A 105,374-nucleotide genomic window follows, 5' to 3' on the forward strand; every position below is an offset into this window, starting at 1 on the left:
AAAAAAAAAAAAAAAAAAAGATTACTACTGAGTCTTATCTGGGTCCACGATGCTCTGCTGACTTCATCTGCAATGCAGATTCCGCTCACCCAGGTCCATAATCATAGGCAAAAGGGATTCAAGAAGTTTTTGCCCTGAATTCTGGATATCTTCATCAAGTCTCCTTAGAGTTAGCTATCTCTCTACTCTTACTACAGTGTGGAAACTAGGCATTTCACATGAGCTGGAGACAATATTAGATACTCTGAGAGAAGAGACATGGGCAGCTTGAAATGACACTTCAAGGAGTGATGTGGCTGAATGTATACTTTTATCTCATTCTCCTCCTTGCCTCTCCTAACTCTGCTCTAATCTCCTGTCAGCAAGAGAAAGGTGGAGAAGGATGCAGACTGTATCCACAAGGCAAATAGAAGATACTTGAAACAGGAGGGAAAAGTGTAAACAAGCAGTGTGAATTTAATCAAGTCTCTTCTCTAGATCTTAGTTTCCTTATTTTTAAAATATCAATAACAATAGCTAAAGAATTGGTTGGAAAATTAACTCAATTAGTTCGTGAAAGAGAGTTTAGCAAAGCACTTGACATCTAGTACGAGTTTTAAATCTGTCAGCTCTCATTGATGCTGGTGTTATTATTATTACAATTACTACTGCAGTCCATTCTTCAGCATCAATTCACTTTGAACGATCCTGCTAGCAAGGCCACATCTTTCTGAGGATGGTCCTGTCCATGAACCTTGGCTTGTGAGAAATACCTTCTTGCCTGATGATCCAAGTGATCAAGACTGAATCCCTGCCTTCTTGCCTCCAAGATGGATTCCCCGTCTTGAGCTCCACTGACCATTATTGCTTCCCTGAAAAACATTGCCTTACTGAACTACACACTGATGAGCACTGCTACCCCTCTTAAATATTTTTATTAGTCCATTCTCATACAGTTATAAGGACATAATCTATAAAGGGTAATTTATAAAGGAAAGAGGTTTAATTGACTCAGTCTGCATAGCTGAGAAAGCTTCAGGAAACTTACAATCATGGCAGAAGGGGAAGGAAACACATCCTTCTTCACATGGAAATAGGAGAGAGAAGTGCTGAGCAAAGGGGGAAAAGCCCCTTGCAAAACTATCAGAACTTATGAGAACTCACTCACTATTATGAAAACAGATGCACAGGGGTAATTACCCGCATAATTCAATTACCTCCATTCGGTCCCTCCCATGACTAAAATTCAAGATGAGATTTGAGTGGGGACACAGCCAAATCATATCATTCCACCCCTGGCCCCTTCCAAATTTCATGTCCTTCTCACATTTCAAAACACAATTATGTCTTCCCAACAGTCCCCCAAAGCCTTAGCTCATTGCAGCATTAATCCCAAAGCCCAAGTCCAATATCTCATTTGAGAAAAGACAAGTCCCTTCTGCCTATGAGCCTATAAAATCAAAAGCAAGATGGTCACTTCCTAGATACAATGGGGGTAAAGGCATTGGTAAATATACCTGTTCCAGATGAGAGAAATTGGCCAAAACAAAGGGGCTACAGGTTCCATGCTAGTCTGAAATTTAATAGGGAAGTCATTAAACCTTAAAGTTCCAAAATGGTCTCTTTTGACTCCAAGTCTCACATCCACATGACACTGATGATAGAGGTGGGCTCCCATGGCCTTGGGCAGCTCCACTCCTGTGGTTTTGTAGGGTACAGTACCGCTCCCTGCTGCTTTCATGGGTTGCCATTGAGTGTCTGAGGCTTTTCCAGGTGCATGATGCAAGCTGTTGGTGGGTCTGCCATTCTGGGGCCTGGAAGATGGTGGCCCTCTTCTCACAGATCCACCGGGCAGTGCTCCGGTGGGAACTCTGTGTGGGAACTCCAACCACACATTTCCCTTCTGCACTACCCTAGCAGATGTTCTCCACGAGGACTCTACCCAGCAGCACATCTCCACCTGGACATCCATGCTTTTCCATACATCCTCTGAAATCTGTATGGAGGTTCCCAATCCTCAGTTCTTGTCCTCTGTAGAGGACAAGGTCCTCACAGGACCAAAACCATGTGGAAACTGCCAAGGCTTGGTGAATGCACCCTCTGAAGCAATGGCCTGAGCTGTACCTTGGGCCCTTACAGCCACTGCTGGAGCAGCTAGATGCAGGGGCCAAAGCTGTACACAGAATGGGGGCCCTGGACAGTCCAGGAAATCATTTTTCCCTCCTAGGCCTCTGGGCCTATCATGGGAGGGGTTGCCTCAAAGGTCTGTGACGTGCCCTGGAGATATTTTCCCCATTGTTTTGGCAATTTTCATTTGGCTCCCTGTTACTTATGTAAATTTCTGCTGCTGCCTTGAATTTATCCCCAGAAAATGGGTTTTTCTTTCCTACTGCATCATTAGGGCTANCCAGTGGGGACTCTAAGTGGGGGCTCTGATATATTTTTCCCATTGTCTTGGTGATTAACTTTCTGCTCCTCATTACTTATGCAAAGTTCTGCAACCAGCTTGATTTTCTCCCCAGAAAAATTGTTTTTCAACTATATTGTCAAACAGCAATTTTTTCAAACTTTTATACTCTGTCACCTCTTGAACGCTTTGCTGCTTAGAATTTTCTTCTGCCAGATACCCTAAATCATCTCTTTTAAGCTCAAAATTCTGCAGATCTCTAGGGCAGTGGCAAAATGCCACCAGTCTCTTTGTTAACGCATAGTAAGAGTCACCTTTGCTCCAGCTCCTAACAATTTCTTCATTTCCATATGACGCCATCTAAGCCTGGACTTCATTGTCCATATCACTGTCAGCATTTTGGTCAAAACCACTCAACAAGTCTCTAGGAAGTTCCACACTCTCCCGTATCTTCCTGTCTTTTGAGCCCTGAAAATCTCTAGGAAATTTCAAACGTTTTCACATTTTTCTGTCTTCCTTTGAGCTTTCCAAACAGTTCCAACCTATGCCCGTTAACCAGTTCCAAAGTTGCTTCCACATTTTCAAGTATCCTTATAGCAGCGCCCACTCCTGGTACCAATTAGCTGTATTAACCCATTCTCACACTGCTGTAAGGACAAACCCAAGACTGGGTAATTTATAAAGGAAAAGGGTTTAATTGACACAGTTCTGCATGGCCAGAGGGGCCCCAGAAAACTTGCAATCATGGTGGAAGGGCAAGCAAACACATTCTTCTTCACATGGTGACAGGAGAGAGAAGTGCCGAGCAAAGGCCGAAAAGCCCCTTATAAAATGATTAGCTCTCCTGAGAACTCACTCACTATCATGAAAAGAGCAGCATGGAGGTGACTGCTCCCATGATTCAATTACCTCCCTTTGGGTCCCTCCCACGATACATAAGGTTTATGGGAACTACAATTCAAGATGAGATTTTGGCGCAGACACAGCAAAACCACATCAATGTTACAGTCTTCTTACCCTAAGGGTAGAATAGAAATAGAGATGGGCTTAGTCCCCAGGTTTTAGGCCTTCTAACTTCATTTCTTTATTCTTAACTGACTACAGTTGATGTAACTATATTCCATGCTATGACAGGGACAAGAGTTTTATTTTTAATGCCTTGGCATTATTCAGAATTATATACATTACTGTAGCATTGAAGAGTGACATTTAGAAAATGAAAGGATGCACCATTAGGAATTAGGGGTCTGTAAACAAATGAATACAAATGCAAACACGAAATGCCTTGGTCATTCCCTATTTCCTTCCTGAGTCTATGGTTTATGAGAGAAAGCTTCATTGGTCACAGAAACCATTTTGGAAGGATCATTACCAATTGCATAAAAGTTTGACAGTCAAAACATATTAGGTGATTGTTGGCCATAACTTACTGAAAATATGAAAGTAAGTGAAGCAAAGCTGAGACTAGGGGATTATTCTGAGACTCTGAATACTAACAATTTAGTTGAATCCAGTAATTTACTGTTGCCAAGTTCTCTGAAGCACTTTAAACTCTACTGCTTGCTGGAGTGGTCATTTGATGGGTGAGAGGAGTTTTTTTTTGTTGTTTTATTTTCTAAAACCTTTAGATTTTTTTTTTCCTGGCAACATAATTCTAATATTTTTTCTTTTCAACCCTCAAAGCCCTACTCTTCTGCCCAGCTTGAGGTGTTAGGAAATGCTATAGAAAATAATTTTATTTTTACTCTAGGATCGTGCCCCAAAATGAGGTAGAAAGACTGGCTTTGTTTCCTCAAGGGCCAGGAATCCTTGCCACAGGAATGAAGAAAGGATGAACTGGAGAGAGTAAGACATCTATCTCTTAAACTGGGTGCCTGTAAAATACCTAAATGGGCATAATTTATACTCCAGGATTGCTCAGCCTGATTTAATTTCTTGTGCTCTAAATGGCACGCTTAGTGTGATATATTGAATATAATCTCTGTGGAAGGTAAAATTACAAGATTGTAATTGGTAGGACATGAATTACAATTTCTGAAATAATGGGCAATAAGAAGATGTGACATCCTCAGCCATTGCTGCTCATTCCTGGACCGAGGCCCTGCCTACGCCTTTGCAAAGCTTCACATATGGTGTTTGAAGTATATTGACAAAAAAAGAATAACTATCAATCGTATTGATGCTGATGCTGTACTTAACAGTGATGCAAAATCCTTTGAAAAAACATAAAATGACATAATTTAAAGTTCCCTTAGTGTCATATAAACAGCATGGAGGAATAAATGAATCTGAGCATTCAAACCCAGAGGAAAATGGCTATCTCAGCCATTTGTCAGAAACTTGAATTAATTCTGTAATCTTTCTTTAATCTGTTGATTGGGGGTTTTAAATAATGAAGGAATCACTTGAAAGTGGTAGTATTCCCCTAGATGCACACAGAAGTGCTGCTCACAGTGTCCTAGACAAAACATAGAATCTAGTGGTTGGGAAATGTTTTTCAAGACTGTTAAACCTGTCCCTCATAATGTGGTGCAGTGCCTAAGCACTAATTAGCTTTGAGATCTTGGACTATTTACTTAACCTTAATCTTCAAATGTAAAATAAGAGGTTTGAGAAAAATGATCTTATATAGTCTTATGATGTTTAAATTATGAGATCCCAGGGAAGTTATACTTGACTTCTTCTAGAGTGGAAGGGCAGTCAAACAAATGAGCTGATGTTTATTATCACATTTCTTTCTTTTTTTTTTTTTTTTGAGATGGAGTCTCACTGTGTTCCCAAGCTGGAGTGCCATTGTGTGATCTCGGCTGGCTGCAGCCTCCACCTCCCAGGTTCCAGCAATTCTCCTGCCTCAGCCTTTCTGGTAGCTGGCATTACAGGCAGGTGCTACCATGCCCTGCTAATTTTTGTATTTTTAGTAGACACAGGGTTTTACCATGTTGGACAGGCTGGTTTCAAACTCCTGATCTCAGGTTATCTGCCCGCCTCAACCTCCCACAGTGCTAGGATTACAGACATGACCCACCGTGCCTTGTCTATTATCACATTTCTAATTTTGACTATTACAGGCTGTATTTTTGGTTGGCAATGTGGTTGACCAATTCAATTTAACACCTTGGTTTCTTCAAGAGCTAAAATGGAATTATTCCTTGAAAGTTATATTATTTTCAGTTTCAAATAAAACATAAAAAGCGTGCCAAGTATTAGTTTTATAGACTTTTCCCAAGCCACTCTTTCTCCTGCTTCTCTGAGTCATTTCTTTTTTTCATATCACTCATTAACTTGCTTGAACTGTCTACTCACAATTCAGTGCTCATAAAAGAAATAAGTGACTTTTATGTACCAAAGATGCTCAATTACAATGCCTATGTGACGAAGCTTTAGACCACATTATACCAACACCTTTGTCATAGTTGAAGAACCATTAACCCAAAGGCACTCAACCATACAATGATCTACACAGCCTATGAGGTATGTCCCAAACTTAGACATTCATTCATTGTAGGTACTCTATGCCGTACCATAATTATTTGTCCAATTAGATGGTTTCTCTTGAGGAACTTGAATACAAAGAATAGAGAGACTCAGAAGACAGCAGCACAGAATAAACATGAAGAGCTTTCAGTAAACAAGAGCTGTAATACAGGAGTATGGTGAGAAAACAGAAGGCAGGAATTAGCTCATACCTCATAGGCTGTGTAGATCATTGTGTGGTGGAGTGCCTTTGGGTTAATGGTTCTTCAGCCATAACAAAGGTGTTGGTATAATGTGGTCTAAAGTCTCAGTCAATAATAGAAGTAGAGAAAGAATTATATAGAGAGATTGAAACTGAGTTGAAAGAATAATTTACTACCAGAGTTGTTGTTAGACATCTGCAGCAGCTTGAATTCTTACTGAGTTCTAATTCTCCATGAGACCTGATTATGTCCATGCTGAGACCTTTTTCAGCGTTTCATGGTTCTTCTGTGTGAATCCTGATCAAAACTAACAATATCTGAAAACAGACAACAAAATAACTTGTATAGCTTTTTGTTCTCTGCCACCTGAAAGAGCCTAATATACAGAAGAGTCAGTAAAATTAACCTGTTGTATCTGGTTCAAAACGGGCTTATTCCTGAATATGCAAAGCACTTCAGTAAGGGTAGGCAGAAGGGAATTGCAGTAAAGCCTAGACATGTTAACCTATTTTGTTCAGGGTTTAGTAAACGGGTAAGTAGTCAAGGAATCTGAAACTAAACCTTTACATGAGGTGAGTACCTATAAACTGTATGTAACCATACTATCTCTGTTCGTGATTTGCAGGGATAGTCAAGGTTGAAATGTAGTAAAATTATTTTGTAAACAGAGTTTGGTTAATGTTACTATTACTTTCAAGAATCCCTGGTATCAGCAGTACAGTTTATCATTCCCTACCAGAGGATGGTATAAATTAGACTGCAGAATGCTTATTCTGTCTGCTAGTCATTGAAGTATTTATCAGCGTGCTAATTAGAGTCCTGTTTATGAGGCTGGAAGAGCTCAGGGCCAATTTCTCACATAGCTCCTGTTGGTGGGCATAGTCTCCAGAAAAGCGTGGTTACATCTGGTGTGCATGTTGTAGCTCAGCATTGATATTTTATTCATTTTATAGCTAGCAGCAGTTTTTCAGGCAATATCTGTCTGAAACAGTGGATTTGGTAGAAATAGCAATGTAGCTATGATATGCTCTGTTCTATCAAGTGGAAAACTTTAAAGGAGAACCTATGTGATTTGAATACCCTTGTAAATCGTGTTTAATGCACCTTTAAATTAAAGGAGGAAAGTTGAACACAGAAACAAAAGCACTTAATACAAATCTCTTTCCAATCTGATGCAAAGTAAGCCTTCTGTGATGTCATGAGAATGAAGCTATAATCATAGAGCCAGTTCAGGAACCAAGAAGATCAGAACAACATTTTGATCCACGAAAAAAAGGGGGGGTGCTTTCTCCACTGTGATTTAGCTCGTCAGTCAGGAAATAGAACAACTCCAACTTATTTGTTTTGCTCAGCATAATTGTGAATCTGACGGTGAATATGCTTTCTTTTTTTCCGTCCATCTATTCCTATGTTTAAATTGAGATACAAAAAAGGAGATATTAATATCATGCATTCCTCACGTAACAACTGACTAGTTTCTATTGTTCGCAGCTCCATTTGAGATGCAATTTTAGCCGCTGACCAATTTCATTTCTTTAAAAAAACAGGTGCCTCTAGCTGGATTTAAGCATCTTTAAAGGGACAATGCTATTTATCCAGATAATTGCTCTACCAACGGTATGGCAAGTTTATAATAGTATCTTGTCCACAGTCATCAACACTGTGGTCCCTAAATGACCTGCCCAACTATATCATTGACACAGTTCACAGTAGTGTTCTGTGACTTACATGAAAGATGAAAAAATACTTGAGAAGGCCTGAAGTACTCCTCAAAATGTTACCTGAATTGATAAACCTGCACCTTTCTGGTGCGGAAAGCCAAGAAAATATTTTCTTTTCTTTCTTTTTTAAATTTTACTTTAGGTTCTAGGGTACATGTGCAGGTCATGCAGGGCTGTTGCATAGGGCATACTATATCTGGCATTTTTCCCCATGTTAGCCCTCCCCACCCTTCCCATCCCCCACTCTTCCTCCCCTACCTCCAGTGTGTGATGCTCCTCTCCCTGAGTCCACATGTTCTCGTTGTTCAGCACCCGCCTTTGAGTGAGAACATGCAGTGTTTGGTTTTCTGTTCTTGTGTCAGTTTGCTGAGAATGATGGTTTCCAGATTCATCTAAGTCCCTACAAAGGACACAAACTCATCATTTTTTATGGCTGCATTATATTCCATGGTGTATATGTGCCACATTCTCTTTGTCCAGTCTATCATTGATGGGCATTTGGGTTGGATCCAGGTATTTGCTATTGTAAACAGGGCTGCAATGAACATACATGCACATGTGTCTTTATAGTAGAATGATTTATAGTTCTTTGGGTACATACCCGGTAATGGGATTGCTGGGTCAAATGAAATTTCTATTTCTGGATCCTAAAGAAATCACCACACTGTCTTCCACAGTGGTCGAACTAATTTACACATATTTTCTAACTCTGTCCTTCTATTTTCAACATCTCACCTGGAAAAGCAAGTTAGGTTTAGAGAGAACCATAAAATTTTGGGGTAGAGTTAAGATGCAGAAAATAAGAAGAATGGTCATTGATTAAATGTTCTTCTGCTCTGTGATGACTTTTCTCCTTACTCTGAATATTAAACTGGCCAGATCAGGTTAATACAGGTTGCCATCAAATGGCAAAAAAGAGAAAGAAAACTTCAGTGAGTTATGTATGTGCTTTGTTGCTGCTGCTGAACGACAGTATGGGACTTGGTGAAACACTTCAGATTTTGGTCCGCAATGACACTTTTGGTTTGGGTAGGAACTTTGTTTCTCCCTCTATCTTTTATCCATGACCTTCACCTAACACTTTTAGGTGAATTCTGGTTAAAATAAGTATCAAAAAAATATATAGCTTAAGAGAAATACATCTTAAAAAGACAAGGCAGCATTGAAGCCAACCTCTATCTCCTCTAGGTTTGGGGCTTTTTTTTTTTTTCAATTCAGCTGCTGCTCTATTTTTTGTTTCTGTATTTTTTAAGCTGCAGCTCAGAATTAGCAAGTACATTTATAGAGAAAAAGACAAGATTTCCTCTCATGAATTAGCACCTATCTTGCAAATGATGTTCCACTCATCATGGCAGAGCAAACGACAACCTGATTCTTGCCCAGGCCTCTCAGATTATGATGTGAATAAAAAACTAAGGTAGAAGGGTGAATGTGAGTATATTCTAGAAAATGTTCAGCAGGCAAGGGATAGACTGATTTCCACCTAAGATGTCTGAGAAAGCTAAATAAGACAAAATTTAAAGGTGGAATTTGTGATTCCAGCAGTTTGGGAGGCGGAGACAGGTGGATCAACTGAGTCCAGGAGTTAGAGACTAGTCCGGGCAATATGTCAAAACCTTATGTCTACAAATATAACACGTAAAGTAAGCCAAGTATGGTGGCACATACCTGTAGTCCCAGCCACTCAAGAGGCTGAGGTGGGAGGATTACCAGAGCCCAGGAAGTCCAGGCTATAGTGAGACATGCTCGTGCCGCTGCACTCCAGCCTAGGTGACAGAGTATGACCCTGTCTCAAAAATGGACAGAGTGGAAAAGAGAAACCTTTTGGTAGAGAGAGGGGACGTAAAAAAACTCCTCATCAATATTTGTCCAATTAACTAAAAAGTTGAGTAGTTATGTAAGTCAAGAAAAATTAGAATGAATTTGAGGGATAACATATTTTTGAATGCTGGAGAATAAGACACTGGAGGGATGTGCAGAAAATATTGGAAGATGATGTTATAACAAAAGGCAATGGCCGTGTTCAATAGAACATTATTCACTGTGCTGAGGGGCCACAGGAGTGTTTTGAGTAAAGTCATAAATTGAAAATACAGGTTTTAAAAGGAACCTCTGCCAGTACCATTAAGAATGGATTAGGGTATGTAATGACTAGTAGCAGAATTATTAGTTACTTAGTTACTGTAGTTCTGGTAAGTTTCAATAAAATGTTTAAAATAACTAATTCTATGGTGTGTTGTAATTTACAAAGTTCTCACACACATTTTCTCATTTGAATAGGACCTAATTTAGGGCAGAAGGGCACAACTGAAAATAAAGCACAGACGTGAGGTACTGTAGAGGCTGAAATGAAGTATCTGCCTGCTGTTTAAACATGGACAATACAAAAGCTATCAAAAGGTTTCAGTCTTAGATGAGAGCTACTTATCATTGTCACCACCAATAATATATTGAGGACATCCTGAGTGTTAGGCCTCATTCTGAGATGATCACCTTTAATTCTCACAACTGTGTGTAGTCATTCCCATTTTAGAGATGAGGAAACTGAGCATTAAAAAATATAAGGACATTTGTTCAAGATCACATTACTGGTAAGTGACAGAGTCAAGATTTGTTTGAATTTGAAGCTATCAACCACTTTAACATTTAGTGCCTTCTATAATACTGGTTAGCAATGGGTATAAAAGCAATCTCTTTGTTTATATCTTCATGTTTTTGTGCAAGAAATAAAGGTCTGACAAAGAATTTGACTTTTCAAGTTATTCATTATTTGATTCAAGATAGACAGCACTTTAAATTATTAGCCAGAAGCCTGTCAGATTTGATTATAATGGCAACATATCCCACTTAAAGAAACTTGGCAATCGCTTACCACACTAGATTTTCAACATGATGGTGTCCAAGTAATGGGAAGCTTTTCTGCCAAGGTGCTGCAGTGTCATTATAGAGTCCCTGCACCCTCAGACACTATTACATCAAAAATCCTCAAGGCTTAAGTGACAAAAATCGTCTTCCTCTTACCACCCATAGATATATGACAACATTTGCATTCCCAAAGTTATTGTTATGCAGTCACAAAATGTATTTCCAACATGTCTCACTTTTAGCAATCCTGTATCAACTCTTGTGGATTTCTTTTGGAGCCCAACTTAAATCTTTCAGGCCCTTGGGATTACTTAATAGGTGACCGCTTCAGTGCTTTAAGTGGGCCCTTGGTGGCAGGAAGCAATTAATGAGTTGTCCAGAAATGGCTGGTAATTCCTTAAATCAAGAACACAAATGAGGCTCTCAATTGCTACATCTTCTACAATGTATTTTTATGTAAGTGTAAATGTGCACTATCTGATGGTTTCCCCATGATTTCTTTCTATGCTGTGCTTGAAATCACTGTACAACTAGTACAGATTTGTTTTCTCTATACATTTCATTTAATTATACAATTATATACTCTCCAGAGAGGTTGTATTGGAAATGATCTGTGGAATGAAACATTTAAAGGTACAAAGTCATACTATTATGAGAATGTAGGTTCTTAGTTCAAATGATAGGGCCATTTAGTCACAAATATTTTTTAAATAATAAGTATTTTTTCACAATGCAACCATTATTATGTTTCTTATCTTGTCTTTCCCTTATATGGTGCATTACTTTATTTTATTCATAAATGTGTCCTGAAGGAAAGGAGAAAATACAACAGGCTGTGTTAAAACTATTTCTTTCCAGAAAAGCACTGGCACGGGAAAAATCTATTTAAAGAGTATTGTCTCTTTGGTTAAGTAGGAAATGAATTTGCTACAAAGGGCTGTGGAACCCTGCTCTGATAGAATTGAAGGTAATTAAAATCTAATGGTAGAATCTAACCATTTAAATTGCAATTTAAATTGATCAAATAGGATTGAAATCAGAATATTTGACAACTTTTAAATGGGACTATAAGAGATTCACTGTGTGCATTTGAAATATTTTGCTTACTCTGGATTGAAATTAACATTGGATGGATGAAATGAAATCGTTTCTACATTTATATGACTTTTCATTAGTATAAAAAGATCGCTGTGAGCGTTTTCATTTTACAATATATCATGACAAAGAATAATTGGCAGTTAATTAAAAGCTTTCAATAACAAACAATAGATGATTAGGTATTTGCTGTTTATGAGATCTCATTATTTTAGCATGTATAGTTTATTGCGTAAAGTCTGAAGATGAGAACTTTAAATTATTGAATTATATTTATTGCTTGTTTAACTTAAGGCCACATAGTTAGGCCTACGTCTTTCTCTCTCCAAGTGTGGAAAACTTAAAGTCACAATGCATATGTTTCCACATGTAATTTTACTATTTTTATTAAAATATTAATATATTAAAGTGGTTTGACACAGGAAGTCAAGGTAAAGCTAGTTTTACTTCTTACAGGAATTAACAAAACACAACAATAAGGACTAATGGAAGTTTAGCGAGATTATGATTTGCCAAAATGAATAATTCTTCCAAGATTTTGCTCAATGCTTTTTCTCTTTTTAAACTTATTTTAAGTTTAGGGGTACATGTGCAGGTTTGTTTCATAGGTAAACTTGTGTCATGGGGGCTTGTAGGTCGGATTACTTCATCACTCAGGTATTAACTCTAGTACCCATTTGGCAGTTTTCCTGATCTTCTTCCCCCCCATCCCCCGATAGGCCCCACTGTGTGTTGTTCCCTCTGTGTGTCCATGTGTTCTCATCATTTGGCTCCCACTTTTCCTAGTATGTCACTAATTCATGCCATTTTGCAGGTTATATAAGGCCCTGAGTACAACCACTCTTAATACCACACCAAACAACAGCTCTCCAGTGTTTCTGAGCATATGATGCAGTGCGTCCACATCTGTCAGACTCCATCTTATATCAGAGGACCACGGAGAAACTTTTCCAGCCTCGCTAGTCACATAAAACCTACATCTCTGAATAGGGCTATGTATTGAAATACACTGATAGAAGAATGGCTAATTAAAGTGCTAACAATAAAAGACAGATGTGGGTAAAATAAATTTTATTTTGTATTCCAATAGCTTTATTTTTCAATGAAATTGTTTTTTAGTTAAGGATTTTGGGAGGGGGGTTGTAATACATTTATACAAACAATTCTCTCCTACACCCCTCAAGCACACATGTAGGCACATTTAAGAACTTTAGTTTACTGATAATTTTAATCTCACAGAAATGTGTGCTTAACTCATAGTGAAAGACTCCACCACTACATAAAATAACCATGTAATTTTAAGTGAAATCATTATTTCAAAAGGGAAACGTAGGTAGGAAATAAAATTCTAACAGCAAGAAGAAAACCTGGTTCTCTATCCATTCGCTTCATTGAAATTATAGACAAGCAGATGTTCATGAAAGACAATGTATTTATGTATTTTCCCATAGAAACAAGGTTAAAATTGAGAGTTCTGTTCTTGTCAGGAGATTTGGCATAAAAGTAAGCCTAGCTTAGGCCAACAATGTCATAAAAAAACCATAAAATTCTTCCATATATTTAATAGTAAAATTATGCTCAGAGCCCAATAAAATGAGCATAAATATCCTATACACATTGATTATACAAGAGGGCACTCTATGCTATAAAGTATACATGCTTCACATAAATAAAATTATACTACACTATAAATTAAAACTACTTAAAATTAATATGCTAGCTGTAATAAAGATTGAATATTTAATTAACAATATTTTTGCTTGCCTTCTTAGAAATTTTATGACTTGAATGGCTTTGGTATCTTAAACTGCTGTCTAAGGAAGATTGAAATGACTTACTTTCTTCGAAAGGTTTCCTGTCTTAACTCACACGATCCAGATTGCAAGAGATGTTGAGACTGCTCAGCAGACAATACAGTAAGAGCAGAAGAGACTAAGCTGAGAATAAGCATGGATAAGAACACACAAGCACTGGACTCTCTGGCGTTGGCCACCAACTAAAATGCAAAATCAGTCCTCAGACAGACTTAGACATGATTTGGGCTAGTGTAAAATTCCTAAAGGGGGAAGTGATGGAAGAGACACAAAAGAAAAATCTTACACCATGGGGGATACTTTTGGTCAGGAAGCACTGCAGCTTGTCATTCCCCTATATAGCAGGAAATTCGGCTCGGTAGCAACTGACAGAGGCAGAGAGAAGGGCTGTGCAGATTAAGTCAAAGATTAGAGCTAAGCTCTAGTCTTGAGAGGTGACAATAACGGAAAAGGATGCCACTTGATAAATATATAGATGTCCAGAGAATTCCCAGAGATCCAATGACAATGGGTCATAGAGTCAACAAGACAAACTCAAGACCCTATCACCAACCCTGCAGAAGAAGGGGTCTCTAACACACAGTCAAGTTTGTCTTCACTGGCTCCCAAACTAGATCTTCAGTAATCTACAGTTAGGTGGCCTGGAGCAGGCATTAATCAGCACTTCCCCCAATAGATCAAAGCTCAGATGTCACCCATTGACCCTCACATGATGCTCAAAAATCAACTTCTCATTTTCAAAACAAAAATTTTATTTTAGTTTAGTCCATTCTGGAAAGTCCAAGAGCAGAGCAACTGCAGATTCAGTGTCTGGTGAGGGCCTGTTTCCTTATAGGCCACGCCTTCTAGTTGTGTCTTCACTTGATGGAAGGGGCAACAAGCTTCCTCAAGTCTCTTTTGTAAGGACATTAATCCCATTCATGAGGGTTTTGCCCTAATGACCCAATCACTTCCTAAATGTCCAGCTTCTTAATACTATCACTTTGGAGATCAGGTTTCAACATATAAACTTGGGGGAGGAAGACACAAACATTCGGATCATAGAAATCTTAGTGGCATATAAATGTTCATTCCAAAAAATAAACTTAGTAATATAGGACATATCTACAGCAGTAAATCGTTTACTTTTTTTCTTCCTCTCATTCTACCAAGAGCTCTAAGGCTGCCAAAAAAAATGCAAATAAGTTGTCTGTTTATATTATTGATTGTTTCTTTGTTGTGCCTAAGTATGTTTATTGGAGCCTTAGTCACAGTAGCAAAGCCATGGTGTCAACAAATGTGTCCATTAAGAGTTGATTGCATAAATAAAATGTGGTACATATACACCATGGAATACTGTGCAGCCATGAAAAAGAATGAAACTGTGTGCTGTGCATCAAAATAGACAGAGCTGGAAGCAATTACCTTAAGTGAAGGAAGTCAAAAACAGATACTCAAATACAGCATGTTCTCCCTTATAAGTGAGAGCTAAATAATGGGTACACATGGAAATAATAGACACTGAGGACTTCAAAAATGTGGAGGCTGAAATGGGGATGAGGGTTGAAAAATTGCCTGTTGGGTACAGTTTATTATTTGGGTAATGGGTTCACTAGAAGCCCAAACTCCAGCATTATGCAATATAGCCATGTAAAAAACCTTCACACGTATCCCATGAATCTGAAATAAAATAGTAAAATTAAACAGAAAATGGAAATAGCAAACGGAGGAATGTATTTTGAAAGGAGCAGCTGTAGCTATCTTTCTCTGCCTTCATGTTGTATAATCAGGGGAACTATTGATGGTTCAATTACCTGCACACAGCCTTGAAGCTTTTTATTTCCGTTTTTGAAGTCACATTCATTATTTCATCATATTCACCATGCTCTAACATAGATACTGAGAGAATTATTATGATCTCCATTTTACAGATTCAAAAACTAACTTGAAGAAGTACAAAGTAATAAATGCAAATTTGTACTTCAACAGCATTAGGCAAAGGATCTATCTGTGCTCAAGTCCTCTCACAGGGTAGATCCTCACAAATATTTTATTTGCTAAATGAATACACCAATGTATTATGTTTTAGGGTACAAGCAGAGTAAGATAGAGATGTGAAGTCATATCAAACTGATGAACGAAGATAATGGTCATAGCTAACATTAATTACATGCTTAGTACATGTCAGTCATTGGATAAGGACCTTATGCTAATTTATTCCTTGGAAGAACTTATGAAGGTGGGTGGTAGTATTTTTTATATGATACACCTGAGGAAACCACAGGATGTGTTTTAGAGCGGGAACTCACACTCAGGTAGGCTGACACCACAGCCCGGGCTCCTAGCTCCCACTGCTCCAGGTAGAAGCAAATTTAAAAGTCAGAAGTCACGATGGCAAACTTTGGAAGAGCAAGGGGAAGTCAGGCAAGGCCTAATATCTATTATGTGCCTGTCCCTCAGCTAGTTCTCAAGTTAACCCTAATAATTGATAATGAGAATCTTACTTCATAGATAAGGAAGCTGAATCTCAGAGGCTAAATTACTTCCTCAAAGTCATTCTACTAACAAATGACGGAATTGTGTTTCATATCAGGCCCAATTCCAAAGCAAGTGATCTTTTTTTTATTACATATAATAATCTATGGAACTAAACTGCAGAGGAATCCATGTAAGTGTATTTTTCACCGAAGAACGGTCTTTCTCAGTTTGTAAAGTTCATCCCTTTTAATGGATCATATATATTAATGCCTCCCAAAAATAAACACGGAGCTATGAGGAAAAAATACAGTTGTAGATATTGAGTGGTGTGTATACTTTTTTGTATTTGAGGATATACAAATGATGCCATATATCTATGATGGTCTCTTTTTAGCTTTCTAGAATTGACTTCAACTTTATTCTAGAGCATTGGTTCTCAAACTTTAGGATCAAGTGGAGGGCTTGTTAAACAGTAAATGTGGGGTTCCACTCCAAGTTTCTGATTGAGAAGGTCTGAAGTTGGTCCTAAGGAATTGCATTTCCAACAAGTTCCCGAATAATACTTACTGTACTGGTCAGGGGACAATGCTCTGAAGACTATGGTTCTAGAATTATCACAAGTTTCCAATTTATTCTCTTAACCCAGACCCATGTTCACCATGACACAATATTAGCTACTAGGAATGAGCAATATGTTTGTTAAGCAAAGTGCTGAATTCAGACTTCAAGTGTAGCAAGGTCTCCAGGAAACTAAGTACTGATTTGCCAATCTTATGTGTTTAGTAGTGAGTTCCACATTTTCCCTAAGCTTTAAAGCATGGATATCGATAAAAACTAAAAGTTAAAAATAATAATGCATATAAATGCAATGTATACATAGGTTCTATACTTTTTAGATTATTTGAGGTAACCCTGCAAAATAAACATAATCTAGAAAGCCTAACCTGATCAATATTGTAGAATTTGTTCATGTTTCTGCCAATAACCAAAAAGAAATAAGCCTTTGCTCATGTTTTGCAAATTAAAAAAAAATAATTTTCATAGCTTCACAGCAAGCCTTAGACTTCTGTAGTTGTCAAAATTCAGCTAGGAAAAGCTATGACTGACTGTTTCATTCTGACAGTTCCTTTGGAACAATTATTTAATGTGAGCATTATGTAAATGTGAGGGTGGAGTGAATATATCCTGGGGTGGCTTTTAAAATTTAGTCTCAACATCTTATCTTCCATCTGCATTTAAAACAGCATGTTATCCTTTGCTTCCTGCCCTCCATCCAGAGTTAACCCAGAGTTTACGTATTGGGAGAAGTAATTTTGATAAAAGAACAAAGGATAAACACACTGATGTGCTATCTTTGGCTCCGTTACTCTCTTAATCCCATCTTAAGAAAAATAATGCTGATTTTCTCTGAGAAAAAATGTGATCCATTTTGAACTGTACAGTTGACATCAGAAAACCACACAGTCTTCAAAGCACTATTTTAAATCCCCTGGGTATGTATAAAATTACTTTCACTGGTTGCCATTTTGAGGAAAAATCCTGACATGAATAGAGTCAATGAAGGAAAGCTGCTGTAGCCTTTCTCGTTAGACGTGCAGGAATTACAGTTCTATTACAACGGAGTTATATTACAGTTATTTTTATCACGGAGTCCTGGCCACCCGTTCTAAGATATTTACCAGGTGATGGAGGAATCATGAGAGTGGACAAAGCAATTATCACTGTTCTCATGGGGAGATGGGTAAGGTGGAAATACATAAAAAGAGTCATTTACTTAAGAAAAATGGGTAGTGTTCAACTGAAGGGGACAATCTGAAGAGTTTCTGTATTTTTTCCACATGCCGTTTCTCTCAAAAATCTTCAGGCAGTGGTGTTATACTCATTCTGGAAATTGCCTTTATGTACAAATAGCATTCATTACATGCAGCTTTTCTCGGCTCTAAAGGGCAAAGGGAAAACAAATTATTTGTAAAATAAAAAACAATAACACTGGCATGGATATATTTTTTTCTGGATGAGTGAGAAACTGCCCGGATGTTGTTTTCAGACATCCTAGGCATCAACTCCAGAAAGCATGGACAAACATAATTTTCATTGTTGACATAATGAAGATGATGATGCTTTTCATCCATTTCCCAGAGCATAAACTCATTTTCTGTATGAGCTTGGCAGTGTGACCATAACAAATGCTAGCGATGTGGGAAAAACAAATGCACAAATGAAAAACAGTGAGTCAGATAACTCATTCATTGCTGCCAGTAGGAGCCATAGCTCCCCAAATCTGCTTAATATGCTGCTATTGTATAATCTGAAGTTTGTTGCAGACCATTTTCACAGTGAGTAAAATGTTAGAACTGGTTAGGAACAAACAAAGCCATTGTGTTTTCATTATATCTTGAAAAAATTTAGAAATTTCTTTTTTTTTTTTTTTTTTTTTGAGAAGGAGTCCTGCTCTGTCACCAGGCTGGAGTGCAGTGGTGCGATCTTGGCTCACCACAACTTCCAACTCCCAGGTTCAAGCAATCTCCTGCCTCAGCCTTCTGAGTAGCTGGGATTACATGCATGTGCCCCTATGTCCCCATAATTTTTGTATTTTTAGTAGAGCTGGGGTTTCATTATGTTGGCCAGATGGTCTCAATCTCCTGACCTGTGATCCACCTGCCTCAGCCTCCCAAAGTGTTGGAATTACAGGCGTGGGCCACGGTGCCTGGCTTGGAAATTTATTTTCTTGCTGTGTGTGCTCATTAGATTATGTACAAAAGTATTTTTCAGTAGCTGAAACTAAATGAAGTTGAGAATTGATGTAATTATCTCAACAGTACAGATAGAATGCTTTATTATGCTTGTTAATTATCAGACAACTAAAACTTCTTATTTAAATTATCTGAATATTTTCTCATAAAAAGATAGCATTATAGATAGTACCATAAGAAGACTAGTATTAAAACCAGCTATTTTTCTTCACTGTGTATAGTCTATTTTTATCAACTTCCTTCCTTTTTTCTGCATGAACTCATATTGTACATATAGTTGTGTATTAGTCCATTTTCACACTGCTCTAAGAATTATCACTTGTCACTAGATAATTTAAGAACTGAAAGAGGTCTAATTGACTCACAGTTCCACATGGTTGGGGAGGCCTCAGGAAACTTACAATCATGGTAGAAGGTGGAGGAGAATCAAGCACTTTCTTCACAAGGTGACATGGGAGGGAGAGAGAAGGGGGAACTGCCAAATGCTTTTAAAACCAGCAGCTCTCATGAGAACTCACTCACTATCATGACAACAGCATGGGGGAAACCGTCCTCATGATCCAATCACCTCCCACCAGGTCCCTCCCTCAATACCTGGGAATTACAATTCAAGATGACATTTGGGTGGGGACACACAGCCAAAGCATATCATACTGCCACTGGCCCCACCCAAATCTCATGTCCTTCTCACATTTCAGAACCAATCATGCCTTCCCAACAGTCCCCTAAAGTCTTAACTTATTCCAGCATTAACCCAAACATCCAAGTCCAAAGTCTCATCTGAGGCAAGGCAAGACCCTTTCACCTATGAGCCTGTAAAATCAAAAACAAGTTAGTTACTTGCAAGACACAATGAGGGAACAGTCACTGGGTAAATGTTCTCCTTCCAAATGGGAGACACTGGCCAAAACAAAGGGGGCACAGGCCCAGTGCAAGTCCAAAACCCAGCAGGGCAGTCACTAAATCTTAAAGTTCCAAAGTAATCTTTGATGTCATGTCTGACATTCAGGTCACGCCAATGCAAAAGGTGGGCCTCCAAGGCCGTGGGCATCTCTGCCCCTGTAACTCTGCAGTGTACAGCCCCCATGACTGCTTTCACAGGCTGGCATAGTGTGTCTGTGGCTTTTCCAGGTACACAGTGCTACCATTCTGAAGTCTGGAGGATAGTGGCCCTCTTCTCACAGCTCCACTAGGGCAGCAGACTTCTGCTTAGACATTCAGGCATTTACATAGATTCTCTGAAATCTAGGTGGAAGCTCCCAAAGCTCAACTCTTGTCTTCTGCACTCCCGAAGGCCCAACATCATATGGAAGCCACCAAGGCTTGAAGCTTTCACCCTCTGAGGCAAGGGCCCAAGATATACCTTGACCCCTTTTAGCCATAACTGGCACTGGAGCACCTGGGCCACAGAGCACCAAGTCCCAAAGCTGTGCAGAGGAGCTGAGCCCTGATCTCTGCCCAGAAGCCAGTTTTCCTTCCTAGGGCTCTGGGCCTGTGATAGGAGGGGCTGCTGCGAAGGTCTCTGATATGCCTTGGAGACATTTTTCCCATAGCCTTAGCCATTAATGTTCAGCTCCTGATTATTTATGCAAATTTATGCAGCCAATTCCTTTCCCCAAAATGGGTTTTTCTTTTCTACCACATAATCAGGCTGCAAATTTTCCAAACCTTTATGCTCTACTCCCTTCTAAACACAAGTTCCGATTCCAAACCATCTCTTTGTGAACATATATAACTGGACACTTTCAGAATAAGCCAGGCCACCTCTTGAATGCTTAGCAAAGAAATTTCTTAGCTTAGAAATTTCTTCTGCCAGATACACTAAATTATCTCTTTTACATTCAAAGTTCCCCAGATCTCTAAAACAGAGGCAAAATGCTGCCAGTCTCTTTGCTAACACATAGCATGAGTGACCTTTACTCCAGTTCCCAATAAGTTCCTCATCTTCACCTGAGAAAACCTCAGCCTGGACTTCATTGTCCATGTCACTATCGGCATTTTGGTCAAAAGTATTCAACAAGTTTCTAGGAAGTTCCAAACTTTCCACGTCTTCTGAGACCTCCAAACTGTTCCCACCTCTGCCTGTTACCCAGTTCCAAAGTCACTTCCACATTTTCAGGTTATCTTTATAGCAGTGCCCTACCCCTAGTACCAATTCTTTGTCTTAGTCCATTTTCACACTGCTATAAACATACTACCGGAGACTGGGTAATTTATAAACAAAAGAGGTTTAATTGACTCACAGTACCGCAAGGCTGGGGAGGCCTCAGGAAACTTACAATCACGCCAGAAGGTGAAGGAGAAGCAAGCATCTTCTTTGCAAGGTGGCTGGAGGGAGAGAGAGAAGGAGGAACAGCCAAACACTTTAAAAACCATCAGCTCTCTTGAGAGCTCACTCACTATCATGACAACGGCATGGGAAACTGTCCCCATGACCCAATCACCTCCCACCAGGTCCTTTCTTCAACACCTGGGGATTACAATTCAAGATGAGATTTGGGTGGGGACACAGAGCAAAGCCATATTAAGCTGTTTATCCTGCTTTGACCTTTTCATACTATAGCATAAACATTTTCTTATTTGCTAAGTTTTTATAACTGATTTTTCAATGTCTACGTATTACTGTATCATAGAAAAAAATCCTAATCGATTTACATATTCTGTATTTGGGAACATGTGTTATCTAATACTTTAGTTATTAAAGATAATACAGTAATAAACATCCTCATGCCTGAATCAATATACATAACATCTTATAGCCATGAGTAAATGATGACACTATGTGAGTAACATAGATGTAAAACAGAGCCTCTGTTGATAGCTGGGCAAAAGGACACAGACAATAAACACTATATTTCACAGACATCCTTGCTGGTAAGGTGACTATATCACTAAATGCAATATGAAAATGTCCTGTGGCAGCTTCCAGGAACCTTTCTTAAATTATTGATGGTAGATGCCCTTAGACTCTTTGTGAATCTTTCTACATTTTGATCCATAGGACAAGTGCTACAGGCCAGGGATGGTGGAGCAGTGAGCCTAATGGAGCACTTGTTCCTGGGGGCATCATGGGGCACAGCTGCATGTCTGCCCTAGACATTTACATGGAATTTCTATTTCATTTAAGTTATTGCTATTTTGCATCTCTTCTACTTGCAATGGACTCTAATTCTAACCAATACAAAAATGTTGATGGTAAATTGACATGAAACTAACAATCAAGTAATCTAACAGGTATTAATGCTATCTATAATAATTAAAATTTTACTAAACAGCTAAATGAAGATGTTATTGGTTTGCTCAGCTGTCTATTAATGGTACAATATCTATAAAACTATATTTATGCTAACAAATTTCCCTGTAATCAATGTTCACCTCTTCAACATTTATCTTTCACACACACTAACACACACCTATTAATATACAAGGAACTTTGATCAGCTCTGTAAACTGGAGTTCCTTATTCTCTCCATTTCTCTCATGTCCCAAGTGGTGAATGAGAACTTAGTCAAGGGAGATAATTGAAACATTAAAAGAACAATTACTCCAAAAGGTGAACTAATTAATAAAACTTGGCATATTACACCTCCAATATACTCAAATAAAATATGGTCAAATTTTTCTATGCAAATTAGGAAATTATCATCTATTTCATGAGGTCACTACAGTATGTACTAGATGTAAAAAGTATCTACAAATAATAAGCATTCCCTTCTTCTTAGTTTTCTCCTACTATATATAGATTAAAAATTATAATTTATATAATAGGAAAAGCTAGGTGATTCAATTATAATTCATAATTTTTCTTAAAAGTCTACTTTGCAAAAAAATTATGAGATCAAATTGACTGTATGCAGATTTTGCCTTCTGTCTTTGCCTTACAATAAAAAGATTTAATATAAATTTAAAAATTCAGATTTAAGAGTGGAACATAATTTTTAAAAGCTGTTAAAATATATAATTCTCTAGTAGATAAGCACTTAGATTTCAATTACACTAAGGAGATTTTATTATCTCAAGTCTTCTGTAAAATGTGATATTGTTACTAATCTCCTAAGATAAGGCTTTTAAGAGAAATTCAATGTAATTTATTTACAGTTCCTTTATCTCTTAAGGAGGTCAGGAGATTTGGAACTTTAATGTAACCCATAACCGTTCTTTGACAATCTGTGGGAAAGCAATATAAGTTTTAACAACTTGTAAAGTTTATCTTTTAAACTGAAAAAAGTGGGTGATTTGTAAGTGACTACCTTTAGACAAAAATATATAAAGGCAACAAGCCTTTTAGTATTTCCCCATGTCCTATCAACCTGAAGAGATCAAAATGAGGAAACAAGAGTCATCATCACGTAGGCATCAAATAAAACGTTACACACTGAGTCAAGCACTCACCAGCATCACTGTGGGGCACCCAGTGGCCCAGTGTGTGACTTCCCAACTCTGTTGCTTCATCTGTTCCCTCAGCAAACGTGGGCTGAGAAATCCGACCCTGGACATCACCTTTGATGTGCCTGCCCTCTGTTACACCATTGATTTCCTCTTTAGAAGAGACAGTTGGCCAATCTTAGTACCTTAAGTGACCCAAGTGCAGGAACTGCTTCCCTATGGAACTCCCCATCCCTGTCACCATCGTGTGGCTTGGGGTGAGTGCTGAGGGACGACAAATGCAGCATGCATCTCATCCTCATTGCCTCATGGTACACTACTACCCATCTCTGAAAGCAAATTTTAAAACATAAGGTAAGTTTGATGAAAAAACATAATAATCATCAACATTTATGTATTTACCAAATGGATCCACAAATATCATCACATTTATGACTCATGTAAGAGCTGGCAAAATGCAATGTCCTCTGATCACTGTCATTCGCCTACTTTTGCCAGGCAGAGTTTGACATTTGGAAATAGCCCTGGGCTAATAACACTTCTAGGAGTCCCCCACGACACAAAACACTTCCCTGAATGACTAACACTACTTAGTAGCGCTCCAAAAACCCTTTTGAAAAACCTTCACGTAAGAGATAAAGACAATAAAATGTGATTAAATAAAAAATTCTAGCTGGGCACAGTGGCTCAGACCTGTAATCCCAGCAATTTGGGAGGCCGAGGTGGACGAATTGCCTGAGTCAGGAGTTCAGGACCAGCCTAACCAACATGGCGAAACCGCATCTCTACTAAAACTACAAAAATTAGCTGGGCGTGGTGGTGCACACCTGTCATCTTACCTATTCGGGAGGCTGAGGTAGGAGAATCGCTTGAACCTGGGAGACATAGGTTACAGTGAGCAGAGATCACAACACTACACTCCAGCCTGGGTGACAGAGCAAGAGTCTGTCTTAAAAAAATAAAAAATAATAAAAATAAAAAAATTCCAAGGATGTTACTGAGAAAAATAAAGTGTACTTTGAATGAAAGTGTTTGGTCCAGAGCCTCACTGTGGCGTTTGGGTGCTCTGAGCAAGTCTGAGGGGGATCCACAGTCAGAAGGGTTATAATACACACTTGATACTCTGTCAATAGTGGTAAATAAAATATAAAAACAAAATCACTAACATTTCTATCCAGCAGCAATATGTAATTAGAAAGTTTAGTTCCCAGGAAAGATTTCATTTATAATAGCTGCCAAAACCTATGATGCCTACAAATAACTCTAACCAAAGTTGTATATTGTGAATTTTTGTTTTGTTTTGATTTGATTTTTGAGACAGAGTCTCGCTCTATTGCCTAGGCTGGAGTGCAGTGGTGTGATCTTGGCTCACTGCAACCTCCGCCTCCCAAGTTCAAGCGATTCTCCTGCCTCAGCCTCCCGAGGAGCTGGGACTATAGGTGCGCACCACCACGCCCGCTAATTCTTTTGTATTTTTAGCAGAGACAGAGTTTCAACGTGTTAGCCAGGATGGTCTTTATCTCCTGACCTCATGATCTGCCCAACTTGGCTCCCCAAAGTGCTGGGATTAGAGGCTTGAGCCACAACACCTGGGTATTATGGATTTTTATAGAGAAAGTACTAGACTCAATTTAAGACTTGAATAAATGGATCAATAGAACAAGGCTGATGATGGAAAAAAATTCTTCAGTATCAAAAATGTGCCAATTTTTTCCCCATTAATCTACAACTTCAATGTAATTCCAATCAAAGTTTTAACGTAATTTTTCTCATGATATCAACTTTGAAAATCCATACATAAAAGTAACATGCAAGAAAGAACCAAGACAATTTTGAAGGCCAAAAGGGGAGACGGAGAGAAAAGGACTTTCTTATAAAATATACAAAGTAATAATTGTTAGAACGTAATGCAAGCCAAAAGTTATTGAGGCAGGAATGTAAAAATGTCATGAAATTCATCTGTCTCAAGGTAAAGAAATTTCCGGAACATGCTGTTGACTTCAAAAATCAGCACACACAAAAAACATATAGTATGATAAGGAAGTATAACATATGATAACATTAAAACTCTGTTTGAAAAATACCTACATGTAGTCATTTTAATGGATGGAAAGAAAGCATGCAGCTTATTGACAGTGATTCCTCTGGATACATAGAAAAATTAGTTTAGAGAGGAGGACAAAATGGGCTTCAACTTAAATACAAATTTTACTTCATAGATCTGAAACAATAAAAAATATATGCATATTTGTTAATCCAAGATGGTAAAACTTCTGTGGCTGTTACACTGCTGTCTGCAGTTTCCTGTGAGCTTGAAAGTTTCAGGAATTACAAAGAGGAGAAAATTATGGAAATCATGGACAACAAGCTTGAGGAGAATTCCTATGGGTCTGTGGAAACCGTCCTGGGGGAATGGGCCATGTGGATTTGGAAAACACTGTGATAGTAACCAGGCAAAGTTCTTTACACATCCAGCTGTGAATCCAAGGCCAAATGCGTGCACACTTCATCAGCCTGGAATATCTTTGAAAAATAACCACAGGTCCTATTAGGTTAATCACAATATACACGGTAACTTTCAAAAGAGTTTCTGATCAAGTCTTAGAAGCATGAATCATCCAAGTTGATGATTAGTTTGTAAAATAAGAGCAACTCTCAATATATATCCATTGACAAAGCAGAAAGAAAACATTTAAGCTTTTTTAAACTTTTAATTTTTGAAATTTTTAAATAGAGACAGGATCTCACTATGCTGCCCAGGCTGATCTTAAACTCCTGGGCTCAAGCAATCTGCCCACCTTGACCTCCTAAAGTGCTGAGATTACAGGCATGAGCCACCACACCCAGTCCACATTAAAGTTTTTGGTGAGCAATAGGGAATCGCCTTTGTTCCACATTGTATTTATAGAGTGAGATGGAATACCAAAGAAGCACCTATGACTTATCTTTACAGGATTCAAAAGAAATTATTGGGTTTCATTTTGTTTACAATAAGCATCCTCCATCATTTTCTGCCATCTCATTTTATCAGCCACAAAATATGTTAGCAAAACAATAGCTTTTAAATAAATAAGTTCTAATCTCTAAGTCATAAATAATTGATAAACACAACTATATTTCCTCTAGAGTAATTTTTCAATTTAGACAATTATTTGCTACTGTAATAATAGATAAATAAGTTTCAAAACAGCATACAGGAGAAGAAATAGCTTCAGGACCCATATAACTTTGAGTCAGGGTTGCCTGAAATTGTCAAACCACGGCTCTCCCAAGATCTTCTAGTGTTAGTTGATTAGACAAACCAGCAGGATTATTCAGTAATGGATTTTGCTCTGGGCAATGCTAACAAAGCTTTGCTCATGATGAAAACTAACCTCAAAATTTGGTCTGCATTGCCTTTGAATAAAGCTCTATGTAATGATAGCACTGCTCCTTTCTACACAGAAAATGAAAGAGAAAATCGAAGTAGTTATGTTGGCAATTTAAGTAAAAAAGGAAGTATCCAGATACTTGAGGGAAAGGGGAATTGGAGATTTGAACTAAGCAGATAACAATCTGAGTTCTCAATTTCACTTTGCCAGGAATACAAAGCATTTTATAAATGAAGATTATAGAGCAGAGATTTCTAAAGACCGTGTCGAGTCCACATGATCAGAAGCCCCCAAACCAATCTTCTTCCTGCTATCTCAGCAAAACATGGCATTAATTAAGGCTATTTAGTTTTCTTGTGTTATTCAAATTTTCAGAGACTGTGTTTGTCAATAAACCATCAGGCAAGATATCCTCACAAACATGAAGACATAACTTTTTCATTCCGTTTCCACTTACCTTTGAACTTCAGGAGGACAGGAAGCCATCATGAGGAATGTGGGTAACAGCTGTCAGTGATTCTAGTTCTGTCTTCCACGAAAGAACTAAGTTCCTCCTAAGAAGTGGCAGTGATCTCTTTTCCCAGTGTCCAGCAGTCCCTTGTTGCATTTGCCCCCTATTACCTCAGCTACGCTGTTTGATGTTCTTTACTGCTTCTAGCCTGTTGTCACGGGTGATGTCATAATTCTTCTCCTTGGCTACCACCACCCCTGATGCCAACCCTGTAGGATATGGGTCCAATAAATACCACCTGGCCATGCATCCTTGTCCTCCGTTTCTCTTGATGCTGTGGAATAATTTTGCATAACTTTAGAGTTCATCACTCCCCACATACTCATGGCCCTGTCTTTCTCCCATTTGATCAATATTATTCAGCTAATACAAAAGAGGACCCTAAATTCATGAACGCTTATCCTTACCTCCAGACAGTAAATATTTTTAAATCATTTCAATTGCACTGTCAGATTTTGTAACACGTTTATTAATTGCCCAATATCACTGGACTGATTAGAAAGTTTTGTCTTCTAGCAGTATGATACCTCCAATCAATTGAAAGCCTGAATAGAAAAGTTTGACCCTCCTGTCAATCATAGTGATTTCCTTCTGCCTACCTGCCTTTCAAACTTAAACACTGGTTTCCCTGCTTTTGGATTGCACTGAACTTCAGGTCTTCCAGGGTCTCAAGCCTGCCAGCTTTTGGACTGGAACTGCACTATCGGCTTTCCTGGATCCCCAACTTGTCAACTGTGATTCTATTCTTAGGACTTGCCGAGTCTCTATAATTATGTGAGCCAATTCCTTATGTTACACACACACATGCACAACATATATATATATATAAAACATATGTATAACACATATACATATTATATGTGTAAGATGTAACATATATACCAGTATCTAATAGATTATTTTTCTCTGGGGAACCCTAACTGATACACCAGCTCCATCTCACTCTGATATTTGACATATTAAATATCCAAGATATAACATATATACCAATATCTAATAGACTATTTTTCTCTGGGGAGCCCTGACTGATACACCAGCTCCATCTCACTCTGATGTTTGTTTTGGTTACTATCCAAGTATTTTTAGTTTTTTTCCCAAATTATGACTCTAGATTGTTTTATTTTAAATGTTTCCCCACTTGTAAATAATTGAAGAACCTCATTCCCAAAGGTAACTGCTCGATGATTAGCTTTCTCTTTTTCTTATAAATATGGAACTAAAATAAATGTGTACTGGCCCTCTATCCCATTTCAATTCCTCGAACTATGCTTCATACTATGTTCATACCCCGTGTTCACAAACCAGGGTCTCCCATGAACGCCTGCTCTATTTTCATTTCTGGAAGTTTACTGTCTCTGAGGCTTTATAAAGTGGCCTTACATTTTCCGCAGCTGACAATGCCCCTCATGAACTATCATGTCTTGTGAGGCTCCCAAAGCTAATTGTCAATACTTAAGGGTGGAGGGGAGTGCCCAGTTGTGTGAGACTGGATTATCTCTGGATCAGGAAAAGGATTTTGCCTCAACACTGTGTCACTTTCCTACCAACTCCCTCCCAAGACAAAGAAAGACAGCCAGATCCTGCTGGCAGTTAGGAAACTGAAAGTCTGGACAGAAGCCAAGCTCCTTGTCTTTCCAGTTTTTTCTGTTCCAATCAAAGTTTTTAAACTTGTAAGTTCTATTTTAGTTAGAGATCAACCTCAACAAAAGATGTACTTCCTTACCTTCAGCTGATATCAAGAACGTGTCTCCCAACGCAGGGCTTACTATTGAGAGGGCAGACTTCATCTACCCACAGAGATCACCAACCTTCCCTGTTACATTAGGCAGCTTATTTTAAACTACATCTTTCTCCATACAGATGTTCCTCAACTTCCAATGGCATCATGACTCAAGAAACTCATCATACATGAAAAAAATCACACTTCAACAATGCATTTAATACTCGAATAAACCCATCTTAAAGTCAAAAATTGTAAATAGAACCATCATAAATTGGAGACCTCCGTACCTGTGAAAGTGGGAATAGGATGTTAAAAGCAGAAAGAATTAAAAAAAAAAAGGCTGACATTTTAAAGATATTCATTTACAATTATTTTATTAAACAATCACCTTTTACATGTCATCAGACCTTACCCCTGAAGTGCAAAAAACAGTTTGAGGTATTACAACTGAAGAAACATTTGCACATGTTTTGTAAGGTTTTTCACACTATAATAACTGTAAAATTCAGTATAACTAAATACTCCACATAACTTCAGGTTTATAAAAAAAAAAAAAAAAAAAAAAAAAAAAAAAAAAAAAAAAAAAAAAAAAAAAAAAAAAAAAAAAAAAAAAAACAGACCTGGTTTATCTCATTGTAACTCTGATTCTTCCATTTATGATGAAAGGTGGCAAAAAATATGATACTTAAGTTACTTCCCAAATGATATGTGTCCATTATTCAATTCTATAAAATGGTGTATAGAATTTAAAAGGTTAACAGCTGAAACAGCATCCATTCCAAAAGCATAAAAATCAAATTGACAAAACAGCTTAAATGATATAATGTCCTATTCACAGAACTTAATCCTAAAATCATGGCAATTCACTTAAAGTATCTGAAACAGATTTACTAGCATATTTCTACACCATCCATGTACATATAGGGTCACATTAGTAGTATGCTCAGTTAATGATGTTAACACAGATAAAGTTCAGAATAGTCACTTCAAAGTTATTTTGAAGTAACACAAGGAAAAGTAGATTAGTTTTTTATGTGATTTAAACATTTTTGCATTGAAGAAATTATCCAGAGACTTTCCAGATCTCACTTCACTTTGCGTCTACACCTTGAAATACAAAGTTGATGCAATTATACAGCTAATTATTGCAATATAAACACTTTCTCCTGAAATATTCACGCAAATTGGAGAAAAAATTGTTTTTCAACTTGATGATTGATTTAATTACAAACTCATAGTGTAGACATTTCATTTAAAGCAATCTAATATTGCTTCATGATTTGCATGGAGTATAATAAATTAAGTCCCAACTAATGGGTCACAAATGTTGAATAGAAATTAGTTATTACAGCAATTGCTTATAGTTAACACGGCACTTCTGGTAAGTTCACAGGCTGGGTTTTGGTGTTGGCTATTAAATTGTTTTATTTGTTCAGTGCACAGGTAGCTTGAACAAAGAAAAGATTTTTTTTTTTTTGTAAGAACATGGACTGCTTAAAATTTGCTTTTTTGTAAAACTGACAAAGGATCAAATGCTTCTTACAGTTTACTATTAGAAGAAAATATTGTTTATTCATGGCAATTATAGCACCTACAAGAAGATACTTTAAAAAGAAACCCTCTCCTGATTATTTGTATTGCCTGGCATCAAAAATATGGGAGAAAAGAATATCTTTTTATGTAGATTCTAACAGTGTTCTACAAACTGCACTTAACCTGTTTCCTTTTGTTTCAGGAAAAGGGGAATCTAAATTGTTAAAAATCCTTCCAGGAACAGGATACTTATGAGCTGATGATAATGTTCTCTTTTCACAACTACAGTTTGTTTTCACATGTAATGATTCTTGAATTAAAAATAATCTTTGCACAGCTACCTCACTGCTGGAAGCACAGCTGCAACAGCAGCTGAACTCTTTACCTAGCGGAGAAGTAACATGTGCCGATGTTCTCAAGTGAACCAAAAGAAGACAACTGAGCACACCATTCCTATTCTAATGAATAATGATCTGGGGCCGCTTAGTATTACCTAGGAAGCTAACAAGTATTTTCACTATCTTCTATGCAAAAGGACACCCCAGGTTAAGATATGTATCCCAAGAGTTTCTTTTAAAGTGAATATTGTCAGACACGGAAATCAGCCAAAAACACAGGAGGTCATAGAATGAGTAGTTAAATCTCAGGTATCCAAATTGGCCAGTCCAATTAAAACACATCCCCAAGCTGAGAATATCTGGATTAAAACAAAAAGCAACATTTATCCTAAGACCACATGTGCAAATCTAAATGCCATTGTCGTGGGCTTTAATGCTTAAGGGGGGATTGCAACACATTTCATTTTTTGTCTACTCCCACCTTTTATCTTTTAGCCAACAATCAAAAGAAAATTGAAAGAAAATGAAATATTACTGATCCTGTAAGTCCTGCATATTTTTCACTTAGTATATTCATTGGTGGCATAAAAATAGGGCTGGCCACACACATAAGTGACAAGAGCAATATTATAAACTTCTTTCACTATCATTATACTGACACACTACACTGTGAAATTTATCAAACCTACAAATATTGAATGCTGACTGACATGAAATTCAGTCTATAACTATAACTGACTGTTACAGTCAGTCAAAGACTGGGTTTCTTATGCCATTCAACACTAAACTGGTGGGTCCCTTCCTGTGCAGAACGGCCAGTGAGCATAGAAGAAGAGAAAAGCTTGTAACTCCCAGAATGACTATTCCTGATATCAGTGCACTGGTGATGGCGTTCAGCTGGAAAGGAGGCACGCTTGGAGAACCTGCAAGTAATGAAACACACCCAGTTGTAAAGGCGCCAATTTTACCTGCAAAACCTTTCATCCACATCTTATAGCATAGTAGCATGGCACTGAATTTTGCTACAGTCTATTTGACTTTAATTCAACCCCATACCAAAGGATTGTAAGGTTTAGAGGCTGTCCATGGGCAGCCAAAGCCAAAAATACACAAAAGCTGTCAAATCCTAAAAAATTGACCAATAGACCACATGAGTTCAAAACCCCTCAGTGAACTGTTACCTAAAATGCACCAAACTTGTAAAACTCGAGCTCAGTACACTTAAATGATTGTAACTTTGGAACTGATCATGAAAAATGTAAAAAAACATAGCAAAATACATTAATTATCTTACCAAGTTGTGAATTGTTGGTTGGAGTCTCATCTGAGGGGAAAAACAGGAAAAGAGAAGTGACATCGTCTCTCTAAATATTTACCTTTGTTTATTCTGATTCATAATTACTTTGTACCTACATTTTACCTACGTCTCCTCTTACTTCCACCCATGATCTCCTTGAGTAAGACAAAAACGAAAGTCCTCCTAAACCATTCTGCTTTTCCATGCCCTGATTCCTATGTCTCCGATTTCACCATCTTTCATCCAAGCCCACATCCTGCCCCTGCCCTGGGTATGCAAACATAATCGACAAAATATATACTGTGCTGTATTCTTGCCTGCCAACTCTGTTTCATCATTAGCTCTCCAGTCAGGTCAGTGGGGGCAGTAATTGTTAACAGCTATTACATTTTTTATGGCCCTGTAACCTGCCATTTATTATTCTTTTCTACAGAATATTCATTATTTAGTGCCACTCTATTTTAAGTATTGCCAATTTGCCCAACATAATCTGCAAACACATCATTTTAAGTTCCAAGAAGATAAATTTACACTTAATAACTATATGAAAGGAAAACATGACTCCTGAGCTCGAGTTGTAGTTTTATTTGCATCTGTTAAGTAAAAGATTGAAGCTGTTGATTTTTCACTTTTCCCTGGCAAAGACAATAACAGATGTAATGAACATATTACCTGATTTCCCAATTTTTGTTGTCCAATTTGTCATCATGTGCTATTAACTCTTGAGCTTGAACAAGCTCATATTTCATATTTGAAATAAAAATAATTTCATATTTGTGTTTTAATATTTGTGTTTGTTATTTGAACCATAAAATGTATGCCATTGACTGTTTATTTCTGGAGTATAAATATTATTACAATCAATATGTGTATAAAACCACATAGCTCACAAAGTGCTGTTTCATATATTATCACATTTCATTCTCACAGAAGCCATATGGTTTCGATATTATTGTTACTCCCATTTTACAGATAAAGCAATTTCCATCTGTCACAGCCTTTATGACAGAGTAAACATATGCTTAAAGCTCAGTTTCAGAGTCCTTTTTCTAAAATAATATAAGCTGAGCAAGTATGAAAAATATTTCTGGTTATGGAGATGAGTCTCTTAAGCTATGAAACTTTAGGATTAATATTTAAAACAAGTAATGAGAGAACCTGGTAAGGTATTTATAAAATATCTGATTCCATTTATTTTCAGAGACATAAATTTTGGCAGAAACAATGGTTCTGCTGTCTGACCCTGAAGTATAATGCTCAAAATTAATACAGCACTCAGGATTCTTTAGAATGCTGCAATGCATTGCTATAGGACAAAAAGAAAAATAAAAAATATTTTTATTATAGAACATCGAGAAAAATCCTAACCTCTAACCAACACTACTTTTTAACACTGCCTCTCATAGAAACAGGTGGGATGAATGGACTATTATCAATTCTTCCAAAATATCCAAGTGCTCTTTTCCCAAGATGAGTTGCTTCACTGGAACATAGGAGGAAAATATATAAGGCTCCAAAATTTCTTTTTAAAAGCTATTCCTTTTATAGAAATCACACTTAATTGTTTTAAAATATTTCCACTAAAAATTAGAAAGTTCCTTTCTAATAAGTGTCCCAAATAAGACAAAAGTGCTGTGACTAGATGCTCTCCCTGCTATTTTCTGCATGCTAAGGTTAACAAAAGTCAGACTATTCCCCCGACTCCCCATAGTACCACCAACACTTCTATAGAAACAATATCTCAGTCGTCACAAATGAGGACGTGGCTGTGGACAAAATCTCCCTGTGTGGGGACAAGACACTCCCTTTTCCAAATGAGACTGGAACCACAAAATCCAGATTCCAGGACTCTGAAAAATGAAAGCATGCTATCTTTGGCAGGTGGTTGAAATTGAAACCTGTGATATTTGAATACTATTTGGAATTGTATTTGATAGTGGATAAAGGTAGAGAGAATTGCTTTATCTAGTTGATATTTCTGGTAGCCTCCGATTTTTGTATTATTGTAAACAAAAAACAAACAAAAAATCAAAGCACTGCCTAGCCTTGCAAAGGAAGGTGGGCATTTTTCAGGAGACTTGTTTTTTCCCTCAAACCCACTTGGTCATGACATGTACATAAATGCTAAAAGAAACACCTGAAGCCTTCTGGAATTAGAACTGATTGGAATACCAAATTTTTGGGCTCTCCAGGAGTATATTTATCTATCTGAGAGCCTATAGGAGAAAGGTCATAGCAGCAATGCCACAGCCATTTGAAAGTCACAAGTGGCAGATAAATTGTCATTCTCTGCTTTCTCATATAAGTAGTTGAAATAAACAGAAAAAACGACCACCAAAGATATATGCGGAATAATTTTTTTCTCTTCGCACTAGAAAACTATTTCTTAAAAAAATATTCAATAACCTATGTAGTAAAATGGACCACACATTTCAAGTTAATAAGCTCCAACCTTTTTCCTTTCACGTGTTATGTTTGTTAATAGTCTGTTCCTACCTCTGAACTCTGAGATCCCTGAGGACAGTCTGTGGCCTGCTCTCTATCGTACTCCCAGCTCCTAGAACAGTGCTAGTCCCATGTAGGGACTATACAGGTATGCGCAAATGAATTATTAACTACTCACAAAATTCAACAATACTAGCTGGACAAGAATACCACTTGGGTTTCTCCGCAGGAATTTAAGTAAACAAAACAATTAGGTATTGTTTTCTGGCAGTGCTTCAGATTTCCAGAATTGACTCTTTGATCAGCATTTCCCTACCTAAGCACTTTTAGCGTTCTGAAGTTTTGTTGTTTTCTTAAAAAAAAAATTTTATTATTTTATTTTTATATATACATTTTTGTTGTGTTTTAGGTTTTGGGGCACATGTGAAGAACATGCAAGACTGTTGCATAGGTACATACATGGCAGTGTGTTTTGCTGCCTTCCTCCCCATCACCTATATCTGGCATGTCTCCCCATGTTATCCCTCTCCAACTCCCCAGCCCCCACTGTCCCTCCCCTATTTCCCCCTGATAGACCCCAGTGTGTGATGCTCCCCTCCCTGTGTCCATGTGTTCTCGTTGTTCAACACCCACCTATGAGTGAGAAGATAGCACTTTGAAGTTTTAAATAAAAATACTTTGGAAATTTTTCTTGTGGTTTGTCTTTGGAGGATGTGAAGGTTTTCCTAAGTAAAGTAAAAAAACTATCAACAATGTTGGGTAAAAAATAGCCAGAATGGATTTGGTTTCATTAAAAAGCAAAACAAAACAGGAGTTCTGAAGTTTAACAACTTACTGAACTTGACCTAAGCTAGATGTCAAGGGAAAAGAAGCGGTTCAATGAGCAAACAGAGCAAAACCTCCAAGTATCAGAGAGCTTGGAAAAGAGCAAATCAAGCCTGACACTGGACTTGTCTATATAAAATTGGCCACACGACCTGGAGAGATAAATTCTAGCTGATAAAATGGAACTAACGAAAGAGGGTAGCTCTGGTCATGAAGCTGAACACGAAGTTTGTACAGGATTTGCCTGTGGATGGATATGGCTTGAGTTCTGAGTTCTGTGTTCATGTGGAATGTTAAAACATATATTTCTTCATGGGTATCATAGTGTTACAATGTAAACATTGTTATATATGTTCCTCTAAGTATTGAGACCACCATGATCACCAAAAAATGAAGACCATGACAAAATGTTATTTAGCAAAATTACTCAAAAATAATTCCAGACAGAATGAGAGAGGATTCAAGGGGACCCTGAAAGTGTCAGTGTGCTCCTCTGGGTGCTCTGCCAGTGGAGAAACCCAAGGTGACTCTGGGACAACTCTAGCATGTTGGGCAATAAATGACATTCTTGAGGTGGAAAGGGATTTGAAAATCAGAAAGAAATCCAGGCATGACATCAGAGGCATTTTGATACCTCTTAGTGGTGTTAACATAGATATTTTGGGCAACTAGACATGGGATGGATGAAACCTATAAACTTGGACAGCTGGTTAGTTATATTAGAATTAGAGACTTCTACTTATTTATCCTTACTGGAATTTCGGGGGTCTTATAATTTTTTTTTTTTTGTATTTTTAAAAATTATTTTATACTAATGACATGGTTTAGCTGTGTCCCCACCCAAATCTCACCTTGAATTACAGCTCCCATGATTCCCACAGGTCGTGGGAGGTAACTGAATCATGGGGGTGGGTTTTTCCCATGCTGGTCTCATGATAGTGAGTAAGTCTCACGAGATCTGATGGTTTTATAAAGGGCAATTTCCCTGCACACGATCTCTTGCCTGCCACCATGTAAGACATGCCTTTGCTCTTCCTTCACCTTCTGCAATGATTGCGAGGACTCCCCACCCATGTGGAACTGTGAGTCCATTGAATTTCTTTTTCTTTATAAATTACCCAGTCCCATGTATGTCTTTGTTAGCAGCATAAGAATGGATGAATACAGCTAACAAATTATTTAAAATTTGTAATACTTAATTTGGCATAGGCAAGAAGGAAGTAGGAGGGTAAGGAGGAAAAGCCATCTACCCAAGATGAACAGAAGAAATGTCACTTTAATAGTTGTTTTCTTATACCAAACTGGCTCTAGATAAGCTCCATGGAAATAAGAATCTCTTTTCTTGTGCCTACCCAAAAGCAATCCTAACTATCCGCAACAAGAACTGAGTTTTCATTCAATGTAATTCTATGAGCTATTTCTCACAGCTAGATAGAGATCAAAATTGGGCCTTTCACAAGCCACAAATGAGTCATTTTTAAACCAGTGGAAGCACATACCAAAAATCTTCAGAGAGTATGGACTAAGTTTGAAATTTCATATTTAATACGTCTCTGCATTATTGAAAAGCCTGATTAGTTTGTTTCTAAATAATGTTATGTCTACATGAACACAAGGAAGAAAGTAATTAAAGCAATTTTAATTACTTTGTCTGAATTTTTTGGGCCAAAATCACTTTTTGCTGTTTTGCCTATTTGAAGCAAAACTTTCTTTTGACTGTGGGATGAGCAGCATGGGAGAAAAGGTACCGAAAATATAACTAAAACATAATAACAGCATTAAGGCTGATATAAAATGGAGAAAACATTATTAGCATATAATCTGAATCAGAATTATTCTCTTTTATGACACAGATTTAGAACTACGGAGTTAGAAAAATATCTTAAAGGCTACTTTTTAAAACTTTCATTTTAAAAATGAAGAAATATTTGCCCAGAGAAATGAAGTAAAATCTCTAGTCACATTAGCTTGTTAGAACAAAAGTTAAACCTAGAACCAGTTTTTCTGGCTTTAGTTTCTGATTTTTTTACACTGCATCTTCGTATTAACTCTGGGTTCACACTCAAATCTACAAATTCTATATCCCTTTATATTTCGTGCCTGCGTGTGCATGTGTGTGTGTGTGTGTGTGTGTGTGTGTGTGTAAACAGGAAATGTAGTAAAAACAACATTGCTCTTTGTGTGAAAGTTGAGTAAACAGGAAAACCACTGTGAAATTAAAGTTGCTTAGCCATTTATCTTGTCTCACAGTTAATTAGTGCTGTTTAGGAACCACTTTGACTTCTCATTAGAAGCCAAGTAACGAGGCATTTTGGAATCGTCTATTACTACATACAGAAGGAGGAGCACTCCTACCACTCCGAGTAATGATGGGACCAGCAGAGAGCACCGCGCTGCCGGAAGAGCTCTGGGGGCTCCAAGTCGACCTCCTCCCAGCATCTCTCTTTTCTCTGTGGCTGCAAATCTGAGGTGTTAACGAAAACAAATGAAATTCCACACCGGTACAGAATTGTTTCTTTATGGCCATTTGGAAAGCAGGTTCTTTTGGAAGAGATACCACATGTTTAATTTTATTCATTTACTTCCATGAATTTATTTAATTACTTTGCATGTAACCGCGACAGTGTTTGTTACCCAGGTGTGGGCCACATTTCCTATTTCCTCCTGCTGTAATTGTGCTCTGCCTCATAAATTTGCATAGCTCAATGGCTCTCTTGAAAAAGTGCTGTGTTTAGCAAACTTTTCTCCTTTTATTTCTCTCAAGCCTTTAATAAATCCTTCCCGGAAATGCTGGTCAGCATGGACTCAAGGTAATGTGGACTCACCATTTACCCCCATCTGACATAGCTTATTAGTCCAAAGGGATCAATGAGCATGAAAAAATAGCTTCCCATTTATGCATGAATTGAACATAAATATAAACATATTAATGGTATTTCAAATTTAAAAAGGGCCTGCATTTTTCTCAGGTTAATAATGATGTGACCCTAGACAGCTGGTCAGAATAGAACTTTTTTATTCATATTAAATAGAGCTTTATGTTAATGGTGGCTGTATGCAATTCAGATGCACACCTTTCATTGCTTTTAACTTTTTTTTTCTCTTTTTTTTTGAGACAGAGTCTCTCTCCGTCACCAGGTGCCAGGCTAGAGTGAAGTGGCATGACCTTGGCTCACTGCAACCTCCGCCTCCCAGATTCAAGCAATTCTCCTGCCTCAGCCTCCCAAGTAGCTGGGACTACAGGTGTGCGCCATCAAGCCCAGCTAATTTTTTTGTATTTTTAGTAGAGACAGGGTTTCACCATGTTGGCCAGGATGGTCTCGATCTCTTCACCTCGTGATCCGCCCGCCTTGGCCTCCCAAAGTGCTGGGATTACAGGCTTGAGCCACCGGGCTGGGCTGCTCTTAACTTTTAATTTAAGTGATTTTCTGACCATCCAGCCACAATCTACCTTTCTAGCACCAACCCAGTCCTCTCCCTCCCCAGGTTTTCCAACCATCTCTAAAGTGCTCTAAAGCCCTGCTGAAGAACTGGAACCTCTCTGATCACACTAATTTATGCGTCTGTGTCTTTGACCATCATTTGGTCAGCAATATCTCTCACACTCTTGATTTTGGTTTTTGGGGTTCAGCCATCTTCAGATAACAGCTGAAGTTCATCTCCTCCACCAATCCTCTCAGCCTCTTCTGTTTCATCTCTCTCACAATTGTGAATACTACCTCTTACTACAACCCATGTATTTGTCTGCCTTTGCACCATAAGATTTTTATCTTGCTTTCTTCTGTGACTATCTCATGATCCTAAAGGATAATATAATTAAATTCAGAATTTGTGCAGACGTCATCTCTTATCCTCGGTATAATGCTTGGCACAAAGTAGGATGTTTAGCAGACCTTTACTAGACAAATGAATAAATCCTACATCAAACTATTTGACCTAACACACATCCACTTTCTATGCAGAAATTAGTTTCTGACATTTGGTAACGGTTCAGCTCAGATCAATTCAACAACTTAGAATAAAGTTCCTTAAAAACATACCGGCATAAGGAAGGGGCAGTCATCCGCTCTGCAGAGCTTGGTAACACAGTGCAGGAACACAGTGGACATTTTCTGATTCTTGTGTTTCACAAATCGGAACACTTCAAATGAAAACCGGCCCCGCTGGCTTCGGCCATTCTCAATGACGGTGGTCTGAGGATCTTTGTCACAGCTAAATTTTAGGGGATGTGCAAACAGGACATCACTGGAAAGTACCAACCTACTGGGACTTGTAAATTAATTTCTACAGTGTTAAGAACCTGCCATTACATTAAGAGCTAACAGAACCATGCCATGTTACAGATATTTAATAAGAGCATATGCCAATTCAACAGACATGACAAAAACAACCTGGTTCATAAAATAGAAACAGGTCAGTTTCTGATTGCAATAATAGTTTGTAGAATTATACTTTCATATAGTTCAAAACTCCAAATAATTTAAAATACATCGAAACTTGCCAGCAGTGATCTCACCTATTTTCACATCTATTTTCATTCACACTTATTTTCATTTATTTTCACATCGTTCCCAGCATATATGAAAATAGAAACAGAAGCAATGTATTCTTATTGTCCTCCCTCCTTAAACAAATTAGAACATATTGCCTACACTGTTTTGTACCTTGCCTTTTAAAGATTTAGCAGTCTACCTTAGAGATCTACCTGTATCAATATTTAGAAAGCTTCATCATTCTTTTTCCACAGCTGTATAGTATTTCATCATGGACATGTTTTAGAGTTTATTTAATCTGTTTTCTATTCATGTACATGCATTTTTTTGAATCTTTTGCTTTTAAAAACAAAGTAATAATGAATCGGCTTGCAATATCTCATGTTGAACATGTACAGGATTATCTACAAAATACATCTCTAGAATCATTTAATAGATATTGGCACATTGCCCTTTGTAAATATTGTTCCATTTGGGACTTCACAAGAAATACATGAAAACGATGCTTACTTCTCCAGAGCTACATCAGCAAAGTGTATGGATAAAAGTTTTTATTACTTCCTATTTGAGAGTAAAAATGAACTATCAACCTATAATTTTAATTTATATTTGTCTTATAATTAATGAGTTTCTGTATCTTTCCACATAACTTAGAGTCATTTGTATTTCTTTATCTGAAAATGATTTATGTGCTTTGCCCAAATTTTGTTGTGTTGTTAGCTTTTTACTTTCTTATTCTTGTAAATTCTTTTATGTATTAAGAAGAGTGGTTCTGCTCAAGGAAGTAAGAGAGGACACAGACTGAAAAACATTCCATGCTCATGGTTAGGAAGAATCAATATCGTCAAAATGGCCATACTGCCCAAAGTAATTTATAGATTTAATGCTGTCCCCATCAAATTACCATTGACCTTCTTTACAGGACTGCAAAAAATCACCTTAAACTTCATATGGAACCAAAAAAGAGCCTGCATAGCCAAGACAATCCTAAGCAAAAACAACAAAGCTGGAGGCATCACACTATCTGACTTCAAACTATACTATAAGGCTACAGTAATCAAAACAGCATGGTACTGGTACCAAAACAGAGATGTAGACCAATGGAACAGAACAGAGGCTTGGAAGTAGTGTCACACATCTACAACCATGTGCTCTTTGACAAACCTCACAAAAACAAGCAATGGGGAAAAGATTCCCTGTTTAATAAATGGTGTTGGGAAAACTGGCTAGCCATGTGCAGAAAGCTGAAACTGGACCCCTTCCTTTCACCTTATACAAAAATTACCTCCAGATTGGTTAAAGATTAAAGCATAAGACATAACACCATAAAAACCCTAGAAGAAAACCTAGTCAAAGCCATTCAGGACACAGGCATAGGCAAGGACTTCATGACTAAAACACCAAAAGCAATGGCAACAAAAGCCAAAATAGACAAATGGGATCTAATTAAACTTAAGAGCTTCTGAACAAAAGAAACAATCATTAGAGCAAGCCAGCAACCAACAGAATGGGGAAAAAAATTTGCAACATACCCATCTGACAAAGGGCTAATATCCAGAATCTACAAAGAACTAAAACAAATATACAAGAGAAAAACAAACAACCCCATCAAAAAGTAGGTGAAAGGTATGAACAGACACTGTTCAAAAGACGACATTTATGTGGCCAACAAACATATGAAAAAATGCTCATAATCACTGGTCATTAGAGAAATGCAAATCAAAACCACATTGAGATACCATCTCACACCAGTTAGAAAGGCGATCATTAAAAAATCAAGAGACAGCAGATGCTGGAGAGGATGTGGAGAAATAGGAAAACTTTTACACTGTTGGTGGGAGTGTAAATTAGTTCAACCATTGTGGAAGACAGTGATTCCTTAAAGACCCAGAAATAGAAATTTCATTTGACCCAGCAATCCCATTGCTGGGTATATACCCAAAGGATTATAAATCATTCTATTATGAAGACACATGCACCTGTATGTTCACTGCGGCACTGTTTACAATAGTAAAGACTTGGAACCAACCCAAATGCCCATCAATGATAGACTGGATAAAGAAAATGTGGCACATACACACCATGGAAAACTATGCAGCCATAAAAAAAGATGAGTTCATGTCCTTTGCAGAGACATGAATGAATCTGGAAACCATCATTCTCAGCAAACTGATGCCAGAACAGAAAACCAAACTCTGCATGTTCTCACTCAATGGTGGGTATGGAACAATGAGAACACATGGACACAGGGAGGGGAGCATCACACACTGGGATCTTTTGGGGGTTGCAGGTCTAGGGGAGGGATAGCAGGGTGTGGAAAGGCTGGGGAGGGATAACATTAGGAGAAATACCTAATATAGGTGATGCGGGAATGGAGGCAGCAAACCCCCATGGCACATGCATACCTATGTAACAATCCCGCAAGATCTGCAAACATAGCCCAGAACTTAAAGCAAAATTTTATTAAATTTTGTTTAATAAAACAAAATCATTTTAATAATAAAATTATTATTAAAACAATAGTAAGATTTTACTTTTACATAAATATTAATGAAATATACTCCACAGTTCAGTAAAAAAAAAAAAAAGAAAAAAAAAGTACTTACTGGTTTGTTGTATAAGTTGTAAATTGTGTCAGTTTGTTATTTGGCTTTGGACAGTGTGTGTGTGTGTGTGTGTGTGTGTGTGTGTGTGCACGCGTGTGTATAGTTTTATTCTTATGTAATGACATTTTCAATATGTCATTTTGTGGTTTCTAGTATTTGGACAGAAGACAGTTTCCTTATTCCAAAGTTTTAAAGTTATACATACAATTATATATGATGATCCTTTTCCTTGATATTTTAATATCTTTAAATGTTAAATAATCACATATTTTCAAAGATAGAAATACCAATAAGGCAAAAAGAAAGAAAGTAAGAGAAAGCTAACCATTTTTTTCTATCTGATATGTAACTTTATATGAAGGTAATACCTGTATGGACTCTCAACTTACTCGTTGTCCATAATTCACCTAGCTCTTTCCTTATTGCTGAATATACAGTTTTTTCCCATGTTCTACTACTTTAAATATCACTGATAGACCAGAACATCATAAATATTTTTAAATATACTTCACAATTTATAAACCTGGAATCAAAGAATATGATACTTTTAAGGCTTTTGATACATACTGACATTTTTTTCCCCAAAATGTTGCCCAAAGTAACATTTCCAGAAATAGGATATGTAAGAGTAACAGTTTGACCATACCCTCTGTACATCGTCTTGCTCTTGATTAGCCAATAAAGTGTATTCTTTTGGTTTCCCGTTATATTACTTCCATCATGTGTCAATAAGCTGCAGTGATCTGAGCCAACTGCATTTTATAAGCATGATTAGAAGACATTGCTTGACTCTCCAGTCTGTTCTGCTGTCAGATAAAAATGCTGAAAAGGAACTAGGGTGATTGGTTTTATGATCAATGTCCTCTTTCCCCAAATGTAGATTACATTCACTCTATCACTGTCTATTGGGGAACGAGGTTGAAGTTATTGTCTCTAATAAAAGAAGGAGTGGTAGGTTATATTATAGTTTTATACTAAATACTGATAAATGAACAAAAGTATTTTGGGGTCTAAATTATCCAGACCATTGCTTTAATTTTACTCTCCTTTTGACATACGAGATAGTCTAGCTGCAGATAAATAGTAACCTCTATTGCCTTTCTTTTCTTGAGAATAATATCCTAACCATGATTTTCCTAAGACAGTGAAATACTCCCATACCTCCTAAACATGAATAAAACATCTTTGGTGGACCGAACTTACAACTCTGATTCAGCAATAGCCTTATCACTATTTTGTGTTGAAAACTACTCTTGACTTTTATACTTTCAGTTTTATAAGGGCTCAAAGTTCAAAATGTAAAACTTGAAATTCATAAGCTATAATAGTGCTTTATAATTTACCTGACTTAGATTTTCCATTTCAATTACCTACAACTGGGTCTTTGGTATCAATACAATACTTAGACAGCTAAGTCTTACCTAAGGAAGAGGTCATATCGAATGTCATCATTTGGGTTTCCTGATGGGGTTGTGTAGCAATAATCCATTAAAACATTCCATCTGAAAGAATGTAAGCAAATATAATCTAGAGTCAGAATTTCCTTATGGGTATTAGTTACTAATACAAGGGATGTAAATATCGACAAACTTCTTATCCCATGGAATATAACTGTTAATAACTTGTTATTTGCAGAGGTTTCTTGTTTATTAAAACTTTCTCTACTCCATCCTGCTTTTTTCACATACATGCCTGTATCAAAACATTCCAAGTACCCCAGAAATAATTACATCTGTTATGTACCCATAAAAAATTTTTAAAAGTAACAACTTTCTCCTGAACTTAAAGTGTTTAAAAATCCGCACCAAATTGTCAATTTCACATTAAGGAGAGTCAAGGCTAATGCCATAAAAAAATTGTGTACAAGACAACTCAATGGTCAAAGTCTGAGAAGCAAACTTTAAAATGAGCTACATAGCTGCTTATGTCTTCAAGATAAACAATAGTCTTTAGTTTCTAGACATTACTGTCGCTAAAAGAATCAGAAGATATTATAATACCAAATACAGCAAGGGAGTTTAGAGCATAAATTGTATACCAGAATCGTGGTTTGGCGACTATGGAGTCCACAGTAGATACTGTGTTAGAGAGGAGAAGGCCATGAGGCACATACACATCCACAATCTTCCCCCAGAAGGGTAGATTTTGCTCACATTTATATATTAGTCCAATCCAACTCTGGTGTTATTTAAAAAAAATGCTAATCCATGGGAAGTAAATGCCAATAAAATGGAAAAAATCCTGCATTGCTAATTGACAGGTTTGAAGACTCATGCAAGAATAGAAGTATTCTTCTGGATGGGAAGAGGGAAGGTAAAGATGAACTAAATTTCTAGAGTATACCAATCTCTTCAGGATGCAAAGTTTAAATAATAACACATGAGCAACCCCAAATAAGCCATTTCACATTACATTTTTTGTAAGGCAGGATTTTGAGTTCCTTTTCAGTTTGATTACTCTGAATTCTCTTAAGTATCATCTAAAATATGATAGTTATTTTTTTTTAACAGAGATATTGCTGGGGACCATTTTATGTAATTTTGACACAGATTCTTATGAAAATAGTCCTTTCATTCTTTAATAAATTTATATTGAAGAGTAACATACATATGGAAAAGCAAGCAAATCAAGTGTTCACAAAAATGACTATATCTGGTTAATCATCTTTCTGATGAAGAAATAAAACATTCCGGCATCCCAGATCTCCCCATGCCAGCTTCCAAGAACCACTCCCTTTCTTTATGGGAAGACTTGTTATTTTCCAAGTAATGACAGAACATGAGTGTCACCTCTTAAACTTTGTCATTTGTTGTTTCTTTTTAGTAGCATGCCTAAATGCTGTGGTAATGACAATATTTTTCAAACTGAGTTTAAAAATCAATGGGCTAACTTTATGACTCATGAGGGTTTAGGCAGTGAAAGTGTTTTAACCTACAAAAGATAAGAGTTTGAAAATACCTGCCGTCCAGATTAGTGGCTTGTACAGCTGCAAATACTTTGGTTTTCAAAGGTAATCCTATACTGGGGATAATTAACTGCTGGTTGTAGGTCGAATCCTAATGACGAAACAATAAACAGTCTATCATTGCTTTCCCAACAACAGCACACTTACCACTTAAAATAACAATGTTAGAAAATAAAAGAGAAAATAAACAAACATAAATCTACAGAACCAATCCAAAAAGGATTTATGTAACCCTCATGTTTCTTGACAGAACTGCTACTAAGCCATATCTGTGTAACAAATTGATTCCATGTATAAATCTTTTTTTTTCATAGTTTATCATATATGGTGGCTAATGTTCAGTGTATCTAAATTATATTCAGTGGTCATTGGTTATTATATCTAAATTATAACCAGCAGTCATTGGTTAATATTCAGTTTGGTAAATATTCAGTGGTCAATATTTAGTTTACTTAAATTAATATTCCATTCATTTGCATTATATTAGAGACTAATATTCAGTTTATTTAAATTACATCTGCTTCAGTTTAAGCCCTTTGCTGTTGGCACTGTAGGTCTTATACTTCTGCTAATATTTTATTTCCCCAAAATCACTTACCTGGCAATTTGAAATTGTTAAAATTTAATTGAAAACCAAAGTAAGACCATTTTAAAGTCATACAAGAACAAAAATTTTCTTCTAGGCATAATAGGAGAAAGTACAGAGGAACCAAATTTCTAGAATATAACAATATCTTCAAGATACAAACTTTAAATAATAATACACAGGAAACCAAAATGAGGTAAATGCACATTATATTGTTCATAGGGCAAGAGACAGCTTTTGAGACAAACACAATCTCCAAGCTGCTAAAATACATGCCATATAGTTCCTGCACAAATTCCTTAGGGGTCACTTATAAAAGGGTATCTCAGGACTTCATTTTTACTTTTCAACCCTTATTTTAGACCAATTCTAGAAAGCTTATTTGTATCATTCTCAAATCCACAGTAGATTAAAGCATCAAATTAGAAATTAAGAAGTGGCAGGTATAATTTGATAATGAAGAAAACCAGAAAAAGTAGAGTGCAAAATCAAACCAGAAAAGCCCTCCAAGTTTAAGCAGTCACATCATTTAACACAGAGGACAATTGTTTCTCTAAACTTAGTAATTCTGAAGACATTGCTGTTTGGCGGCAAAGAAAAGTTTTTAATGTTCCTTATAAAATCTTAAAGTCATCAAGAAAGACAACATATCAACCATACTCTCTTTAAAAGGCTTGGAAGAAAGCAACGTATTTTGAATTTTATAATTTAAAACAGTAATAGTTTGGATGCTTTATTTTGAAAAAAAAAATGTGAATATGGAACATTTTATTCCCAAACAAAGCCAAATAAATAAGAGATATGTTATACTTAAAAAGTGATCCTCTTCAGTCTTTTGGTTTCTACATTTTGGTGATAAATGATAATGTCTGATAGGGAGTATTTTTATGTAATTATCTTTCAGGCTCCCTTTTCCAACTTCTCTAAGTAATCTACACTTCATTAACAATGCAGCCTTTTCATCTTACATTTGCATCAATGTTGTCCAGAAGAATGCTTACTTTCTTTACAATATTATATTGCTGAGTCATTTTGCAAGTGGTGTATGATCCAGCTGTGGTTCAATTATGAATCATCATTTTTTTCCTGCTGGAATTTCTTCTAAGAGTTAATTTTTCTGCTTCAATTTGTATGGTGGCTTTTACTCAGTAATATATTGTCCCTAAAATCAATTATATCCATTTTAATTTTTCTCCAATAGTTAAAAAATGTTCATGATTATAATAACCTTATCTAAAATTTGCTGATTGTCCACTCTCTTAGAAGAATCTAACATTTAGGTAGAATTCCAATACACAAAGGCATCCTTACTTTCCATTTCCACAATGAGCAAAACTGACATATTTATACCGCACCAAATAAAGCCACAATTCAACTAGTAGTTTGCAATGAAAATCACATAGTTGATAGAAGTCATTGGTTTTCTAAATATAATTTACCCTCAGATACTTATACATAAATCCCAGAACACATAAAATAAATTATGGTGTTACATCGAATTGGGTACAACTTTTCCTCTCCAAATAACAATTCAGAAAATGAAAGTAGTAAGGATGTAATATAAGTTTTCATTATCCTCAAGGGTTAGAAATAAAAACTTTGTGTGTGAAATAGGAATTAATGGCTTCTAAAAATTATAATATTTTATTTGGAATGCTACAATAAAAATTACATCTGGCTAGCTACATGTTAATATTCCAAACAAATGATAAATATGATTTTGGATCAACTAATGAAAGTATACCCAAATTTTTTTCTTGTGTAAATTATTAATTTTTAAATATCCTGTAACATGGAAAATACTGATGACACTGTGTTAAAAAATTTTGTTTGAGGCATTGAAACTCTTCCGTATTATACAGAAATGATGAACAAATGCCATTTTATATTTGTCAAAACCCATAGCATGTACAAGAGGAAGAGTAGCCTAAACACAAAAGAAATGTCAACTATGGACTTAGGTTAATAATGTATCAATATTGGTTTATCAGTTCTAACAAATGTATCACACTAATACAAGATGTACATAATAGAAAAAAAATGTGTCCAAGGCTGGTGGTTATGTGTGGGAAGGATCTCTATTTTCTGATCAACTTTTCTGTCAAACTAAAACTGCTCTATAGCTGATTTAAAATGAGAAGTATTTGGACAATATCTATTTCACTTGTAGTCTAATATCAAAAAGTTGGTTACTGTATAATTAAAATATTAAGGTTATCATCAAATTATAGACATTTTTAAGCATTAAAATTTCAGAGATTCTTTGAAGTTCATACTTTGTTAGCAACAGGCTACAATATCATCTCTAATAATAAAAGAAAGATCTTAATAACAAAGCTTTCCTGAAATCCACATTTCTAAATTTTGATTTTCTGCTACTTCAATGAGAGAATAGTTTAATTTCACAGAAAATAATAGTATCATTAAATGTCATATGGATATATATTTTTCTTTTTTAGAATCAGGAATTCTCATCTTTGTCTCACTCAATTATAATAAATAATATTAAATCCAACTAGTAATCTCAACTCTATCTCAGAGAGCTTATGCATGTAAATTAACAGATAGAAATTTTCCAGTTTAAAGTCCTATAAATATTCTTAACAACAATAGTAGATGTCTGGCCATATCAAAAACAGATATTGGCGCACGTTTGCTGAGTATTATAGAATCATGTATCTTGGCAGCTTCTCTTTGCAGAAGAAAGTTGAGAAACGACAGAAAAGCAATGTTGATTCTAACACATTTTAATTTGTTGTTTAGAACTCTGTGGTGTCAGACTACAAACTTATAAACATGATTTTTTTAAATGCCTTTGGAAAATGTCCTCCTACAATATTTATAGCTCATTATATTCAAAGTATAAAGCACTGACTTTTAAATCAGTTGCATGAATTATAACTCAGCGCCATGACGGCATGAATAATAATGTAAAAATCAGATTCATAATTTACAAAAATGTTGGTGGATAGATTGAAAAATTGATATTTAAATCAGGCATTTAAAATGTATGAATAAAAATTTTTAATCAACGTGAAAATACCATTTGGGGGATTAGTGTTACAGTTATAAATAGAAATCCATGTGTTTTTCACGTTTTGCTGCCACTGTCAATATTTGCATGACAAAAATTTAGACAATGCTATGTAGTCAATCCAAATTATTTCATATGTGACAGAATTGTCATCAGCCAAAACCCATATCAAAAATATTAACACATTCATCACCAAAAGATGCCTCCAAGGGAAACACCATTTGTACTGTTAAAATCTTTGTATCACACATAAAAAAATTACTTCCCAAATCTTGAAGCTAACTGTAGCTACTCACACACCTCTACCTAAATAAACAAATAAATACATAAATGTAGATAGACATTTGAAGTTATTATTTAAAATCACATTTTTGAAATAAAATTTAAATCATTTATCAACTTTAAGAAAATTTAATGGAGATGTTATTACACCTTTATCACTAAGATATATGAGAATGGTAGCAAAAATACATAAATGTTACCAAGACATAACAGGGTTAATGTGGTTTTCAGTAGATTTTTATATAAAAGCCATTTACAGAAATGACTCCTCACAACAGTGAAAGAGAAAATAACATCCTTCACCCATCAACTTACATTATAAAGAAGTAGGTTCAAAGTGCTGACAAAGGTGCCATTGTTCTCTCTCACAGAAATAGCAGCTGAGGACCTAAAACACATTTAGAAAAAGGAAAGCACTCATGAGATGTTAAAGTAAAAGTGATATCTAGGTGTTACATTTAAAGCACTAAAACTCCTGAATAATTCTGACATACTATTAATTATGCTTGGAGTTGCTATACTGTTTAAATCTCTGAACAGATAAAACAACAAAAAGCAAGAGGGAACAAGTAAAGACAAGCTGTGCTTTATGATCATTTTATTTTTAAAGTGATCTTTTTGTTTGTTGTGCATTACTCTTAGACTTTTGGCAGATAAAGCCTTGAATCTGATACAAATACACTTTCAGCAATTTCATTAGAATAGAAGTTTCATGAGATCAGAGAATTTGTTTTAATTTGTTCATTGCTAGAACATTGGATGGTAAATAATAGGTAAGTGAGAAATTGAATAATCAGTGAATTTCCATGGATCTGAATAAAGCTCAGGAATGTGTTCAGTGTGGGGAGCGGGGGGCAGAGGAAGAGATGTTTCCCTGTATACCCATATTGTTTTGACTCAAGGCCTTTCCTTTCTCATTTTCCTCATCAAAGCCTTGCTTCTGACCAAGGTCTTTGTCATCACTGTACTATTAAAACCAGCTATGAATATTTTTTTCCCTGAAATACAATGTAGCCTCCACATTTCCTCATAACTAAGATTAAGCAATAACTGAGACTTAATAATAGCAAACCCCCAAATTGGAGAAAGCATTCACTTAATCATCCCATTTTGTCAAAAATATTCAACAAATCAAGGCGATTATATTGTAATGTGGACATAGCCCTCTCCTGGAGTATGTGCTTTGGGAAAAATGAATACATGGATATAAACAAAAGGCTACATTCTCAGTCCATATTTGGAGCTCCATGTCCATCGGCCATGCCATGGTTCTGGGAGAATCATCAGCACCCATCCAGCTGACAGCTCAACAGAGGAATGGAGATCCCAGGATCTGGGACAGCGGAGCCCAGCAGTGAAAGCATATGGCAGAGAGGGAATCCAAGCAAAACTCAGCAATGCAGTTACCAAATGCCAACACACTGGGGACATTACAGGGCCTTCAGGGCTGCAAAAGCTCTCAAAGCTCTTGGGCAAAGGAGTGAAGAGAACCCAAGAAAAACAACTGGCTAGTCTGAATTAGCTTAATTTGGGGAAAAAATGGTTTGGGTCTCTTATGGATCATCATATATATATATATATATATATATATATATATATATATGACCTAATATGCTTCCCATTACATTATTTCAATTTAACTATGTTCAATAAATCCTGCTACCTTTCTAAGTCCCTGAAAAATATGAAATGACTGAAGCAAAAATTCAATATGAGAAAGCAGGAATAAAATGCAAACTTACGAAGCAAGCTGGGTATTATTAACCAGGTATTCCAATGGATAACTACAACTAAATTTGTAAAGAAGCCCAGGTAGATAGCTGATGATTGTTGGTGGGTCTGGAGTATCAATGTATCCTGAAATATTTCCTATTTGTACTGAAGTTGCATTTCCATAAGCACTGACTCCAGAAATTGTGGATACCTGTTAGAATGGTAGATGCAGTTTAATGATTAAATGGCTGTATATACATCCAGGCACATCATATGCAAAATAAAACATTAAGCAAGATCAATTCTAGGATCTAATTCAACTGTACAATGAGAAGGTTTTGAAATCATACAATCGAAATGCAATTTATAAGTAACATGTATAAATGAAACTTCATATTTACTAAAGACATTTTACTTATACTTTATAAAAAAGAAAGAGGAGAGATTATAGGTTCAGAGGGTTACAATAAGTAATCTGAAAACACTTATGGATGATGGCAAAATTCTCTGGCATGGCAAAAAAAANATCTGATCCTTTTTCCCTGTTAGCTTCGTATCTCCAGACTCCAAATTTTGACAATAATGCTGTCACTCTCCCCACTTTCCCATAACGTATCCTACTCCTCCTCAGAATCTCACCTTCCCTAGGAATTTCCCCTGACTTCCCACATGCAGTGTTTATGTCTATCACATTAGTAGGCAGAGCAAAAGCAGACTGCCCTCTGGGCAGTTCCCTTAGCCATCATCGATGCTCTTCATGGACAGGGACCATTTTGTCCACCTTTGCAAACTCAGCATATCACAGTTACCAGCATCTTGGGCCCCCGAAATGATTTTTGAACAAATGAATGAAGGTCATACATTTTCTGAGGATTAATCTTCTCAGGGTCTTTCTCTCTGGTTCATAAAGATGCTTATCAACTTCTAGGATAATAGTTTATAGATGGATTTGTGGGTTCATGAACTTTCAGAAGTTATGTAAAAATGTTATCCCTGTATATTTCCTTGGGTCTGCTTATCTTTCACTGAATTCTCCAGTCTTACTAAAATTTTAGGTCCACCATTTTAGGAATAATCAATAATTCTTTGACCTTCATAATACCAGAGAGTTCTTCTAGCTTCTTCTACCTTGTCAAATACAAGAGGGCACTCAATAAATATTTTAGCAGACACTAGTGTATTACTAAGATCTATGATGATTTTCAACAACAGAGTGAACTTAATGCATGAACCTAACAGCACATGGGTAAAGCTGTGGCAATTACCTAGTTAATTTATAAATGGGACAAGAGTCTTTACAAATGAAAACATCTTGATTCCAATCCAACGACTTAGTAGCCTACTTAATTTTTTCCCATGCAGAACGCCCTTAGAGCAGTTGCCAAAGCTGGTAGAATCTACGGCAAAAAATGAAAGATAAGCAAATCTTCCCCTCCTCCCAGTACTTGCTTGATTCAACAGCTAAACAAACCAATTATGTCTACGAAAAAAAATATACACACATACATACATATAGCAATTTTTGTTTTTGTCTGAGACAACGTCTCACTCTGTCACCCAGGCTGGAGTGCAGTGTTATGATCTCAGCTCACTGCAACCTCCGCCTCCCAAGTTCAAGTTATTTTTCTTCCTCAACCTCCCAGGTAGCTAGGGTTACAGGCACATGCCACCATGCCTGGCTAATTTTTGTATTTTTAGTAGACACAGGGTTTCATCATGTTGGCCAGGCTGGTCTCGAACACCTGACTTCAGGTGATCGGCCCACCTCTGCCCCCAAAAGCTCTGGGATTACAGGCATGAGCCACTGCCATTTTTATAGCAGATTTACTCAGCTTTTTAAAAAGGTAAACAGCACACGCATTGCACACTTTTCCCGGCTTTTCTCCTGAATCATTTTCTAGGCAGCAGGGTAAGATGACGCATTCAGACAAGAAAGCGAAGGAAAGGCTTAGGGCATGGTGAGAGACGTGGAAATGCTGCTCATCTCCACATAGGCTCTTTCCCTCCACACAGAACAGGGACTTGTAATAATCAACCTGCATCACTCTCCCTTAGGCCCACTTTATAACCTCTCTGCACACAACTCACAGAGTTGAATAAACGTTTTTAATAAAAAGAGTCAACAATACTCAAGCTGCAGGTTTGGAAACGGTCATGGGCACAATATTCTAAAAGCCCTCTGGGAAAAGATAAAGAAGAAGATTCAAAGAAATCTATTTTCTCTGTCTTCCATCTCCCACCAAGTCTTAGAAACCCTGGCCTTGGAATAATCAATCCTTTCTCCTTAATACAAAATAATAACTTGTAAAGAGAAAAGTCAATATCTCCTTCCCTGGGCTAAGTGATCAAGTTTATTGCATTTCCTTTTTCATATTTGCTAATTTACCAATACGATTATATTTAAATAAGCAAAATAAAAAATAGCAAATGAATTTCAGTGTAACTATTTAATACTCCCTTCAAATCACAATATACTCACTTCAATTAATTTTAGTTCGCTGGAAAGTCAATTCCTTATTCAATTCTATTTTTGGTGTTCAATGCATTCATAAACAAATGAATGCTACAAACTAGTATTTCTAATTCAGGGTGGAAATGTTTAAAGAGATGTTTCCATTTTCACAATGATTAGAGATAGTGTGCTACTGGGATTTCATGGTAAGACTGGATATGATAAATATTTAGAAATTCAAAGGACAGTCCCACACATTTAATAATATTGTACCAGAAATACTGACAGCCCCTTGTTACAAAGCACTCGTGTTGATCATTCAATGGTAAGCATGAAAGAAGATTACAAGCTTCCCATTCTATCTTTCACCTTTCTTTCTAAATGAGGTCACTAACGCAGCAAGCCAAGTGGCTCACTGCCAGACTCACTGGAACAAACATTGTTTGAATGGTCAGATACTTTCTTATAAAGCACGAGGAATATGGCTAACGCTACACTGTAAAGACAGATCCATCAACGTCGCTCACACAAAATCATGCTGCTTAGAGGAGCACAGCTGACCTCAAGCCCCTTGACTGCCCCATACTATAAGCAGAACCATTATGGGAAGATAGAATTGTATTTTCGGGAGTGCATGCCTCAAACAGGCAAAGGAAAGTTATTTGTTCAATTTCATTGTATTTTTTTTTTTCCTTAAGAGATAGATTGGACGTCTTATTCTTTCATGAAATGGGGAGATTTTTTATTTATGACCCCAGACCCAGCACAGAATTTCACACTAATCTTACCACCAAGTTGTTTCCACAGCCCTCCAAGGTGCTGAGATTGATGATAAAAATGACCACTGCTGGAAAGGTGTTGTTATTGATGAACCCTCGGCAGTGGGAGTCCCCGTGCCTTCCGTTCAGGGCCAGATCTGTTTCCGAATAACCCGAGAAAAGTACCGTGCAAAAATTAATCTTCATTGTAATGGCCTGCACCCCACAATAGACACTGATGTCTCTTTCAGCTGAAATAAAAATATATACAAACAAATATGAATCACAAATGCAGAATCATGAATAACTTTAGCATACCCCTGATATATTTATTCATCTCCTTTGTCTGTTGAACTCATTTTTATATTTGATACACCATAATCCAATGTGCAAGCTATTCAGAAAAGTAGCCAAGAAAAATAGCCTTTTATTTAGTTATTTAAGGAGAGATCTTTGAGCGTAAATATTAAAGTTCACCTCTGTTTCCTTGTGCTTGGTGTCCAGTGGATGTACATTAAGTATTGATCAAATATTGCCAAATGACCAGAGAACTGAGTGGAAACAAATCAGGTTACTGAGGAAATTCAGAACTAGAGCAACCGGATTATTCAGATCACCTGTCAAGAGTAGTGAAAATCACTACAAATGATGCATATTCCCAAGTGTAAGGAGGCAGCAGTTGAAATCCGCCCTAAACCAGATTGTCAAGCACTTTGGTATTTGGTAACCCATCTTATGGGTTGTATAAATAAAAGCCATCCATCAGAATTCAATTTTATTTTGCCTAAATTAAATCACACTAGAGAGAGAAAGGGAATGGAAAATAGCATTGATATTATGAACAAAATGCACAGCTCACTCTAAGAAAATTTTGCCAACGACTATGCATGCCTCAGTAAAAAATGACCTAAACATGGAAATGTAAAACACAATTTGCATGGTTCTCCATGACTCCATTGGTTATCAGTGACGGGGTCTAATCCATGTCTGTAGAAGTGAGCGCGCACACACACACATAAGCTCTTCGTATCTTTAGTTATTTCTACATGTAATGTAGTAGTGTAGAAAATGTAGAAAGGAAATGGAAAGAGTGACTGGTAGGTAATTCCCTAGCGGCAGATTATTTTACATTCATCAGTTTTGGTAACTGCTATGGGTTTAATTATGCCCCCCCCCCAAAAAAAAAGATATACTGAAGCCCTAACCCTCAGTACCTTAGGCTTTATTTGGAAATACATTGTTGCAGATTAAATTAGGTAAGATGAGGTAATACTTGGGTAGAGTGAACCCGTAATTTAATATGATTAGTGTCCTTCTAAAAGAAGCATCCAACGAAGAGACAGAGAGAGACACAGGGAGAGACCATGTGAGGGCAGAGGACTGCAATGGGGCAGCTACAAGCCTACGTACACTGAGGTTGCAGGAAAACCACTGGAAGTTAGGAAGAGACAAGAAAGGATTCTTCCCAGACTCTCAGTGGGAGCATGGCCCTGCCTGGACTTTGAGCTTCTGACATCCAGAACTGTGAAGCAATAAATTTCTGAGTTTTAAATCACCCCAGTTTAAACCAACAAGTTTCTGTTGTCTTAAATCGAATTGTTTGTGGTACTTTGTTACAGCATCCCTAGAAAACTAAGAGAGTAACTTTACCACATTTTATCACTCTGTTATACCAATTGGATAAAGAGTCTGACACAAGTATCTAGTTTTCAAAATGTAGAAACAAACAAACAAAAAATGATTATGCTTTTCAATGGGAAAATGACCTTGATTGTTCAAAGGAGGAAAACCAAACAAAATAACATGTATTTTTGGTGAATTTGATGGTATGTTCAACTAAGTAGCATGCAAGTTTCACTCAAGGTTTTTAGCATAGAATTAATTAGCTTAAATAATTCAGTCATAATCTAATAGTAGAAATGTTCAATAGCATATCTCTTTAAAGATATATAAATACTGGTATTTTTCTTCCAGCAAAGTCAGTCATATTTGGGGAATGTGAATAAGCAATATGGAAATGTCTATGTTTTGTAATAAGTTTAAACTAATTAAAATTGCCTATAAAGAAGTATGAAAAATCTTTTTCATGGCCAAAAGGCAATATGCTAGGTGTAATAGAAAATTCTATGCAATATTCCCTTTGTTGGTGGAAAAATAATGAATTAATTATAAGGTATACTTTGCCAGCCTAGAAAACAATAAACATCATTTAAAATTAAGGGACTATCTCCATAGCCTTCAGCAACATTAACTATTTAAATGCAAATTGAATTTTTAAATGATACTTTTTTCTAAAATAATACTGTTTATTTTAATAAATGTTTATGAGCATCTATAAACTTCAAGATATATCTTAAATCACTGATTTTTCTCTATCTACATGCTATTCCTTTGCTCATGCCATTATTATCTCTCCCCTGGAATATTGCGCTAGCTTCCTAACTGGCTCCTTTACTTCCAGTCTTAATGTCCTTCAAGCAGAACAGCTGTTGATACGTCAATCCAGTCCTGTCACCCTCATGCTCAGATTTTCAACAGCTACTTTTTCACATAGGCCAAAAGCCCAAATCTTGAACTAGATCCTCAAGACTCTCCATAATCTGTTACCTGCCTACCTCTGCGTTCTCCTCCCTCTCTCTCTTCTGGCAACCTTCCTACCTAAATTTGTGACTCTGAACATTTTTCATGTCTTTAAATGCGTCATATTGAGTGATAGAAACTGGAAAAGTAATTACTTCCTGGGGTGGAATTGTCTAGAATAGGGGCACAAGAAAAATTGTGGAAGAGATAAAAATGTTCCCTATCTTGATTTGGGTGGAGGTTACATAAATATAAACACATGTTAACATTTCAAGCAGTACCCTGAAATGTTACTTCTTACTATATGTAAAATATTCATCTTACTATATGTAAAATATTCCTCACTAAACTACTGTGGGCATTTCTAAAACATAATAATACAGGTACTCACACACAAAAAAATTCTATTTGCAATGCTCCAGCTACCCCAAAGGCTTTGCCTAAGTAACTTCTACTCATTCTTCAGGTTTCAAATTTTATTTACCCAAATACTTGACGTGATCCCAAGTCTAAGTTATGCCACTCTGTTTTATGCTGTTGTATTGCCTTAGAATCATATATTTATTTGTATATTTTTCTTAATAAACTGTAAGTCCCAGAGGCAGGAAAGGTTTTATATTAACCGATGTACTCCAGTGAGTAATTAGCTACTTAATTGCATAAGGTACTTGAGCAACAGACTGCATTGAGGATTCAAAACATAGTGGTCATATGTCCAAGCACAGGAGTCCTCTCTTATCTTATAGGGAATCCATTCCAGGACTCCCATTGGGTACCTGAACCACAGATTGTAATGAACCTTATATATATAAAATATATACTATAAAATATATATTTTTTCTTATACATATATACATATGATAAAGTTGATTTTATAAATTAGGCACAGTAAGAAATTAACAATAATACTAATAATTATTATGAATCAAGTATTGTTAAGTAAAATCAGGATTACTTGAACACAGCAATGCAATTCTGCGACAGTCATCCTGATAACCAGAATGGCTCCTAATTGACTAGTCGATAGGGGGCAAATGTACCACGGATAAGCTGGACAAAGGGATGACTCACGTCCTGGGCAGGATGGAGCTGAATAGCATGAGATTTCTTTACACGACTCACAAAGGCACACAATTTAAAATGCATGAGTTGTTTATTACTGGAATTTTCCAGAAAATTCAATATTTTCTGACTATAGTTGACCTCAGGAACTGAAATCATGGAAAATGAAACTGCAGATAAAGGGGACTCCTGTATATTACAGTCCTTCCGGGGAAACAGACACATTAGCGTGACCCACATTGATATAAAGATTGTGTGGAGATTTGCCCAGACCAGCTGGTTACGAATGGCTTCCTGGAGAAGATGGCACTAGCTCAGTCTTGAAGTATCAGTCGGAGTTAGCTAGGTAAAGGAGTGGACATTTTATAACACAGAGGGAACAAATGTGAATAATGAACTATGCTCTGGCTGGCTGGGAGCCAGGTAGTTCTCATCCATTTGTAATGAAAATGCAAAGGAGGAAATAGCAGTCAATGAGGACACATGTTAGGCACAGGTGAGATCACAAGGAACCTGTACCTACAAAATGGCCTCTCTAAGATACCATCAACCTGAATGTCAAATCAAATCCTCAGCTATTAGAGAGTTCAACACAAATTCATTTTATGCTTGGTGAAATCAAACAAATATCATTACTCTACTTGATATACCATAAATGTACCAAAGTGAATGCCTATTAATAAATCTGTTACAAAAGAGAGGTATCACTCTTCTTAACATAAACCAACTAAAGACTAGGTTCCTCAGCTCTGTTTAAGAGGATTAATTAATGTTTAAAATATCTTAACAAATGGCAAATAATTACTGTGACCAGATGTAGCACTCTTTTCTGTTTCCTGCTTTATAACCAATTTGTAATTCCTGCAAGGAAATTGAATTTGCTACAAGCTGATCCTCCTTTAAGATAAGATGACGAACTAAAGGCTTTTTGCAGTGTAAGAAAAGAGATCTGTTCAAATCTTTCCTAACCCAGTTTTCTAAGGACTTTTCACTATATTTCAGAGAAACACATTCTTTTCCTGGTTGTAGGTACTAAAGACATCCATTCAGCTCAACTTCACCATTTTTGAGGCTTTGTGGAGGAAAAAAGAAGGATACTTTCTGTTGCCAAAGGACAATTTCTGCCAAAAGGAGAGAGTATTTTTTCAGTGACTGAATAACAGTTGCTCTCAACAACTACATTTTTTAAGGCTTTTACTGTCCAATCCCTGGCTTGAATTATGGTGTTCAAGAGTATTAAACAACCTAATGAGTAGATACCGTTAGGGGTTTGATTTTTAATGTTTTATGTCTAAAGATACTAAGCATGTCAAATGGCAGGCCTGCTGACAGAGTTTATGTGCAATTACATTTCCAAAACTACAATGTTTTTTTCCCTGATATTAATCAAGCTAGGTTCTTCATAGAAATTAAAAATAATGGAATATTCAACCGAATAGGGTAAAAATAATGTTCTGTACTCTCTCGTCCTTCTGTCTGGCAATGGTTTTCTGTATCTCAGATTTTCTAAAATTTTGCAAATTTTAAATATCCTGTCACACTGTCAGCCATCTGTCTCTCCATGTATAAAATATGCCCTGCTTTGGGGTTCATAGAATGTGGTTCCATACAAATGGAAGTAAAGAAGGAATGGATCGAGTCCTCTATATATGAATAAGGATTCATTCAACTTCTTTACCCCCAATAAAGTTCTATTCCTAAAACATTTAATTATACCTTTGCCTTAGACACAATTATCTGAAAATATATTTGCAGTATATTATTTACATATCTAATAAGTAGGTTTAACTTTGTTCTTGTTTTAGCAATTTTATACTCAACTTGCTTAAATCTAATAGCATTTAAATGTGGCTAATGGTGAGGCTTTTGATAGACTGCATCATTTTCAGATCATCTCAATACTGTTGAAACCTTCATTTCCCTTCACTGGCATCGGAATGTTTAATATTTCCCAGTTATTGAGTATACCTATCTAACAAACTTGCATACTCTTCACTTGTACCAAGAACTTAAAGTATAATTGAAACAGGATAATAAGTACAGATTAACACACTTATTAATACAAAGATGGCAACACTCCAAACTTTGGCTGTAAGCTGGTACTCAGCACTGTAGTGCAATGACTCAAGATGTTCCTTCATCATTGATCTGAAAAAGTAAACATCTGTACGAAAAGAAATTCAGCAGATCAGTGTATAGTGTAAAAGAAAAAAGATGGGGAGGCTGGATGCGGTGGCTCGCACCTGTAATCCCAGCACTTTAGGAGGCCTAGGCGGATGGATCATGAGGTCAGGAGATCGAGACCACCCTGGCCAACACGGTGAAACCCCATTTCTACTAAAAACGCAAAAATATCTGGGTGGGGTGGCAGGTGCCTATAATCCTAGCTACTCAGGAGGCTGAGGCATGAGAATCACTTGAACCCAGGAGGTAGAGGTTGCAGTGAGCCGAGATGGTGTCACTGCACTCCAGCCTGGCAACAGAGTGAGACTCCATCTAAAAAAAAAAAAAAAAATGGGATGCATAAGAATTGAACATGCAAAATCAGTAACATCAGTTTTCTACTAGTCTAGGGGCAATTGGTTCTATTTATTTTCAAAATCTAAACTACATAGCATGTGCCAGTCTCTGTGCTAGACTTTGAGATTACCAACATTAACAAAAGACCCAGTTTCTTCAAGGAGCTTACTGAATAAAGAAGACAGAAGAAAAATAAACAATTACAATCCAGCCTGATAATGATATACTACAGATCTGTAAGCAACATTATAAACAACCTTGTCTTGGTAGCAAAGAGGTGTCTGAAAAGGATTGTTAGGAAGAAATAAAATAGTTCCAACTGGTTAGATTCTATAAGAAATTGATCAGAAGATTGCACGAAGAAAAAGGGATGTCACTGATGTGTAGGTTTCTAGCTTTGGTGAGTGGGTGGATTATTCCCTAAGATAAAAAATTCAGAAAGCAGAAAGATGATAAGCTTGGTTTTTGAGAGGCTGGGTTACCTATGAGACATTCAAGCAGAAATGTACAGCAGGTAGTTGGAAACATGAGTCTAATATTTGGGCTTGGAAAATAAGAAATACAAATTTCAGAATCACCAAATACTCCGCATATCAATAATAAACAACAGTAATAGCTGAAATTACTGATGAGGGTATTCAGATAAGAAGAAAAATAATCTTAAAGCAGGAAAACAATATCGAAGTTGACCTTTGATGAGCCTTTCTGTAATTTTCCAAAGGGCATGGTGATCATCCTCTCATGTTCTATCCCATCTGACTTTAACTATGGGTCTACTGTCTCACATTATGTCTGAGACTGAATATTTGCTTTCCTATTGAATTATAAACTAACAGAGTTCTAGGTTTTCCTACAGCGTGTAACAAATACTCAGCAAATATTTATTAAAATACATTTATTTCAATTCTTTAATAAACAACCCTGTGTGGGTTTTCAGTCTTTAATATCAAGTTTCAACATGTACAAACAAAATAAATGCACAGTTGATTTGGGTTCATCTTGTCTGTTCATCTATGAGTATTCAGCCAACTGCCTGAGATGATGCCTCTGTTTTCAGAGTTTTCAATGAGCATAAAAATCTTTAATGTCTAACTTCAAACTGACAAAATGCAACTCATTAAATTATATAAAATTAATAGATTACTGCAATTTGTATATATGTAGTTTATCTCTCTAAGTGTATTAGACTTGTTGACTAGTTACCTTGCCTCATTAAAAAATGAATTTTTAACAGTGATAGATTTGTTGATACCTGATACTATGAGGAGTAAGCAAGTGCATGATGGCCAGCTGGGGTTACCGTAAATACTGTGTGATTTTGTAACAACATAAAGCTAGCAGACCATCAGAGTGCCATGTTCTAATCAACACTTCCTGTACAGATGAATCACCAAAGAATCTTATAAAAATGCAGATTCTGATTCAGTAAATCTGAATTGGGGCCTGAGTTTCTGAATTTCTTACAAGTTTCCAGGTGTTGTGGACGTTACTTCTCAGTCAATTCAGGTGCTAAGTCACAGCTTTGTATTTTGACTGGACAGGAGAAAGCTCATAGGTGGATTTCACCTGGTGGTTTTAAGCCTCCTACCAAATATCTATTTGTCTGATTTACATGCTTATAAGAGATAAAAGTTTAGTTGTAAAAGGGACAGGAGGGAGAGAGACAAGAATCATGAAGGGAACAGAATTGCATCTGAATCCCTTTCTTATCTAAAGAACTGACTGGTTTTGAAACTCAGTGAAAGAAGGCTCATAAAATGTTCTGTGAGGCTGAATCTAAGTAAGCCTACTTCAGTGCTCCAGTGACAATGCGTGAGACAAAATTGGGAACAGGATCAGGCTCTTCTCTTACCCCCATCTCTTTCTCATTCTACAAACCATAGCAGTTTAAGACCCGGAGGAAGCAGAGCAGCCCACGTCAAAAGGCAGCTTCGCCGACTGGAGCAGTTTTCATGAAAAGCATTTCTGGCAGTGGTGGCCCCTGTGGCACTGTGGTCAAGGAGTCCACAGCAAAGAACCTAAGTGGATCTTTGCTGAGTGTGTGTGACATGCCGTCTTGGGGACTCGAAAGCAATTAGAGAGGATGGGGGTGGATTGGGTAGTCCACAGCGAGCAGGCAGGAGGCTCTGTACAGTTCCAATGCAGAGATTCTTGCAAGTGTCCTCACATTAGTATTGATGCACTGGTTTGTATTCACTTAAAAGTAGTATTGGTTTAAAACTGATAGTATAAACAGCAAGCTATTCAATATAGTGGGAGGAACTTTTTCTGTATGCTGCAGAGTGCTTTGTTGCGTGGTAGAAAATCTCATCTGGAAATAATTTACATTCCAGGCTCCAATAAATATTCCAATACTAATTTATACCATCTCTGTAGGTCATAATAATAATTTATATATCAGTTCTGCTTTCATCTCTAAAATGAGAGTGGCGATGTTTGGTACTATACAGGCTTACACATTGCCTAGGGAACAGATGCTACATATGTTGTTTTAACTCATTTTTGAAAGTTAAAATTTGCTCTTACCAAGTTTTTATATAAGATTGAGGTTTTGGTGCTAAAAGAGCTAGAAGTCCTAAAGGGGTGTTGGTATTTCATCTACCCAAAATACCAACAGCTGATGAGGAACTTAAAGTGGATTAGGAATTCAAGCTTCCTCTGTATATTGAACAGGTTTTGTGCCACCTCAGTTTTTCATCACAACATCTGTTTCTCGTTAGTAAATGCAAGCTGTTGTTCCCAGTGCTGTAGGAAATTCATATGCAGTCTGAGGCAAACTTTGCAGACTTATAATCACACTTGCTGCTCCATGTTCTTTGGAACCAGAAAAGTTTGGTCATCTTTTTCAGGCAGAAAAAAAAAAGGCAAATGGGCTTTACTTATAAAAAACAGAAAAAGTGAAAATTCACGCAATAAACAACTCTGTTATTAAAATATGGGAGAAGACCGCAATTGAACTTGCTAATTGTGGTCTTCTCCACTGCACCTTATCATGTAAATAAAACAGAATGTGATCAGCAATAGCTGCCTGGATCTGTTCTTTTGCCTCATCTGTTGTAGTAATTGCAGTCACAGGTGCAAAGTGGAAAGCAGGCATCATCTTGACAACTTGGACACCAAAAACTATTGCTAAGTAAGAATAAAGGAGACTTGGCTTTTCCTTTCTACACAGAGGGCCAGAACATATTCCCTGCAATAATTATTCCACTAACCTCTCTTACTTTGGGCAGAGAACAATGCAATGGTTAAGCAAAGCCTAACACAAAATTTGACAGTTCATTTTGCTGAACTCACTCATGAACTCTATTGTTAAATCATTGATTCTCAATTTTACCTCCTGTGAAACACTTGTGTTCGTTGAATATTAAAATATTTAAAATATTATTGAGAAAAAGATTTCCCTAGTCAAGCAAGTCTTGAAAAGACTAAACAAATTCTCCTAACGCATGATTTTTCATATCCTTAAACGTGGTAATTTCTATTGAGAGTCTCCATACCTATATCATTTTTTAAACTGAGTATTCAAATTTCATTTTTAGACATCATTGTTTAAGGGAAAGAATCCTAGTTTTATATCTCTATCAATTTGTAGATTTGCAATATTTAACAAACTCATGCCCTCAGTTTTCCTACTATAAAGAGAGGATTTAAAAAGATTTTATAAGTTTGTTGTAAGAAATGAAAGAATTCTGTGACGTGCCTGGTACTCAATACATAGAACTTAGTGCTTGTTTCCTTAATAGTATTATTTACGACATAATGTCAAATCACATGCTATGACACACTGACTAATATCCACCTTCCCATGGCTACTTAGTTCATGTCAGAGGGTCATGACAGTGTCAAACCATGAAGTTTCTAGTGCGATAAGCCCATTTTTCTCCTTGGATGTGCCTTTATCATTAAAGATTTCTTTAGAGGCCAGAAAGTTTAGCCTAATTCTCATGTCCTTCCAAATAAGGGGGGGCTGATTTCAGAAAATATCCATCAGTCACAAAGGCCAAGTACATTCCTCTGTATGTTTCACTTTAACCAAATAATTCCTTGGTACTCTAAGAGTCAACTATACTTTGAGTTTTATTCTAGAATCATCACAACTGTAATTTTAATGGTTCATGAGCCTGCTTTTTGCTATTAGCTTGGATAACCAAGAGTTAACTACCTCTGAAATTAAATGGCATTCCTTTAAATTTAAATGAATTAGACCATGGTCCTTCTCTTGGCTCCACGATAAATGCCATGGAAATTAAAGAAAATAGTTGTAATGTCATAAAACAGCAAAGGTCAGTTAGGGTGAGATGATTACTCTCATCATTATTAACATTGCTTTGCATTTAGATAGCTCCTTTCCTTTGCCAGGCTCATTCTCATTCCATCCCGTTGCTTAAGCTCTGAGTAGCGTGTGGAGCTTCTGATGACATCAAGAGTGATCCCAATGTGGAGGAGATACTGAGAGTCAAGAGGGCAGTAAGCAATTAATCTTTAGGCTTTATTTGCTCACTCTGATCTTTTTGCAAACAACCTCCAAAAAAATGGGTTAAATAATACACAACTAAATATAAAGTCTCTCCTGGGACTTCAGCATTATTTGAATTTCATTAATATTTGTTCTTTAAAATATGAACTCAGTGTTTTTTAAATACAAATTTTAAAATTGTAACTGTGTGGTGTGGGTGTGGGTGTGTGTGTGTGCGTGTGCACGTGCATGCGTGTGGTAATGGGTATATGTGTTTATGAACATACGTCCAGAAAGTTTGGGTGTTTGTTGTTTAAGCCAGATAATACCTAAAGTGCTAATGTGTGCCAGAAAAAATACAAATATCATCGAAAATAGAGGAAGAGACTTCTCCCTCCCTTTTTCTTAGAGCGTTTACTTTAGAAAACTTGTAATTAGAAGTACTGTCTCCTCTCCTTAAAGTGTGTATTAATCCTTTTGAAAACTAGATTGGATTCTTGCAAGCTTTATGACCCAGGAATGTCTTTCTCAAGGATCTGAGAGCCATCTCTTTGAAATGTAAACAACAAGGGAGATGGTACGTTATGTCTCAGTTTCTGTGGTAGGGTAGGAGCCTAATTCTGATGTGAGCCTTGCTCCAAATTGCAAAACTACTTCCTGTCATAAAGATATGAGAAGTTAACTTTTCTTCTGGATAAAATAAATGAGCTAACACAGATGGTCATTCTACTTACCACGTAAAGTGGGGATTCATATGTGTGACAAATGGTCCCGTCAAGTCCTCTTAATTGAGGACTAGTTATTGTCTATATTGAAAACATATGTAATGAGTTGTCTCTGCTTGGCTGTATAAAAGGGTGAGGTTTCTTTCTGTTTTTGTAATCTCTTACCAATTAGCTATGATGTACATCACAGTCTGGTTTAATGCTTATTTAATGATAAAAGTGTTTTTATTTCTCTACTTTTCTCTACTACCTAGGCAGAGAGGATTTCTGGGTTGGAAGAAGATTTTGTTTTTAGGTTTATTTCCCCAACAAATAATTGTGCTTTTAATTGGAATCATAGACTCAAGAAAATAATAGAATACACTATTAGTTGTTCTTAACCATAAATGTACATTAGATTCATCTGCAGAGTTTAAAATACAGATTTCCAAGACCACATTCATAGATTATGACATCACTTATTTGAGGTGAAACAGGGGAGTCCCCACTTTTAACAACTAACCCATCTGATTTTGATGCAGGTGGTCAGTAGATGCCATTGCAAAGAGACATTTTAACATGATATTTTAAAAATCCACTTTACGATAAATACTTCTTTTTCCTGTCCTAGTCAATTCATGGCTCTTTAACCTTCCTTATTCACCTTTACAAGTGTATAACTACCACACCAGCCAGATCTTCTCTGCTGAGCAATCTTTTTATTACTCGGCCTTCTTATCCATTCACAACAGGATCATTGCTTGACCATCCTTCCCAGGCCTCCGGCGACTCTGATGAGAGCCACTGCCTTCCACTACACTGAGGGAGTGAACACAATTTGCATCTCTCACCTTCTCCAACTGTGTCTTCCTCTCTCTTTGTCTCTTAAACAAACAACTACTACTTTTCCAAGGTTAACTCCTTCACCGTACCATTGATCACTTCAATGTTTTCTCTTCTCATTTCATCAATTATTTCTTTATTAGTATTTCCATTTTTTGAATACTTTCCCTATGCTTAGGCCTCTGTAGTCCCAGGAATTGTTTTCAATTCCTGGCTCAGGTTGCACCTTTCTTTCGCTTCAATTCCTGGCTCGGGTTGTTCCTTTCCTCTTCTTTTTTTTTTTTAAACACAAAAGTTATCTAACTAGTAGTCTATTTTCATACATTGTATTTTCCTAGTCCGTACTCATTGATTATCCACTGCACGAGGAATCAGCTCTCATACAGCTGTCATCCGTTTTGATCTCTCTTCTCAGACCCAGGTCCATATTTCCTGCTGCTGAATAGAAAGAAATTGCCACTGTACATTCTAAAATGCCTCAAGCCCATTATTTCCAAACTCGAACTTCCTTTCTAAAACATGCAAGTGTCCTTTGATCAATTAACAGCATCAACATCTACTTGTTCCAGTTCAAAACATCCTCTACTCTTCCCTTTCTCTCACCTCCCAAATCAAATCAATTCTCAATTCCTGCTGAGTCTACCACAAAAATATCTCTTAGTAATTGTCCCCTTGTAGTGCTTCCACTGCCACTGCCTTCAGGATATTTCTCTCTGCCTCTAGTCTATTCTTACTTGATTCTATCTTTCATACTTCTCCTAATGTCTCTTCCACATCAGACCTTTTAAAAGGTACGTTTAAAAAGACTCCATGACTCTCGACTGCCTACAAAATGAAGAGAAAACACTTTCATTACACTATATAACACACAGTCTCACCAAAATAAGTGAGCTTAAATTTATTCAAACTTCTAGCTCTAACTAGTTTACAGGGTCGTCAGGGAAAGAGGAGCGTGTTCAGTGACACCTGAGGGTTACAGTTGGCTAAATCCAGGGTCAGAACTCTACAAGACAAATGAGCAAACTGCTCAAAGAGATAAACAGCATTTGTAAAAGCAAAGGACAGAGGGGAAACATTATAAAACAAAATGAAATAAAAGCTGTATCAACAAATACTCTGTGTGAAGATTTTAGAGGCAACTTGGCTGAATTTAATGATATTAAGAAATTACTGTTGGACTTATTGGATATATATGTAAAGGATAATGATTTTTAAGTTCTTTTCCATCACATATAAACACCAAAGCATGAATAATACATTTATTTTAAAATATGCCAGAGATGGGAGTGGTAAGAACAGGGATCAAAGAAAATTTATAAGTGTTGATAATTGATAATGCTGGATGATCTGTATAAGTGATCTTCCTACAAACATTTACTTTTGTATATGGTTAAAATTTTCCATAATAATAAATGTAAATAAAAAGCTCATTTGTGATATTCAAAGCTATTCACAACCCTGCCTTGGCATATTTTTCTAGAATTCCTTTAGTCATTCCCACCATGACCTTCGTATTTTACCTAACAAACCAAGCACTTAACATTCAAGGTCTGAGTTTATGAAGACATTCAGACAATTTCTGATGTGTGCTCTGTTGTAGAAATGGCACTTCATCTCTGTAACTACCTACTGATTGCTCTATGCAGATTTGCAGTTCCATGGCATGCTCCAAACACGGAAGGACTGGCAGGTTTTCAGAATGTAAGCCAAGCCCAAAGAGATTCCGTTTGCATGGCAGACTTGGAAAAGTGTTTCCAATCATCTAATCTTTATTTTGTAAATGCTGAACTGGGGTTCTATAACTTTAACTAATATAAAATGATGAATACTTAGGTAAAACATTGAGTAACTTCTCACTGAGTACAGGTTTTAGAAACCTGTGGGACATGCCCATCAATATTGTCAAAATCACGTATTTGTCATAATGCTGATGGGATCCTGTGAAATTCATTCTGAAGCTGACCTGTGTACTTTGGTGGTAATCATCACTTCACTGAAATAGTGTTTTTTTGTATTGCACAAAATTTCACAATCATTTTCTTAAGATTATTCCTATACATATTAGCATATAAGAGCAGTTTTTAAAAGTCTGAATTAATTTATTAAAAAGGCACAAATTTTACAAATTTTGAATGAAATTAGTCCCTCTCAATTTTTTATACACAAGGCAATATTTTTCATATATGGGAGCAGCCATTATAATGATAACTGTGATGAACACTTCGTATGTATGTTAATAGGATGTAATTTACAGCTCCAGAAAAATATCTTGTCATTTGCCATTTGTTAATATCCACTTAATGTAAAGAGATAGCCCCCCATTCTCCATATGTATTTAAATGAACTGCACTTCAAATATAAACACTCTTCCAGAAGCAATTAGAGAACAGATTAGGTTTATACTTACCAGGAAATCTACTGTGCAGGTTGGCGTCACAGTTGTAGCCATTGAACTGAGCAGACCCTGGAAGCACTCTAATTGTTAGAAGCAGCAGCAGCCATATTTGTTCCATTGCAAAACCTAGAAAAGAGATATTTATCATGTGGACACTCCTACTTACTCCTCCACTCCTACTCACTGGAAAAACTGAGGCCGATCTCAGCTCACTGTTGGATAAGCAGTCTACATCCATGCAGTCAAAGCTCAGGAAATAACTGAGGATTATCAGTAATAAAGGTAGACTCTTTGGTTATAATATTTCAATATTGTTTTCATGGCTGGCTTCAGTTGGCTAAGAGTGACAAAGCTAGATTTCCATAGTAGACAAGCTAAGGTATAAACCATAAAGTTTACAAAGGAAAATTCTTTATTATGCATAGGGAGAACTCAAACCAAATGTCTAGCAGATTGAAACAGCATAACTAGGCAGACTGACTAATTTGGAGATGAGTCTACATTTTATAATACCGACAAATATAAAGTCAGAGGAATTTAAATGTTGAATACTTGATTCTAAGAGGACTCTCAATAATTTTAATGACCAAATAACAACTTTCCCTCAACAGAAAAAAAAATTACCCCAACAGAAGAATTCCAGACTACTGCTACTTTTCAAAATCCATGGTTTGCGTATCATTTTCTTAGGAAACATAGTGATGAAGCAAAAGGAAGAACAGGAAAATACTGTGTGTGTGAGCAACATTGCAGTTCCTCCTATGACTGCTCCTTGGTGGGTAGTAAGGACTGATACAGATGTAAGAAAATGTTGAATTTTTAGGAGAAAGCAATGGAAAATGTTTTTAAATATATCAATGTGGGTTGAACAGTTAAATAGAAATGGACTTTAATACTTAGACACCAATCAGTCTTGTGTTTAATAATTCTTTTTCTTGGATGCTCATTTATTGGGCTGATAAGAGTTAAAACATCTTTCAGAAATATCTAACTTAGAGCATTGTTTGTACACTGAAAAAAAATATTTTGGGTTGGTGGTTTGGGTCTATACATAAAAAGCTAAAAACATTGCAAATGGTTTACCCAAATAATTTAGTGCATTTTAAAAGCTTGGGTTTGAAAGGAAAAATGGTTTTTTAGGTCTCCTTAAAGACCTGCCCTTAGATAATTAATCAAGTCTTTAGAAAAGGGAAGGAAACACATCTTGCTTTTGAATCATCATTTCAGAATAACAAGTTTACAGTGAATAAAGTCACTTTGGAGAGGATGTGGGAAAGAAAGGCATGCTTACTCTGAAAAATAGACTGAAAAAAAATACTAATTCTGCAGGTACTTCCTTCGGCACTATAACATACTACTCAGAAACAGACCTAAAGAATTTGGGGAGAACAGCGATATGCCTGGTTAATTCTGATTGCCTGTGACAGTCCGTAAGCAAAAGGCTCATACCACTGACTGACCTAGACCCTAGGCTCTCCTGGCCATACCTATGCCATCATTATCCAGCTCCTCAAGATACTTCAAATAGAATTAAGACAGTTTTGTTCTTTTCGGGTCTTTGGAAGGCACTAGACAATAAAGAACCCTGATTGTAAGCAACATAGTCCACTGCACCCACACTTATTCAATGCCCACGACTTCCTTCTCATGATGGGTTCCAAGGCTTTGGAGGCTCTAGACCCACACTGTTGTCCCCCAACATAGAGGTGTCTCCTAAGAAATGATAGAATCAGGAATTTAAGTTGGTGAGTTATTTTGTGGTTCTGAAATGCTTTCTAGCTAATATATTTCTTTACATAAGAAATATATTACATAATACTTTCTTTACAATAAGAAAATAATACTTATTGAATGTGCACTTTGCACAAAGAAGGCACTTTGTGCCAGATAACTTTCCTTAGCTTCTCATTTATATTTTTTATAACAATCATGAGGTTAGAATTATTACTGCATGTACAGAGAAAAAAAATGAGTCTCAGGAAGTTTAAATGACATGAAAATTAAGTGGAGGAACTAGAATTCAACCCAAAGTCTTCCTGATAATAAAGTTTGTTGAACAAGCTACCTAAATTTCATCTGTTATTAAACAAATTTAAGGTTTTCTTGATTCCCTTTTACCATCAGCTGTTTTCTTTAGCTTTTTAATAGCTCTCTTCATCTTAAAATGAGCAAATAAATTTTTACATAATTAATAAAATTTGCTTTATAGATATATGTCATAATAGGGCATTATGAGGAATAAAATTACTTTAAAAAAAAAAAGAGAGGAATCTTCATTTCTCATTGTGAAAACAGAAAAAATAATTATTGCCTAAACTAGACATATTTGTGTTGACCAAAAATGAATGCAAAACTTATGTTAATAGAAACAGCTCACTGAGACCAAGTAGCAAACTCTTAGCCTTAAGGCTTTAAATCACACCTGAGGTCGTCTTAAAAAGGCATGCCACTGTCCCACACTGTTTCACAAAACCTACCGCACTTTCATGGTGATTAATACCCTAACCATTTTTCTAATGAGTAAGAGGTGGAAGTAGAAGGCAGCTTTCTTTAACAGAAAATATATTGATTTTTATGTTAGCAGGTGTGGATTCAAATGAATCCCTTCTTAGCCATTCTCTAGATTTGTTATTTAAAAATAAAGATGATGAGCATACACTTTATAAAGCATAAGAACATAAAGAATATTACAGTTTGACATACAGAAGGCATTGAAATCTTATTTTCAAGGCCACCACATATTGATGTGTAGTTTGTACCCTCCACTAGGGCATCCAATGGAGGAAAACAATGACTAGGTCTGAATTTCTTTGGACTAGCCATATATTCTAGAGCTAAGCTAAAACCCAAAGTGTCTCATGGGCTAGTGACATCCCTAATTAGTTGAATATCTACTTGATTTACAACGAGATTTGTGCTGATCTGTGTTTTAATATTAAGGCCCATTAGGAAAGAGATTTTAAAAGGACACCCATATCTCTTATAGAGGCAGTATCCATATTTTGAATCTATAATTTTGGAAGAGCCTATGACATTTTCAAGATGTCTGGAGGTTCTTTATAGTTCGCCTACAAGTTAAAACAAACTGATGAACTATTATCTTGCAGATTTCCCATCCTCAACCCTACCTTCATCATTCCCTTTGCACATGGAAAACCTGAGCATCATTTTGCAGTAGCCAGCTTAGAGATGCTATTTTACCACAGTCCCTAAATTCTTTTCTGAAATTGAATTGTTTGGGATTGGGGGATTATGTTAACACCCTTTACATTCCTCAAAACATATTGTCCTGGCTGCTCAGGCTCCCTAGCTCTTAAGTGCAATTCCAGACATGTGTATTTTAGTCCTAATCTGGTTATAAAGGTTTAGTGGAGTTTGTTTTCAGAATGAAGAACTTGATTCCTGTGGTTTACTCTGGAATGATCTGAGGTGCCTGCAGTCCCACTGTGGCTCCAGCAGACTCTTGTTAGAGAAACTGGGCAGAAGCATTTTTAACCTTCTCCACCACATCTAAGTACAGCAACTAGTGCCTCTGCTTGGATTCTAATAGTAGTTTACAAGATGACTCATACATCCGATATTACAAAATATTAATAACACGTTCTGAGATAATAATGGCCTTGAAGATATGTGTGCGCAAGAATTTTGTATGTGTTTCTTACTTAGAATCTTTATAAGTTTAAATTGATGGGAATGGGGAGGAAAAGGAGGATTATAAGTACAATGTTGAATTTTAAGAAATTCATAAGCATTTATGTAAAAAAGAGACACCTTCATCTCATCAAGTGTTACTAATAGACAAAGTCATAGGCTAAGTGAGTTGCTGTTAAATTTGTCAATATCTTTCATATCAAAGAAATAACTTCTAACATGTAAATCTCTTCATTTCTTTGCTTAGTATTAAATTTGGAGTCAGAAAAATATAATTCATTTTCAATTCCTACTCAATTATATTAATTGATATAGTTCTGTCACAAACATTGTTCTTTAGATTTTATTATAAAATAATCTTTGTTTAATCTTTTTATTGAGATCTGTTACTGTATGTACCAGGCACTGTGCTATGTTTAATATTCAACAAATTACATAGATTTAATTTTTACTCATTATAAAAATGTAAAAACCAAAGCTTAAAGATTTTAATTGACTCACCCAGGGTCACAGACATAGTAAATGGCAATGCAGAATTCAAAAATGAGCTGGACATTTGGAATTATTACATTACTCTGTTTGACTTGATTGGAGTTTGTCAAACAAATAAAATTAATGTCCTAATAATTTTCAGAAAGTAAATTATATTAATAATGTATGCTTAAAATATGCTTTGAATTAAATGATTCAGATTACTGAGACAAAATATTTTTAATATCTACATAATTTTCATGACTCTCACTTAGGCAGTGAGTGCATAAAGAATATTGTTCTTTTCAAAAATTCATTTAATGATAATACTTATAAGTTTTGAGAACTGCCTGTGTACTAGAATGCTTTAAGTACTTTATACGTGTTTTATAACTATGAGATAGGCAATTTATTCTCCTTATGCTGGGGATGAGAAAACAAAGGCACAGTAACGTGAACTCATTTGCCCAACACTAAGCAGACAGCCAGTGTTAAATTCAGGATTCACGCGCAAGACAAAGATTCCAGAAATCACTCTCAACTATGATGTGTCACCACCTTGCAAAAAATGATGCATATAATGCTAAATAAAATGGAAATTTGGCCATTTCTTGGTAGATTTGATCAGTATTGATTTATTCTTGTATACACTGATCAAATCATTATTGAATGTTTATATGTCTGGTATTCTCCAGGGCGTGAAGGGAGGCTGAGGTACAGCAATTAGAAAATTTTTTATCTGTATATCTGCATAGAAGTCACATTCTAATTTCTAAGAGAAGTCAGAAGGAACCAAAATCTATAAGTGAAATAAAGAATATATTTGTGATAAGTGCTACGAAGAAGAACAGAGCAAGAAGAATAGTAGGAAATTCTAAGGTAGAAGGAAAGAAACATTAAAATTTTAAATAAAGTGGTCTATATATATGTGTGTGTGTATATATGTATAAAATTAACCCATATAAATGAAGCTTCTGAGAGGATATTGATTATAAAGAACCAGATCTATGTGTCTATAATTTGCACCTCACTTTCTTTTTTTTTCTTGCTATTTAGGTACTTCCCAAATAAAATAGACTTTCCTAGTGCATAAATTACTCTTTGGGAATAACTTGGACACTTTAAAAATCTGCATTAACCTTTTCAGATGAATAAAGGTGGCTCTTAGTGCCTGAGATAAGTAATTTATTAAATAGCACCCCTGTGACCTGAAAAAAGTGAACATGTTCAAAAGTGCCTTTATCTGCTCTCAAGAAATAACTTTTGCAGAGACAAATGAGCTCAATGATTTATCAAACTTTTAAACTTCCTTAATTTTATTGCCTTGATGGAGGCTGATATGTTGTTATAGTTGGAAAGAAAAAGAGAAAATTCTGTAATCCCAGCACTTTGGGAGGCCGAGGTGGGTGGATCACGAGGTCAAGAGATCGAGACCATCCTGGTCAACATGATGAAACCCCGTCTCTACTAAAAATACAAAAAATTAGCTGGGCATGGTGGCGCGTGCCTGTAATCCCAGCGACTCAGGAGGCTGAGGCAGGAGAATTGCCTGAACCCAGGAGGCGGAGGTTGCGGTGAGCCGAGATCGCGCCATTGCACTCCAGCCTGGGTAACAAGAGCGAAACTCCGTCTCAAAAAAAAAAAAAAAAAGAAAGAAAAAGAGAAAATTCAAACTAAATATCATCTCTCCAATGTTAAACATCAATCCAAGATGTATGCAGGTTCCCCCCACTCAACTAAAGCTGAGTTTTTATCATACAGATTCACAAAAATATAAAATGAGTTCTTTGGCATCAGTGATGCCCTAATCCTCTCATTGTTGGGTCACCTCTGCATTTACTGAGCAGCTACTCTCCACAGGCTGCCTCTCCTGCAGGTGCATGGCCTCATATCTGGTGCTTCTGTATCACCCACTCAAGCCTGCTCTTGAAAAGATCATGACAGTTCATTAAGGTTTAAATTACTGGAAACATTAAAAGTTCTCTGAAAAAAGGAGAAGAATATGTGTGTATTTTAACAGACATCAACGTTTATGTTCTCCTCCAGCACTGGACACAACTAACAGAACCTAGGTACAGAGGCACCAAAGCCACGCAGGTAGGTCAACTGTATTGCTAAGAATCATCATGTTATACAGTCTTTTCTCCAGGAAAAGTACATGTTAACTTGCCCTCCAAAATCATCAATGTTTTTTGTTTATTTGTTGTTTGTTTGTTTTTGAGGCAGAATTTCGCTCTTGTCACCCAGGCTGGAATGTAATGGCACAGTCTTGGCTCACTGTAACCTCTGCCTCTTGCGTTCAAGTGATTCTCCTGCCTCAGTCTCTGGAGTAACTGAGATTACAGGCACCCATTACCACGCCCAGCTAGTTTTTTTATTTTTAGCAGAGACAGGGTTTCACCAAGTTGGCCAGGCTGGTCTTGAACTCCTGACCTCAGGTGATCCACCCGCTCTGGCCTCCCAAAGTGCTGGGATTACAGGCATAAACCATCTCCCCAGCCCTAAATCATTAAAGTGCTAAGGATCACAACTGTTTAATAAAGAAACATGTTTTCTGATGGGGTGTCTAGACTGAAGCTCTATATTCTTTATCTTTATCCTGCACTTGGACATTAGAGGCAACATATATATTTTAAAAAAATGAAAATTTAAGACCTTCATTGGAAATATTTATTATTATGTACATATACATTCCTTAATGTAGAATGGCCTTGTCTTGCTAAACAAAGAATAAAACACACCATGTACTTTCAGAATAATGCCTCAAACAAAGAAGGAAATATGTTTAGCCATCAAGAAGACATTGAGAAATTTTATGGCTCTTAAGATGCTGATGTATACCATAAGGAAATATGAATACTAAAGGCTGCTCCTAAGAGAAAAACCTACTCCAATTTTCTCTGACACAAAGTGAGTGTTCATTTATTTCCCTTTGCCTGTCTTCCTCATTTGTCTTTCTGTTGAGGGTTTTCTCAAGTAATCTACAGCATTTAAATGATCTACAGTGTTTAGTTTAGAACATTTATTGCAGTACCTTAGTTTTGGGGAGTAAGTGAAATGATAGATTGAACTAAGTCCTTTAAAAGCTTTTCCTTAATAATTCACCAGGTTCCTTTTCAAGATACTTGCACATTTTATTCTTCTGAAGCAGCTTTGAAGATACGCTAGGATATTGACTTCCTTCCTCCTTTCATGAAGTGTAATCAAACAAATTAATAATAAAATAATTTTACTAGTTATCTTAATTGCTCATTTCCCTCTAATTAAAGTTTGACTATTGGTATGATTATTTCAGAATAAATATATTTCTTTCTCAGTAGAGATGATAGGAAAAATATTTATGAGAAGGAATACCACAGAAATCAATCACAAGGGACACAATGCCAATGCCATTTGGCTGAATATAAACCCACTCCCCAATGTTCAAAAGTATGTTCGTGAGGACCGACAATGAATAATGGAAATATAATTTCACATCTTTGTCAACCCTTCCTAAGAATAAAACAGCTCCCTTTCTAATAGTACTCCTCTCTTTGACATTTCTATGAATTAATGTATTTATTTATTTATTTCATATATTTTGAACTCAGGGTCTTGGGGAGCCAGCAGTAAGCAAAACAAACATAGCCTTTAGCCACACAGAACTAATAGACTAAAGACAGAGGGAGTTATTAAATTAATAACCACAAACATTAAAAAATGTTTAAAAAATACATTAGGCAAATGCTATGAAAGAAAAGTAAAGCACAGAAGAACCTAATTGAGATGGCAGGCGTCAAAGAAAGACTTTCTGAGAAGTGCAATAGTTGAAAACTATTAAAGGACTGATTTGAGGTAATCAGATGAGGGCGGGAGCAGGGCACACTAGGTAGTGTTCACCACGTGACCATAGGTCCTCAAATGTGGAAGAAAGTCCATTGTCCTGAGCTGGGAGGAGAGGGCCAGAAGCTAAGTCCCCCGGTAGGCAGCAGAGAGGATTTTCTCCTAAGTGGAATGGAAAATCACTGAAGACCTTTGAACTGAGTGCTAGGGTTATAATACGAGGGGTGCATTAAATTAAGCATATTTAACATATTATTTTGAAAAGGAAATAATAGGACTTGTTAAATTCTAAGTGCAGAGTGAGTATGAAAAAGGAATCAAGAATGATTCGCAAGTTATATTCTCAGAAAATAGGATTATAACAGAGTTTAATATAGCCTTGAGATATGGAGATTCCAATGAGATATTATATTTCTCATCTTTTTTAATCTATGTATCAGTCCATACACATATGCATCTATCTATCTTTCCATATATCTGTTGTGGTGATGGTGGATTCTGAATCATTTGGAAGTTAGTTTTAGACATTTTGATCCATATTCCAGCACACATCTCACAAGAATAAGGCCCTTCTCCACATAACTACAATGACATTATCAATCTCAACAAAATTACAATTAATTCATAAGAGCATCCAATACCAAGTCATGGTGAAACTGTCTCAATTCTTAAAAAGTATATTACATAGCTTTTCCCCCCAATCCAGGAACCCCTAAAAGGAGGCCAAAGAGATAATACAACTAAGTGAAAAGTATTATGTATTACATTTGGTTGTTATATTCCATTAGTTTCTTGTATATAGAAATTGCCATTCCTCAGATACCGTTTTAAATCTATAAGAATTTCATGGTCCTACCAGACTAGAAGAATGGGAGAAAATGCAAGATCCTGTCAAATAATTAAACTCCTGTAAACATATTAAGCTGACCCTATTTAAAATGTAGTATGTTTGATTTCTTTTTCAGTACATCAATTAACTCCTTTTGCATATAAGATGCAGCATTTTTCAAAGACCACTTAAAAATTATTGTTGACAGCCTCGGTAGTGGGGGGCGCCCTTCCCCACACTGAGCTGGACCGTCCTGGGTCCAGCTGCACCTGCTGTGAAACTAGTAATCCACAGCGTTTCACATTGCTTGTTTTGCGGGGGTGGTACCCGCCAAGCCAGGTCGCCTGGCTCCCTGCATTTGTTTAAAAATCAGAATTCGAACCTAAAATCTTGAGAACTAGATTTCAGCCTAGCTATTTTGACTATTAATGCTTAACACTTTAGAATGTATTTTTAAACAATTCAGTATAGGCCATCAAAAACATCTCACAGTGAGCACAAAATAAGTGGTTGCTTTGCTTCAGAAGCCTTGTTAGATGTAAGATTCAAATCTTTAAGCAGTAAAATCATAGACTACAAGATGAGATGCTCACACTGAGAGTTCTATGAGAACTGAAACCAATGGAAGCAAATCAGTTTGATATTCTCTCTCATATTTATACAGGGTCATAAATAAATTCATTGGAACAACAGAAAGACTACACATACTATTTTTATTAATTGCGCTTCTCTTTTTTCTGAGAATATATATTTGAGTTTGTTAATAAAAACACCAGTTTGATGTGACTTCACTCATTGCATAGAATATCTGTTTCTTCCCTCAAAAACATTATAATCAAAGGGAAACACTTCAGCTTTATAATAATTGCATTAACAATAAAACTTGCAGAAGTTAGTATAGGAAAGTATCTTTATGATCTAGGGATAGTGGAGGTTTTTCAGAAAAAAAATGTTTTACCATCATAAACAGTGGGCTGAGCCTGCCAACAACTTCTAGAGGCTCACCGCGATATTTGTGTCTTCATGTTGTCTGTATTTCATATAACATGTCATTTAGGCCATATACTCGAGCACACCCTTGAAGAAATATAACTATAGGCTTGGACTCTAATTATCATTCTGTCACTAATTACGTGTACCCGCTTGGGGATGTCACATGCTGGGCCTTACTGCCAATTACTTCACATGTGAAATGAAGTATTGGCCTAGAAGATGAGTGAGATGATGATGAGTGAGATAAAGTGCCTATGAAAGTCTGATGTTTTAACAACTGGGGGATAAAATAGTAATACATTCCCTGGGATCTACCTTCAAATATCATCTCCTTTATCAGAACATAGGCTTTACTATTCCAAAAGGATTTAGAGATCTTCCATGGTCTTCTTGCTTCATCCATGGCAACTGAAGAGGTAGCAAGTGACGCATTCCCAAAACCCTCAAATCTACCTCTTGTCATGGTACAAGCGATAACACCAGCATGAGGTCTTACAACCTAATCTCAATGTTGCCAAAGAAAAACATTAGCCCTTCTGCTTTAGGATGATTTTGCCCTTCCTTCCAAACAAAAATGGTAAAACTAAAATTACGTGAAAAAAATAAGTTACTATTGCTTTTATGTTTTTATTTTATTCCGTTTTTGAGTCTACATTTTTGTTTTTCAAAGGCCTTTAGGAAACAATAATCACAAAATAAATTGGGTGATGGTATTCTATAATAGTACTTTATTCTGCCTACAGCACATCTTCAACCCTGTTCTCATTGACATTCACGATTTATTATTATTATTATTATTATTATTATTTGTTGACCTGTTTGGGGGGGATGTAATATTAAACTTCATGACATCACTCAGGAAGGCATTGAAGCAAACAGAGCTGCCTTTGCTCTTTACATCTGGAAATTGATGTCAAATGGCTAAATGTTTTTCTTAGTTAGTTGTATGATTGCTATAAGTAATATAACAGAAGGTAACTAACATCTCCTAGAATAAAATTACATCTACAAAATATACTTTTGGACATGATGAAATCAGATCTACAAAAGATTTAGCCAGTTGGATCAAGTTGCATATTTACACAAAAGTATTACTTAACAATCAATATTGAAATCTGGGAGAACCTAAAATTTAAGCCCTTACATTTAAACACTTCAATTAGCACCATATTAATTGTTTCTATTTTATGGATTTCATAAAATCACTCATAGACAAATGGAGACAACCATTATACAAATTCTTACACTGAAAATTAGTAATTAAAAGGAAAGTATTAAATAAGAATTCTGATTTTTTTTTTTTGAGACAGAGTTTCACTTTTGTCGCCCAGGCTGGAGTGCAGTGGTGCTATCTTGGCTCACTGCAACCTCCCCGCCTCTCAGGTTCAAGTGATTCTCCTGTCTTAGCCTCTCGAGTAGATGGCACTGCAAGTACATCGCCACACCAAGCTAATTTTTGTATTTTTAGTAGAGACGAGGTTTCACCATGTTGGCCAGGCTGGTCTCGAACTACTGACCTCAGGTGATCCTCCTGCCTCAGCCTCCTGAAGTGCTGGGATTACAGGTGTGAGCCACCATGCCTGGCTGAATCCTGACTTTTAAGTAGTAGCAGTATTTCTGTTTTGAAATGGCTCTGTTAAAAATGTTAAGAGTGTGTGTGTGTGTGTGTGTGTATGTGCGCGCATGTGTGTGTAGGAAATATGTCAAATGTTAAAGATAATACTAATTATGCTATTTCAATGTTTATATATTTGAAATTTATTGTAATAGAAATTTAAAAACAGGTAACCTATAGATAATTTATTCTAACTGTGGTAGCTTGAATACCTGACTTTACCTTTCTTGTTATCTGTAAAATAAGGACCTACCTGATCTAACTGACTAAACAACTATAACTAAGTTATAGAATTTTGCAAAGGATATTGAATCCTTTATCTAGTAGGGTTAAGGCATACAAGTAGAAATAAGAATCACTTATTTAAATGATCAGAGTAAATGGTGTCAAGATATCAGAGAATGAAGGCATTCTTTCATTGAAGAGGAGGAAAGCTATTACTTAGGAAGATAGCCAGCAAGTGTTTGTGTCTTGGATGAGATGAACACAATTCTAAGAAAATTATATCCCTACCATAGTCAGAGTTGGGGATGTGAGACATAACCCTACCACAACTTTCAGCTCCTATCTTAGTAACCAAAATGTCCTTTGGAATCTGAAACACCAGGCAAGCTCTAGAAGTAGTTGTGAGCCACAGTAGGCAAGGTAAGCTGTTCTAGAAATGGATTTCTGTCAAAGGAAAAGTTGCTTTAGTGGGGCTGGGGCCAGGGGCAGGGAGGAGGTGAGCAGAGGAATGTATTATTTTGATTGAGATTGCAGATAATGTTGCATTATAACTAGTAAATCAGGATTTTTGGCAAATTTGAACATAAATCTTTACAGGCATGAAGACCCCTATCTTTTCTGTATATTGTAATATATAATAAATCAACTTAATAGTATTTTGGCAAAAGTTATACCAGGAACAGTATGAAAACCAAGATTCGTCATGGCAAAACTGTCTCTACCCAAACACTCACACAAAAGATGTCACTCAGAAATACATAACTAGTTGCCAATTGAATGACAATAGCTGTTTAGTTTGGTCTATTCGTTGGTCACTGCCATAAAGCAAAGATGAAATATAAATGGGGCTTGAAGAAGAGAAGGGATTAGGCATTTGAAAAACATAAAATAGTTGAATTTCCCCCGTACGTGATATTTGAACATCTAAATAAATTAATTGTCTAAAAAAAAAAAAAATCAAGGTAAAAAAAAAAAAACAAAAAAAAAAAAAAAAAAGCTATTTTTCAAACTATCTACATATACCACGGGAGAGTTTTATTAATTCTCTGTTCCACAGGCCCTGCTGAAAATCATGGGTTTAGATTAGAACAATAATTTGCAATTAATAATGTGCTAGAATATTGGTTAATGAGTCAAGAACAGCGTTTTTCATGAAATAGAATAGGATGGCATAGTATGGGAGCAAATAGAAAGGATTGGAATGGAATGGAACATATTGGAGAACACTGTATATGTACTGTATTTACAAAATACAAAATATATATATGCTTTGCATGTATTTATAGGTGTGTATATATTAGATTACGATGTAACATATCTTACTTTGAGTCATAGTTAAAAAGTTTAAAAGCTACTGGTTTAGAACAAGACAGCAACATGGTACTCATGGACTGAACCTTCCCACCCAGAGACAAGTTTTGATTGGCTTCTCAGAAGCGAACAAGAGGAAATTAGCATTCTAAGACTGAACACTCACTGGAACAATGTTGAGAGAAAACGTATTTTCCAAGTTCTAGGTAGGGACTCAAAGTTGGATGATAGAGTTTGATTCTTTATTTGTGTGTCTTGGGAGGTTGATTGTTATAAATATATATCACGGTAAAGAAGTAGAGGAAATTGATACAGGGAATTCATTTGTGAATTAAAGGAGAAAAATAGGAAAGTACCAAAAAGGAAACTTGTATCTAGAGGAAATTTTTTCGCAAAGGAAAAACTTGATGGCTGAGAAAGGAAATGCAAAACATACGTATATTCGAGAGACTGGAGAGACGAGGACAATTTATACCAATAGTGTTGTCTCTTTTACCCATTGATGCAGTGTTGTAATTAATTTATAGAGAACCAAGACTGAACCTTAGTTTCCTTTCTGCTTCCTAATGGATTTTTTAAAAAATCATCCCCTTATATAGAGCAGATAATTAACAACTAATTGTAAACAACGGATTAAAGCTGACATCACTGGTTACTTTTTACGAGGACGAATTAGCCTTGGTAGTTTCTCTTGTAGTACTCTAGTAAAAAAACAAAACAAACAAACAAAAAAACCATTTCCAAGGCAGCTACCTAGGTTGGAGTATGTGATCAATAGCTGAAGAGTAGAGAATGAGCTATAGCCTTTCCCAGCCTTTCCATGGTTAGCACACTACTTACTAGCCATGTTAACCAATCAATTACGGAGCTGAGCAGCACAAAATAAGACTTTTTAAGAGTGTGCACGCCACCGTTGAAAAACTCCATGTTGAAATCTCTAGTTATCTCTCTGCTACTCGAGGGAGAGTCACCTAACTCATGAACTTTAGGTGAGAAATCATAGTTGAGGTCCACCTTGTACCATAACAATGTCAGAAAGCTACTCTTTAAAAATTGGTATATGCTTAGAAAATGCAAATTTGAGGCTGGGCACATGGTGGCTCATGCCTGTAATCCTAGCACTTTGGGAGGCCGAGGTGGGTGGATCATCTGGGGTCAGGAGTTCAAGACCAGACTGGTCATCATGGTGAAACCCCATCTTAAAAAAAAAAAAAAAAAAGAAAATCCAAATTTATTTTAACAAATAAGAAGGTAACTTTACTGGAGAAAAAATACTTTCAAAAATTTTTTAAGAAGCCATAATAAAATTGGAAGATTAATATTCTGTATTTATAGGAGAGTTCCTTGAGTTAAGGTAATATAATGGTCTCCATCGTAACTGCTAATTTGAATTACCTGAGGAGCTTTAAGAAATATGAACGTCCAAATTGCTCCTACAGTGATTCTAATAAGCTTTGGTATTAAAAACCACTGAGATAGAGAAATAAGTTTTGGCTAGAGTTGAGATTCCATTTCTAGCTGTCTTTTGTTATTGGAAAGCATATTTTCTTTTTCTTCACCATTACTCCATAGCTGGAATCTGAAATCTGAACTTCCAAGAAAGGACAATGAACCCTGATGCTATAACATGGCGGTTTACCAAAGAAGTCAGCCAATCAGCAACATCATGCGCTATGAACCCACTGAAAATGAATTCAGAATGTTTGTATTTCTTTGATAGAGTCCTCACAAATAAAGTGACAAGTATTGGATCAAAAGCAAAACATTTGTAGGGAAAAAAGGAGAGATTCTTCTTCCCACTGAGAGACTCATTCTCCCTGTGGCTCTTTTCTGATCAAATGATACAAAACTTTGTGCTTCCTTTAATAACTGCGACATTTCACACCAAGGTTGATGAATCTCATAAATAGACTGCCTGATCATGTCACGTCCCTACTTGAAACCCTTTATTATTGTCAATACCATTCAGGAGAAAGCTCCAATTACATCATACCGCAGAAAAACAACAAGAAAAAGTTCTTACCTGCCCAATGTCAGGTTTCTACTCCCCATGCCCATTGTATCCACTCTAGACTTCTTACAGCTCCCAAATTCAATAAGCTATTTTATATATCCATACCTTTGCTCACTTTACTGCTTCCAGCTATAAAGTAGCTCTTCCCAAGCCCATCAGCGCTCCACAAAGACATCTCTCCATTCAGCATTTCAAGACTTCCCAAGCTCTTCCAAGACACTCCTCTATCAAAACAACCCCTTCTTGCTCATAGAATTGATCACCACTTCTTCCATATTTTTATCAGAGTCTATGCATCATACTTTAGTAGCATTTCTAAAAATGCTATGCATTTAGATCATCATTTCTCAACGCTAGCACTATTGACGTTTTGGGCCAGATAATGCCGTAACAGCATTGTAGGATATTTAACAGCATCTTCTATCCTCTACATACCAGGAATATTTCGCTGCAAGCCATGATACCCTAAAATATCTCCAGACATTGCCAATGTCTCCTAGGGGGCAAAATCACCCTTTGGATTTTGTTCTTTCCTAGAAAGAACATCTTTGTTCCTGTACATCTTTGTTCTTTCTTAGTAAATCTCTAAGTTTCGTGACAGCAAGAATATTATATTCATCTTTGTATTTAGGAGATACTAGAGTGCCGGGTCCATTGCAGATTTTCAAGTAATGTTTGTTAAATGAACAGTTATCTTGGTACAAAAAGGATAGTACCACATCATCAAAATGTGGAAAAATAAGTGTATCAACATTTAGTCCTCAAGATAATGCTTTCTTGTTTAAATATTCCATTACTGATTAAACTTTTCAATTTTGTCTAGACATCAATCAAACCAAAATCATCCAATCAATCTACCCATCACTAGAAATAATTTATATTTATTTTCGTATGTTTTTAATACAAAGGGAAATGGGACTTAGGGTCTAGAAATTGATTTGAAATTATACCTATGTATATAAAACTCATACTAAAAATTGCTTGAATATTGAGTTCATAGGTTTAGTTTTTTTAAAAAAAAAGTCTCACTAGTATTTTTATGTTCTTTCAATTGCTTTAATTAATTGGTTCACTTTTTCAAACAAAGCTCTTTTTATGCCCCATAAATGTACTTTTTATGCCCCATAAATAACTTTGATTTTTGTAAACTAAAAAAAGTCAAACAATACTGTCTTTTATGAAGTCTCCTTTTTACTTTACTGACAGCAGTGGCACACATTTTAATAGAAGTGATAAAGAATTTTAGAAAACAGAAATATACTACCTTAATTTTAAATATTTATTCAAGAGGTCTCTAATTAGAATTGCTCTGCCAGAATTCAAATACATGAGCACAAATACATAACACTCAAATGCACAAAAAATTTGTAAGTGTGTGTGCTCTATTGATAAGAATTTTGAATTTCTAAAAGACGAGTAGTTTAATCAATTATTATAAATTATTAAATGAAAATTGTGAAAAATTACATTTGAAATAGAAAAGTTGGCCATCAATTCTTTCCAATTCCATAATATTTCTTATCTAAAGAAAAATGATTTAATTTGAAAATACAACTCATGTAATGTAAAGATTTATATTCTGTCTTGTTCAACTGAGAGACAGTGTAGTTATAACTCTGGCTTTGCTCAGATAAGCACATATGAGCAAATATCACACTTTAAACTCTAGTAGATGACAGTAAGTGGTCTTCAGGCTCTCTTACTTTTTGAATGATGCAATTTTAGATTCAAGAACTTACAATGTTAGTGAAAGTTTCAAGTAAATATCATTTTATAGAGAATCCTAACTTTGCAAACAAACAAAGCCATTGACATTTTCACTTGGCCTTAGGTAATTTTTAATCAAACTAAATATATTTTTTGAGCTTAGCATCGGTATTTTTCACAGATACAGCAATAGATATAACCAAATTATTATGTTAATATGACTTTAACTTTGCTGTTCTTGTGGCTTAGCCACTTTTTAAAAATTTTGGTTTCATAATTAAAAAAATATTTTTGCCACTTTCCAAGAAAAAATTCCATAAAGCTCCATGTATATAATTTTGGTTTTTATATTTCTTGATGTTCTAGGATATCTTATTGTGAGTTCTAGAAAATTAAAATTTAAACCAAGGGATTGGTAAACTACAGCAGGCAAGGCAAATTCTGCGCACCACCTATTTTTGTATAGCCCATGAGCTAAAAATTGTTTTCACATTTTTCAAATGGTTAAAAAAAATCAAAGGAAGAATAACCTTGCATGAAAAGTGAAAATTATATGAAATTCAAAGAATAGTATATATAAATGGAATGTTATTGGAACACAGTTGATCTGTGTTCAAATTTTCTTTGGCTGCTTTTGAGATACAGTGGCATATTTGTGTAATCATAACAAAAGCCAACAAAAACTAAAATATTTGCCATCAGGCCCTTTACAAAAAGTTTGCCGACACTGCTATAAACAATTACAATATGATTATAAACTGCACAACATATAAAACTGGGGAACAGGACACAATCTATTTCTAAGGAAATTCCTTTCAGCAAATATTGTCTTTTAGTACTTTCTCATTAATATAGTTTTTTGTAAGCCTTGGTAAAGGCCATTGTCCATTAACAATAAATTACCATGATGTTCATTCAAACTGGTAGAATTGATCAGCTGCTTTTGTAAGGTATACCTTTATTTACCTCATCATTGAAGTCTTGAGAGTTTGAAATTCCTATAATTTCCCACTTGAAATCAACGAAGACATCTAATAATAATCAGTAGTGACTCTGAATCTGTAAAATCCAGTCTAGTGCTTTATCATGTCTTGATTCAGCTGTTGTGTCTGGCTTCCAGCTACACCACTTTGTAATGAAGACAAACACAGCAATCTGGATCAAGCTTAATTAATAGCCTTGATCTACATTACATTTCAGCTTAAATACAGGAAAAAAAATAAAGCACAGATTTGGTAAATTAATTTAAAAAAATGAATTCCTTGCAAGCAAACATTTCTAATAGATAGTTAAATGATACAAAAGATTATCATTCTCTACTCACGAACTTAATGTGATTGAAGCTACTGAAAAAGCTATGAAAACATGTATCTTTAGTCATTTACTGTTTGATATAATTAAATAGATTACAGTCTGAGCATCTGCTCACAGTTTGGTGGTTCAAAAGTTATGTTTAAAATAAGGATTCCTTGCAAAAAAAAAAATTCAATGGTTTATTACCTCTGCATTATTATAGGCCTTTTTAAGGGAATAAAAGCTCTAAATGTCTTGAAAGAAATGTAGAATTTTCCCTTAGTTCCCAGAACCATGAAAGACAAGCGAGAGAAAGAAAGAAATATAGAATTTGCAGTAATGTCTACCATAATCTCATTACTATATTACGCAGCTATTAACAATAATGATAACTCTACTTTATTTTGAGGATGTTTCTGAAAATCTCTAAAATGAAAGTATATACAACACATTTCTAGATTTTTATATTTAGCTAAGTATTACAATAGTAAAGAAAAATAAAAACTTACACAGGGAAACTTAAAAATACAAAATTAGGTGCAATTATTCAAATGAAAGTTCTGAAATGTGTCACATGAGGGAAAACTAGTGAGCAAAAAATGACATAATAAAGATGGGTGTTTAACTAAATTCAACCTCTTTGTTGTTGCTACCAAATTTATTTAAACTGACAGTTTAGAACTGTTTTTGATTTTCCTTTATTTTTGACCCTTAAAGTGAATTATAAGAACCCAATTCAAAGGAGCAAAATGAATAATGTCATAACCCTGAAAGCCAAGAAGATTATCTCAAATATGCAAATCTAAGGTCTCTTCCTTAACACCAAAAAGTAACTGGTTTTACCACAGACAAAATGGAATAAGCCACTGGAACGGAAGGAGCCTTACAAATCACCCAAGAAATGGAAATCACGATGTTTCTTCTTAGTCATAGATAACTTCTCCCAGGTTATGTGAGATTTTGTGTCAATTTTAACAATACTAGGCTAATCATTAGAATAATTTTTATTTAAAAGAAAATCGCACCATAATTATTTCCAATTATCATATCATCATTGTAATGAGAGATGATGTCACATATATCCAGCCAGCTTCTCTGGTCCAATAGAACCCTGATAAGAAATCTAAAATATAAACTATTTGCTTTCATTCATGACATCTGTGGGCTGTAGTCGGCTGGCAAAGTCTGTGGCTGGAATTCACGTCTAAAACACAATGGTGTCTCAAATCCTGCACAACTTTTGACCTTAAACTCAAGATTGAAGAAACTGCCAAAAGATGCAGTCCTTCCTTCAAATATAATCAAGATACGTGGGATGGATTGAAATTTACAAAATACAATTTTGTTTCTATCTTCCTGTACCCAAATAAGGGAAGATGTTTTTCATCTCCCTTTGCTATACGGAAGACACTTCCCAAGCCAAACGTTACCCATCACCGGAACCAGGACAACTACAGGAGTTTTCCTGAAGGTTGTCTTGTGTGTTAAAAAGAAAACATTATTAAATTAAACTGAGTCTTCCATGCTTGGTTAAAAAGGCAGCATTTTTAGTCACTTCAGGTGGCTTCAGTGCTGGGCACTTACCCAAGTCCCTGGTTCTGTGGAGTCAGCTGTCCTCCATGTGCTAGGTTCTGCCGCATGTGAATGAGCGCTTAAATGCCCGACCTTACCAAACTGTTTCAGAGAGGAGTCGAGCCTTCAAATGAGAGAAGAGCTGCTCTTTTTGAAATCTTTTTTTAAAAAAGAAAGAAAAAACTGAATTTTAGACAAGCAAATGCTTCCACAGGTCTCACAAGGTTTTGCAAGACTAATCATCACCACCACGAAACCTGAGCTCATCTTTTAGAGATCTTTGTTTCCTTCTATTTCTCTTTGTTTTCATTTCATTCCCTTACTTTTTTTTCCCCCTTCCCATGTTTGAGCTTGTATTTTATACTGTACAGAAGTCGTGAGTCGTATATGTGAAATGAGCTATCATTAGCCTGATGAGGGAAAGCCTGCTGGAAAAAAATCATAAAGAAACAAGGCCTGGGATTGGAAGTGGAGCTAATCTGCACAATTATCAATGTCCTGTTGTGCTTTGTGAAAGACGCCGGGCCCTTTCAATACTACATTTCAAGTAGTGATGAAAATGGGATATGGAATATCATCGTGGAAACTTGTTTGATTGGAATAATAATGACTAAGAGGCCGACAACTCAAACAAACCCAACAGGACCCAATTGTGTAGGAAGCTAGACACTGAACCTGCTTCACAACCTCTGCTTTTGTTTAGGGGCCCCCAACCAACTCCCGCCTCCACCAGCCTTTGGTGCGTGGAACCCAGTTTGGAAATCATCTAAGCATTCCACTCCAAAAGCTATTATGATTTCTCATTGGAAAAAAGAGTGGGGAGCTGGGATACAGGCACCACAGCGAACACTTTTCAGGATGCTTTGGCCATGGTGAAGTAGTGAAATACTTGGCTACTCTTTTAGTACCGAAATGCACTACTGTGCTTAGGGATAATTGTGTGGAAGATTGAAGCCTTTTGTATTGATTTATATTATTCCATCTGCCATTTAATAATAATGGCTACCCTGAAAAAAGCACATTGCTCTATCAGTGATTCTACTGGCCTAACCTGTATAAGATTTCATTTTATTTAATTGGCTTGAAATACTCTTACAACAGTTACATTCTTGGTTACCCCTGGGATAGAGGCAAGTTGCCTATGGCCACTGCGAACTGAGATTAAAATCCAAGAGTTCAGCCTCTTAAAATTTCTAGTCAACCCTTTGGATCAAACTCTTTCCCTAAATGGTAAGTGATTTTAAATCGAATATAACCACTAAAAATGTAATAGCCAGAAGCTATTCACATTGCCTTCTATTTTCTGTTCAGTGTTGAATGAGAGCTTGGCACTTTCTACACCAAACAAATCCAGGCTCATGTTCTGCAGAGAAGTGTCTCACCACAAACAAGCATTCTTATAATACTATTCTACCCATGAATAAATATGAAGTTCATGAATCTACTGATTTTTCAAATACCTATAATATAAGCTCTCTTGTATGTGAGGGGGTTAGGTACTCATTAAAAACATAAAAACATTAATGTATCAAATTATTGCATGTGCCCCCAAATATGTGCATTATGTATCAATAGTAAATAAGTAAATACATAATTTAAACGATTATGAGAAACTTCTTCTAGGTCTTCCTAATTATGTTGACAGTAACTGCAACTTTTTCTCATTCTCCAGAAACTTATTATGTGTGTTCTACTCTATAATGAAGCTTTCAAGCCAGATATTTTTAAGCAATGTTTTAGGTTTTGCTTTGAACACATAACCATCATGTCTTCTACTATTTTAAAACTTAAAATGAAAATGCAACAGGTTCAAGTAGCAATTAATAAACTCTGACATTTACAGAAAAAAAAATCAGTAGCTCTGTCCTATGAGAAAATGAGCATTTCATAAATATTGAATACCACTACCCACATGCTCTACAAATTGGTTAGCTAAGAAGAAGGTAATTCCATTAGAGGCTTTCAGCAAGGAAAAGATAAAATAGTTGAGATAAAGCAGCTCACATTATTTGTTACTATTTTACTTTTAAAATGTGATGAACAACAATGTTATACATCCCACAAAATTTCAAAGGAAATTTTACCAGTTATTGGAAAACATGGAGCCCCTTATCAGGGAGATTTCTTGTCTTACAGGCTGGGTGACTTGGCTGAATATTTGATTAGTTGTACATGCAGCATATGCTTCTATCAGGGAATAATTTTAGCCATATGAAATATTCATCACTGTCTGATAGCACCAGAAGTGGAAAGCTGAGGAGTTATCCTGTCCAGAAAAGGACTTAATGTTTCATAATCAGAGGAAAAGTGGCCAGTGCCCTTTAGTTCCTAAAGAAGGTTGAATTTAGACTAAGAAGGCATTCTGACTAGTAACTATTTCTTCTAACTAAATGGCTCATTCCCATCATCCTTTAGAAGTCACATAACTAAACTCTCAAGGACTGAATTACTCCAGTTAGAAAATGAAAGTAAAAAGTCCTCCTTGTCACAGGGAGCTATAAATTAAGAATAGTAAGTTAGTACTTAGGATCTCGCTTATGGGAGAATTATATCCTTCATATTATTCAATATAAGCATGTTTTAAATATGGGAAAAGCAGATTACATTCTGTCTTCAAAGCAAAGTTTTAGCTTCACACTAAAGCACGACATTATAAAACAAACAAAAGAAATGTGTGTCTCTAAACCCCTATGCTTCATGAAGTCCGTAGCTTCCATCCAAATGTTTAGCATCATTTTCAGAGCTCCTTTTTGGGCCAAAACTGAGTATCATACAAATATATGTATATTGATTTTTCATTTGGATTAAAATAATCAGTTAATCCAGCAGCCAGAAAATAGTTTTGAACATCGGAGATCCCACCCCATCCCCCACCTTGGCCCAGCTCACTTTACCTTTTATTTTTAACTAGTATGTTGCTATCTCATAGAAACAGTGTAATGGCTTTCTTACTGCAGAGCTGAATTATAGGAGGGCTATAGACTTTTCAGTTACTTACAAAATGAGCTGTAGTCCAGGTACTCTTATTATACACAAATAAATTGGCTGTATGTCCTAATGGAATTTCAGGCCACACAGCATTGTAGACAAATTGTAAAAACAGACTCAGCCACACTTCAAAGAAGGCCCAAACAAGCTTCAAACATAAGTCCAATTGATTTCCCAGCTCAACAAGTAATCTAACCAAATATTTCTAATCTCAGGAGTCTAAAAGCTGAATAAATTAGCCTTACTTTTGATCAGCATGAATTGTTAGTTGATAACTTAGCAAGCAGCTATAAGGCTAAAGTTTTATTGTATTATACATATTATTTTACCACAAAAGGGGAAAATGTTATTTTTAAAATGCTGAATTTATTACTTTAAGACCATTAGTGGAAATACTGATATATTTTTCTTACATGGCATGATACTTAAACCTCTGTTTGTTTTTCAGGTATTTTTAAATAAGTCCCCTTACATATAATTTATTAATATATTCTAGATGGTCTCAATGAAGAATTCATGGTGAATACAGTATTTATGGTACTATAATTCTTCACAGTTATTTATTTACAGATGATCAATTCCAGGAACTAGCTTTACTAGGTAACTGATATTGAATAACTTTAAGAAAGCCTTTAAATCATCCCCAGATTTGTAAGGCATTTTCTTGTTTCTTGGATTACTTAAGCTTACTTATTTCTGGAAATGCCTAATCAAAGGCATTAAATTTAAAATAATTGTAAACTGGAGTGCTGATGGCTATTAAAGTGCAATTACTGTATCAGCTCACCAATACTGCCCTATTTGACAATAAAAGCACTGAAATTGTGGTTTGTATTTCCAGCAAATCTTTGTTGAAAGCCACAAACTGGATAATGGTAGGAAAAATTGTTCTAATCATATTTCTATTGTCATAGACAGTGCTATTCCCTTTAAAGCCAACAATTCTAAGCAACATGCAAGCTAGAAACAGACTACTGCAATACTTTCAATACACGTTATAGAATTGTGGGAGTTTGTCCTGAACCCAGTAGCTAAATTGAGCATCCCTTCTTCTCTAGAACAGGAAACAAACTTTAAGGACCACCAAGGCTGGAAGGTGATAAGTAATATAAGCCACCTGGTGAATGGGCATATGGACACATTCAGCAAGTAGCAGAAGCCATGTCCAACTGGAGAGCATGCAGCTCGCCTCCTTGCCTCAAGGCAGCAGTGGTTGGCTATACTCTTCCAGAAGATTACTGCCATCCAGGAATACGCTATCCAACATTGCCAGAAACCTCAATTATTTACAAAAAAAAAAATGCAATCAAGGCTTTTATTTGAAATCACCCAAATTTTATATGATGATCATGTTTTTTAGTCATTTGCACATATTTGGACTGGATTAAACACTTGAGCTTCCAATTATTCACCTTATCTAGAAGTCTGACAAGTCAGTAATATGTTCTTACTACGGGATAATTTTCTACTAAAATCTCATTGCTTTTGGACAGCACTACCCAGTTGGCCAGGACCGGCATTCTCCTGAATAAAGAGTGGATCCTGTATGCCCATTTATAGGGAATGTCCATTGGGCCCAGCATCGAAGTTGCATGTATATATTTTCAGCATACAAAAAGTACCACATTTGGAAAGGAAAAAGTTATAAGCCAAACACATCATCTTGATATCACTTTTCCTACAATCTTTTCAAAGTAGGTTAGCTATAACATCACATAGCTACGTTTTTACACATTCAGAAAGAAATTAAGGTGGTGTTATTTTAACCAAGCAGAGGATGGAAGATGAGCAAGCTGAATCAGGTTAGAACATTTTCTGGGTTTTTTAATATATTGCTTAACTTACAGAAATATATAAGTTTTCAATTAGAATGCAACATACAGGGAAAAGTATTCATATCCTGACCCTTCCTTCATGAATGGAACTTTATTAATCAATCTTTTTTCTCCTTCACCCATTTTCAATGTTTTTCTTCCTTCTAATCCTTCTCCACATAGCCAGCATTAAATGCTGAAATGAGAGCACTATATATGGAAAAATCACTACCGAAGTTTTGTTTCAGGGTAGTCATTGTTTAACAGATTTTATAAAACCACTGTCCATAAAGGAGTCTTCTAAAAAATAAAAATATAGACTTTTTTATAAGAAAGAAAATAAATCATTTAATAACATAAAACAAGCCACCACACCATTGATAAGTAGCAGTGAGGCTAGTCAATAAATCTGAATAAGTTTCAGACACAAATAATTAACTTTTCAAGTTGTCTTGGAGAAAATATCTATGGCCATCTTAAGACCATTGCCTGTGCCGTGAACCCAAGCCCACAAATGAACACAACATGGTCTTGGTAGTTTAAATTTACTGTTTGAAAAAAAATGGCATTTTTTTTCAATTTTGTGACTTAGTGTGAACTGCAGAATATTTAATTTTATTCATTAACTAATATTTATTTATTTCTATATTTATTCTTGATAAAAAACTAAGTGGAATGAACACCAAAGGACAGGTGACTGAGGGGTAGTCTAGCAGAAGCCAAACCAGTTTCTATTCCAGCTCTGTGTAGCCATGTAAAATCATTATAGGGTTCAAATGCTTCAGCTGTCAAAGGAAATTCATGGAGTTATTTCAAAAATCATTTGAATAATAATAGAGGCCATCTAATTAATCCAATACACCACCCGATGCTTGAATCTCTTGTAACCATTCATGTACATAGTCTCATAGTGCCTTTCCCTCTCTTCACACACACACACACACACACACACACACACACACTCACTCACACATATATTCATATATATACATGTATATGTGTATATATAGGGATATATACATATGTCCTTATCAAAAACCAGCTGGTCTATGCTTGTAAACCCCCTGTAGAGCTCACAGTTTCTGATGAGGGGTAATCCATTTTATCTTTGGAGCAACTATGACTATCAGTAAATTCATCCTTATGTTGAAGTAAACTGTATCTTTCTGTTATAGCTACTTATTCTTCCTCCTTGGAACAATACAAATTATGTGTGACAGCACCATATATTTTAATACAGCAAATTGAATACAGCTAATACATCATCTCGAACTTTTCCATTTTTCAGGCAAAACGACCTAAGTTCCTTCAATCATTCTTATGATAGGCTAAAGCCTCCCTAATATCATGTTCACTTCTAAATAGCCTACAGCTAGTGTAGCAGCATCCTGTCCTCTGTCTCTGGTTCTAGAAGCAAACATAATCCTCTAGGTGGGAGCTACCACACAGAGTTGAAAAGTACTATTACTTAAGTATTCCAAACCTTGTGCCTCTCAAACCATATGTTTGTTAAGCAAGTGTGATGATTAATTTTATGTGTCAACTTGGCTAGGCTATAATGCCCTGTCATTTGTTCAAACACCAATCTAGATGTTGCTATGATGACGGTTTTTAGATATGATTGACATTTACAATCAGTAGACTTTAAGTGAAGCAGATTGTTCTCCATTATGTAAATAGGCCTCATACAATGTGAAGGCCTTAAGAATAAAGACAGAAGTTCCCTGAGGAAGAAGCATTTCTGCAACATGGAAGCTCTACCTGAGGTTCCCACTTGCTGCAATTCCAGGCTCAAGAATGCATCAACCCCTCACTGGATTTCCAGCAGATTTTGGACATCCTAGCCCCGCAATTGCATAAGCCAATTTCTTTCTTTAATAAATTCCCTAGATAGGTATATAGATAAATCGATAGACATAAAGATGACAGAGAGAGAGAGATATTCTATTGGTTCTGTTTCTCTGGAGAATCCTGACTAATACAGCAAGCTAATTTTATACATGCTGCTGCTAAACTTCATCGCTCCTATCCTATAATTAAAATTTCTGGTTTTAGTTTTTATTTGTTCATACCCAAAATGAAGGAAATTACATTTATTCACAATAAACATCATCCTATTTGAGTTGACTAATTACTCTTGGAGGAAGGATTCTTTTGGAAACCTAAATCTGGTCTCCCATGTATTCATTATCTGTCCAGCTTTATCTCAAATACAGATAATAGAATCATACTTGCTTCACCAAGCCAAGTTCTAGAAGTTCAATTCACATGGGAGTTAACTCTGTAAGAAAATAGTTCTACACCAACAATAAATCGTGTGTTATTCTTGTTTTTCCAAAGCATAAATAACTCTTTTAAATCATGTTAGACAAATTATAAAGCTCAAATTTAGTAATACAGTTTATTCTTACCCCGCTTACTAAATTTTCAGAAGAGATTATACTCTTTAAATGAATAATCCCAAATAAGTATTGAATTGAGCCTGTGTACCCCAAGGGGATTTAGAGCATCTGCTAATTTTGCTGGGTAAAGGGTTTTTTGGTACAGTTTTACATACTTTCATCTTTGGAAACATAGAATCCAATTTGCCTCCAGCTCTCATCCTTTTTTCCCACAGTTAAATACTTTGTCTATTTAAAACAAACTTTTGAAACCACTTTATGTTATTTAAAACCCAATGTATTTCTGCCCCACAATGAACACAGCTGGGAATATTAAGGCCACTAAAAGACTATCTTGCAAGCAGACACAATTCTTTCTTAGGAACTGAGGTCCTTTAAAAATTATTTCCTGAAACCATTTTAACCTTTACATAAACAATTATTAGGTCAAATAATATTTTTTATTTAGTCTAATATTTTGGAAGGTGAATAATATTACATTTTGAAACACGACGGAAATCTTTTGGCACTTTTGGCTTACCACCATTCTTCTCCCCCTACCCTCTCTGCGAACACACGCATGTACAGCAAGCCTTTCATGAACAAGGAAACCATTCTAGACTTGGATTCCTGGGCCCGCTCTCAGTCAGCAGATTTCCCATGCACTTGTAGGTGCCAAACAGCAACTCTCCTGTTTCTCCAAAAGAATTCTTAATAGAGAGGGGATTCAATGTTAAGTGGCTTCCTGATTTCACCATTTCTAAAGACCAATGTGAGGTTGCTGAAAGATTACTTCATTTGTGCCATCGGGAGTCTGACAATCTTTAGAACAGAGTAAATGAGGTAATGATTTTTTCTTTATTTTTTTTGGTGGAATAAATATTGGAGCAGCTAGCAATCCGTTGCATTTTTGTGCATACAAATTTTTGAACCTCATTTTTTCGAAAACAGCTCTTCTGTGGTGTCCTAATTTTCAGAATTTCAGATTTTCATGAGAAAGTAGAGATTGACATTATAGCAATTTTAATGATAATCTGTGTAGTACTAGGAAAACAAAAGTAAAGAAATGCATGTGTTTGCCCACTACCGATTCTCAGCTCCACTCTAAGCAAATATTTACTCTGAATACAAAAAATAAAATGTCCTCTTGGTGGGAGTACATCCATAAACTCCCAGTCTATAGATGCCAAAAGCCAGGTTGCAGCAATAGCTCCACATATTCATGTTCCATCAGATCAATATGCAATCAAGATAAAAAAGGAAATATAATTCACACTGAAAGGAAGACTCTCCAATTTCTCAAATATGAAATTAAAACAGGAGATAAAACACTAAAACTATTACTTTTATGAATATGATCAGTAGTCTGGAAAATGAGTTTTATACAGATATACTGAGCCCTCAAGAATAATTTGTACAAAACCTAATCAATGATGTTGGGCTGTATAAGTCATGCCTAGTGCCCTCTTGGTTATAATTTCTTCTCCTAAACAATGTCCATTATTCCTTATGCTTTCTGAGGCAAAGAATACTGAATATCCACATTTGAACCATGTGATTCTGCAAGTTTATTTGTGAAAATTTACTTGACTTGGATCCACAGTTGAGCTCTGACCTTGAAATCAAGGTGCTGCGTTACTAAAATAAACAGCTTTACGGAAGTCAGCTTTTAATCACTGTTTCAGCAAGAAATGGAAACTCCATAGATAATTGTATTTATTGATATTCATCCTAAGGAATAGGAGGTGTGCCTTCTCAAGTTTTATGAAATACAAGCCAAAAGGATTTAGAAGGATTAGGAAATAAATACTCTATATAATGCTGAAATTAGAAAATACGGTTGTATCTTCGATAGTTTAACATGCTTTTAGTACAATTTTATTTTGTATAATTCCTACATTACACAGGAAATATTCTGGGCAGTGATGTGTGTGGGTACGTGCTATGGTTTGAATGTCTCCTCTAAAACCCATGTTGAAATTTAATTACCACTGTAAGAGTATTAAGAGGTGGTGCTTATCAGAGGTGACCAGGTCAAGAGGGCTCTGCTCTCATAAATGGATTAATGCCATTTTCTCAAGAACAAGGAGGGTGCTCTACACTTGATGTTAGCCAAAAGGTGGAAAAATGAGGAAATATACTCCTGATAAACACATAAATCTGAGCCCCATTTTTCTCTCTGTCTCTTGCACCTGCTCTTCCTCACCATGTGATTGTCTTTCTGCCCTGTTATGATACAGCTGGAAGACTCTCACCAGATGTGACTCCTTGATCTTGAACTTTCCAGCCTCCAGATCTATAAGCCAAATAAACCTCTTTTGTGTATAAATTGACCTGTCTGCCATATTCTGTTGTAGTAGCAGAAAAAAAACTAAGATAGTATGTTTTTTGTCGACATCTGTGTATTCTGTTTATTGAGAATCTCAAGGTCCATTGTACTGGGTATCTGATTAAGAAAATATCTTAAGAATCAAGTGTATGTTTCCTCAAGGTCACCATATTATCACATTTGTTTGTTTAGATTATTATTATACTTCTAAACTGATTTAAAGGATCTTATAAATAAGAAGAGTAGCTATAATAAAGGTTTTTTGATACATTTAAAGAACAAAATTCAAACAGTAACAAGGGGATTTAGTCTAAGAGTGTACAAAGGACCAGTGACTAAGATATGAACAGTATTTTTAACAGCAACTCACAGAAAACCAAAAACACAGACATTCTTTTTTAAGACTGTTCCTTATCATTGTTCCTTAAAAAAAAAGTTGAGAAGAAAAGTTAAATGATAGGAAATGTCTCTTTTCTGTAAGTCTCTAGATGGTCTTCCGAGAATTTTTCTTTCTTTAATTCTCAGTTTCTGCAGAAATCATCCCTGTGCCAGACATTTTTAATTGCTTTTCTAATAGCTATTTGCTTAATTTTCCTTTCTAGAATAGAAATTAATTTAATGGCTAATGTTTCTGTTTGAAAATACGTAGCTTTCCACAATCCCATGAATCTGAAAATGAGTGTGTGATGCAGTTCTGGGCAAAGAAGTGTAAATGGCAATCACAGGGTTGGGCTTTTCAGTGTTATTGCCTTCCTGAGAAATGGAGCAAACTACTCAATGTATCTTTTGCTCTTTACCTTTTCCCTTTTTCTCTTTCTAGAATTGAAGCATAAGGTCTAGAAGGGCAATGGGGTTTTTCTGTGTGTGTGAGCATGAGGAAAACACATTGCTCCAAGGGCGGATGGAGAAGCTAAAAGCTAGAGGGCATCTGGGGCTTCCAGGTCATCATATCATCATAAAAAACCTGGACATTCTGCCTGCAGACTATTACGTAAATAAGATAAAATAATAAAATAAAGCACTTTCATTAAGTTTCTGCAACATACAGCTAAAAATAACCCTAAATCTTGAGCTTTTTTATGTGTCCCAGTCCCAGTCTGGCTTAGGTGCTCCTCCTTGCCTCTGTGACATTTCATACAAACCCAGTATATGTAGAGTGGCACCTGAGTCTCATTGCATTGTGCTGAAAGGTGGATACTGGAGGGCAGAAAAAACAGCATTTTATAATTCGCTGTAATTAAATAATCATAACTCTGCTCTGCTCCAGATCCCTTATCTTAGCATTCAGGACAATAAACACAGTATTTAAAAAGGTAGCACTCCTCTTATTTTTCACAGATCTTATCATTGCCTGATGGTACTGGGTAACCGCATCTCTCTCTGGAGGTCCATGAATAGAGTCGTGACTTTGTTCATGACTGATGTAAGATATCAATAAATACCAGTTGAATATATAAATTAATCAATCATTGAAGTGAAAACTTTTTGGAGAACTGAATATTGTAGCTTTCTACTGATTTCATTTAAAGCAGAGAATAGATTGTCGATTTTAAAAAATTGATTGCTTATCCCAGGCGGACCCCTAAAGGATGGCATATGTACATATATTTGAAAATCAAGTCTTCTATAAATGCCTGAAATAAAGATTTTTAAATGACTTACGCATTAGTTATAGAATTGGTGAGATCTGAGATTTATTTTTATATAAATATTGAATAACTTGTCTGTATTCCTACCCAGCTGCAGAAGAATGGAGTTGGGAAGGACCAAGGCTTTTCAGCTATTTTAATTCTTTCCAAGGTATGTTCAAGAATGCAATTAAATCCTTAGAGCTCTGCATCATATGTTACCTTAAAAACTTTAAGAGTATATGTTAATAATTTTCAATCTCTAACATGTAAATGCTAAGAAAAAGTTAAATTTGAGGAGACCACACCTTAATGGCATTTCAAGATGAGTTACTCCCACAGAATCTGGAGAATAAACTTTTGAAACATCATCCAGTTGGGTATGTAATCATAACTTCAAAAATGATGATTTTCATTTTGGTGAAGCTGATATTGAGCTCTTACTTCTGATAACATTTGCGTAATTTTTTTCAAGCTGACCACCTCATTGTATAACAAAAGAAATATGTTGACATCATAAATAATTGGAAAATGTAATTCTGAAAGATTTCATTCAAAGAGAAAGATAGGCTCTGAATTATGGCATCAGATTAGAGGATGGCTACAGGTAGTCATTCTTTTTAAAATGTTTTAAACTGTAGTTTAGAGTAAAAGTCATTTATTTTTTAAGAACTTCTGAATGGAGCAGGTAAGTTCTAGCATTAAAAGTTAGTCAAAATTACCTAGAATTTGAGGAGAAAGTAAGCAAAATATAAACTTGTACAAGTGAAGTTAACCATAACCAATATATTTAATCAACCATTTAAAGAAGTGTCCATCCTAAAAAAAAATTATATATATATATATATATGAATGTGTTGATACTGAGGATAAGGGTGTATAGACAAATTTCACGGTGGGAGGGACCCCAAAAATATAAGTTATAGAAGATCAATTACACATCTAAAATTGCAATACCCAAGGTCTTCAGAAAGGTATAATCCTGGTAAACAAGAGTTGAGAATTACATATTGTAATTACATACTGAGTTGAGGGTAATGTGCGTGACTGTGTTTCTAGCCTACTCCACAGGACAGGGTATCCTGCTTGGCAAGTGTCAGCCTCTAGCCTTCTCAGCAGGTTTATCTCTATAGTAAAGAAGGATGCATAACAATCTATTAGCACAGTTTCTAAAGTTAATCCAGACTTTTGTCTGAGTTTTCTGATAATCATGTGATTTTCCAAATAGACATCTCTTCTGTGAAGAGATCCATAGTATACAACTTTATGACTCTCATGCCTGGTCATATGGATTATTATAAAAGCAAGTGTTTCTGTCAGACCCCGTCACAGACTCACATTTCCAAAGACAGTTAATTTTCATTGATTAGTATTATATGATTAAATAAAAGTAAAATAATTTTTAAAGGATGTAAAACAGAGAACTTTAGGGCTGGAAGGAATCTCAGGAAGAATACTGCCCAATTCTTCCATTTAACAAAGAGAAAACCAAGGCCTAAAGGGGTAAAAGATCCAAGGTCACCAGCTGTTTAGACCAAGGGCAAGAAATGGAGCCAATATCATCTCACTCCCATTCCAGGCTTCTTTTAAAGAAATTGAACAAGACAAAGAGAAATTTTCTTTTACCAATGGTTCAGACTTAAAAAAGAAATCAGAATTAAAAACAACAGGTCTATCTGGTTATAGCCAACGACACTGATGGAACAGGCTGGTATAAATTGAGAAGATAATTTGGCACCACAATGAGTAAGGAGTTAAAACTTTGGTGAAATTACTTTAGGTTTCATTGAACACTTTACCTTTAGGCATTCAATTTCAAAGCCCCCCGGATGAGATGGACCTGTTCCTGCCAAATTTTAGGTTCTTGCTCCTCATACCACATGACTTCAAGTCTTCTGTTAGTTACCTTGCTTTCTTTTCTGCTATTGATAGTCAACATGTCTATCTGATTTAACTGAAACATTTAAGCAACTGAAATAAACACTCTACTTTTATGAGGCATAGATTTGGAGCAATAAAAATTGAGAAATCACCTTTCCTTTAAATAGGTCTGAGTAACTCAAAATGGAATCTTCTGGGTGTTGGGTAAAGGAAAGGATAGGAACTTCATCTTTTCCCTCCAAATCAGAGAATGGACCAAATGAGTAACTTTCAACAATCTGCTTATTTGAAGAAATGTATTGATTATGAAATGCACTTATTATGACTCTTACTTTGGGATTATCATAAAACCAAATGTTTTTCTCATGACTCTACTACACTTTACAATACTTGCAATATAGCAAATAGTCATCTATTAATCATAATTTTCAGGTAAAGGAATATCACAGCAGCTGTTACAAGCTCAAAGATACTGATATCTGCCTAAAAATATTTTGTTGTTTCAAGAACTGGAAAAGTATATAGTACTAGGCTGAGTAACTCTTAGGGGAATGTCACTGAGAATATTACAGCTTTGATATGGCTTTTCTGATATATAATATGTAACCTTGTATCCTAGTAGACCATTTGGCTGCTGGAGTTATTCCCATTTTGCACATTTTGATCCTGGGTGCTGTCTCTAGGAAGAAAAGAAGCAGAGAACAACTTTCTATTGTCCAGGCACTTAGAGTTGAACTGGAAATACAGATCATACACAAGAGATAGCTAAAGAGTTAGTATATCTTGCTCTGCCTTGACTCTGGCCTCTACTTACATTGTACTGCTTATATCTAGATCGGTTGAGTTTTGCTTATACTGGAAGGGAGAAATTCACCATTATATATTACATCAAATCTGAATAGAAACACTCACGCTCACCTGAAACATTCATCTCAATTCGAACTTAGGTTAACTCATAGGAACCGGTGTTCTCCTCTGGGACAGTTCACACATCCTCTAGAATTTAGAATTTCTAAACGAATGTCTAGGTGATGGCAGAGTATCCAGGCAGCCTACACTTTAAAAGGCTCGAAATGAAAAAAAGGCACAGTAAAATAAATCACCAGGGCTACTTAGTGGTAAATACCTCATTTTCTTGTTGTGTTTACCCTTCTGACCCAACAGAACAGTAATGTATATCCCCTCATTGCATTCTTAATAAGGTTATTTACACTGCATATCCAATGAGTTTATGCTGTATGCAATAAATTCTCAGCTCTGAAATGTGGGTGAGACTGTAGACATCATTACTGGAGGAATTAACCTTGTAAATGAGGAGCACTCTTATTGAAGCTCTGGATTTTGATTATTCAAGAGGGACACAGGAATACAGGCAGTTTCTGCAGAATTATAATGATCAGCCTTACAAAATACTGCTCACTATGAATAAGTAATAATATCTGGGCAACAAGTGAAGAATTCTGACTTCATATTTTAAGTACCTGGGTACTACCTTGCATTTTTTCACAGCAACAGAGGGAAGAAATATTGTGAATATCTCTGACCCACAGAATTAAGGTCTTGTTCATCTGTAGTGGTCTATATCACGAACTGGTTGGGCTTGACAAAGCTAGAAGGAGGAAGCCCAGTAGAGTAGAACCTTCTCAATTCACACTGCCTATGTCCTCACAGCCCTCAAATATGTCCCAGAGATTTTTTATGCCACACCCACCGTTCAACCACACCTACGTGACTTCAACCTCTGCAGTTAAGACGCATCAGGATAAGCTGGAAGTTTATTAATTTCCTGATTTGTTAAGAGCTTATAGGAATCTAAGGGTAAGATGAAGCTATTGAATTAAAGCTCAAAAATGGGTTACTAGGAATCAAAAAGAAAAGCTTGTATTTTCTCACTTAGGTAAAAGCCTCAGGTAATGTTACGTGAATCTAATTCCAGCCAGTTTTCTAACAAAGAAAAGCCTCTGAGGATTAACATGGGGCATGAAGATTCTTCCACTGATTCTTTCTCCATCGATTCATGATAGCTATATATATCTTGAAGAGCTGCAAGAACAGAGTATTTCAGAGAGTGTGTGATTCAGATGAATATTAACATTTCTCCTAGTAATTTGGAAACAAAAGCTCATCTATCTGATGTCTTTCAAGCCCATGTATAAAACCTAACCACCATGCCTAGAAATGAGGGAGTGGATGGATGGAGAATTTTTCTCTTTATCTCATACAAATACTTACGGCATCCACAATAGTAAATATAAATCCCATTGCACATTTTGGTATAGGCAGGGTTACAGGGTGCACCTATTTGCACAAATTGTAAAGCTGAGATTTGTGCATTTTGATATCTATAAATTATATCACAAAATAGAATTGTAAATAATAATAATAATAATAAAGTAGGGGTGGGAAGCGGGCATCATAAAAGATAAAACAAGAATAGCTGAATATTGATACATTTTGAAGCAGGATGATGGGTACCTAGGGGTACATTATGCTATTTGTTTTACTTTGCATAGGTTTGAGATTGTCAAAAATAAAAGCTTTTAAAAATGCTAATAGTTTTAGTTTCATTATCCCACAGTCACAGCTTTCATCAGTATTAGGACCATGATTAAAATCCACTAATATAATTGACATTTAACAATGCAGACTGAAGACATCACCTTCACAGCCCTACCTGAAGGAAACAGCTTGACATTTTATAACCTCTGGTTCTCTACTTGAATAAAGATAGGTCCTTAAAAAAGCATTGTCATAGTCATCAAATATTATTCTATGGCCTCAGAAAGTCAGAGATGCCTGAGCAACTCTATACAGCTGGGGCTTCTTAGGTCTGCGTTGTTTCCATTACTTTCCACCACCTTAAATATACTGAGCCTACTTGTAGTTACCGATGTCCTCTCGCTACTGACTTAGCCTTTATTAATTCTGTTACAGTATTTCTGAGATTCTCAGATTAAGAATATTCCATACTATTACACAGCATCCTACTTAAAGTACTGATTCTTCAATACTGACGTCTTTCTAAAAATGTTTAGTTAATGCTCAAGCTTTGGTACAATTAAAAGTGAAGGTAAAACTGCTTTATAAGCACAGATGTCTACATATTATCACATAAGAAATGGTTACTGCTCAATAAATGTTTATCGAATGAGTGAATGATAGAAGAGAGATATTTAAATGATTTAAAATTTTTTCTCATGGATTTCAAAGACAGAAGTAAAAAAAGAGCAGCAAAATACTTAAACTAAAAGAGCATTTTAAAGATTTCATATTTAGTGTCTCTAGGAAGCATTTATGAACTTATTGTGGTCTAAGAAATACCGCATTATACTGAGGCATTTTTTAAGTACATATAGTATTTTTTAATTATAGAAAGGACTATTGGTCTAATAGCTGTGAAGAGAAGCAGTCAAATCTCTAGGGGAAAAAATGCCTTTACTGACAACACATTTATTATGAGGATAGCCTTAGTTTGCTAAGTTTGATTTTGGTGAAAATTGGCTTTAAAAGATCTGAATGTTGAAAGCTAAAATGAGGCAAACAGCTTTGTGGAGTCTAAATTAGCTGAATAGTTACTTTTTCTCTCCCCTTTGCTACAGTTTATGTGCCAAATATTAAATAGCAACAGTTTAAGAATTCAAATAATCCTAAGCACTCATCAACAAGGGGGCTATACTAAATCCACACCAAGCATCCATACCATGGTTTTCTTTTCATAATAAAGAGTAGCAAGGCAATCATTATCAACATCAAAAGCCAAAACCGATCAATCAAATTGAGACAAGAACCAGCTGGTTTTGCTCCTGCCATATTGCAGTGCCTATGTGTCCAATCCTTTATTTCAAAGAACGTTAGAGAGTCAGTGCTCTTCTTTCTAGAAACAGGCCACAAGAAGTATATGCAAACTTCTAACGTATCACGTGAAGACAAAGCACCAATCTGATGGACTGAATGCTCATAATCTGTGAAAAATTCAGAAGGGTTCAGAACAAAAGCGTCTTCACACTGTATGCACTTCATACCCAGCCTTTGAAACACTAAGCTTTGCAGCAGCGAAAACATAAAATTGTGCAGTCCTGTCAAATGCTACTTTGCCAGAGCATAAAAACACCAATAATGACTGCATCTAGAGATTGCGTTTTAGCAGTCCTTTGAGATGTGTGTGTGTATATACACATATACACACACATACATATATATGTGT

At 36.0% G+C, this 105,374-nt stretch overlaps 1 protein-coding gene across 1 annotated transcript; it reads right to left on the minus strand.

The window, feature by feature from the left end:
- Window positions 1-31,368: 31,368 nt before the first annotated feature.
- ZPLD1 (zona pellucida like domain containing 1) lies at window positions 31,369-102,233 on the minus strand. Its single transcript, XM_017504324.2, has 11 exons — window positions 102,089-102,233; window positions 68,659-68,772; window positions 54,117-54,337; window positions 50,906-51,087; window positions 49,479-49,551; window positions 45,255-45,352; window positions 43,718-43,798; window positions 39,238-39,409; window positions 37,553-37,661; window positions 31,925-31,954; window positions 31,369-31,553 (listed from the first exon to the last, which is right to left on the minus strand). The coding sequence occupies exons 1-11, from the start codon at window positions 102,099-102,101 to the stop codon at window positions 31,378-31,380; spliced, it is 1,269 nt and encodes a 422-aa protein (XP_017359813.2). The 5' UTR covers window positions 102,102-102,233; the 3' UTR covers window positions 31,369-31,377.
- Between the last annotated feature and the right edge of the window lie 3,141 nt (window positions 102,234-105,374).

Source organism: Cebus imitator, unplaced genomic scaffold (genome assembly GCF_001604975.1).
Source record: "Cebus imitator isolate Cc_AM_T3 unplaced genomic scaffold, Cebus_imitator-1.0 Scaffold321, whole genome shotgun sequence".
NCBI classification, from domain to species: domain Eukaryota; kingdom Metazoa; phylum Chordata; class Mammalia; order Primates; family Cebidae; genus Cebus; species Cebus imitator.

What these genes read in the sequence shown, in the direction of transcription:
- ZPLD1 (XM_017504324.2), bottom strand. An exon ending in GCCACTAATCTGGACGGCAG is followed by an intron (nt 43,799 to 45,254) that starts GTATTTTCAAAC and finishes ACATTCTTTCAG; the next exon opens with ATGGAATGTTTTAATGGATT. An exon ending in TCCCATCATTACTCGGAGTG is followed by an intron (nt 31,955 to 37,552) that starts GTAGGAGTGCTC and finishes TTTTCCCCTCAG; the next exon opens with ATGAGACTCCAACCAACAAT.